The sequence below is a fragment of the Symphalangus syndactylus genome, chromosome 16 (assembly GCF_028878055.3).
Source record: "Symphalangus syndactylus isolate Jambi chromosome 16, NHGRI_mSymSyn1-v2.1_pri, whole genome shotgun sequence".
NCBI classification, from domain to species: domain Eukaryota; kingdom Metazoa; phylum Chordata; class Mammalia; order Primates; family Hylobatidae; genus Symphalangus; species Symphalangus syndactylus.
Window position 1 is genome coordinate 107,926,892 of NC_072438.2, and position 144,179 is coordinate 108,071,070.

A 144,179-nucleotide genomic window follows, 5' to 3' on the forward strand; every position below is an offset into this window, starting at 1 on the left:
ATTGAGCAGTTTTGAAACACTCTGTCTGTAGAAAATGCAAATGGACATTCGTAGCGCTAAGTGGGTAATAGTGGAAAAAAGAATATGTTCAAATATAAACTACACAGAAGCATTGTATGAAACTTCTTTCTGTTCTGTGCATTCAACTAACAGAGTTGAACCTTACTTTTGATTGAGCCGTTCTGAAACACTCTTTCTATAGAAAGTGCAATTGGACATTCTGAGCGCAAAGAGGCCTATATTGGGAAAAAGAATGTCTACAAATAAAAACTACACAGAAGAATTGTGTGAAACTTCTTTCTGTTCTGTTTGTTCAACTAAAAGAGTTGAACCTTAGTTTTGATTGAGCCGTTCTGAAACACTGTTTCTGCAGAAAATGCAAGTGGAGATTCGGAGCGCTAAGAGGGTAATAGTGGAAAAAGGAATGTCTCCAAATATAAACTACACAGAATCATTCTGTGAAACTTCTTTCTGATCTGTGCATTCAGCTAACAGAGTTAAACCATACTTTTGATTGAGCAGATCTGAACACTCTTTCTGTAGAAAATGCAACTGGACATTTGGAGCGCTAAGAGAGTAGTAGTGGAAAAAGGAATATATTCAAATATAAACTACACAGAAGCATTCTGTGAAACTTCTTTCTGATCTGAGCATTCAGCTAACAGAGTTAAACCATACTTTTGATTGAGCAGTTTTGAAACACTCTGTCTGTAGAAAATGCAACTGGACATTCGTAGCGCTAAGTGGGTAATAGTGGAAAAAAGAATATGTTCAAATATAAACTACACAGAAGCATTGTATGAAACTCCTTTCTGTTCTGTGCATTCAACTAACAGAGTTGAAGCTTACTTTTGATTGAGCCTTTCTGAAACACTCTTTCGGTAGAAACTGCAATTGGACATTCTGAGCGCTAAGAGGCCTATATTGGGAAAAATAATATCTTCAAATAAAAACTACACAGAAGCATTGTGTGAAACTTACTTCTGATATGTTCATTAAGCTAACAGAGTTAAACCATACTTTTGATTGCGCAGTTCTGAACACTCTTTCTGTAGAAAATGCAAGTGGACATTCGGAGCGCTAATAGGGTAATAGTGGAAAAAGGAATATATTCAAATATAAACTACACAGTAGCATTCTGTGAAAATTCTTTCTGTTCTGTGCATTCAACTAACAGAGTTGAACCTTACTTTTGATTGAGCCGTTCTGAAACACTCTTTCTGTAGAAACTGCAATTGGACATGCTAAGCGCTAAGAGGCCTACATTGGGAAAAAGAATATCTTCAAATAAAAACTACACAGATGCATTCTGTGAAACTTATTTCTGATATGTAAATTCAGTTAACAGAGATAAAACATATTTTTGATTGAGCAGTTATGAAACACTCTTTTTGTAGAAAATGCAAGTGGAGATTCGGAGCGCTAAGTGGGTAATAGTGGAAAAAGGAATGTCTTCAAATATAAACTACACAGAATCATTCGGTGAAACTTCTTTCTGATCTGTCCATTCAGCTAACAGAGTTAAACCATACTTTAGATTGAGCAGATCTGAACACTCTTTCTGTAGAAAATGCAACTGGACATTTGGAGCGCTAAGAGCGTAGTAGTGGAAAAAGGAATATATTCAAATATAAACTACACAGAAGCATTCTGTGAAACTTCTTTCTGATCTGAGCATTCAGCTAACAGAGTTAAACCATACTTTTGATTGAGCAGTTTTGAAACACTCTGTCTGTAGAAAATGCAACTGGACATTCGTAGCGCTAAGTGGGTAGTAGTGGAAAAAAGAATATGTTCAAATATAAACTACACAGAAGCATTGTATGAAACTTCTTTCTGTTCTGTGCATTCAACTAACAGAGTTGAACCTTACTTTTGATTGAGCCGTTCTGAAACACTCTTTCTGTAGAAACTGCAATTGGACATTCTGAGCGCTAAGAGGCCTATATTGGGAAAAGGAATGTCTACAAATAAAAACTACACAGAAGAATTGTGTGAAACTTCTTTCTGTTCTGTTTGTTCAACTAAAAGAGTTGAACCTTAGTTTTGATTGAGCCGTTCTGAAACACTCTTTCTGTAGAAAATGCAAGTGGAGATTCGGAGCGCTAAGAGGGTTATAGTGGAAAAAGGAATGTCTCCAATATAAACTACACAGAATCATTCTGTGAAACTTCTTTCTGATCTGTGCATTCAGCTAACAGGGTTAAACCATACTTTTGATTGAGCAGATCTGAACACTCTTTCTGTAGAAAATGCAACTGGAAATTTGGAGCGCTAAGAGAGTAGTAGTGGAAAAAGGAATATATTCAAATATAAACTACACAGAAGCATTCTGTGAAACTTCTTTCTTATCTGAGCATTAAGCTAACAGAGTTAAACCATACTTTTGATTGAGCAGTTTTGAAACACTCTGTCTGTAGAAAATGCAACTGGACATTCGTAGCGCTAAGTGGGTAATAGTGGAAAAAAGAATATGTTCAAATATAAACTACACAGAAGCATTGTATGAAACTTCTTTCCATTCTGTGCATTCAACTAACAGAGTTGAACCTTACTTTTGATTGAGCCTTTCTGAAACACTCTTTCTGTAGAAACTGCAATTGGACATTCTGAGCGCTAAGAGGCCTCTATTGGGAAAAATAATATCTTCAAATAAAAACTACACAGAAGCATTGTGTGAAACTTATTTCTGATATGTTCATTAAGCTAACAGAGTTAAACCATACTTTTGATTGCGCAGTTCTGAACACTCTTTCTGTAGAAAATGCAGGTGGACATTCGGAGCGCTAAGAGGCTAATAGTGGAAAAAGGAATATATTCAAATATAAACTACACAGTAGCATTCTGTGAAAATTCTTTCTGTTCTGTGCATTCAACTAACAGAGTTGAACCTTACTTTTGATTGAGCCTTTCTGAAACACTCTTTCTGTAGAAACTGCAATTGGACATGCTAAGCGCTAAGAGGCCTACATTGGGAAAAAGAATATCTTCAAATAAAAACTACACAGAAGCATTGTGTGAAACTTATTTCTGATATGTTCATTAAGCTAACAGAGTTAAACCATACTTTTGATTGCGCAGTTCTGAACACTCTTTCTGTAGAAAATGCAAGTGGACATTCGGAGCGCTAAGAGGGTAATAGTGGAAAAAGGAATATATTCAAATATAAACTACACAGTAGCATTCTGGGAAAATTCTTTCTGTTCTGTGCATTCAACTAACAGAGTTGAACCTTACTTTTGATTGAGCCGTTCTGAAACACCCTTTCTGTAGAAACTGCAATTGGACATGCTAAGCGCTAAGAGGCCTACATTGGGAAAAAGAATATCTTCAAATAAAAACTACACAGATGCATTCTGTGAAACTTTTTTCTGATATGTAAATTCAGTTAACAGAGATAAAACATATTTTTGATTGAGCAGTTATGAAACACTCTTTTTGTAGAAAATGCAAGTGGAGATTCGGAGCGCTAAGAGGGTAATAGTGGAAAAAGGAATGTCTTCAAATATAAATTACACAGAATCATTCGGTGAAACTTCTTTCTGATCTGTGCATTCAGCTAACTGAGTTAAACCATACTTTTGATTGAGCAGATCTGAACACTCTTTCTGTAGAAAATGCAACTGGACATTTGGAGCGCTAAGAGCGTAGTAGTGGAAAAAGGAATATATTCAAATATAAACTGCACAGAAGTATTCTGTGAAACTTCTTTCTGATCTGAGCATTCAGCTAACAGAGTTAAACCATACTTTTGATTGAGCAGTTTTGAAACACTCTGTCTGTAGAAAATGCAACTGGACAATTGGAGCGCTAAGAGAGTAGTAGTGGAAAAAGGAATATATTCCAATATAAACTACACAGAAGCATTCTGTGAAACTTCTTTCTGATCTGAGCATTCAGCTAACAGAGTTAAACCATACTTTTGATTGAGCAGTTTTGAAACACTCTGTCTGTAGAAAATGCAACTGGACATTCGTAGCGCTAAGTGGGTAATAGTGGAAAAAAGAATATGTTCAAATATAAACTACACAGAAGCATTGTATGAAACTTCTTTCTGTTCTGTGCATTCAACTAACAGAGTTGAACCTTACTTTTGATTGAGCCGTTCTGAAACACTCTTTCTGTAGAAACTGCAATTGGACATTCTGAGCGCTAAGAGGCCTATATTGGGAAAAGGAATGTCTACAAATAAAATCTACACAGAAGAATTGTGTGAAACTTCTTTCTGTTCTGTTTGTTCAACTAAAAGAGTTGAACCTTAGTTTTGATTGAGCCGTTCTGAAACACACTTTCTGTAGAAAATGCAAGTGGAGATTCGGAGCGCTAAGAGGGTAATAGTGGAAAAAGGAATGTCTCCAATATAAACTACACAGAATCATTCTGTGAAACTTCTTTCTGATCTGTGCATTCAGCTAACAGAGTTAAAACATACTTTTGATTGAGCAGATCTGAACACTCTTTCTGTAGAAAATGCAACTGGAAATTTGGAGCACTAAGAGAGTAGTAGTGGAAAAAGGAATATATTCAAATATAAACTACACAGAAGCATTCTGTGAAACTTCTTTCTTATCTGAGCATTAAGATAACAGAGTTAAACCATACTTTTGATTGAGCAGTTTTGAAACACTCTGTCTGTAGAAAATGCAACTGGACATTCGTAGCGCTAAGTGGGTAATAGTGGAAAAAAGAATATGTTCAAATATAAACTACACAGAAGCATTGTATGAAACTTCTTTCTGTTCTGTGCATTCAACTAACAGAGTTGAACCTTACTTTTGATTGAGCCTTTCTGAAACACTCTTTCTGTAGAAACTGCAATTGTACATTCTGAGCGCTAAGAGGCCTCTATTGGGAAAAATAATATCTTCAAATAAAAACTACACAGAAGCATTGTGTGAAACTTATTTCTGATATGTTCATTACGCTAACAGAGTTAAACCATACTTTTGATTGCGCAGTTCTGAACACTCTTTCTGTAGAAAATGCAAGTGGACATTCGGAGCGCTAAGAGGGTAATAGTGGAAAAAGGAATATATTCAAATATATACTACACAGTAGCATTCTGTGAAAATTCTTTCTGTTCTGTGCATTCAACTAACAGAGTTGAACCTTACTTTTGATTGAGCCTTTCTGAAACACTCTTTCTGTAGAAACTGCAATTGGACATGCTAAGCGCTAAGAGGCCTACATTGGGAAAAAGAATATCTTCAAATAAAAACTACACAGATGCATTCTGTGAAACTTATTTCTGATCTGTAAATTCAGTTAACAGAGATAAAACATATTTTTGATTGAGCAGTTATGAAACACTCTTTTTGTAGAAAATGCAAGTGGAGATTCGGAGCGCTAAGAGGGTAAGAGTGGAAAAAGAAATGTCTTCAAATATAAACTACACAGAATCATTCGGTGAAACTTCTTTCTGATCTGTGCAATCAGCTAACAGAGTTAAAACATACATTTGATTGAGCAGATCTGAACACTCTTTCTGTAGAAAATGCAACTGGACATTTGGAGCGCTAAGAGCGTAGTAGTCGAAAAAGGAATATATTCAAATATAAACTACACAGAAGCATTCTGTGAAACTTCTTTCTGATCTGAGCATTCAGCTAACAGAGTTAAACCATACTTTTGATTGAGCAGTTTTGAAACACTCTGTCTGTAGAAAATGCAACTGGACATTCGTAGCGCTAAGTGGGTAATAGTGGAAAAAAGAATATGTTCAAATATAAACTACACAGAAGAATTGTATGAAACTTCTTTCTGTTCTGTGCATTCAACTAACAGAGTTGAATCTTACTTTTGATTGAGCCGTTCTGAAACACTCTTTCTGTAGAAACTGCAATTGGACATTCTGAGCGCTAGGAGGCCTATATTGGGAAAAAGAATGTCTACAAATAAAAACTACACATAAGAATTGTGTGAAACTTCTTTCTGTTCTGTTTGTTCAACTAAAAGAGTTGAACCTTAGTTTTGATTGAGCCGTTCTGAAACACCCTTTCTGTAGAAAATGCAAGTGGAGATTCCGAGCGCTAAGAGGGTAATAGTGGAAAAAGGAATGTCTCCAAATATAAACTACACAGAATCATTCTGTGAAACTTATTTCTGATCTGTGCATTCAGCTAACAGAGTTAAACCATACTTTTGATTGAGCAGATCTGAACACTCTTTCTGTAGAAAATGCAACTGGACATTTGGAGCGCTAAGAGAGTAGTAGTGGAAAAAGGAATATATTCAAATATAAACTACACAGATGCATTCTGTGAAACTTCTTTCTGATCTGAGCATTCAGCTAACAGAGTTAAACCATACTTTTGATTGAGCAGTTTTGAAACACTCTGTCTGTAGAAAATGCAACTGGACATTCGTAGCGCTAAGTGGCTAATAGTGGAAAAAAGAATATGTTCAAATATAAACTACACAGAAGCATTGTATGAAACTTCTTTCTGTTCTGTGCATTCAACTAACAGAGTTGAACCTTACTTTTGATTGAGCCTTTCTGAAACACTCTTTCTGTAGAAACTGCAATTGGACATTCTGAGCGCTAAGAGGCCTATATTGGGAAAAATAATATCTTCAAATAAAAACTACACAGAAGCTTTGTGTGAAACTTATTTCTGATATGTTCATTAAGCTAACAGAGTTAAACCATCCTTTTGATTGCGCAGTTCTCAACACTCTTTCTGTAGAAAATGCAAGTGGACATTCGGAGCGCTAAGAGGGTAATAGTGGAAAAAGGAATATATTCAAATATAAACTACACAGTAGCATTCTGTGAAACTTCTTTCTGTTCTGTGCATTCAACTAACAGAGTTGAACCTTACTTTTGATTGAGCCGTTCTGAAACACTCTTTCTGTAGAAACTGCAATTGGACATGCTAAGCGCTAAGAGGCCTACATTGGGAAAAAGTATATCTTCAAATAAAAACTACACAGATGCATTCTGTGAAACTTATTTCTGATCTGTAATTTCAGTTAACAGAGATAAAACATATTTTTGATTGAGCAGTTATGAAACACTCTTTTTGTAGAAAATGCAAGTGGAGATTCGGAGCGCTAAGAGGTTAATAGTGGAAAAAGGAATGTCTTCAAATATAAACTACACAGAATCATTCGGTGAAACTTCTTTCTGATCTGTGCATTCAGCTAACAGAGTTAAACCATACTTTTGATTGAGCAGATCTGAACATTCTTTCTGTAGAAAATGCAACTGGACATTTGGAGCGCTAAGAGCGTACTAGTGGAAAAAGGAATATATTCAAATATAAACTACACAGAATCATTCTGTGAAACTTCTTTCTGATCTGAGCATTCAGCTAACAGACTTAAACCATACTTTTGATTGAGCAGTTTTGAAACACTCTGTCTGTAGAAAATGCAACTGGACATTCGTAGCGCTAAGTGGGTATTAGTGGAAAAAAGAAGATGTTCAAATATAAACTACACAGAAGCATTGTATGAAACTACTTTCTGTTCTGTGCATTCAAATAACAGAGTTGAACCTTACTTTTGATTGAGCCTTTCTGAAACACTCTTTCTGTAGAAACTGCAATTGGACATTCTGAGCGCTAAGAGGCATATATAGGGAAAAAGAATGTCTACAAATAAAAACTACACAGAAGAAATGTGTGAAACTTCTTTCTGTTCTGTTTGTTCAACTAAAAGAGTTGAACCTTAGTTTTGATTGATCCGTTCTGAAACACTCTTTCTGCAGAAAATGCAAGTGGAGATTCGGAGCACTAAGAGGGTAATAGTGGAAAAAGGAATGTCTCCAAATATAAACTACACAGAATCATTCTGTGAAACTTCTTTCTGATCTGTGCATTCAGCTAACAGAGTTAAACCATACTTTTGATTGAGCAGATCTGAACACTCTTTCTGTAGAAAATGCAACTGGACATTTGGAGCGCTAAGAGAGTAGTAGTGGAAAAAGGAATATATTCAAATATAAACTACACAGAAGCATTCTGTGAAACTTCTTTCTGATCTGAGCATTCAGCTAACAGAGTTAAACCATATTTTTGATTGAGCAGTTTTGAAACACTCTGTCTGTAGAAAATGCAACTGGACATTCGTAGCGCTAAGTGGGTAATAGTGGAAAAAAAATATGTTCAAATATAAACTACACAGAAGCATTGTATGAAACTTCTTTCTGTTCTGTGCATTCAACTAACAGAGTTGAACCTTACTTTTGATTGAGCCTTTCTGAAACACTCTTTCTGTAGAAACTGCAATTGGACATTCTGAGCGCTAAGAGGCCTCTATTGGGAAAAATAATATCTTCAAATAAAAACTACACAGAGGCATTGTGTGAAACTTATTTCTGATATGTTCATTAAGCTAACAGAGTTAAACCATACTTTTGATTGCGCAGTTCTGAACACTCTTTCTGTAGAAAATGCAAGTGGACATTCGGAGCGCTAAGAGGGTAATAGTGGAAAAAGGAATATATTCAAATATAAACTACACAGTAGCATTCTGTGAAAATTCTTTCTGTTTTGTGCATTCAACTAACAGAGTTGAACCTTACTTTTGATTGAGCCGTTCTGAAACACTCTTTCTGTAGAAACTGCAATTGGACATGCTAAGCGCTAAGAGGCCTACATTGGGAAAAAGAATATCTTCAAATAAAAACTACACAGATGCATTCTGTGAAACTTATTTCTGATCTGTAAATTCAGTTAACAGAGATAAAACATATTTTTGATTGAGCAGTTATGAAACACTCTTTTTGTGGAAAATGCAAGTGGAGATTCGGAGCGCTAAGAGGGTAATAGTGGAAAAAGGAATGTCTTCAAATATAAACTACACAGAATCATTCGGTGAAACTTCTTTCTGATCTGTGCATTCAGCTAACAGACTTAAACCATACTTTTGATTGAGCAGATCTGAACACTCTTTCTGTAGAAAATGCAACTGGACATTTGGAGCGCTAAGAGCGTAGTAGTGGAAAAAGGAATATATTCAAATATAAACTACACAGAAGCATTCTGTGAAACTTCTTTCTGATCTGAGCATTCAGGTAACAGAGTTAAACCATACTTTTGATTGAGCAGTTTTGAAACACTCTGTCCGTAGAAAATGCAACTTGACATTCGTAGCGCTAAGTGGGTAATAGTGGAAAAAAGAATATGTTCAAATATAAACTACACAGAAGCATTGTATGAAACTTCTTTCTGTTCTGTGCATTCAACTAACAGAGTTGAACCTTACTTTTGATTGAGCCGTTCTGAAACACTCTTTCTGTAGAAACTGCAATTGGACATTCTGAGCGCTAGGAGGCCTCTATTGGGAAAAAGAATGTCTACAAATAAAAACTACACATAAGAATTGTGTGAAACTTCTTTCTGTTCTGTTTGTTCAACTAAAAGAGTTGAACCTTAGTTTTGATTGAGCCGTTCTGAAACACCCTTTCTGTAGAAAATGCAAGTGGAGATTCCGAGCGCTAAGAGGGTAATAGTGGAAAAAGGAATGTCTCCAAATATAAACTACACAGAATCATTCTGTGAAACTTCTTTCTGATCTGTGCATTCAGCTAACAGAGTTAAACCATACTTTTGATTGAGCAGATCTGAACACTCTTTCTGTAGAAAATGCAACTGGACATTTGGAGCGCTAAGAGAGTAGTAGTGGAAAAAGGAATATATTCAAATATAAACTACACAGATGCATTCTGTGAAACTTCTTTCTGATCTGAGCATTCAGCTAACAGAGTTAAACCATACTTTTGATTGAGCAGTTTTGAAACACTCTGTCTGTAGAAAATGCAACTGGACATTCGTAGCGCTAAGTGGCTAATAGTGGAAAAAAGAATATGTTCAAATATAAACTACACAGAAGCATTGTATGAAACTTCTTTCTGTTCTGTGCATTCAACTAACAGAGTTGAACCTTACTTTTGATTGAGCCTTTCTGAAACACTCTTTCTGTAGAAACTGCAATTGGACATTCTGAGCGCTAAGAGGCCTATATTGGGAAAAATAATATCTTCAAATAAAAACTACACAGAAGCTTTGTGTGAAACTTATTTCTGATATGTTCATTAAGCTAACAGAGTTAAACCATACTTTTGATTGCGCAGTTCTGAACACTCTTTCTGTAGAAAATGCAAGTCGACATTCGGAGCGCTAAGAGGGTAATAGTTGAAAAAGGAATATATTCAAATATAAAATACACAGTAGCATTCTGTGAAACTTCTTTCTGTTCTGTGCATTCAACTAACAGAGTTGAACCTTACTTTTGATTGAGCCGTTCTGAAACACTCTTTCTGTAGAAACTGCAATTGGACATGCTAAGCGCTAAGAGGCCTACATTGGGAAAAAGAATATCTTCAAATAAAAACTACACAGATGCATTCTGTGAAACTTATTTCTGATCTGTAAATTCAGTTAACAGAGATAAAACATATTTTTGATTGAGCAGTTATGAAACACTCTTTTTGTAGAAAATGCAAGTGGAGATTCGGAGCGCTAAGAGGGTAATAGTGGAAAAAGGAATGTCTTCAAATATAAACTACACAGAATCATTCGGTGATACTTCTTTCTGATCTGTGCATTCAGCTAACAGAGTTAAACCATACTTTTGATTGAGCAGATCTGAACATTCTTTCTGTAGAAAATGCAACTGGACATTTGGAGCGCTAAGAGCGTAGTAGTGGAAAAAGGAATATATTCAAATATAAACTACACAGAAGCATTCTGTGAAACTTCTTTCTGATCTGAGCATTCAGCTAACAGAGTTAAACCATACTTTTGATTGAGCAGTTTTGAAACACTCTGTCTGTAGAAAATGCAACTGGACATTCGTAGCGCTAAGTGGGTAATAGTGGAAAAAAGAATATGTTCAAATATAAACTACACAGAAGCATTGTATGAAACTTCTTTCTGTTCTGTGCATTAAACTAACAGAGTTGAACCTTACTTTTGATTGAGCCGTTCTGAAACACTCTTTCTGTAGAAACTGCAATTGGACATTCTGAGCGCTAGGAGGCCTATATTGGGAAAAAGAATGTCTACAAATAAAAACTACACAGAAGAATTGTGTGAAACTTCTTTCTGTTCTGTTTGTTCAACTAAAAGAGTTGAACCTTAGTTTTGATTGAGCCGTTCTGAAACACTCTTTCTGTAGAAAATGCAAGGGGAGATTCGGAGCGCTAAGAGGGTAATAGTGGAAAAAGGAATGTCTCCAAATATAAACTACAAAGAATCATTCTGTGAAACTTCTTTCTGATCTGTGCATTCAGCTAACAGAGTTAAACCATACTTTTGATTGAGCAGATCTGAACATTCTTTCTGTAGAAAATGCACCTGGACATTTGGAGCGCTAAGAGTGTAGTAGTGGAAAAAGGAATATATTCAAATATAAACTACACAGAAGCATTCTGTGAAACTTCTTTCTGATCTGAGCATTCAGCTAACAGAGTTAAACCATACTTTTGATTGAGCAGTTTTGAAACACTCTGTCTGTAGAAAATGCAACTGGACATTCGTAGCGCTAAGTGGGTAATAGTGGAAAAAAGAATATGTTCAAATATAAACTACACAGAAGCATTGTATGAAACTTCTTTCTGTTCTGTGCATTCAACTAACAGAGTTGAACCTTACTTTTGATTGAGCCTTTCTGAAACACTCTTTCTGTAGAAACTGCAATTGGACATTCTGAGCGCTAAGAGTCCTATATTGGGAAAAATAATATCTTCAAATAAAAACTACACAGAAGCATTGTGTGAAACTTATTTCTGATATGTTCATTAAGCTAACAGAGTTAAACCATACTTTTGATTGCGCAGTTCTGAACACTCTTTCTGTAGAAAATGCAAGTGGACATTCGGAGCGCTAAGAGGGTAATAGTGGAAAAAGGAATATATTCAAATATAAACTACACAGTAGCATTCTGTGAAAATTCTTTCTGTTCTGTGCATTCAACTAACAGAGTTGAACCTTACTTTTGATTGAGCCGTTCTGAAACACTCTTTCTGTAGAAACTGCAATTGGACATTCTGAGCGCTAAGAGGCCTATATTGGGAAAAAGAATGTCTACAAATAAAAACTACACAGAAGAATTGTGTGAAACTTCTTTCTGTTCTGTTTGTTCAACTAAAAGAGTTGAACCTTAGCTTTGATTGAGCCGTTCTGAAACACTCTTTCTGTAGAAAATGCAAGTGGAGATTCGGAGCGCTAAGAGGGTAATAGTGGAAAAAGGAATGTCTCCAAATATAAACTACACAGAATCATTCTGTGAAACTTCTTTCTGATCTGTGCATTCAGCTAACAGAGTTAAACCATACTTTTGATTGAGCAGATCTGAACACTCTTTCTGTAGAAAATGCAACTGGACATTTCGAGCGCTAAGAGAGTAGTAGTGGAAAAAGGAATATATTCAAATATAAACTACACAGAAGCATTCTGTGAAAGTTCTTTCTGATCTGAGCATTCAGCTAACAGAGGTAAACCATACTTTTGATTGAGCAGTTTTGAAACACTCTGTCTGTAGAAAATGCAACTGGACATTCGTAGCGCTAAGTGGGTAATAGTGGAAAATAATATGTTCAAATATAAACTACACAGAAGCATTGTATGAAACTTCTTTCTGTTCTGTGCATTCAACTAACAGAGTTGAACCTTACTTTTGATTGAGCCTTTCTGAAACACTCTTTCTGTAGAAACTGCAATTGGACATTCTGAGCGCGAAGAGGCCTCTATTGGGAAAAATAATATCTTCAAATAAAAACTACACAGAAGCATTGTGTGAAACTTATTTCTGATATGTTCATTAAGCTAACAGAGTTAAACCATACTTTTGATTGCGCAGTTCTGAACACTCTTTCTGTAGAAAATGCAAGTGCACATTCGGAGCGCTAAGAGGGTAATAGTGGAAAAAGGAATATATTCAAATATAAACTACACAGTAGCATTCTGTGAAAATTCTTTCTGTTCTGTGCATTCAACTAAGAGAGTTGAACCTTACTTTTGATTGAGCCGTTCTGAAACACTCGTTCTGTAGAAACTGCAATTGGACATGCTAAGCGCTAAGAGGCCTACATTGGGAAAAAGAATATCTTCAAATAAAAACTACACAGATGCATTCTGTGAAACTTATTTCTGATCTGTAAATTCAGTTAACAGAGATAAAACATATTTTTTTTGAGCAGTTATGAAACACTCTTTTTGTAGAAAATGCAAGTGGAGATTCGGAGCGCTAAGTGGGTAATAGTGGAAAAAGGAATGTCTTCAAATATAAACTACACAGAATCATTCGGTGAAACTTGTTTCTGATCTGTGCATTCAGCTAACAGAGTTAAACCATACTTTTGATTGAGCAGATCTGAACACTCTTTCTGTAGAAAATGCAACTGGACATTTGGAGCGCTAAGAGCGTAGTAGTGGAAAAAGGAATATATTCAAATATAAACTACACAGAAGCATTCTGTGAAACTTCTTTCTGATCTGAGCATTCAGCTAACAGAGTTAAACCATACTTTTGATTGAGCAGTTTTGAAACACTCTGTCTGTAGAAAATGCAACTGGACATTCGTAGCGCTAAGTGGGTAATAGTGGAAAAAAGAATATGTTCAAATATGAACTACACAGAAGCATTGTATGAAACTTCTTTCTGTTCTGTGCATTCAACTAACAGAGTTGAACCTTACTTTTGATTGAGCCGTTCTGAAACACTCTTTCTGTAGAAACTGCAATTGGACATTCTGAGCGCTAAGAGGCCTATATTGGGAAAAAGAATGTCTACAAATAAAAACTACACAGAAGAATTGTGTGAAACTTCTTTCTGTTCTGTTTGTTCAACTAAAAGAGTTGAACCTTAGTTTTGATTGAGCCGTTCTGAAACACTCTTTCTGTAGAAAATGCAAGGGGAGATTCGGAGCGCTAAGAGGGTAATAGTAGAAAAAGGAATGTCTCCAAATATAAACTACACAGAATCATTCGGTGAAACTTCTTTCTGATCTGTGCATTCAGCTAACAGAGTTAAACCATACTTTTGATTGAGCAGATCTGAGCACTCTTTCTGTAGAAAATGCAACTGGACATTTGGAGCGCTAAGAGCGTAGTAGTGGAAAAAGGAATATATTCAAATATAAACTACACAGAAGCATTCTGTGAAACTTCTTTCTGATCTGAGCATTCAGCTAACAGAGTTAAACCATACTTTTGATTGAGCAGTTTTGAAACACTCTGTCTGTAGAAAATGCAACTGGACATTCGTAGCGCTAAGTGGGTAATAGTGGAAAAAAGAATATGTTCAAAAATGAACTACACAGAAGCATTGTATGAAACTACTTTCTGTTCTGTGCATTCAACTAACAGAGTTGAACCTTACTTTTGATTGAGCCTTTCTGAAACACTCCTTCTGTAGAAACTGCAATTGGACATTCTGAGCGCTAAGAGGCCTCTATTGGGAAAAATAATATCTTCAAATAAAAACTACACAGAAGCATTGTGTGAAACTTATTTCTGATATGTTCATTAAGCTAACAGAGTTAAACCATACTTTTGATTGCGTAGTTCTGAACACTCTTTCTGTAGAAAATGCAAGTGGACATTCGGAGCGCTAAGAGGGTAATAGTGGAAAAAGGAATATATTCAAATATAAACTACACAGTAGCATTCTGTGAAAATTCTTTCTGTTCTGTGCATTCAACTAACAGAGTTGAACCTTACTTTTGATTGAGCCGTTCTGAAACACTCTTTCTGTAGAAACTGCAATTGGACATGCTAAGCGCTAAGAGGCCTACATTGGGAAAAAGAATATCTTCAAATAAAAACTACAGAGATGCATTCTGTGAAACTTATTTCTGATCTGTAAATTCAGTTAACAGAGATAAAACATATTTTTGATTGAGCAGTTATGAAACACTCTTTTCGTAGAAAATGCAAGTGGAGATTCGGAGCGCTAAGAGGGTAATAGTGGAAAAAGGAATGTCTTCAAATATAAACTACACAGAATCATTCGGTGAAACTTCTTTCTGATCTGTGCATTCAGCTAACAGAGTTAAACCATTCTTTTGATTGAGCAGATCTGAACACTCTTTCTGTTGAAAATGCAACTGGACATTTGGAGCGCTAAGAGCGTAGTAGTGGAAAAAGGAATATATTCAAATATAAACTACACAGAAGCATTCTGTGAAACTTCTTTCTGATCTGAGCATTCAGCTAACAGAGTTAAACCATACTTTTGATTGAGCAGTTTTGAAACACTCTGTCTGTAGAAAATGCAACTGGACATTCGTAGCGCTAAGTGGGTTTAGTGGAAAAAAGAATATGTTCAAATATAAACTACACAGAAGCATTGTATGAAACTTCTTTCTGTTCTGTGCATTCAACTAACAGAGTTGAACCTTACTTTTGATTGAGCCTTTCTGAAACACTCTCTCTGTAGAAACTGCAATTGGACATTCTGAGCGCTAAGAGGCCTCTATTGGGAAAAATAATATCTTCAAATAAAAACTACACAGAAGCATTGTGTGAAACTTATTTCTGATATGTTCATTAAGCTAACAGAGTTAAACCATACTTTTGATTGCGTAGTTCTGAACACTCTTTCTGTAGAAAATGCAAGTGGACATTCGGAGCGCTAAGAGGGTAATAGTGGAAAAAGGAATATATTCAAATATAAACTACACAGTAGCATTCTGTGAAAATTCTTTCTGTTCTGTGCATTCAACTAACAGAGTAGAACCTTACTTTTGATTGAGCCGTTCTGAAACACTCTTTCTGTAGAAACTGCAATTGGACATGCTAAGCGCTAACAGGCCTACATTGGGAGAAAGAATATCTTCAAATAAAAACTATACAGATGCATTCTGTGAAACTTATTTCTGATCTGTAAATTCAGTTAACAGAGATAAAACATATTTTTGATTCAGCAGTTATGAAACACTCTTTTCGTAGAAAATGGAAGTGGAGATTCGGAGAGCTAAGAGGTTAATAGTGGAAAAAGCAATGTCTTCAAATATAAACTACACAGAATCATTCGGTGAAACATCTTTCTGGTCTGTGCATTCAGCTAACAGAGTTAAACCATTCTTTTGATTGAGCAGATCTGAACACTCTTTCTGTTGAAAATGCAACTGGACATTTTGAGCGCTAAGAGCGTAGTAGTGGAAAAACGAATATATGCAAATATAAACTACACAGAAGCATTCTGTGAAACTTCTTTCTGATCTGAGCATACAGCTAACAGAGTTAAACCATACTTTTGATTGAGCAGTTTTGAAACACTCTGTCTGTAGAAAACGCAACTGGACATTCGTAGCGCTAAGTGGGTAATAGTGGAAAAAAGAATATGTTCAAATATAAACTACACAGAAGCATTGTATGAAACTTCTTTCTGTTCTGTGCATTCAACTAACAGAGTTGAACCTTACTTTTGATTGAGCCATTCTGAAACACTCTTTCTGTAGAAACTGCAATTGGACATTCTGAGCACTAAGAGGCCTATATTGGGAAAATGAATGTCTACAAATAAAAACTACACAGAAGAACTGTGTGAAACTTCTTTCTGTTCTGTTTGTTCAACTAAAAGAGTTGAACATTAATTTTGATTGAGCCGTTCTGAAACACTCTTTCTGTAGAAAATGCAAGTGGAGATTCGGAGCGCTAAGAGGGTAATAGTGGAAAAAGGAATGTCTCCAAATATAAACTACACAGAATCATTCTGTGAAACTTCTTTCTGATCTGTGCATTCAGCTAACACAGTTAAACCATACTTTTGATTGAGGAGATCTGAACACTCTTTCTGTAGAAAATGCAACTGGACATTTGGAGCGCTAAGAGAGTAGTAGTGGAAAAAGAAATATATTCAAATATAAACTACACAGAAGCATTCTGTGAAACTTCTTTCTGATCTGAGCATTCAGCTAACAGAGTTAAACCATACTTTTGATTGAGCAGTTTTGAAACACTCTGTCTGTAGAAAATGCAACTGGACATTCGTAGCGCTAAGTGGGTAATAGTGGAAAAAAGAATATGTTCAAATATAAATTACACAGAAGCATTGTATGAAACTTCTTTCTGTTCTGTGCATTCAACTAACAGAGTTGAACCTTACTTTTGATTGAGCCTTTCTGAAACACTCTTTCTGTAGAAACTGCAATTGGACATTCTGAGCGCTAAGAGGCCTCTATTGGGAAAAATAATATCTTCAAATAAAAACTACACAGAAGCATTTTGTGAAACTTATTTCTGATATGTTCATTAAGCTAACAGAGTTAAACCATACTTTTGATTGCGCAGTTCTGAACACTCTTTCTGTAGAAAATGCAAGTGGACATTCGGAGCTCTAAGAGGGTAATAGTGGAAAAAGGAATATATTCAAATATAAACTACACAGTAGCATTCTGTGAAAATTCTTTCTGTTCTGTGCATTCAACTAACAGAGTTGAACCTTACTTTTGATTGAGCCGTTCTGAAACACTCTTTCTGTAGAAACTGCAATTGGACATGCTAAGCGCTAAGAGGCCTACATTGGGAAAAAGAATATCTTCAAATAAAAACTACACAGATGCATTCTGTGAAACATATTTCTGATCTGTAAATTCAGTTAACAGAGATAAAACATATTTTTGATTGAGCAGTTATGAAACACTCTTTTTGTAGAAAATGCAAGTGGAGATTCGGAGCGCTAAGAGGGTAATAGTGGAAAAAGGAATGTCTTCAAATATAAACTACAAAGAATTATTCGGTGAAACTTCTTTCTGATATGTGCATTCAGCTAACAGAGTTAAACCATACTTTTGATTGAGCAGATCTGAACACTCTTTCTGTTGAAAATGCAACTGGACATTTGGAGCGCTAAGAGAGAAGTATTGGAAAAAGGAATATATTCAAATATAAACTACACAGAAGCATTCTGTGAAACTTCTTTCTGATCTGAGCATACAGCTAACAGAGTTAAACCATACTTTTGATTGAGCAGTTTTGAAACACTCTGTCTGTAGAAAATGCAACTGGACATTCGTAGCGCTAAGTGGGTAATAGTGGAAAAAAGAATATGTTCAAATATAAACTACACAGAAGCATTGTATGAAACTTCTTTCTGTTCTGTGCATTCAACTAACAGAGTTGTACCTTACTTTTGATTGAGCCGTTCTGAAACACTCTTTCTGTAGAAACTGCAATTGGACATTCTGAGCGCTAAGAGGCCTCTATTGGGAAAAATAATATCTTCAAATAAAAACTACACAGAAGCATTGTGTGAAACTTATTTCTGATATGTTCATTAAGCTAACAGAGTTAAAACATACTTTTGATTGCGCAGTTCTGAACACTCTTTCTGTAGAAAGTGCAAGTGGACATTCGGAGCGCTAAGAGTGTAATAGTGGAAAAAGGAATATATTCAAATATGAACTACACAGTAGCATTCTGTGAAAATTCTTTCTGTTCTGTGCATTCAACTAACAGAGTTGAACCTTACTTTTGATTGAGCCGTTCTGAAACACTCTTTCTGTAGAAAATGCAAGTGGAGATTCGGAGTGCTAAGAGGGTAATAGTGGAAAAAGGAATGTCTCCAAATATAAACTACACAGAATCATTCTGTGAAACTTCTTTCTGATCTGTGCATTCAGCTAACAGAGTTAAACCATACTTTTGATTGAGCAGATCTGAACACTCTTTCTGCAGAAAATGCAACTGGACATTTGGAGCGCTAAGAGAGTAGTAGTGGAAAAAGGAATATATTCAAATATAAACTACACAGAAGCATTCTGTGAAACTTCTTTCTGATCTGAGCATTCAGCTAACAGAGTTAAACCATACTTATTATTGAGTAGTTTTGAAACACTCTGTCTGTAGAAAATGCAACTGGACATTCGTAGCGCTAAGTGGGTAATAGTGGAAAAAAGAATATGTTCAAATATAAATTACACAGAAGCATTGTATGAAACTTCTTTCTGTTCTGTGCATTCAACTAACAGAGTTGAACCTTACTTTTGATTGAGCCTTTCTGAAACACTCTTTCTGTAGAAACTGCAATTGGACATTCTGAGCGCTAAGAGGCCTCTATTGGGAAAAATAATATCTTCAAATAAAAACTACACAGAAGCATTTTGTGAAACTTATTTCTGATATGTTCATTAAGCTAACAGAGTTAAACCATACTTTTGATTGCGCAGTTCTGAACACTCTTTCTGTAGAAAATGCAAGTGGACATTCGGAGTGCTAAGAGGGTAATAGTGGAAAAAGGAATATATTCAAATATAAACTACACAGTAGCATTCTGTGAAAATTCTTTCTGTTCTGTGCATTCAACTAACAGAGTTGAACCTTACTTTTGATTGAGCCGTTCTGAAACACTCTTTCTGTAGAAACTGCAATTGGACATGCTAAGCGCTAAGAGGCCTACATTGGGAAAAAGAATATCTTCAAATAAAAACTACACAGATGCATTCTGTGAAACATATTTCTGATCTGTAAATTCAGTTAACAGAGATAAAACATATTTTTGATTGAGCAGTTATGAAACACTCTTTTTGTAGAAAATGCAAGTGGAGATTCGGAGCGCTAAGAGGGTAATAGTGGAAAAAGGAATGTCTTCAAATATAAACTACAAAGAATTATTCGGTGAAACTTCTTTCTGATATGTGCATTCAGCTAACAGAGTTAAACCATACTTTTGATTGAGCAGATCTGAACACTCTTTCTGTTGAAAATGCAACTGGACATTTGGAGCGCTAAGAGAGAAGTATTGGAAAAAGGAATATATTCAAATATAAACTACACAGAAGCATTCTGTGAAACTTCTTTCTGATCTGAGCATACAGCTAACAGAGTTAAACCATACTTTTGATTGAGCAGTTTTGAAACACTCTGTCTGTAGAAAATGCAACTGGACATTCGTAGCGCTAAGTGGGTAATAGTGGAAAAAAGAATATGTTCAAATATAAACTACACAGAAGCATTGTATGAAACTTCTTTCTGTTCTGTGCATTCAACTAACAGAGTTGTACCTTACTTTTGATTGAGCCGTTCTGAAACACTCTTTCTGTAGAAACTGCAATTGGACATTCTGAGCGCTAAGAGGCCTCTATTGGGAAAAATAATATCTTCAAATAAAAACTACACAGAAGCATTGTGTGAAACTTATTTCTGATATGTTCATTAAGCTAACAGAGTTAAAACATACTTTTGATTGCGCAGTTCTGAACACTCTTTCTGTAGAAAGTGCAAGTGGACATTCGGAGCGCTAAGAGGGTAATAGTGGAAAAAGGAATATATTCAAATATGAACTACACAGTAGCATTCTGTGAAAATTCTTTCTGTTCTGTGCATTCAACTAACAGAGTTGAACCTTACTTTTGATTGAGCCGTTCTGAAACACTCTTTCTGTACAAAGTGCAATTGGACATGCTAAGCGCTAAGAGGCCTACATTGGGAAAAAGAATATCTTCAAATAAAAACTACACAGATGCATTCTGTGAAACTTATTTCTGATCTGTAAATTCAGTTAACAGAGATAAAACATATTTTTGATTGAGCAGATATGAAACACTCTTTTTGTAGAAAATGCAAGTGGAGATTCGGAGCGCTAAGAGGGTAATAGTGGAAAAAGGAATGTCTTCATATATAAACTACACAGAATCATTCGGTGAAACTTCTTTCTGATCTGTGCATTCAGCTAACAGAGTTAAACCATACTTTTGATTGAGCACATCTGAACACTCTTTCTGTTGAAAATGCAACTGGACATTTGGAGCGCTAAGAGCGTAGTAGTGGAAAAAGGAATATATTCAAATATAAACTACACAGAAGCATTCTGTGAAACTTCTTTCTGATCTGAGCATACAGCTAACAGAGTAAAACCATACTTTTGATTGAGCAGTTTTGAAACACTCTGTCTGTATAAAATGCAACTGGACATTCGTAGCGCTAAGTGGGTAATAGTGGAAAAAAGAATATGTTCAAATATAAACTACACAGAAGCATTGTATGAAACTTCTTTCTGTTCTGTGCATTCAACTAACAGAGTTGAACCTTACTTTTGATTGAGCCGTTCTGAAACACTCTTTCTGTAGAAACTGCAATTGGACATTCTGAGCGCTAAGAGGCCTATATTGGGAAAAAGAATGTCTACAAATAAAAACTACACAGAAGAATTGTGTCAAACTACTTTCTGTTCTGTTTGTTCAACTAAAAGAGTTGAACCTTAGTTTTGATTGAGCCGTTCTGAAACACTCTTTCTGTAGAAAATGCAAGTGGAGATTCGGAGTGCTAAGAGGGTAATAGTGGAAAAAGGAATGTCTCCAAATATAAACTACACAGAATCATTCTGTGAAACTTCTTTCTGATCTGTGCATTCAGCTAACAGTGTTAAACCATACTTTTGATTGAGCAGATCTGAACACTCTTTCTGCAGAAAATGCAACTGGACATTTGGAGCGCTAAGAGAGTAGTAGTGGAAAAAGGAATATATTCAAATATAAACTACACAGAAGCATTCTGTGAAACTTCTTTCTGATCTGAGCATTCAGCTAACAGAGTTAAACCATACTTATTATTGAGTAGTTTTGAAACACTCTGTCTGTAGAAAATGCAACTGGACATTCGTAGCGCTAAGTGGGTAATAGTGGAAAAAAGAATATTTTCAAATATAAACTACACAGAAGCATTGTATGAAACTTCTTTCTGTTCTGTGCATTCAACTAACAGAGTTGAACCTTACTTTTGATTGAGCCTTTCTGAAACACTCTTTCTGTAGAAACTGCAATTGGAAATTCTGAGCGCTAAGAGGCCTATATTGGGAAAAATAATATCTTCAAATAAAAACTACACAGAAGCATTGTGTGAAACTTATTTCTGATATGTACATTAAGCAAACAGAGTTAAACCATACTTTTGATTGCGCAGTTCTGAACACTCTTTCTGTAGAAAATGCAAGTGGACATTCGGAGCGCTAAGAGGGTAATAGTGGAAAAAGGAATATATTCAAATATAAACTACACAGTAGCATTCTGTGAAAATTCTTTCTGTTCTGTGCATTCAACTAACAGAGTTGAACCTAACTTTTGATTGAGCCGTTCTGAAACACTCTTTCTGTAGAAAATGCAATTGGACATGCTAAGCGCTAAGAGGCCTACATTGGGAAAAAGAATATCTTCAAATAAAAACTACACAGATGCATTCTGTGAAACTTATTTCTGATCTATAAATTCAGTTATCAGAGATAAAACATATTTTTGATTGAACAGTTATGAAACACTCTTTTTGTAGAAAATGCAAGTGGAGATTCGGAGCGCTAAGAGGGTAATAGTGGAAAAAGGAATGTCTTCAAATATAAACTACACAGAATCATTCGGTGAAACTTCTTTCTGATCTGTGCATTCAGCTAACAGAGTTAAACCATACTTTTGATTGAGCAGATCTGAACACTCTTTCTGTTGAAAATGTAACTGGACATTTGGAGCGCTAAGAGAATAGTAGTGGAAAAAGGAATATATTCAAATATAAACTACGCAGAAGCATTCTGTGAAACTTCTTTCTGATCTGAGCATTCAGCTAACAGATTTAAACCATACTTTTGATTGAGCAGATTTGAAACACTCTGTCTGTAGAAAATGCAACTGGACATTCTTAGCGCTAAGTGGGTAATAGTGGAAAAAAGAATATGTTCAAATATAAACTACACAGAAGCATTGTATGAAACTTCTTTCTGTTCTGTGCATTCAACTAACAGAGTTGAACCTTACTTTTGATTGAGCCTTTCTGAAACACTCTTTCTGTAGAAACTGCAATTGGACATTCTGAGCGCTAAGAGGCCTATATTGGGAAAAATAATATCTTCAAATAAAAACTACAGAGAAGCATTGTGTGAAACTTATTTCTGATATGTTCATTAAGCTAACAGAGTTAAACCATACTTTTGATTGCGCAGTTCTGAACACTCTTTCTGTAGAAAATGCAAGTGGACATTCGGAGCGCTAAGAGGGTAATAGTGGAAAAAGGAATGTCTTCAAATATAAACTACACAGAATCATTCTGTGAAACTTCTTTCTGATCTGTGCATTCAGCTAACAGAGTTAAACCATACTTTTGATTGAGCAGATCTGAACACTCTTTCTGTAGAAAATGCAACTGGACATTTGGAGCGCTAAGAGCGTAGTAGTGGAAAAAGGAATATATTCAAATATAAACTACACAGAAGCATTCTGTGAAACTTATTTCTGATCTGAGCATTCAGCTAACAGAGTAAAACCATACTTTTGATTGAGCAGTTTTGAAACACTCTGTCCGTATAAAATGCAACTGGACATTCGTAGGGCTAAGTGGGTAATAGTGGAAAAAAGAATATGTTCAAATATAAACTACACAGAAGCATTGTATGAAACTTCTTTCTGTTCTGTGCATTCAACTAACAGAGTTGAACCTTACTTTTGATTGAGCCGTTCTGAAACACTCTTTCTGTAGAAACTGCAATTGGACATTCTGAGCGCTAAGAGGCCTATATTGGGAAAAAGAATGTCTACAAATAAAAACTACACAGAAGAATTGTGTCAAACTACTTTCTGTTCTGTTTGTTCAACTAAAAGAGTTGAACCTTAGTTTTGATTGAGCCGTTCTGAAACACTCTTTCTGTAGAAAATGCAAGTGGAGATTCGGAGCGCTAAGAGGGTAATAGTGGAAAAAGGAATGTCTCCAAATATAAACTACACAGAATCATTCTGTGAAACTTCTTTCTGATCTGTGCATTCAGCTAACAGAGTTAAACCATACTTTTGATTGAGCAGATCTGAACACTCTTTCTGCAGAAAATGCAACTGGACATTTGGAGCGCTAAGAGAGTAGTAGTGGAAAAAGGAATATATTCAAATATAAACTACACAGAAGCATTCTGTGAAACTTCTTTCTAATCTGAGCATTCAGCTAACAGAGTTAAACCATACTTATTATTGAGTAGTTTTGAAACACTCTGTCTGTAGAAAATGCAACAGGACATTCGTAGCGCTAAGTGGGTAATAGTGGAAAAAAGAATATTTTCAAATATAAACTACACAGAAGCATTGTATGAAACTTCTTTCTGTTCTGTGCATTCAACTAACAGAGTTGAACCTTACTTTTGATTGAGCCTTTCTGAAACACTCTTTCTGTAGAAACTGCAATTGGAAATTCTGAGCGCTAAGAGGCCTATATTGGGAAAAATAATATCTTCAAATAAAAAATACACAGAAGCATTGTGTGAAACTTATTTCTGATATGTACATTAAGCAAACAGAGTTAAACCATACTTTTGATTGCGCAGTTCTGAACACTCTTTCTGTAGAAAATGCAAGTGGACATTCGGAGAGCTAAGAGGGTAATAGAGGAAAAAGGAATATATTCAAATATAAACTACACAGTAGCATTCTGTGAAAATTCTTTCTGTTCTGTGCATTCAACTAACAGAGTTGAACCTTACTTTTGATTGAGCCGTTCTGAAACACTCTTTCTGTAGAAAATGCAATTTTACATGCTAAGCGCTAAGAGGCCTACATTGGGAAAAAGAATATCTTCAAACAAAAACTACACAGATGCATTCTGTGAAACATATTTCTGATCTGTAAATTCAGTTAACAGAGATAAAACATATTTTTGATTGAGCAGTTATGAAACACTCTTTTTGTAGAAAATGCAAGTGGAGATTCGGAGCGCTAAGAGGGTAATAGTGGAAAAAGGAATGTCTTCAAATATAAACTACAAAGAATTATTCGGTGAAACTTCTTTCTGATATGTGCATTCAGCTAACAGAGTTAAACCATACTTTTGATTGAGCAGATCTGAACACTCTTTCTGTTGAAAATGCAACTGGACATTTGGAGCGCTAAGAGAGAAGTATTGGAAAAAGGAATATATTCAAATATAAACTACACAGAAGCATTCTGTGAAACTTCTTTCTGATCTGAGCATACAGCTAACAGAGTTAAACCATACTTTTGATTGAGCAGTTTTGAAACACTCTGTCTGTAGAAAATGCAACTGGACATTCGTAGCGCTAAGTGGGTAATAGTGGAAAAAAGAATATGTTCAAATATAAACTACACAGAAGCATTGTATGAAACTTCTTTCTGTTCTGTGCATTCAACTAACAGAGTTGTACCTTACTTTTGATTGAGCCGTTCTGAAACACTCTTTCTGTAGAAACTGCAATTGGACATTCTGAGCGCTAAGAGGCCTCTATTGGGAAAAATAATATCTTCAAATAAAAACTACACAGAAGCATTGTGTGAAACTTATTTCTGATATGTTCATTAAGCTAACAGAGTTAAAACATACTTTTGATTGCGCAGTTCTGAACACTCTTTCTGTAGAAAGTGCAAGTGGACATTCGGAGCGCTAAGAGGGTAATAGTGGAAAAAGGAATATATTCAAATATGAACTACACAGTAGCATTCTGTGAAAATTCTTTCTGTTCTGTGCATTCAACTAACAGAGTTGAACCTTACTTTTGATTGAGCCGTTCTGAAACACTCTTTCTGTACAAAGTGCAATTGGACATGCTAAGCGCTAAGAGGCCTACATTGGGAAAAAGAATATCTTCAAATAAAAACTACACAGATGCATTCTGTGAAACTTATTTCTGATCTGTAAATTCAGTTAACAGAGATAAAACATATTTTTGATTGAGCAGATATGAAACACTCTTTTTGTAGAAAATGCAAGTGGAGATTCGGAGCGCTAAGAGGGTAATAGTGGAAAAAGGAATGTCTTCATATATAAACTACACAGAATCATTCGGTGAAACTTCTTTCTGATCTGTGCATTCAGCTAACAGAGTTAAACCATACTTTTGATTGAGCACATCTGAACACTCTTTCTGTTGAAAATGCAACTGGACATTTGGAGCGCTAAGAGCGTAGTAGTGGAAAAAGGAATATATTCAAATATAAACTACACAGAAGCATTCTGTGAAACTTCTTTCTGATCTGAGCATACAGCTAACAGAGTAAAACCATACTTTTGATTGAGCAGTTTTGAAACACTCTGTCTGTATAAAATGCAACTGGACATTCGTAGCGCTAAGTGGGTAATAGTGGAAAAAAGAATATGTTCAAATATAAACTACACAGAAGCATTGTATGAAACTTCTTTCTGTTCTGTGCATTCAACTAACAGAGTTGAACCTTACTTTTGATTGAGCCGTTCTGAAACACTCTTTCTTTAGAAACTGCAATTGGACATTCTGAGCGCTAAGAGGCCTATATTGGGAAAAAGAATGTCTACAAATAAAAACTACACAGAAGAATTGTGTCAAACTACTTTCTGTTCTGTTTGTTCAACTAAAAGAGTTGAACCTTAGTTTTGATTGAGCCGTTCTGAAACACTCTTTCTGTAGAAAATGCAAGTGGAGATTCGGAGTGCTAAGAGGGTAATAGTGGAAAAAGGAATGTCTCCAAATATAAACTACACAGAATCATTCTGTGAAACTTCTTTCTGATCTGTGCATTCAGCTAACAGAGTTAAACCATACTTTTGATTGAGCAGATCTGAACACTCTTTCTGCAGAAAATGCAACTGGACATTTGGAGCGCTAAGAGAGTAGTAGTGGAAAAAGTAATATATTCAAATATAAACTACACAGAAGCATTCTGTGAAACTTCTTTCTGATCTGAGCATTCAGCTAACAGAGTTAAACCATACTTATTATTGAGTAGTTTTGAAACACTCTGTCTGTAGAAAATGCAACTGGACATTCGTAGCGCTAAGTGGGTAATAGTGGAAAAAAGAATATTTTCAAATATAAACTACACAGAAGCATTGTATGAAACTTCTTTCTGTTCTGTGCATTCAACTAACAGAGTTGAACCTTACTTTTGATTGAGCCTTTCTGAAACACTCTTTCTGTAGAAACTGCAATTGGAAATTCTGAGCGCTAAGAGGCCTATATTGGGAAAAATAATATCTTCAAATAAAAACTACACAGAAGCATTGTGTGAAACTTATTTCTGATATGTACATTAAGCAAACAGAGTTAAACCATACTTTTGATTGCGCAGTTCTGAACACTCTTTCTGTAGAAAATGCAAGTGGACATTCGGAGCGCTAAGAGGGTAATAGTGGAAAAAGGAATATATTCAAATATAAACTACACAGTAGCATTCTGTGAAAATTCTTTCTGTTCTGTGCATTCAACTAACAGAGTTGAACCTAACTTTTGATTGAGCCGTTCTGAAACACTCTTTCTGTAGAAAATGCAATTGGAAATGCTAAGCGCTAAGAGGCCTACATTGGGAAAAAGAATATCTTCAAATAAAAACTACACAGATGCATTCTGTGAAACTTATTTCTGATCTGTAAATTCAGTTATCAGAGATAAAACATATTTTTGATTGAACAGTTATGAAACACTCTTTTTGTAGAAAATGCAAGTGGAGATTCGGAGCGCTAAGAGGGTAATAGTGGAAAAAGGAATGTCTTCAAATATAAACTACACAGAATCATTCGGTGAAACTTCTTTCTGATCTGTGCATTCAGCTAACAGAGTTAAACCATACTTTTGATTGAGCAGATCTGAACACTCTTTCTGTTGAAAATGTAACTGGACATTTGGAGCGCTAAGAGAATAGTAGTGGAAAAAGGAATATATTCAAATATAAACTACGCAGAAGCATTCTGTGAAACTTCTTTCTGATCTGAGCATTCAGCTAACAGATTTAAACCATACTTTTGATTGAGCAGATTTGAAACACTCTGTCTGTAGAAAATGCAACTGGACATTCTTAGCGCTAAGTGGGTAATAGTGGAAAAAAGAATATGTTCAAATATAAACTACACAGAAGCATTGTATGAAACTTCTTTCTGTTCTGTGCATTCAACTAACAGAGTTGAACCTTACTTTTGATTGAGCCTTTCTGAAACACTCTTTCTGTAGAAACTGCAATTGGACATTCTGAGCGCTAAGAGGCCTATATTGGGAAAAATAATATCTTCAAATAAAAACTACAGAGAAGCATTGTGTGAAACTTATTTCTGATATGTTCATTAAGCTAACAGAGTTAAACCATACTTTTGATTGCGCAGTTCTGAACACTCTTTCTGTAGAAAATGCAAGTGGACATTCGGAGCGCTAAGAGGGTAATAGTGGAAAAAGGAATGTCTTCAAATATAAACTACACAGAATCATTCTGTGAAACTTCTTTCTGATCTGTGCATTCAGCTAACAGAGTTAAACCATACTTTTGATTGAGCAGATCTGAACACTCTTTCTGTAGAAAATGCAACTGGACATTTGGAGCGCTAAGAGCGTAGTAGTGGAAAAAGGAATATATTCAAATATAAACTACACAGAAGCATTCTGTGAAACTTATTTCTGATCTGAGCATTCAGCTAACAGAGTAAAACCATACTTTTGATTGAGCAGTTTTGAAACACTCTGTCCGTATAAAATGCAACTGGACATTCGTAGGGCTAAGTGGGTAATAGTGGAAAAAAGAATATGTTCAAATATAAACTACACAGAAGCATTGTATGAAACTTCTTTCTGTTCTGTGCATTCAACTAACAGAGTTGAACCTTACTTTTGATTGAGCCGTTCTGAAACACTCTTTCTGTAGAAACTGCAATTGGACATTCTGAGCGCTAAGAGGCCTATATTGGGAAAAAGAATGTCTACAAATAAAAACTACACAGAAGAATTGTGTCAAACTACTTTCTGTTCTGTTTGTTCAACTAAAAGAGTTGAACCTTAGTTTTGATTGAGCCGTTCTGAAACACTCTTTCTGTAGAAAATGCAAGTGGAGATTCGGAGCGCTAAGAGGGTAATAGTGGAAAAAGGAATGTCTCCAAATATAAACTACACAGAATCATTCTGTGAAACTTCTTTCTGATCTGTGCATTCAGCTAACAGAGTTAAACCATACTTTTGATTGAGCAGATCTGAACACTCTTTCTGCAGAAAATGCAACTGGACATTTGGAGCGCTAAGAGAGTAGTAGTGGAAAAAGGAATATATTCAAATATAAACTACACAGAAGCATTCTGTGAAACTTCTTTCTAATCTGAGCATTCAGCTAACAGAGTTAAACCATACTTATTATTGAGTAGTTTTGAAACACTCTGTCTGTAGAAAATGCAACTGGACATTCGTAGCGCTAAGTGGGTAATAGTGGAAAAAAGAATATTTTCAAATATAAACTACACAGAAGCATTGTATGAAACTTCTTTCTGTTCTGTGCATTCAACTAACAGAGTTGAACCTTACTTTTGATTGAGCCTTTCTGAAACACTCTTTCTGTAGAAACTGCAATTGGAAATTCTGAGCGCTAAGAGGCCTATATTGGGAAAAATAATATCTTCAAATAAAAAATACACAGAAGCATTGTGTGAAACTTATTTCTGATATGTACATTAAGCAAACAGAGTTAAACCATACTTTTGATTGCGCAGTTCTGAACACTCTTTCTGTAGAAAATGCAAGTGGACATTCGGAGAGCTAAGAGGGTAATAGAGGAAAAAGGAATATATTCAAATATAAACTACACAGTAGCATTCTGTGAAAATTCTTTCTGTTCTGTGCATTCAACTAACAGAGTTGAACCTTACTTTTGATTGAGCCGTTCTGAAACACTCTTTCTGTAGAAAATGCAATTGGACATGCTAAGCGCTAAGAGGCCTACATTGGGAAAAAGAATATCTTCAAATAAAAACTACACAGATGCATTCTGTGAAACATATTTCTGATCTCTAAATTCAGTTAACAGAGATAAAACATATTTTTGATTGAGCAGTTATGAAACACTCTTTTTGTAGAAAATGCAAGTGGAGATTCGGAGCGCTAAGAGGGTAATAGTGGAAAAAGGAATGTCTTCAAATATAAACTACAAAGAATTATTCGGTGAAACTTCTTTCTGATATGTGCATTCAGCTAACAGAGTTAAACCATACTTTTGATTGAGCAGATCTGAACACTCTTTCTGTTGAAAATGCAACTGGACATTTGGAGCGCTAAGAGAGAAGTATTGGAAAAAGGAATATATTCAAATATAAACTACACAGAAGCATTCTGTGAAACTTCTTTCTGTTCTGAGCATACAGCTAACAGAGTTAAACCATACTTTTGATTGAGCAGTTTTGAAACACTCTGTCTGTAGAAAATGCAACTGGACATTCGTAGCGCTAAGTGGGTAATAGTGGAAAAAAGAATATGTTCAAATATAAACTACACAGAAGCATTGTATGAAACTTCTTTCTGTTCTGTGCATTCAACTAACAGAGTTGTACCTTACTTTTGATTGAGCCGTTCTGAAACACTCTTTCTGTAGAAACTGCAATTGGACATTCTGAGCGCTAAGAGGCCTCTATTGGGAAAAATAATATCTTCAAATAAAAACTACACAGAAGCATTGTGTGAAACTTATTTCTGATATGTTCATTAAGCTAACAGAGTTAAAACATACTTTTGATTGCGCAGTTCTGAACACTCTTTCTGTAGAAAGTGCAAGTGGACATTCGGAGCACTAAGAGGGTAATAGTGGAAAAAGGAATATATTCAAATATGAACTACACAGTAGCATTCTGTGAAAATTCTTTCTGTTCTGTGCATTCAACTAACAGAGTTGAACCTTACTTTTGATTGAGCCGTTCTGAAACACTCTTTCTGTACAAAGTGCAATTGGACATGCTAAGCGCTAAGAGGCCTACATTGGGAAAAAGAATATCTTCAAATAAAAACTACACAGATGCATTCTGTGAAACTTATTTCTGATCTGTAAATTCAGTTAACAGAGATAAAACATATTTTTGATTGAGCAGATATGAAACACTCTTTTTGTAGAAAATGCAAGTGGAGATTCGGAGCGCTAAGAGGGTAATAGTGGAAAAAGGAATGTCTTCATATATAAACTACACAGAATCATTCGGTGAAACTTCTTTCTGATCTGTGCATTCAGCTAACAGAGTTAAACCATACTTTTGATTGAGCACATCTGAACACTCTTTCTGTTGAAAATGCAACTGGACATTTGGAGCGCTAAGAGCGTAGTAGTGGAAAAAGGAATATATTCAAATATAAACTACACAGAAGCATTCTGTGAAACTTCTTTCTGATCTGAGCATACAGCTAACAGAGTAAAACCATACTTTTGATTGAGCAGTTTTGAAACACTCTGTCTGTATAAAATGCAACTGGACATTCGTAGCGCTAAGTGGGTAATAGTGGAAAAAAGAATATGTTCAAATATAAACTACACAGAAGCATTGTATGAAACTTCTTTCTGTTCTGTGCATTCAACTAACAGAGTTGAACCTTACTTTTGATTGAGCCGTTCTGAAACACTCTTTCTGTAGAAACTGCAATTGGACATTCTGAGCGCTAAGAGGCCTATATTGGGAAAAAGAATGTCTACAAATAAAAACTACACAGAAGAATTGTGTCAAACTACTTTCTGTTCTGTTTGTTCAACTAAAAGAGTTGAACCTTAGTTTTGATTGAGCCGTTCTGAAACACTCTTTCTGTAGAAAATGCAAGTGGAGATTCGGAGTGCTAAGAGGGTAATAGTGGAAAAAGGAATGTCTCCAAATATAAACTACACAGAATCATTCTGTGAAACTTCTTTCTGATCTGTGCATTCAGCTAACAGAGTTAAACCATACTTTTGATTGAGCAGATCTGAACACTCTTTCTGCAGAAAATGCAACTGGACATTTGGAGCGCTAAGAGAGTAGTAGTGGAAAAAGGAATATATTCAAATATAAACTACACAGAAGCATTCTGTGAAACTTCTTTCTGATCTGAGCATTCAGCTAACAGAGTTAAACCATACTTATTATTGAGTAGTTTTGAAACACTCTGTCTGTAGAAAATGCAACTGGACATTCGTAGCGCTAAGTGGGTAATAGTGGAAGAAAGAATATTTTCAATTATAAACTACACAGAAGCATTGTATGAAACTTCTTTCTGTTCTGTGCATTCAACTAACAGAGTTGAACCTTACTTTTGATTGAGCCTTTCTGAAACACTCTTTCTGTAGAAACTGCAATTGGAAATTCTGAGCGCTAAGAGGCCTATATTGGGAAAAATAATATCTTCAAATAAAAACTACACAGAAGCATTGTGTGAAACTTATTTCTGATATGTACATTAAGCAAACAGAGTTAAACCATACTTTTGATTGCGCAGTTCTGAACACTCTTTCTGTAGAAAATGCAAGTGGACATTCGGAGCGCTAAGAGGGTAATAGTGGAAAAAGGAATGTCTCCAAATATAAACTACACAGAATCATTCGGTGAAACTTCTTTCTGATCTGTGCATTCAGCTAACAGAGTTAAACCATACTTTTGATTGCGCAGTTCTGAACACTCTTTCTGTAGGAAATGCAAGTGGACATTCGGAGCGCTAAGAGGGTAATAGTGGAAAAAGGAATGTCTTCAAATATAAACTACACAGAATCATTCGGTGAAACTTCTTTCTGATCTGTGCATTCAGCTAACAGAGTTAAACCATACTTTTGATTGAGCAGATCTGAACACTCTTTCTGTTGAAAATGCAACTGGACATTTGGAGCGCTAAGAGCGTAGTAGTGGAAAAAGGAATATATTCAAATATAAACTACACAGAAGCATTCTGTGAAACTTCTTTCTGATCTGAGCATTCAGCTAACAGAGATAAACCATACATTTGATTGAGCAGTTTTGAAACACTCTGTCTGTAGAAAATGCAACTGGACATTCATAGCGCTAAGTGGTTAATAGTGGAAAAAAGAATATGTTCAAATATAAACTACACAGAAGCATTGTATGAAACTTCTTTCTGTTCTGTGCATTCAACTAACAGAGTTGAACCTTACTTTTGATTGAGCCGTTCTGAAACACTCTTTCTGTAGAAACTGCAATTGGACATTCTGAGCGCTAAGAGGCCTATATTGGGAAAAATAATATCTTCAAATAAAAACTACACATAAGCATTGTGTGAAACTTATTTCTGATATGTTCATTAAGCTAACAGAGTTAAACCATACTTTTGATTGCGCAGTTCTGAACACTCTTTCTGTAGAAAATGCAAGTGGACATTCGGAGCGCTAAAAGGGTAATAGTGGAGAAAGGAATATATTCAAATATAAACTACACAGTAGCATTCTGTGAAAATTCTTTCTGTTCTGTGCATTCAACTAACAGAGTTGAACCTTACTTTTGATTGAGCCGTTCTGAAACACTCTTTCTGTAGAAACTGCAATTGGACATGCTAAGCGCTAAGAGGCCTACATTGGGAAAAAGAATATCTTCAAATAAAAACTACACAGATGCATTCTGTGAAACCTATTTCTGATCTGTAAATTCAGTTAACAGAGATAAAACATATTTTTGATTGAGCAGTTATGAAACACTCTTTTTGTAGAAAATGCAAGTGGAGATTCGGAGCGCTAAGATGGTAATAGTGGAAAAAGGAATGTCTTCAAATATAAACTACACAGAATCATTCGGTGAAACTTCTTTCTGATCTGTGCATTCAGCTAACAGAGTTAAACCATACTTTTGATTGAGCAGATCTGAACAATCTTTCTGTAGGAAATGCAACTGGACATTTGGAGCGCTAAGAGCGTAGTAGTGGAAAAAGGAATATATTCAAATATAAACTACACAGAAGCATTCTGTGAAACTTCTTTCTGATCTGAGCATTCAGCTAACAGAGTTAAACCATACTTTTGATTGAGCAGTTTTGAAACACTCTGTCTGTAGAAAATGCAACTGGACATTCGTAGCGCTAAGTGGGTAATAGTGGAAAAAAGAATATGTTCAAATATAAACTACACAGAAGCATTGTATGAAACTTCTTTCTGTTCTGTGCATTCAACTTACAGAGTTGAACCTTACTTTTGATTGAGCCGTTCTGAAACACTCTTTCTGTAGAAACTGCAATTGGACATTCTGAGCGCTAAGAGGCCTATATTGGGAAAAAGAATGTCTACAAATAAAAACTACACAGAAGAATTGTGTGAAACTTCTTTCTGTTCTGTTTGTTCAACTAAAAGAGTTGAACCTTAGTTTTGATTGAGCCGTTCTGAAACACTCTTTCTGTAGAAAATGCAAGTGGAGATTCGGAGCGCTAAGAGGGTAATAGTGGAAAAAGGAATGTCTCCAAATATAAACTACACAGAATCATTCTGTGAAACTTCTTTCTGATCTGTGCATTCAGCTAACAGAGTTAAACCATACTTTTGATAGAGCAGATCTGAACACTCTTTCTGTAGAAAATGCAACTGGACATTTCGAGCGCTAGGAGAGTAGTAGTGGAAAAAGGAATATATTCAAATATAAACTACACAGAAGCATTCTGTGAAACTTCTTTCTGATCTGAGCATTCAGCTAACAGAGTTAAACCATACTTTTGATTGAGCAGTTTTGAAACACTCTGTCTGTAGAAAATGCAACTGGACATTCGTAGCGCCAAGTGGGTAATAGTGGAAAAGAGAATATCTTCAAATATAAACTACACAGAAGCATTGTATGAAATTTCTTTCTGTTCTGTGCATTCAACTAACAGAGTTGAACCTTACTTTTGATTGAGCCTTTCTGAAACACTCTTTCTGTAGAAACTGCAATTGGACATTCTGAGCGCTAAGAGGCCTATATTGGGAAAAATAATATCTTCAAATAAAAACTACACAGAAGCATTGTGTGAAACTTATTTCTGATATGTTCATTAAGCTAACAGAGTTAAACCACACTTTTGATTGCGCAGTTCTGAACACACTTTCTTTAGAAAATGCAAGTGGACATTCGGAGCGCTAAGAGGGAAATAGTGGAGAAAGGAATATATTCAAATATAAACTACACAGTAGCATTCTGTGAAAATTCTTTCTGTTCTGTGCATTCAACTAACTGAGTTGAACCTTACTTTTGATTGAGCCGTTCTGAAACACTCTTTCTGTAGAAACTGCAATTGGACATGCTAAGCGCTAAGAGGCCTAGATTGGGAAAAAGAATATCTTCAAATAAAAACTACACAGATGCATTCTGTGAAACCTATTTCTGATCTGTAAATTCAGCTATCAGAGATAAAACATATATTTGATTGAGCAGTTATGAAACACTCTTTTTGTAGAAAATGCAAGTGGAGATTCGGAGCGCTAAGGGGGTAATAGTGGAAAAAGGAATGTCTTCAAATATAAACTACACAGAATCATTCGGTGAAACTTCTTTCTGATCTGTGCATTCAGTTAACAGAGTTAAACCATACTTTTGATTGCGCAGTTCTGAACACTCTTTCTGTAGAAAATGCAAGTGGACATTCGGAGCGCTAAGAGGGTAATAGTGGAAAAAGGAATGTCTTCAAATATAAACTACACAGAATCATTCGGTGAAACTTCTTTCTGATCTGTGCATTCAGCTAACAGAGTTAAACCATACTTTTGATTGAGCAGATCTGAACACTCTTTCTCTTGAACATGCAACTGGACATTTGGAGCGCTAAGAGCGTAGTAGTGGAAAAAGAAATATATTCAAATATAAACTACACAGAAGCATTCTGTGAAACTTCTTTCTGATCTGAGCATTCAGCTAACAGAGTTAAACCATAATTTTGATTGAGCAGTTTTGAAACACTCTGTCTGTAGAAAATGCAACTGGACATTCGTAGCGCTAAGTGGGTAATAGTGGAAAAAAGAATATGTTCAAATAAAAACTACACAGAAGCATTGTATGAAACTTCTTTCTGTTCTGTGCATTCAACTAACAGAGTTGAACCTTACTTTTGATTGAGCCGTTCTGAAACACTCTTTCTGTAGAAACTGCAAATGGACATTCTGAGCGCTAAGAGGCCTATATTGGGAAAAAGAATGTCTACAAATAAAAACTACACAGAAGAATTGTGTGAAACTACTTTCTGTTCTGTTTGTTCAACTAAAAGAGTTGAACCTTAGTTTTGATTGAGCCGTTCTGAAACACTCTTTCTGTAGAAAATGCAAGTGGAGATTCGGAGCGCTAAGAGGGTAATAGTGGAAAAAGGAATGTCTCCAAATATAAACTACACAGAATCATTCTGTGAAACTTCTTTCTGATCTGTGCATTCAGCTAACAGAGTTAAACCATACTTTTGATTGAGCAGTTTTGAAACACTCTGTCTGTAGAAAATGCAACTGGACATTTGGAGCGCTAAGAGAGTAGTAGTGGAAAAAGGAATATTTTCAAATATAAACTACACAGAAGCATTGTATGAAACTTCTTTCTGTTCTGTGCATTCAACTAACAGAGTTGAACCGTACTTTTGATTGAGCCTTTCTAAAACACTCTTTCTGTAGAAACTGCAATTGGACATTCTGAGCGCTAAGAGGCCTATATTGGGAAAAATAATATCTTCAAATAAAAACTACACAGAAGCATTGTGTGAAAGTTATTTCTGATATGTTCATTAAGCTAACAGAGTTAAACCATACTTTTGATTGCGCAGTTCTGAACACTCTTTCTGTAGAAAATGCAAGTGGACATTCGGAGCGCTAAGAGGGTAATAGTGGAAAAAGGAATATATTAAAATATAAACTACACAGTAGCATTCTGTGAAAATTCTTTCTGTTCTGTGCATTCAACTAACAGAGTTGAACCTTACTTTTAATTGAGCCGTTCTGAAACACTCTTTCTGTAGAAACTGCAATTGGACATGCTAAGCGCTAAGAGGCCTACATTGGGAAAAAGAATATCTTCAAATAAAAACTACACAGATGCATTCTGTGAAACTTCTTTCTGTTCTGTTTGTTCAACTAAAAGAGTTGAACCTTAGTTTTGATTGAGCTGTTCTGAAACACTCTTTCTGTAGAAAATGCAAGTGGAGATTCGGAGCGCTAAGTGGGTAATAGTGGAAAAAGGAATGTCTCCAAATATAAACTACACTGAATCATTCTGTGAAACTTCTTTCTGATCTGTGCATTCAGCTAACAGAGTTAAACCATACTTTTGATTGAGCAGATCTGAACACTCTTTCTGTAGAAAATGCAACTGGACATTTGAAGCGCTAAAAGCGTAGTAGTGGAAAAAGGAATATATTCAAATATAAACTACACAGAAGCATTCTGTGAAACTTCTTTCTGATCTGAGCATTCAGCTAACAGAGTTAAACCTTACTTTTGATTGAGCAGTTTTGAAACACTCTGTCTGTAGAAAATGCCACTGGACATTCGTAGCGCTAAGTGGGTAATAGTGGAAAAAAGAATATGTTCAAATATAAACTACACAGAAGCATTGTATGAAACTTCTTTCTGTTCTGTGCATTCAACTAACAGTGTTGAACCTTACTTTTGATTGAGCCGTTCTGAAACACTCTTTCTGTAGAAACTGCAATTGGACATTCTGAGCGCTAAGAGGCCTATATTGGGAAAAAGAATATCTACAAATAAAAACTACACAGAAGAATTGTGTGAAACTTCTTTCTGTTCTGTTTGTTCAACTAAAAGAGTTGAAACTTAGTTTTGATTGAGCCGTTCTGAAACACTCTTTCTGTAGAAAATGCAAGTGGAGATTCGGAGCGCTAAGAGGGTAATAGTGGAAAAAGGAATGTCTCCAAATATAAACTACACAGAATCATTCGGTGAAACTTCTTTCTGATCTGTGCATTCAGCTAACAGAGTTAAACCATACTTTTGATTGAGAAGATCTGAACACTCTTTCTGTAGAAAATGCAACTGGACATTTGGAGCGCTAAGAGCGTATTAGTGGAAAAAGGAATATATTCAAATATAAACTACACAGAAGCATTCTGTGAAACTTCTTTCTGATCTGAGCATTCAGCTAACAGAGTTAAACCATACTTTTGATTGAGCAGTTTTGAAACACTCTGTCTGTAGAAAATGCAACTGGACATTCGTAGCGCTAAGTGGGAAATAGTGGAAAAAAGAATATGTTCAAATATAAAATACACAGAAGCATTGTATGAAACTTCTTTCTGTTCTGTGCATTCAACTAACAGAGTTGAAACTTACTTTTGATTGAGCCGTTCTGAAACACTCTTTCTGTAGAAACTGCAATTGGACATTCTGAGCGCTAAGAGGCCTATATTGGGAAAAAGAATGTCTACAAATAAAAACTACACAGAAGAATTGTGTGAAACTACTTTCTGTTCTGTTTGTTCAACTAAAAGAGTTGAACCTTAGTTTTGATTGATCCGTTCTGAAACACTCTTTCTGTAGAAAATGCAAGTGGAGATTCGGAGCGCTAAGAGGGTAATAGTGGAAAAAGGAATGTCTCCAAATATAAACTACACAGAATCATTCTGTGAAACTTCTTTCTGATCTGTGCATTCAGCTAACAGAGTTAAACCATACTTTTGATTGCGCAGTTCTGAACACTCTTTCTGTAGAAAATGCAAGTGGACATTCGGAGCGCTAAGAGGGTAATAGTGGAAAAAGGAATGTCTTCAAATATAAACTACACAGAATCATTCGGTGAAACTTCTTTCTGATCTGTGCATTCAGCTAACAGAGTTAAACCATACTTTTGATTGAGCAGATCTGAACACTCTTTCTCTTGAACATGCAACTGGACATTTGGAGCGCTAAGAGCGTAGTAGTGGAAAAAGGAATATATTCAAATATAAACTACACAGAAGCATTCTGTGAAACTTCTTTCTGATCTGAGCATTCAGCTAACAGAGTTAAACCATAATTTTGATTGAGCAGTTTTGAAACACTCTGTCTGTAGAAAATGCAACTGGACATTCGTAGCGCTAAGTGGGTAATAGTGGAAAAAAGAATATGTTCAAATAAAAACTACACAGAAGCATTGTATGAAACTTCTTTCTGTTCTGTGCATTCAACTAACAGAGTTGAACCTTACTTTTGATTGAGCCGTTCTGAAACACTCTTTCAGTAGAAACTGCAATTGGACATTCTGAGCGCTAAGAGGCCTATATTGGGAAAAAGAATGTCTACAAATAAAAACTAAACAGAAGAATTGTGTGAAACTACTTTCTGTTCTGTTTGTTCAACTAAAAGAGTTGAACCTTAGTTTTGATTGAGCCGTTCTGAAACACTCTTTCTGTAGAAAATGCAAGTGGAGATTCGGAGCGCTAAGAGGGTAATAGTGGAAAAAGGAATGTCTCCAAATATAAACTACACAGAATCATTCTGTGAAACTTCTTTCTGATCTGTGCTTTCAGCTAACAGAGTTAAACCATACTTTTGATTGAGCAGATCTGAACACTCTTTCTGTAGAAAATGCAAGTGGACATTTGGAGCGCTAAGAGAGTAGTAGTGGAAAAAGGAATATATTCAAATATAAACTACACAGAAGCATTCTGTGAAACTTCTTTCTGATCTGAGCATTCAGCTAACAGAGTTAAACCATACTTATGATTGAGCAGTTTTGAAACACTCTGTCTGTAGAAAATGCAACTGGACATTCGTAGCGCTAAGTGGGTAAGAGTGGAAAAAAGAATATTTTCAAATATAATCTACACAGAAGCATTGTATGAAACTTCTTTCTGTTCTGTGCATTCAACTAACAGAGTTGAACCGTACTTTTGATTGAGCCTTTCTAAAACACTCTTTCTGTAGAAACTGCAATTGGACATTCTGAGCGCTAAGAGGCCTATATTGGGAAAAATAATATCTTCAAATAAAAACTACACAGAAGCATTGTGTGAAAGTTATTTCTGATATGTTCATTAAGCTAACAGAGTTAAACCATACTTTTGATTGCGCAGTTCTGAACACTCTTTCTGTAGAAAATGCAAGTGGACATTCGGAGCGCTAAGAGGGTAATAGTGGAAAAAGGAATATATTAAAATATAAACTACACAGTAGCATTCTGTGAAAATTCTTTCTGTTCTGTGCATTCAACTAACAGAGTTGAACCTTACTTTTAATTGAGCCGTTCTGAAACACTCTTTCTGTAGAAACTGCAATTGGACATGCTAAGCGCTAAGAGGCCTACATTGGGAAAAAGAATATCTTCAAATAAAAACTACACAGATGCATTCTGTGAAACTTCTTTCTGTTCTGTTTGTTCAACTAAAAGAGTTGAACCTTAGTTTTGATTGAGCCGTTCTGAAACACTCTTTCTGTAGAAAATGCAAGTGGAGATTCGGAGCGCTAAGTGGGTAATAGTGGAAAAAGGAATGTCTCCAAATATAAACTACACTGAATCATTCTGTGAAACTTCTTTCTGATCTGTGCATTCAGCTAACAGAGTTAAACCATACTTTTGATTGAGCAGATCTGAACACTCTTTCTGTAGAAAATGCAACTGGACATTTGAAGCGCTAAAAGCGTAGTAGTGGAAAAAGCAATATATTCAAATATAAACTACACAGAAGCATTCTGTGAAACTTCTTTCTGATCTGAGCATTCAGCTAACAGAGTTAAACCTTACTTTTGATTGAGCAGTTTTGAAACACTCTGTCTGTAGAAAATGCCACTGGACATTCGTAGCGCTAAGTGGGTAATAGTGGAAAAAAGAATATGTTCAAATATAAACTACACAGAAGCATTGTATGAAACTTCTTTCTGTTCTGTGCATTCAACTAACAGTGTTGAACCTTACTTTTGATTGAGCCGTTCTGAAACACTCTTTCTGTAGAAACTGCAATTGGACATTCTGAGCGCTAAGAGGCCTATATTGGGAAAAAGAATATCTACAAATAAAAACTACACAGAAGAATTGTGTGAAACTTCTTTCTGTTCTGTTTGTTCAACTAAAAGAGTTGAAACTTAGTTTTGATTGAGCCGTTCTGAAACACTCTTTCTGTAGAAAATGCAAGTGGAGATTCGGAGCGCTAAGAGGGTAATAGTGGAAAAAGGAATGTCTCCAAATATAAACTACACAGAATCATTCGGTGAAACTTCTTTCTGATCTGTGCATTCAGCTAACAGAGTTAAACCATACTTTTGATTGAGAAGATCTGAACACTCTTTCTGTAGAAAATGCAACTGGACATTTGGAGCGCTAAGAGCGTATTAGTGGAAAAAGGAATATATTCAAATATAAACTACACAGAAGCATTCTGTGAAACTTCTTTCTGATCTGAGCATTCAGCTAACAGAGTTAAACCATACTTTTGATTGAGCAGTTTTGAAACACTCTGTCTGTAGAAAATGCAACTGGACATTCGTAGCGCTAAGTGGGAAATAGTGGAAAAAAGAATATGTTCAAATATAAAATACACAGAAGCATTGTATGAAACTTCTTTCTGTTCTGTGCATTCAACTAACAGAGTTGAAACTTACTTTTGATTGAGCCGTTCTGAAACACTCTTTCTGTAGAAACTGCAATTGGACATTCTGAGCGCTAAGAGGCCTATATTGGGAAAAAGAATGTCTACAAATAAAAACTACACAGAAGAATTGTGTGAAACTACTTTCTGTTCTGTTTGTTCAACTAAAAGAGTTGAACCTTAGTTTTGATTGATCCGTTCTGAAACACTCTTTCTGTAGAAAATGCAAGTGGAGATTCGGAGCGCTAAGAGGGTAATAGTGGAAAAAGGAATGTCTCCAAATATAAACTACACAGAATCATTCTGTGAAACTTCTTTCTGATCTGTGCATTCAGCTAACAGAATTAAACCATACTTTTGATTGAGCAGATCTGAACACTCTTTCTGTAGAAAATGCAACTGGACATTTGGAGCGCTAAGAGAGTAGTAGTGGAAAAAGGAATATATTCAAATATAAACTACACAGAAGCATTCTGTGAAACTTCTTTCTGATCTGAGCATTCAGCTAACAGAGTTAAACCATACTTTTGATTGAGCAGATCTGAACACTCTTTCTGTAGAAAATGCAACTGGACATTTGGAGCGCTAAGAGCGTAGTAGTGGAAAAAGGAATATATTCAAATATAAACTACACAGAAGCATTCTGTGAAACTTCTTTCTGTTCTGTGCATTCAAATAACAGAGTTGAACCTTACTTTTGATTGAGCCTTTCTGAAACACTCTTTCTGTAGAAACAGCAATTGGACATTCTGAGCGCTAAGAGGCCTATATTGGGAAAAATAATATCTTCAAATAAAAACTACACAGAAGCATTGTGTGAAACTTATTTCTGATATGTTCATTAAGCTAACAGAGTTAAACCATACTTTTGATTGCGCAGTTCTGAACACTCTTTCTGTAGAAAATGCAAGTGGACATTCAGAGCGCTAAGAGGGTAATAGTGGAAAAAGGAATGTCTTCAAATATAAACTACACAGAATCATTCGGTGAAACTTCTTTCTGATCTGTGCATTCAGCTAACAGAGTTAAACCATACTTTTGATTGAGCAGATCTGAACACTCTTTCTGTAGAAAATGCAACTGGACATTTGGAGCGCTAAGAGCGTAGTACTGGAAAAAGGAATATATTCAAATATAAACTACACAGAAGCATTCTGTGAAACTTCTTTCTGATCTGAGCATTCAGCTAACAGAGTTAAACCATACTTTTGATTGAGCAGTTTTGAAACACTCTGCCTGTAGAAAATGCAACTGGACATTCGTAGCGCTAAGTGGGTAATAGTGGAAAAAAGAATATGTTCAAATATAAACTACACAGAAGCATTGTATGAAACTGCTTTCTGTTCTGTGCATTCAACTAACAGAGTTGAACCGTACTTTTGATTGAGCCTTTCTAAAACACTCTTTCTGTAGAAACTGCAATTGGACATTCTGAGCGCTAAGAGGCCTATATTGGGAAAAATAATATCTTCAAATAAAAACTACACAGAAGCATTGTGTGAAAGTTATTTCTGATATGTTCATTAAGCTAACAGAGTTAAACCATACTTTTGATTGCGCAGTTCTGAACACTCTTTCTGTAGAAAATGCAAGTGGACATTCGGAGCGCTAAGAGGGTAATAGTGGAAAAAGGAATATATTAAAATATAAACTACACAGTAGCATTCTGTGAAAATTCTTTCTGTTCTGTGCATTCAACTAACAGAGTTGAACCTTACTTTTAATTGAGCCGTTCTGAAACACTCTTTCTGTAGAAACTGCAATTGGACATGCTAAGCGCTAAGAGGCCTACATTGGGAAAAAGAATATCTTCAAATAAAAACTACACAGATGCATTCTGTGAAACTTCTTTCTGTTCTGTTTGTTCAACTAAAAGAGTTGAACCTTAGTTTTGATTGAGCCGTTCTGAAACACTCTTTCTGTAGAAAATGCAAGTGGAGATTCGGAGCGCTAAGTGGGTAATAGTGGAAAAAGGAATGTCTCCAAATATAAACTACACAGAATCATTCTGTGAAACTTCTTTCTGATCTGTGCATTCAGCTAACAGAGTTAAACCATACTTTTGATTGAGCAGATCTGAACACTCTTTCTGTAGAAAATGCAACTGGACATTTGAAGCGCTAAGAGCGTAGTAGTGGAAAAAGGAATATATTCAAATATAAACTACACAGAAGCATTCTGTGAAACTTCTTTCTGATCTGAGCATTCAGCTAACAGAGTTAAACCTTACTTTTGATTGAGCAGTTTTGAAACACTCTGTCTGTAGAAAATGCCACTGGACATTCGTAGCGCTAAGTGGGTAAGAGTGGAAAAAAGAATATGTTCAAATATAAACTACACAGAAGCATTGTATGAAACTTCTTTCTGTTCTGTGCATTCAACTAACAGAGTTGAACCTTACTTTTGATTGAGCCGTTCTGAAACACTCTTTCTGTAGAAACTGCAATTGGACATTCTGAGCGCTAAGAGGCCTATATTGGGAAAAAGAATATCTACAAATAAAAACTACACAGAAGAATTGTGTGAAACTTCCTTCTGTTCTGTTTGTTCAACTAAAAGAGTTGAAACTTAGTTTTGATTGAGCCGTTCTGAAACACTCTTTCTGTAGAAAATGCAAGTGGAGATTCGGAGCGCTAAGAAGGTAATAGTGGAAAAAGGAATGTCTCCAAATATAAACTACACAGAATCATTCGGTGAAACTTCTTTCTGATCTGTGCATTCAGCTAACAGATTTAAACCATACTTTTGATTGAGAAGATCTGAACACTCTTTCTGTAGAAAATGCAACTGGACATTTGGAGCGCTAAGAGCGTAGTAGTGGAAAAAGGAATATATTCAAATATAAACTACACAGAAGCATTCTGTGAAACTTCTTTCTGATCTGAGCATTCAGCTAACAGAGTTAAACCATACTTTTGATTGAGCAGTTTTGAAACACTCTGTCTGTAGAAAATGCAACTGGACATTCGTAGCGCTAAGTGGGTAATAGTGGAAAAAAGAATATGTTCAAATATAAAATACACAGAAGCATTGTATGAAACTTCTTTCTGTTCTGTGCATTCAACTAACAGAGTTGAAACTTACTTTTGATTGAGCCGTTCTGAAACACTCTTTCTGTAGAAACTGCAATTGGACATTCTGAGCGCTAAGAGGCCTATATTGGGAAAAAGAATGTCTACAAATAAAAACTACACAGAAGAATTGTGTGAAACTACTTTCTGTTCTGTTTGTTCAACTAAAAGAGTTGAACCTTAGTTTTGATTGATCCGTTCTGAAACACTCTTTCTGTAGAAAATGCAAGTGGAGATACGGAGCGCTAAGAGGGTAATAGTGGAAAAGGAATGTCTCCAAATATAAACTACACAGAATCATTCTGTGAAACTTCTTTCTGATCTGTGCATTCAGCTAACAGAATTAAACCATACTTTTGATTGAGCAGATCTGAACACTCTTTCTGTAGAAAATGCAACTGGACATTTGGAGCGCTAAGAGAGTAGTAGTGGAAAAAGGAATATATTCAAATATAAACTACACAGAAGCATTCTGTGAAACTTCTTTCTGATCTGAGCATTCAGCTAACAGAGTTAAACCATACTTTTGATTGAGCAGATCTGAACACTCTTTCTGTAGAAAATGCAACTGGACATTTGGAGCGCTAAGAGCGTAGTAGTGGAAAAAGGAATATATTCAAATATAAACTACACAGAAGCATTCTGTGAAACTTCTTTCTCTTCTGTGCATTCAACTAACAGAGTTGAACCTTACTTTTGATTGAGCCTTTCTGAAACACTCTTTCTGCAGAAACAGCAATTGGACATTCTGAGCGCTAAGAGGCCTATATTGGGAAAAATAATATCTTCAAATAAAAACTACACAGAATCATTGTGTGAAACTTATTTCTGATATGTTCATTAAGCTAACAGAGTTAAACCATACTTTTGATTGCGCAGTTCTGAACACTCTTTCTGTAGAAAATGCAAGTGGACATTCAGAGCGCTAAGAGGGTAATAGTGGAAAAAGGAATGTCTTCAAATATAAACTACACAGAATCATTCGGTGAAACTTCTTTCTGATCTGTGCATTCAGCTAACAGAGTTAAACCATACTTTTGATTGAGCAGATCTGAACACTCTTTCTGTAGAAAATGCAACTGGACATTTGGAGCGCTAAGAGCGTAGTACTGGAAAAAGGAATATATTCAAATATAAACTACACAGAAGCATTCTGTGAAACTTCTTTCTGATCTGAGCATTCAGCTAACAGAGTTAAACCATACTTTTGATTGAGCAGTTTTGAAACACTCTGCCTGTAGAAAATGCAACTGGACATTCGTAGCGCTAAGTGGGTAATAGTGGAAAAAAGAATATGTTCAAATATAAACTACACAGAAGCATTGTATGAAACTGCTTTCTCTTCTGTGAATTCAACTAACAGAGTTGAACCGTACTTTTGATTGAGCCTTTCTAAAACACTCTTTCTGTAGAAACTGCAATTGGACATTCTGAGCGCTAAGAGGCCTATATTGGGAAAAATAATATCTTCAAATAAAAACTACACAGAAGCATTGTGTGAAAGTTATTTCTGATATGTTCATTAAGCTAACAGAGTTAAACCATACTTTTGATTGCGCAGTTCTGAACACTCTTTCTGTAGAAAATGCAAGTGGACATTCGGAGCGCTAAGAGGGTAATAGTGGAAAAAGGAATATATTAAAATATAAACTACACAGTAGCATTCTGTGAAAATTCTTTCTGTTCTGTGCATTCAACTAACAGAGTTGAACCTTACTTTTAATTGAGCCGTTCTGAAACACTCTTTCTGTAGAAACTGCAATTGGACATGCTAAGCGCTAAGAGGCCTACATTGGGAAAAAGAATATCTTCAAATAAAAACTACACAGATGCATTCTGTGAAACTTCTTTCTGTTCTGTTTGTTCAACTAAAAGAGTTGAACCTTAGTTTTGATTGAGCCGTTCTGAAACACTCTTTCTGTAGAAAATGCAAGTGGAGATTCGGAGCGCTAAGTGGGTAATAGTGGAAAAAGGAATGTCTCCAAATATAAACTACACAGAATCATTCTGTGAAACTTCTTTCTGATCTGTGCATTCAGCTAACAGAGTTAAACCATACTTTTGATTGAGCAGATCTGAACACTCTTTCTGTAGAAAATGCAACTGGACATTTGAAGCGCTAAGAGCGTAGTAGTGGAAAAAGGAATATATTCAAATATAAACTACACAGAAGCATTCTGTGAAACTTCTTTCTGATCTGAGCATTCAGCTAACAGAGTTAAACCTTACTTTTGATTGAGCAGTTTTGAAACACTCTGTCTGTAGGAAATGCCACTGGACATTCGTAGCGCTAAGTGGGTAATAGTGGAAAAAAGAATATGTTCAAATATAAACTACACAGAAGCATTCTGTGAAACTTCTTTCTGATCTGTGCATTCAACTAACAGAGTTGAACCTTACTTTTGATTGAGCCTTTCTGAAACACTCTTTCTGTAGAAACTGCAATTGGACATTCTGAGCGCTAAGAGGCCTATATTGGGAAAAATAATATCTTCAAATAAAAACTACACAGAAGCATTGTGTGAAACTTATTTCTGATATGTTCATTAAGCTAACAGAGTTAAACCATACTTTTGATTGCGCAGTTCTGAACACTCTTTCTGTAGAAAATGCAAGTGGACATTCGGAGCGCTAAGAGGGTAATAGTGGAAAAAGGAATGTCTTCAAATATAAACTACACAGAATCATTCGGTGAAACTTCTTTCTGATCTGTGCATTCAGCTAACAGTGTTAAACCATACTTTTGATTGAGCAGATCTGAACACTCTTTCTGTAGAAAATGCAACTGGACATTTGGAGCGCTAAGAGCGTAGTAGTGGAAAAAGGAATATATTCAAATATAAACTACACAGAAGCATTCTGTGAAACTTCTTTCTCATCTGAGCATTCAGCTAACAGAGTTAAACCATACTTTTGATTGAGCAGTTTTGAAACACTCTGTCTGTAGAAAATGCAACTGGACATTCGTAGCACTAAGTGGGTAATAGTGGAAAAAAAATATGTTCAAATATAAACTACACAGAAGCATTGTATGAAACTTCTTTCTGTTCTGTGCATTCAACTAACAGAGTTGAACCTTAGTTTCGATTGAGCCGTTCTGAAACACTCTTTCTGTAGAAACTGCAATTGGACATTCTGAGCGCTAAGAGGCCTATATTGGGAAAAAGAATGTCTACAAATAAAAACTACACAGAAGAATTGTGTGAAACTTCTTTCTGTTCTGTTTGTTCAACTAAAAGAGTTGAACCTTAGTTTTGTTTGAGCCGTTCTGAAACACTCTTTCTGTAGAAAATGCAAGTGGAGTTTCGGAGCGCTAAGAGGGTAATAGTGGAAAAAGGAATGTCTCCAAATATAAACTACACAGAATCATTCTGTGAAACTTCTTTCTGATCTGTGCATTCAGCTAACAGAGTTAAACCATACTTTTGATTGAGCAGATCTGAACACTCTTTCTGTAGAAAATGCAACTGGACATTTGGAGCGCTAAGAGAGTAGTAGTGGAAAAAGGAATATATTCAAATATAAACTACACAGAAGCATTCTGTGAAACTTCTTTCTGATCTGAGCATTCAGCTAACAGAGTTAAACCATACTTTTGATTGAGCAGTTTTGAAACACTCTGTCTGTAGAAAATGCAACTGGACATTCGTAGCGCTAAGTCTGTAATAGTGGAAAAAAGAATATGTTCAAATATAAACTACACAGAATCATTGTATGAAACTTCTTTCTGTTCTGTGCATTCAACTAACAGAGTTGAACCTTACTTTTGATTGAGCCGTTCTGAAACACTCTTTCTGTAGAAACTGCAATTGGACATTCTGAGCGCTAAGAGGCCTATATTGGGAAAAAGAATATCTACAAATAAAAACTACACAGAAGAATTGTGTGAAACTTCCTTCTGTTCTGTTTGTTCAACTAAAAGAGTTGAAACTTAGTTTTGATTGAGCCGTTCTGAAACACTCTTTCTGTAGAAAATGCAAGTGGAGATTCGGAGCGCTAAGAAGGTAATAGTGGAAAAAGGAATGTCTCCAAATATAAACTACACAGAATCATTCGGTGAAACTTCTTTCTGATCTGTGCATTCAGCTAACAGATTTAAACCATACTTTTGATTGAGAAGATCTGAACACTCTTTCTGTAGAAAATGCAACTGGACATTTGGAGCGCTAAGAGCGTAGTAGTGGAAAAAGGAATATATTCAAATATAAACTACACAGAAGCATTCTGTGAAACTTCTTTCTGATCTGAGCATTCAGCTAACAGAGTTAAACCATACTTTTGATTGAGCAGTTTTGAAACACTCTGTCTGTAGAAAATGCAACTGGACATTCGTAGCGCTAAGTGGGTAATAGTGGAAAAAAGAATATGTTCAAATATAAAATACACAGAAGCATTGTATGAAACTTCTTTCTGTTCTGTGCATTCAACTAACAGAGTTGAAACTTACTTTTGATTGAGCCGTTCTGAAACACTCTTTCTGTAGAAACTGCAATTGGACATTCTGAGCGCTAAGAGGCCTATATTGGGAAAAAGAATGTCTACAAATAAAAACTACACAGAAGAATTGTGTGAAACTACTTTCTGTTCTGTTTGTTCAACTAAAAGAGTTGAACCTTAGTTTTGATTGATCCGTTCTGAAACACTCTTTCTGTAGAAAATGCAAGTGGAGATACGGAGCGCTAAGAGGGTAATAGTGGAAAAGGAATGTCTCCAAATATAAACTACACAGAATCATTCTGTGAAACTTCTTTCTGATCTGTGCATTCAGCTAACAGAATTAAACCATACTTTTGATTGAGCAGATCTGAACACTCTTTCTGTAGAAAATGCAACTGGACATTTGGAGCGCTAAGAGAGTAGTAGTGGAAAAAGGAATATATTCAAATATAAACTACACAGAAGCATTCTGTGAAACTTCTTTCTGATCTGAGCATTCAGCTAACAGAGTTAAACCATACTTTTGATTGAGCAGATCTGAACACTCTTTCTGTAGAAAATGCAACTGGACATTTGGAGCGCTAAGAGCGTAGTAGTGGAAAAAGGAATATATTCAAATATAAACTACACAGAAGCATTCTGTGAAACTTCTTTCTCTTCTGTGCATTCAACTAACAGAGTTGAACCTTACTTTTGATTGAGCCTTTCTGAAACACTCTTTCTGCAGAAACAGCAATTGGACATTCTGAGCGCTAAGAGGCCTATATTGGGAAAAATAATATCTTCAAATAAAAACTACACAGAATCATTGTGTGAAACTTATTTCTGATATGTTCATTAAGCTAACAGAGTTAAACCATACTTTTGATTGCGCAGTTCTGAACACTCTTTCTGTAGAAAATGCAAGTGGACATTCAGAGCGCTAAGAGGGTAATAGTGGAAAAAGGAATGTCTTCAAATATAAACTACACAGAATCATTCGGTGAAACTTCTTTCTGATCTGTGCATTCAGCTAACAGAGTTAAACCATACTTTTGATTGAGCAGATCTGAACACTCTTTCTGTAGAAAATGCAACTGGACATTTGGAGCGCTAAGAGCGTAGTACTGGAAAAAGGAATATATTCAAATATAAACTACACAGAAGCATTCTGTGAAACTTCTTTCTGATCTGAGCATTCAGCTAACAGAGTTAAACCATACTTTTGATTGAGCAGTTTTGAAACACTCTGCCTGTAGAAAATGCAACTGGACATTCGTAGCGCTAAGTGGGTAATAGTGGAAAAAAGAATATGTTCAAATATAAACTACACAGAAGCATTGTATGAAACTGCTTTCTCTTCTGTGCATTCAACTAACAGAGTTGAACCGTACTTTTGATTGAGCCTTTCTAAAACACTCTTTCTGTAGAAACTGCAATTGGACATTCTGAGCGCTAAGAGGCCTATATTGGGAAAAATAATATCTTCAAATAAAAACTACACAGAAGCATTGTGTGAAAGTTATTTCTGATATGTTCATTAAGCTAACAGAGTTAAACCATACTTTTGATTGCGCAGTTCTGAACACTCTTTCTGTAGAAAATGCAAGTGGACATTCGGAGCGCTAAGAGGGTAATAGTGGAAAAAGGAATATATTAAAATATAAACTACACAGTAGCATTCTGTGAAAATTCTTTCTGTTCTGTGCATTCAACTAACAGAGTTGAACCTTACTTTTAATTGAGCCGTTCTGAAACACTCTTTCTGTAGAAACTGCAATTGGACATGCTAAGCGCTAAGAGGCCTACATTGGGAAAAAGAATATCTTCAAATAAAAACTACACAGATGCATTCTGTGAAACTTCTTTCTGTTCTGTTTGTTCAACTAAAAGAGTTGAACCTTAGTTTTGATTGAGCCGTTCTGAAACACTCTTTCTGTAGAAAATGCAAGTGGAGATTCGGAGCGCTAAGTGGGTAATAGTGGAAAAAGGAATGTCTCCAAATATAAACTACACAGAATCATTCTGTGAAACTTCTTTCTGATCTGTGCATTCAGCTAACAGAGTTAAACCATACTTTTGATTGAGCAGATCTGAACACTCTTTCTGTAGAAAATGCAACTGGACATTTGAAGCGCTAAGAGCGTAGTAGTGGAAAAAGGAATATATTCAAATATAAACTACACAGAAGCATTCTGTGAAACTTCTTTCTGATCTGAGCATTCAGCTAACAGAGTTAAACCTTACTTTTGATTGAGCAGTTTTGAAACACTCTGTCTGTAGAAAATGCCACTGGACATTCGTAGCGCTAAGTGGGTAATAGTGGAAAAAAGAATATGTTCAAATATAAACTACACAGAAGCATTCTGTGAAACTTTTTTCTGATCTGTGCATTCAACTAACAGAGTTGAACCTTACTTTTGATTGAGCCTTTCTGAAACACTCTTTCTGTAGAAACTGCAATTGGACATTCTGAGCGCTAAGAGGCCTATATTGGGAAAAATAATATCTTCAAATAAAAACTAAACAGAAGCATTGTGTGAAACTTATTTCTGATATGTTCATTAAGCTAACAGAGTTAAACCATACTTTTGATTGCGCAGTTCTGAACACTCTTTCTGTAGAAAATGCAAGTGGACATTCGGAGCGCTAAGAGGGTAATAGTGGAAAAAGGAATGTCTTCAAATATAAACTACACAGAATCATTCGGTGAAACTTCTTTCTGATCTGTGCATTCAGCTAACAGTGTTAAACCATACTTTTGATTGAGCAGATCTGAACACTCTTTCTGTAGAAAATGCAACTGGACATTTGGAGCGCTAAGAGCGTAGTAGTGGAAAAAGGAATATATTCAAATATAAACTACACAGAAGCATTCTGTGAAACTTCTTTCTCATCTGAGCATTCAGCTAACAGAGTTAAACCATACTTTTGATTGAGCAGTTTTGAAACACTCTGTCTGTAGAAAATGCAACTGGACATTCGTAGCACTAAGTGGGTAATAGTGGAAAAAAAATATGTTCAAATATAAACTACACAGAAGCATTGTATGAAACTTCTTTCTGTTCTGTGCATTCAACTAACAGAGTTGAACCTTAGTTTCGATTGAGCCGTTCTGAAACACTCTTTCTGTAGAAACTGCAATTGGACATTCTGAGCGCTAAGAGGCCTATATTGGGAAAAAGAATGTCTACAAATAAAAACTACACAGAAGAATTGTGTGAAACTTCTTTCTGTTCTGTTTGTTCAACTAAAAGAGTTGAACCTTAGTTTTGTTTGAGCCGTTCTGAAACACTCTTTCTGTAGAAAATGCAAGTGGAGTTTCGGAGCGCTAAGAGGGTAATAGTGGAAAAAGGAATGTCTCCAAATATAAACTACACAGAATCATTCTGTGAAACTTCTTTCTGATCTGTGCATTCAGCTAACAGAGTTAAACCATACTTTTGATTGAGCAGATCTGAACACTCTTTCTGTAGAAAATGCAACTGGACATTTGGAGCGCTAAGAGAGTAGTAGTGGAAAAAGGAATATATTCAAATATAAACTACACAGAAGCATTCTGTGAAACTTCTTTCTGATCTGAGCATTCAGCTAACAGAGTTAAACCATACTTTTGATTGAGCAGTTTTGAAACACTCTGTCTGTAGAAAATGCAACTGGACATTCGTAGCGCTAAGTCTGTAATAGTGGAAAAAAGAATATGTTCAAATATAAACTACACAGAATCATTGTATGAAACTTCTTTCTGTTCTGTGCATTCAACTAACAGAGTTGAACCTTACTTTTGATTGAGCCTTTCTGAAACACTCTTTCTGTAGAAACTGCAATTGGACATTCTGAGCGCTAAGAGGCCTCTATTGGGAAAAATAATATCTTCAAATAAAAACTACACAGAAGCATTGTGTGAAACTTATTTCTGATATGTTCATTAAGCTAACAGAGTTAAACCATACTTTTGATTGCGCAGTTCTGAACACTCTTTCTGTAGAAAATGCAAGTGGACATTCGGAGCGCTAAGAGGGTAATAGTGGAGAAAGGAATATATTCAAGTATAAACTACACAGTAGCATTCTGTGAAAATTCTTTCTGATCTGTGCATTCAGCTAACAGAGTTAAACCATACTTTTGATTGAGCAGATCTGAACACTCTTTCTGTAGAAAATGCAACTGGACATTTGGAGCGCTAAGAGCGTAGTAGTGGAAAAAGTAATATATTCAAATATAAACTACACAGAAGCATTCTGTGAAACTTCTTTCTGATCTGAGCATTCAGCTAACAGAGTTAAACCATACTTTTGATTGAGCAGTTTTGAAACACTCTGTCTGTAGAAAATGCAACTGGACATTCGTAGCGCTAAGTGGGTAATAGTGGAAAAAAGATTATGTTCAAATATGAACTACACAGAAGCATTGTATGAAACTCCTTTCTGTTCTGTGCATTCAACTAACAGAGTTGAACCTTACTTTTGATTGAGCCGTTCTGAAACACTCTTTCTGTAGAAACTGCAATTGGACATTCTGAGCGCTAAGAGGCCTACATTGGGAAAAAGAATATCTTCAATTAAAAACTACACAGATGCATTCTGTGAAACTTATTTCTGATCTGTAAATTCAGTTAACAGAGATAAAACATATTTTTGATTGAGCAGTTATGAAACACTCTTTTTGTAGAAAATGCAAGTGGAGATTCGGAGCGCTAAGTGGGTAATAGTGGAAAAAGGAATGTCTTCAAATATAAACTACACAGAATCATTCGGTGAAACTTCTTTCTGATCTGTGCATTCAGCTAACAGAGTTAAACCATACTTTTGATTGAGCAGATCTGAACACACTTTCTGTAGAAAATGCAACTGGACATTTGGAGCGCTAAGAGCGTAGTAGTGGAAAAAGGAATATATTCAAATATAAACTACACAGAAGCATTCTGTGAAACTTCTTTCTGATCTGAGCATTCAGCTAACAGAGTTAAACCATACTTTTGATTGAGCAGTTTTGAAACACTCTGTCTGTAGAAAATGCAACTGGACATTCGTAGCGCTAAGTGGGTAATAGTGGAAAAAAGAATATGTTCAAATATGAACTACACAGAAGCATTGTATGAAACTTCTTTCTGTTCTGTGCATTCAACTAACAGAGTTGAACCTTACTTTTGATTGAGCCGTTATGAAACACTCTTTCTGTAGAAACTGCAATTGGACATTCTGAGCGCTAAGAGGCCTATATTGGGAAAAAGAATGTCTACAAATAAAAACTACACAAAAGAATTGTGTGAAACTTCTTTCTGTTCTGTTTGTTCAACTAAAAGAGTTGAAGCTTAGTTTTGATTGAACCGTTCTGAAACACTCTTTCTGTAGAAAATGCAAGTGGAGATTCGGAGCGCTAAGAGGGTAATAGTGGAAAAAGGAATGTCTCCAAATATAAACTACACAGAATCATTCTGTGAAACTTCTTTCTGATCTGTGCATTCAGCTAACAGAGTTAAACCATACTTTTGATTGAGCAGATCTGAACACTCTTTCTGTAGAAAATGCAACTGGACATTTGGAGCGCTAAGAGCGTAGTAGTGGAAAAAGGAATATATTCAAATATAAACTACACAGAAGCATTCTGTGAAACTTCTTTCTGATCTGAGCATTCAGCTAACAGAGTTAAACCATACTTTTGATTGAGCAGTTTTGAAACACTCTGTCTGTAGAAAATGCAACTGGACATTCGTAGCGCTAAGTGGGTAATAGTGGAAAAAAGAATATGTTCAAATATAAACTACACAGAATCATTGTATGAAACTTCTTTCTGTTCTGTGCATTCAACTAACAGAGTTGAACCTTACTTTTGATTGAGCCTTTCTGAAACACTCTTTCTGTAGAAACTGCAATTGGACATTCTGAGCGCTAAGAGGCCTCTATTGGGAAAAATAATATCTTCAAATAAAAACTACACAGAAGCATTGTGTGAAACTTATTTCTGATATGTTCATTAAGCTAACAGAGTTAAACCATACTTTTGATTGCGCAGTTCTGAACACTCTTTCTGTAGAAAATGCAAGTGGACATTCGGAGCGCTAAGAGGGTAATAGTGGAGAAAGGAATATATTCAAGTATAAACTACACAGTAGCATTCTGTGAAAATTCTTTCTGATCTGTGCATTCAGCTAACAGAGTTAAACCATACTTTTGATTGAGCAGATCTGAACACTCTTTCTGTAGAAAATGCAACTGGACATTTGGAGCGCTAAGAGCGTAGTAGTGGAAAAAGTAATATATTCAAATATAAACTACACAGAAGCATTCTGTGAAACTTCTTTCTGATCTGAGCATTCAGCTAACAGAGTTAAACCATACTTTTGATTGAGCAGTTTTGAAACACTCTGTCTGTAGAAAATGCAACTGGACATTCGTAGCGCTAAGTGGGTAATAGTGGAAAAAAGATTATGTTCAAATATGAACTACACAGAAGCATTGTATGAAACTCCTTTCTGTTCTGTGCATTCAACTAACAGAGTTGAACCTTACTTTTGATTGAGCCGTTCTGAAACACTCTTTCTGTAGAAACTGCAATTGGACATTCTGAGCGCTAAGAGGCCTACATTGGGAAAAAGAATATCTTCAATTAAAAACTACACAGATGCATTCTGTGAAACTTATTTCTGATCTGTAAATTCAGTTAACAGAGATAAAACATATTTTTGATTGAGCAGTTATGAAACACTCTTTTTGTAGAAAATGCAAGTGGAGATTCGGAGCGCTAAGTGGGTAATAGTGGAAAAAGGAATGTCTTCAAATATAAACTACACAGAATCATTCGGTGAAACTTCTTTCTGATCTGTGCATTCAGCTAACAGAGTTAAACCATACTTTTGATTGAGCAGATCTGAACACACTTTCTGTAGAAAATGCAACTGGACATTTGGAGCGCTAAGAGCGTAGTAGTGGAAAAAGGAATATATTCAAATATAAACTACACAGAAGCATTCTGTGAAACTTCTTTCTGATCTGAGCATTCAGCTAACAGAGTTAAACCATACTTTTGATTGAGCAGTTTTGAAACACTCTGTCTGTAGAAAATGCAACTGGACATTCGTAGCGCTAAGTGGGTAATAGTGGAAAAAAGAATATGTTCAAATATGAACTACACAGAAGCATTGTATGAAACTTCTTTCTGTTCTGTGCATTCAACTAACAGAGTTGAACCTTACTTTTGATTGAGCCGTTATGAAACACTCTTTCTGTAGAAACTGCAATTGGACATTCTGAGCGCTAAGAGGCCTATATTGGGAAAAAGAATGTCTACAAATAAAAACTACACAAAAGAATTGTGTGAAACTTCTTTCTGTTCTGTTTGTTCAACTAAAAGAGTTGAACCTTAGTTTTGATTGAACCGTTCTGAAACACTCTTTCTGTAGAAAATGCAAGTGGAGATTCGGAGCGCTAAGAGGGTAATAGTGGAAAAAGGAATGTCTCCAAATATAAACTACACAGAATCATTCTGTGAAACTTCTTTCTGATCTGTGCATTCAGCTAACAGAGTTAAACCATACTTTTGATTGAGCAGATCTGAACACTCTTTGTGTAGAAAATGCAACTGGACATTTGGAGCGCTAAGAGAGTAGTAGTGGAAAAAGGAATATATTCAAATATAAACTACACAGAAGCATTCTGTGAAACTTCTTTCTGATCTGAGCATTCAGCTAACAGAGTTAAACCATACTTTTGATTGAGCAGTTTTGAAACACTCTGTCTGTAGAAAATGCAACTGGACATTCGTAGCGCTAAGTGGGTAATAGTGGAAAAAAGAATATGTTCAAATATAAACTACACAGAAGCATTGTATGAAACTTCTTTCTGTTCTGTGCATTCAACTAACAGAGTTGAACCTTACTTTTGATTGAGCCGTTCTGAAACACTCTTTCTGTAGAAATTGCAATTGGACATTCTGAGCGCTAAGAGGCCTATATTGGGGAAAAGAATGTCTACAAATAAAAACTACACAGAAGGATTGTGTGAAACTTCTTTCTGTTCTGTTTGTTCAACTAAAAGAGTTGAACCTTAGTTTTGATTGAGCCGTTCTGAAACACTCTTTCTTTAGAAAATGCAAGTGGAGATTCGGAGCGCTAAGAGGGTAATAGTGGAAAAAGGAATGTCTCCAAATATAAACTACACAGAATCATTCTGTGAAACTTCTTTCTGATCTGTGCATTCAGCTAACAGAGTTAAACCATACTTTTGATTGAGCAGATCTGAACACTCTTTCTGTAGAAAATGCAACTGGACATTTGGAGCGCTAAGAGAGTAGTAGTGGAAAAAGGAATATATTCAAATATAAACTACACAGAAGCATTTTGTGAAACTTCTTTCTGATCTGAGCATTCAGCTAACAGAGTTAAACCATACTTTTTATTGAGCAGTTTTGAAACACTCTGTCTGTAGAAAATGCAACTGGACATTCGTAGCGCTAAGTGGGTAATAGTGGAAAAAAGAATATTTTCAAATATAAACTACACAGAAGCATTGTATGAAACTTCTTTCTGTTCTGTGCATTCAACTAACAGAGTTGAACCTTACTTTTGATTGAGCCGTTCTGAAACACTCTTTCTGTAGAAACTGCAATTGGACATACTGAGCGCTAAGAGGCCTATATTGGGAAAAAGAATGTCTACAAATAAAAACTACACAGAAGAATTGTGTGAAACTTCTTTCTGTTCTGTTTGTTCAACTAAAAGATTTGAACCTTAGTTTTGATTGAGCCGTTCGAAACACTCTTTCTGTAGAAAATGCAAGTGGAGATTCGGAGCGCTAAGTGGGTAATAGTGGAAAAAGGAATGTCTTCAAATATAAACTACACAGAATCATTCGGTGAAACTTCTTTCTGATCTGTGCATTCAGCTAACAGAGTTAAAACATACTTTTGATTGAGCAGATCTGAACACTCTTTCTGTTGAAAATGCAACTGGACATTTGGAGCGCTAAGAGCGTAGTAGTGGAAAAAGTAATATATTCAAATATAAACTACACAGAAGCATTCTGTGAAACTTCTTTCTGATCTGAGCATACAGCTAACAGAGTTAAACCATACTTTTGATTGAGCAGTTTTGAAACACTCTGTCTGTAGAAAATGCAACTGGACATTCGTAGCGCTAAGTGGGTAATAGTGGAAAAGAGAATATGTTCAAATATAAACTACACAGAAGCATTGTATGAAACTTCTTTCTGTTCTGTGCATTCAACTAACAGAGTTGAACCTTACTTTTGATTGAGCCGTTCTGAAACACTCTTTCTGTAGAAACTGCAATTGGACATTCTGAGCGCTAAGAGGCCTATATTGGGAAAAAGAATGTCTACAAATAAAAACTACACAGAAGAATTGTGTGAAACTTCTTTCTGTTCTGTTTATTCAACTAAAAGGGTTGAACCTTAGTTTTGATTGAGCCGTTCTGAAACACTCTTTCTGTAGAAAATGCAAGTGGAGATTCGGAGCGCTAAGAGGGTAATAGTGGAAAAAGGAATGTCTACAAATATAAACTACACAGAATCATTCTGTGTAACTACTTTCTGATCTGTGCATTCAGCTAACAGAGTTAAACCATACTTTTGATTGATCAGATCTGAACACTCTTTCTGTAGAAAATGCAACAGGACATTTGGAGCGCTACGAGAGTAGTAGTGGAAAAAGGAATATATTCAAATATAAACTACACAGAAGCATTCTGTGAAACTTCTTTCTGATCTGAGCATTCAGCTAACAGAGTTAAACCATACTTTTGATTGAGCAGTTTTGAAACACTCTGTCTGTAGAAAATGCAACTGGACATTCGTAGCGCTAAGTGGGTAATAGTGGAAAAAAGAATATGTTCAAATATAAACTACACAGAAGCATTGTATGAAACTTCTTTCTGTTCTGTGCATTCAACTAACAGAGTTGAACCTTACTTTTGATTGAGCCGTTCTGAAACACTCTTTCTGTAGAAATTGCAATTGGACATTCTGAGCGCTAAGAGGCCTATATTGGGAAAAAGAATGTCTACAAATAAAAACTACACAGAAGGATTGCGTGAAACTTCTTTCTGTTCTGTTTGTTCAACTAAAAGAGTTGAACCTTAGTTTTGATTGAGCCGTTCTGAAACACTCTTTCTTTAGAAAATGCAAGTGGAGATTCGGAGCGCTAAGAGGGTAATAGTGGAAAAAGGAATGTCTCCAAATATAAACTACACAGAATCATTCTGTGAAACTTCTTTCTGATCTGTGCATTCAGCTAACAGAGTTAAACCATACTTTTGATTGAGCAGATCTGAACACTCTTTCTGTAGAAAATGCAACTGGACATTTGGAGCGCTAAGAGAGTAGTAGTGGAAAAAGGAATATATTCAAATATAAACTACACAGAAGCATTTTGTGAAACTTCTTTCTGATCTGAGCATTCAGCTAACAGAGTTAAACCATACTTTTTATTGAGCAGTTTTGAAACACTCTGTCTGTAGAAAATGCAACTGGACATTCGTAGCGCTAAGTGGGTAATAGTGGAAAAAAGAATATTTTCAAATATAAACTACACAGAAGCATTGTATGAAACTTCTTTCTGTTCTGTGCATTCAACTAACAGAGTTGAACCTTACTTTTGATTGAGCCGTTCTGAAACACTCTTTCTGTAGAAACTGCAATTGGACATACTGAGCGCTAAGAGGCCTATATTGGGAAAAAGAATGTCTACAAATAAAAACTACACAGAAGAATTGTGTGAAACTTCTTTCTGTTCTGTTTGTTCAACTAAAAGATTTGAACCTTAGTTTTGATTGAGCCGTTCGAAACACTCTTTCTGTAGAAAATGCAAGTGGAGATTCGGAGCGCTAAGTGGGTAATAGTGGAAAAAGGAATGTCTTCAAATATAAACTACACAGAATCATTCGGTGAAACTTCTTTCTGATCTGTGCATTCAGCTAACAGAGTTAAAACATACTTTTGATTGAGCAGATCTGAATACTCTTTCTGTTGAAAATGCAACTGGACATTTGGAGCGCTAAGAGCGTAGTAGTGGAAAAAGTAATATATTCAAATATAAACTACACAGAAGCATTCTGTGAAACTTCTTTCTGATCTGAGCATACAGCTAACAGAGTTAAACCATACTTTTGATTGAGCAGTTTTGAAACACTCTGTCTGTAGAAAATTCAACTGGACATTCGTAGCGCTAAGTGGGTAATAGTGGAAAAGAGAATATGTTCAAATATAAACTACACAGAAGCATTGTATGAAACTTCTTTCTGTTCTGTGCATTCAACTAACAGAGTTGAACCTTACTTTTGATTGAGCCGTTCTGAAACGCTCTTTCTGTAGAAACTGCAATTGGACATTCTGAGCGCTAAGAGGCCTACATTGGGAAAAAGAATATCTTCAATTAAAAACTACACAGATGCATTCTGTGAAACTTATTTCTGATCTGTAAATTCAGTTAACAGAGATAAAACATATTTTTGATTGAGCAGTTATGAAACACTCTTTTTGTAGAAAATGCAAGTGGAGATTCGGAGCGCTAAGTGGGTAATAGTGGAAAAAGGAATGTCTTCAAATATAAACTACACAGAATCATTCGGTGAAACTTCTTTCTGATCTGTGCATTCAGCTAACAGAGTTAAACCATACTTTTGATTGAGCAGATCTGAACACTCTTTCTGTAGAAAATGCAACTGGACATTTGGAGCGCTAAGAGCGTAGTAGTGGAAAAAGGAATATATTCAAATATAAACTACACAGAAGCATTCTGTGAAACTTCTTTCTGATCTGAGCATTCAGCTAACAGAGTTAAACCATACTTTTGATTGAGCAGTTTTGAAACACTCTGTCTGTAGAAAATGCAACTGGACATTCGTAGCGCTAAGTGGGTAATAGTGGAAAAAAGAATATGTTCAAATATGAACTACACAGAAGCATTGTATGAAACTTCTTTCTGTTCTGTGCATTCAACTAACAGAGTTGAACCTTACTTTTGATTGAGCCGTTCTGAAACACTCTTTCTGTAGAAACTGCAATTGGACATTCTGAGCGCTAAGAGGCCTATATTGGGAAAAAGAATGTCTACAAATAAAAACTACACAAAAGAATTGTGTGAAACTTCTTTCTGTTCTGTTTGTTCAACTAAAAGAGTTGAACCTTAGTTTTGATTGAACCGTTCTGAAACACTCTTTCTGTAGAAAATGCAAGTGGAGATTCGGAGCGCTAAGAGGGTAATAGTGGAAAAAGGAATGTCTCCAAATATAAACTACACAGAATCATTCTGTGAAACTTCTTTCTGATCTGTGCATTCAGCTAACAGAGTTAAACCATACTTTTGATTGAGCAGATCTGAACACTCTTTCTGTAGAAAATGCAACTGGACATTTGGAGCGCTAAGAGAGTAGTAGTGGAAAAAGGAATATATTCAAATATAAACTACACAGAAGCATTCTGTGAAACTTCTTTCTGATCTGAGCATTCAGCTAACAGAGTTAAACCATACTTTTGATTGAGCAGTTTTGAAACACTCTGTCTGTAGAAAATGCAACTGGACATTCGTAGCGCTAAGTGGGTAATAGTGGAAAAAAGAATATGTTCAAATATAAACTACACAGAAGCATTGTATGAAACTTCTTTCTGTTCTGTGCATTCAACTAACAGAGTTGAACCTTACTTTTGATTGAGCCGTTCTGAAACCCTCTTTCTGTAGAAATTGCAATTGGACATTCTGAGCGCTAAGAGGCCTATATTGGGAAAAAGAATGTCTACAAATAAAAACTACACAGAAGGATTGTGTGAAACTTCTTTCTGTTCTGTTTGTTCAACTAAAAGAGTTGAACCTTAGTTTTGATTGAGCCGTTCTGAAACACTCTTTCTTTAGAAAATGCAAGTGGAGATTCGGAGCGCTAAGAGGGTAATAGTGGAAAAAGGAATGTCTTCAAATATAAACTACACAGAATCATTCTGTGAAACTTCTTTCTGATCTGTGCATTCAGCTAACAGAGTTAAACCATACTTTTGATTGAGCAGATCTGAACACTCTTTCTGTAGAAAATGCAACTGGACATTTGGAGCGCTAAGAGAGTAGTAGTGGAAAAAGGAATATATTCAAATATAAACTACACAGAAGCATTTTGTGAAACTTCTTTCTGATCTGAGCATTCAGCTAACAGAGTTAAACCATACTTTTGATTGAGCAGTTTTGAAACACTCTGTCTGTAGAAAATGCAACTGGACATTCGTAGCGCTAAGTGGGTAATAGTGGAAAAAAGAATATTTTCAAATATAAACTACACAGAAGCATTGTATGAAACTTCTTTCTGTTCTGTGCATTCAACTAACAGAGTTGAACCTTACTTTTGATTGAGCCGTTCTGAAACACTCTTTCTGTAGAAACTGCAATTGGACATACTGAGCGCTAAGAGGCCTATATTGGGAAAAAGAATGTCTACAAATAAAAACTACACAGAAGAATTGTGTGAAACTTCTTTCTGTTCTGTTTGTTCAACTAAAAGAGTTGAACCTTAGTTTTGATTGAGCCGTTCGAAACACTCTTTCTGTAGAAAATGCAAGTGGAGATTCGGAGCGCTAAGTGGGTAATAGTGGAAAAAGGAATGTCTTCAAATATAAACTACACAGAATCATTCGGTGAAACTTCTTTCTGATCTGTGCATTCAGCTAACAGAGTTAAAACATACTTTTGATTGAGCAGATCTGAACACTCTTTCTGTTGAAAATGCAACTGGACATTTGGAGCGCTAAGAGCGTAGTAGTGGAAAAAGTAATATATTCAAATATAAACTACACAGAAGCATTCTGTGAAACTTCTTTCTGATCTGAGCATACAGCTAACAGAGTTAAACCATACTTTTGATTGAGCAGTTTTGAAACACTCTGTCTGTAGAAAATGCAACTGGACATTCGTAGCGCTAAGTGGGTAATAGTGGAAAAGAGAATATGTTCAAATATAAACTACACAGAAGCATTGTATGAAACTTCTTTCTGTTCTGTGCATTCAACTAACAGAGTTGAACCTTACTTTTGATTGAGCCGTTCTGAAACACTCTTTCTGTAGAAACAGCAATTGGACATTCTGAGCGCTAAGAGGCCTATATTGGGAAAAAGAATGTCTACAAATAAAAACTACACAGAAGAATTGTGTGAAACTTCTTTCTGTTCTGTTTGTTCAACTAAAAGATTTGAACCTTAGTTTTGATTGAGCCGTTCTGAAACCCTCTTTCTGTAGAAAATGCAAGTGGAGATTCGGAGCGCTAAGAGGGTAATAGTGGAAAAAGGAATGTCTACAAATATAAACTACACAGAATCATTCTGTGTAACTTCTTTCTGATCTGTGTATTCAGCTAACAGAGTTAAACCATACTTTTGATTGATCAGATCTGAACACTCTTTCTGTAGAAAATGCAACAGGACATTTGGAGCGCTACGAGAGTAGTAGTGGAAAAAGGAATATATTCAAATATAAACTACACAGAAGCATTCTGTGAAACTTCTTTCTGATCTGAGCATTCAGCTAACAGAGTTAAACCATACTTTTGATTGAGCAGTTTTGAAACACTCTGTCTGTAGAAAATGCAACTGGACATTCGTAGCGCTAAGTGGGTAATAGTGGAAAAAAGAATATGTTCAAATATAAACTACACAGAAGCATTGCATGAAACTTCTTTCTGTTCTGTGCATTCAACTAACAGAGTTGAACCTTACTTTTGATTTAGCCTTTCTGAAACACTCTTTCTGTAGAAACTGCAATTGGACATTCTGAGCGCTAAGAGGCCTCTATTGGGAAAAATAATATCTTCAAATAAAAACTACACAGAAGCATTGTGTGAAACGTATTTCTGATATGTTCATTAAGCTAACAGAGTTAAACCATACTTTTGATTGCGCAGTTCTGAACACTCTTTCTGTAGAAAATGCAAGTGGACATTCGGAGCGCTAAGAGGGTAATAGTGGAAAAAGGGATATATTCAAATATAAACTACACAGTAGCATTCTGTGAAAATTCTTTCTGTTCTGTGCATTCAACTAGCAGAGTTGAACCTTACTTTTGATTGAGCCGTTCTGAAACACTGTTTCTGTAGAAACTGCAATTGGACATGCTAAGCGCTAAGAGGCCTACATTGGGAAAAAGAATATCTTCAAATAAAAACTACACAGATGCATTCTGTGAAACTTATTTCTGATCTGTAAATTCAGTTAACAGAGATAAAACATATTTTTGATTGAGCAGTTATGAAACACTCTTTTTGTAGAAAATGCAAGTGGAGATTCTGAGCGCTAAGAGGGTAATAGTGGAAAAAGGAATGTCTTCAAATATAAACTACACAGAATCATTCGGTGAAACTTCTTTCTGATCTGTGCATTCAGCTATCAGAGTTAAAACATACTTTTGATTGAGCAGATCTGAACACTCTTTCTGTTGAAAATGCAACTGGACATTTGGAGCGCTAAGAGCGTAGTAGTGGAAAAAGTAATATATTCAAATATAAACTACACAGAAGCATTCTGTGAAACTTCTTTCTGATCTGAGCATACAGCTAACAGAGTTAAACCATACTTTTGATTGAGCAGTTTTGAAACACTCTGTCTGTAGAAAATGCAACTGGACATTCGTAGCGCTAAGTGGGTAATAGTGGAAAAGAGAATATGTTCAAATATAAACTACACAGAAGCATTGTATGAAACTTCTTTCTGTTCCGTGCATTCAACTAACAGAGTTGAACCTTACTTTTGATTGAGCCGTTCTGAAACACTCTTTCTGTAGAAACTGCAATTGGACATTCTGAGCGCTAAGAGGCCTATATTGGGAAAAAGAATGTCTACAAATAAAGACTACACAGAAGAATTGTGTGAAACTTCTTTCTGTTCTGTTTGTTCAACTAAAAGAGTTGAACCTTAGTTTTGATTGAGCCGTTCTGAAACACTCTTTCTGTAGAAATTGCAAGTGGAGATTCGGAGCGCTAAGAGGGTAATAGTGGAAAAAGGAATGTCTACAAATATAAACTACACAGAATCATTCTGTGAAACTTCTTTCTGATCTGTGCATTCAGCTAACAGAGTTAAACCATACTTTTGATTGATCAGATCTGAACACTCTTTCTGTAGAAAATGCAACAGGACATTTGGAGCGCTACGAGAGTAGTAGTGGAAAAAGGAATATATTCAAATATAAACTACACAGAAGCATTCTGAGAAACTTCTTTCTGATCTGAGCATTCAGCTAACAGAGTTAAACCATACTTTTGATTGAGCAGTTTTGAAACACTCTGTCTGTAGAAAATGCAACTGGACATTCGTAGCGCTAAGTGGGTAATAGTGGAAAAAAGAATATGTTCAAATATAAACTACACAGAAGCATTGTATGAAACTTCTTTCTGTTCTGTGCATTCAACTAACAGAGTTGAACCTTACTTTTGATTGAGCCGTTCTGAAACACTCTTTCTGTAGAAACTGCAATTGGACATACTGAGCGCTAAGAGGCCTATATTGGGAAAAAGAATGTCTACAAATAAAAACTACACAGAAGAATTGTGTGAAACTTCTTTCTGTTCTGTTTGTTCAACTAAAAGAGTTGAACCTTAGTTTTGATTGAGCCGTTCGAAACACTCTTTCTGTAGAAAATGCAAGTGGAGATTCGGAGCGCTAAGAGGGTAATAGTGGAAAAAGGAATGTCTTCAAATATAAACTACACAGAATCATTCGGTGAAACTTCTTTCTGATCTGTGCATTCAGCTAACAGAGTTAAAACATACTTTTGATTGAGCAGATCTGAACACTCTTTCTGTTGAAAATGCAACTGGACATTTGGAGCGCTAAGAGCGTAGTAGTGGAAAAAGTAATATATTCAAATATAAACTACACAGAAGCATTCTGTGAAACTTCTTTCTGATCTGAGCATACAGCTAACAGAGTTAAACCATACTTTTGATTGAGCAGTTTTGAAACACTCTGTCTGTAGAAAATGCAACTGGACATTCGTAGCGCTAAGTGGGTAATAGTGGAAAAGAGAATATGTTCAAATATAAACTACACAGAAGCATTGTATGAAACTTCTTTGTGTTCTGTGCATTCAACTAACAGAGTTGAACCTTACTTTTGATTGAGCCGTTCTGAAACACTCTTTCTGTAGAAACTGCAATTGGACATTCTGAGCGCTAAGAGGCCTATATTGGGAAAAAGAATGTCTACAAATAAAAACTACACAGAAGAATTGTGTGAAACTTCTTTCTGTTCTGTTTGTTCAACTAAAAGAGTTGAACCTTAGTTTTGATTGAGCCGTTCTGAAACCCTCTTTCTGTAGAAAATGCAAGTGGAGATTCGGAGCGCTAAGAGGGTAATAGTGGAAAAAGGAATGTCTACAAATATAAACTACACAGAATCATTCTGTGTAACTTCTTTCTGATCTGTGCATTCAGCTAACAGAGTTAAACCATACTTTTGATTGATCAGATCTGAACACTCTTTCTGTAGAAAATGCAACAGGACATTTGGAGCGCTACGAGAGTAGTAGTGGAAAAAGGAATATATTCAAATATAAACTACACAGAAGCATTCTGTGAAACTTCTTTCTGATCTGAGCATTCAGCTAACAGAGTTAAACCATACTTTTGATTGAGCAGTTTTGAAACACTCTGTCTGTAGAAAATGCAACTGGACATTCGTAGCGCTAAGTGGGTAATAGTGGAAAAAAGAATATGTTCAAATATAAACTACACAGAAGCATTGCATGAAACTTCTTTCTGTTCTGTGCATTCAACTAACAGAGTTGAACCTTACTTTTGATTTAGCCTTTCTGAAACACTCTTTCTGTAGAAACTGCAATTGGACATTCTGAGCGCTAAGAGGCCTCTATTGGGAAAAATAATATCTTCAAATAAAAACTACACAGAAGCATTGTGTGAAACTTATTTCTGATATGTTCATTAAGCTAACAGAGTTAAACCATACTTTTGATTGCGCAGTTCTGAACACTCTTTCTGTAGAAAATGCAAGTGGACATTCAGAGCGCTAAGAGGGTAATAGTGGAAAAAGGGATATATTCAAATATAAACTACACAGTAGCATTCTGTGAAAATTCTTTCTGTTCTGTGCATTCAACTAGCAGAGTTGAACCTTACTTTTGATTGAGCCGTTCTGAAACACTGTTTCTGTAGAAACTGCAATTGGACATGCTAAGCGCTAAGAGGCCTACATTGGGAAAAAGAATATCTTCAAATAAAAACTACACAGATGCATTCTGTGAAACTTATTTCTGATCTGTAAATTCAGTTAACAGAGATAAAACATATTTTTGATTGAGCAGTTATGAAACACTCTTTTTGTAGAAAATGCAAGTGGAGATTCTGAGCGCTAAGAGGGTAATAGTGGAAAAAGGAATGTCTTCAAATATAAACTACACAGAATCATTCGGTGAAACTTCTTTCTGATCTGTGCATTCAGCTAACAGAGTTAAAACATACTTTTGATTGAGAAGATCTGAACACTCTTTCTGTGGAAAATGCAACTGGACATTTGGAGCGCTAAGAGCGTAGTAGTGGAAAAAGTAATATATTCAAATATAAACTACACAGAAGCATTCTGTGAAACTTCTTTCTGATCTGAGCATACAGCTAACAGAGTTAAACCATACTTTTGATTGAGCAGTTTTGAAACACTCTGTCTGTAGAAAATGCAACTGGACATTCGTAGCGCTAAGTGGGTAATAGTGGAAAAGAGAATATGTTCAAATATAAACTACACAGAAGCATTGTATGAAACTTCTTTCTGTTCCGTGCATTCAACTAACAGAGTTGAACCTTACTTTTGATTGAGCCGTTCTGAAACACTCTTTCTGTAGAAACTGCAATTGGACATTCTGAGCGCTAAGAGGCCTATATTGGGAAAAAGAATGTCTACAAATAAAGACTACACAGAAGAATTGTGTGAAACTTCTTTCTGTTCTGTTTGTTCAACTAAAAGAGTTGAACCTTAGTTTTGATTGAGCCGTTCTGAAACACTCTTTCTGTAGAAAATGCAAGTGGAGATTCGGAGCGCTAAGAGGGTAATAGTGGAAAAAGGAATGTCTACAAATATAAACTACACAGAATCATTCTGTGAAACTTCTTTCTGATCTGTGCATTCAGCTAACAGAGTTAAACCATACTTTTGATTGATCAGATCTGAACACTCTTTCTGTAGAAAATGCAACAGGACATTTGGAGCGCTACGAGAGTAGTAGTGGAAAAAGGAATATATTCAAATATAAACTACACAGAAGCATTCTGAGAAACTTCTTTCTGATCTGAGCATTCAGCTAACAGAGTTAAACCATACTTTTGATTGAGCAGTTTTGAAACACTCTGTCTGTAGAAAATGCAACTGGACATTCGTAGCGCTAAGTGGGTAATAGTGGAAAAAAGAATATGTTCAAATATAAACTACACAGAAGCATTGTATGAAACTTCTTTCTGTTCTGTGCATTCAACTAACAGAGTTGAACCTTACTTTTGATTGAGCCGTTCTGAAACACTCTTTCTGTAGAAACTGCAATTGGACATACTGAGCGCTAAGAGGCCTATATTGGGAAAAAGAATGTCTACAAATAAAAACTACACAGAAGAATTGTGTGAAACTTCTTTCTGTTCTGTTTGTTCAACTAAAAGAGTTGAACCTTAGTTTTGATTGAGCCGTTCGAAACACTCTTTCTGTAGAAAATGCAAGTGGAGATTCTGAGCGCTAAGAGGGTAATAGTGGAAAAAGGAATGTCTTCAAATATAAACTACACAGAATCATTCGGTGAAACTTCTTTCTGATCTGTGCATTCAGCTAACAGAGTTAAAACATACTTTTGATTGAGAAGATCTGAACACTCTTTCTGTGGAAAATGCAACTGGACATTTGGAGCGCTAAGAGCGTAGTAGTGGAAAAAGTAATATATTCAAATATAAACTACACAGAAGCATTCTGTGAAACTTCTTTCTGATCTGAGCATACAGCTAACAGAGTTAAACCATACTTTTGATTGAGCAGTTTTGAAACACTCTGTCTGTAGAAAATGCAACTGGACATTCGTAGCGCTAAGTGGGTAATAGTGGAAAAGAGAATATGTTCAAATATAAACGACACAGAAGCATTGTATGAAACTTCTTTCTGTTCTGTGCATTCAACTAACAGAGTTGAACCTTACTTTTGATTGAGCCGTTCTGAAACACTCTTTCTGTAGAAACTGCAATTGGACATTCTGAGCGCTAAGAGGCCTATATTGGGAAAAAGAATGTCTACAAATAAAGACTACACAGAAGAATTGTGTGAAACTTCTTTCTGTTCTGTTTGTTCAACTAAAAGAGTTGAACCTTAGTTTTGATTGAGCCGTTCTGAAACACTCTTTCTGTAGAAAATGCAAGCGGAGATTCGGAGCGCTAAGAGGGTAATAGTGGAAAAAGGAATGTCTACAAATATAAACTACACAGAATCATTCTGTGAAACTTCTTTCTGATCTGTGCATTCAGCTAACAGAGTTAAACCATACTTTTGATTGATCAGATCTGAACACTCTTTCTGTAGAAAATGCAACAGGACATTTGGAGCGCTACGAGAGTAGTAGTGGAAAAAGGAATATATTCAAATATAAACTACACAGAAGCATTCTGAGAAACTTCTTTCTGATCTGAGCATTCAGCTAACAGAGTTAAACCATACTTTTGATTGAGCAGTTTTGAAACACTCTGTCTGTAGAAAATGCAACTGGACATTCGTAGCGCTAAGTGGGTAATAGTGGAAAAAAGAATATGTTCAAATATAAACTACACAGAAGCATTGCATGAAACTTCTTTCTGTTCTGTGCATTCAACTAACAGAGTTGAACCTTACTTTTGATTGAGCCGTTCTGAAACACTCTTTCTGTAGAAACTGCAATTGGACATACTGAGCGCTAAGAGGCCTATATTGGGAAAAAGAATGTCTACAAATAAAAACTACACAGAAGAATTGTGTGAAACTTCTTTCTGTTCTGTTTGTTCAACTAAAAGAGTTGAACCTTAGTTTTGATTGAGCCGTTCGAAACACTCTTTCTGTAGAAAATGCAAGTGGACATTCGGAGCGCTAAGAGGGTAATAGTGGAAAAAGGAATATATTCAAATATAAACTACACAGTAGCATTCTGTGAAAATTCTTTCTGTTCTGTGCATTCAACAAACAGACTTGAACCTTACTTTTGATTGAGCCGTTCTGAAACACTCTTTCTGTAGAAACTGCAATTGGACATGCTAAGCGCTAAGAGGCCTACATTGGGAAAAAGAATATCTTCAAATAAAAACTACACAGATGCATTCTGTGAAACTTATTTCTGATCTGTAAATTCAGTTAACAGAGATAAAACATATTTTTGATTGAGCAGTTATGAAACACTCTTTTTGTAGAAAATGCAAGTGGAGATTCGGAGCGCTAAGAGGGTAATAGTGGAAAAAGGAATGTCTTCAAATATAAACTACACAGAATCATTCGGTGAAACTTCTTTCTGATCTGTGCATTCAGCTAACAGAGTTAAACCATACTTTTGATTGAACAGATCTGAACACTCTTTCTGTAGAAAATGCAACTGGACAATTGGAGCGCTAAGAGCGTAGTAGTGGAAAAAGGAATATATTCATATATAAACTACACAGAAGCATTCTGTGAAACTTCTTTCTGATCTGAGCATTCAGCTAACAGAGTTAAACCTTACTTTTGATTGAGCAGTTTTGAAACACTCTGTCTTTAGAAAATGCAACTGGACATTCGTAGCGCTAAGTGGGTAATAGTGGAAAAAATAATATGTTCAAATATAAACTACACAGAAGCATTGTATGAAACTTCTTTATGTTCTGTGCATTCAACTAACAGAGTTGAACCTTACTTTTGATTGAGCCGTTCTGAAACACTCTTTCTGTAGAAACTGCAATTGGACATTCTGAGCGCTAAGAGGCCTATATTGGGAAAAAGAATGTCTACAAATAAAAACTACACAGAAGAATTGTGTGAAACTTCTTTCTGTTCTGTTTGTTCAACTAAAAGAGTTGAACCTTAGTTTTGATTGAGTCGTTCTGAAACACTCTTTCTGTAGAAAATGCAAGTGGAGATTCGGAGCGCTAAGAGGGTAATAGTGGAAAAAGGAATGTCTCCAAATATAAACTACACAGAATCATTCTGTGAAACTTCTTTCTGATCTGTGCATTCAGCTAACAGAGTTAAACCATACTTTTGATTGAGCAGATCTGAACACTCTTTCTGTAGAAAATGCAACTGGACCTTTGGAGCGCTAAGGGAGTAGTAGTGGAAAAAGGAATATATTCAAATATAAACTACACAGAAGCATTCTGTGAAACTTCTTTCTGATCTGAGCATTCAGCTAACAGAGTTAAACCATACTTTTGATTGAGCAGTTTTGAAACACTCTGTCTGTAGAAAATGCAACTGGACATTCGTAGCGCTAAGTGGGTAATAGTGGAAAAAAGAATATGTTCAAATATAAACTACACAGAAGCATTGTATGAAACTTCTTTCTGTTCTGTGCATTCAACTAACAGAGTTGAACCTTACTTTTGATTGAGCCTTTCTGAAACACTCTTTCTGTAGAAACTTCAATTGGACATTCTGAGCGCTAAGAGGCCTCTATTGGGAAAAATAATATCTTCAAATAAAAACTACACAGAAGCATTGTGTGAAACTTATTTCTGATATGTTCATTAAGCTAACAGAGTTAAACCATACTTTTGATTGCGCAGTTCTGAACACTCTTTCTGTAGAAAATGCAAGTGGACATTCGGAGCGCTAAGAGGGTAATAGTGGAAAAAGGAATATATTCAAATATAAACTACACAGTAGCATTCTGTGAAAATTGTTTCTGTTCTGTGCATTCAACTAACAGAGTTGAACCTTACTTTTGATTGAGCCGTTCTGAAACACTCTTTCTGTAGAAACTGCAATTGGACATGCTAAGCGCTAAGAGGCCTACATTGGGAAAAAGAATATCTTCAAATAAAAACTACACAGATGCATTCTGTGAAACTTATTTCTGATCTATAAATTCAGTTAACAGAGATAAAACATATTTTTGATTGAGCAGTTATGAAACACTCTTTTTGTAGAAAATGCAAGTGGAGATTCGGAGCGCTAAGAGGGTAATAGTGGAAAAAGGAATGTCTTCAAATATAAACTACACAGAATCATTCGGTGAAACTTCTTTCTGATCTGTGCATTCAGCTAACAGTGTTAAAACATACTTTTGATTGAGCAGATCTGAACACTCTTTCTGTTGAAAATGCAACTGGACATTTGGAGCGCTAAGAGCGTAGTAGTGGAAAAAGTAATATATTCAAATATAAACTACACAGAAGCATTCTGTGAAACTTCTTTCTGATCTGAGCATACAGCTAACAGAGTTAAACCATACTTTTGATTGAGCAGTTTTGAAACACTCTGTCTGTAGAAAATGCAACTGGACACTCGTAGCGCTAAGTGGGTAATAGTGGAAAAGAGAATATGTTCAAATATAAACTACACAGAAGCATTGTATGAAACTTCTTTCTGTTCTGTGCATTCAACTAACAGAGTTGAACCTTACTTTTGATTGAGCCGTTCTGAAACACTCTTTCTGTAGAAACTGCAATTGGACATTCTGAGCGCTAAGATGCCTATATTGGGAAAAAGAATGTCTACAAATAAAAACTACACAGAAGAATTGTGTGAAACTTCTTTCTGTTCTGTTTGTTCAACTAAAAGAGTTGAACCTTAGTTTTGATTGAGCCGTTCTGAAACACTCTTTCTGTAGAAAATGCAAGTGGAGATTCGGAGCGCTAAGAGGGTAATAGTGGAAAAAGGAATGTCTCCAAATATAAACTACACAGAATCATTCTGTGAAACTTCTTTCTGATCTGTGCATTCAGCTAACAGAGTTAAACCATACTTTTGATTGAGCAGATCTGAACCATCTTTCTGTAGAAAATGCAACTGGACATTTGGAGCGCTAAGACAGTAGTAGTGGAAAAAGGAATATATTCAAATATAAACTACACAGAAGCATTCTGTGAAACTTCATTCTGAACTGAGCATTCAGCTAACAGAGTTAAACCATACTTTTGATTGAGCAGTTTTGAAACACTCTGTCTGTGGAAAATGCAACTGGACATTCGTAGCGCTAAGTGGGTAATAGTGGAAAAAAGAATATGTTCAAATATAAACTACACAGAAGCATTGTATGAAACTTCTTTCTGTTCTGTGCATTCAACTAAAAGAGTTGAACCTTACTTTTGATTGAGCCTTTCTGAAACACTCTTTCTGTAGAAACTGCAATTGGACATTCTGAGCGCTAAGAGGCCTCTATTGGGAAAAATAATATCTTCAAATAAAAATTACACAGAAGCATTGTGTGAAACTTATTTCTGATATGTTCATTAAGCTAACAGAGTTAAACCATACTTTTGATTGCGCAGTTCTGAACACTCTTTCTGTAGAAAATGCAAGTGGACATTCGGAGCGCTAAGAGGGTAATAGTGGAAAAAGGAATATATTCAAATATAAACTACACAGTAGCATTCTGTGAAAATTCTTTCTGTTCTGTGCATTCAACTAACAGAGTTGAACCTTACTTTTGATTGAGCCGTTCTGAAACACTGTTTCTGTAGAAACTGCAATTGGACATGCTAAGCGCTAAGAGGCCTACATTGGGAAAAAGAATGTCTTCCAATAAAAACTTCACAGATGCATTCTGTGAAACTTCTTTCTGATCTGAGCATTCAGCTAACAGAGTTAAACCTTACTTTTGATTGAGCAGTTTTGAAACACTCTGTCTTTAGAAAATGCAACTGGACATTCGTAGCGCTAAGTGGGTAATAGTGGAAAAAATAATATGTTCAAATATAAACTACACAGAAGCATTGTATGAAACTTCTTTATGTTCTGTGCATTCAACTAACAGAGTTGAACCTTACTTTTGATTGAGCCGTTCTGAAACACTCTTTCTGTAGAAACTGCAATTGGACATTCTGAGCGCTAAGAGGCCTATATTGGGAAAAAGAATGTCTACAAATAAAAACTACACAGAAGAATTGTGTGAAACTTCTTTCTGTTCTGTTTGTTCAACTAAAAGAGTTGAACCTTAGTTTTGATTGAGTCGTTCTGAAACACTCTTTCTGTAGAAAATGCAAGTGGAGATTCGGAGCGCTAAGAGGGTAATAGTGGAAAAAGGAATGTCTCCAAATATAAACTACACAGAATCATTCTGTGAAACTTCTTTCTGATCTGTGCATTCAGCTAACAGAGTTAAACCATACTTTTGATTGAGCAGATCTGAACACTCTTTCTGTAGAAAATGCAACTGGACCTTTGGAGCGCTAAGGGAGTAGTAGTGGAAAAAGGAATATATTCAAATATAAACTACACAGAAGCATTCTGTGAAACTTCTTTCTGATCTGAGCATTCAGCTAACAGAGTTAAACCATACTTTTGATTGAGCAGTTTTGAAACACTCTGTCTGTAGAAAATGCAACTGGACATTCGTAGCGCTAAGTGGGTAATAGTGGAAAAAAGAATATGTTCAAATATAAACTACACAGAAGCATTGTATGAAACTTCTTTCTGTTCTGTGCATTCAACTAACAGAGTTGAACCTTACTTTTGATTGAGCCTTTCTGAAACACTCTTTCTGTAGAAACTTCAATTGGACATTCTGAGCGCTAAGAGGCCTCTATTGGGAAAAATAATATCTTCAAATAAAAACTACACAGAAGCATTGTGTGAAACTTATTTCTGATATGTTCATTAAGCTAACAGAGTTAAACCATACTTTTGATTGCGCAGTTCTGAACACTCTTTCTGTAGAAAATGCAAGTGGACATTCGGAGCGCTAAGAGGGTAATAGTGGAAAAAGGAATATATTCAAATATAAACTACACAGTAGCATTCTGTGAAAATTCTTTCTGTTCTGTGCATTCAACAAACAGACTTGAACCTTACTTTTGATTGAGCCGTTCTGAAACACTCTTTCTGTAGAAACTGCAATTGGACATGCTAAGCGCTAAGAGGCCTACATTGGGAAAAAGAATATCTTCAAATAAAAACTACACAGATGCATTCTGTGAAACTTATTTCTGATCTGTAAATTCAGTTAACAGAGATAAAACATATTTTTGATTGAGCAGTTATGAAACACTCTTTTTGTAGAAAATGCAAGTGGAGATTCGGAGCGCTAAGAGGGTAATAGTGGAAAAAGGAATGTCTTCAAATATAAACTACACAGAATCATTCGGTGAAACTTCTTTCTGATCTGTGCATTCAGCTAACAGAGTTAAACCATACTTTTGATTGAACAGATCTGAACACTCTTTCTGTAGAAAATGCAACTGGACAATTGGAGCGCTAAGAGCGTAGTAGTGGAAAAAGGAATATATTCATATATAAACTACACAGAAGCATTCTGTGAAACTTCTTTCTGATCTGAGCATTCAGCTAACAGAGTTAAACCTTACTTTTGATTGAGCAGTTTTGAAACACTCTGTCTTTAGAAAATGCAACTGGACATTCGTAGCGCTAAGTGGGTAATAGTGGAAAAAATAATATGTTCAAATATAAACTACACAGAAGCATTGTATGAAACTTCTTTATGTTCTGTGCATTCAACTAACAGAGTTGAACCTTACTTTTGATTGAGCCGTTCTGAAACACTCTTTCTGTAGAAACTGCAATTGGACATTCTGAGCGCTAAGAGGCCTATATTGGGAAAAAGAATGTCTACAAATAAAAACTACACAGAAGAATTGTGTGAAACTTCTTTCTGTTCTGTTTGTTCAACTAAAAGAGTTGAACCTTAGTTTTGATTGAGTCGTTCTGAAACACTCTTTCTGTAGAAAATGCAAGTGGAGATTCGGAGCGCTAAGAGGGTAATAGTGGAAAAAGGAATGTCTCCAAATATAAACTACACAGAATCATTCTGTGAAACTTCTTTCTGATCTGTGCATTCAGCTAACAGAGTTAAACCATACTTTTGATTGAGCAGATCTGAACACTCTTTCTGTAGAAAATGCAACTGGACCTTTGGAGCGCTAAGGGAGTAGTAGTGGAAAAAGGAATATATTCAAATATAAACTACACAGAAGCATTCTGTGAAACTTCTTTCTGATCTGAGCATTCAGCTAACAGAGTTAAACCATACTTTTGATTGAGCAGTTTTGAAACACTCTGTCTGTAGAAAATGCAACTGGACATTCGTAGCGCTAAGTGGGTAATAGTGGAAAAAAGAATATGTTCAAATATAAACTACACAGAAGCATTGTATGAAACTTCTTTCTGTTCTGTGCATTCAACTAACAGAGTTGAACCTTACTTTTGATTGAGCCTTTCTGAAACACTCTTTCTGTAGAAACTTCAATTGGACATTCTGAGCGCTAAGAGGCCTCTATTGGGAAAAATAATATCTTCAAATAAAAACTACACAGAAGCATTGTGTGAAACTTATTTCTGATATGTTCATTAAGCTAACAGAGTTAAACCATACTTTTGATTGCGCAGTTCTGAACACTCTTTCTGTAGAAAATGCAAGTGGACATTCGGAGCGCTAAGAGGGTAATAGTGGAAAAAGGAATATATTCAAATATAAACTACACAGTAGCATTCTGTGAAAATTGTTTCTGTTCTGTGCATTCAACTAACAGAGTTGAACCTTACTTTTGATTGAGCCGTTCTGAAACACTCTTTCTGTAGAAACTGCAATTGGACATGCTAAGCGCTAAGAGGCCTACATTGGGAAAAAGAATATCTTCAAATAAAAACTACACAGATGCATTCTGTGAAACTTATTTCTGATCTATAAATTCAGTTAACAGAGATAAAACATATTTTTGATTGAGCAGTTATGAAACACTCTTTTTGTAGAAAATGCAAGTGGAGATTCGGAGCGCTAAGAGGGTAATAGTGGAAAAAGGAATGTCTTCAAATATAAACTACACAGAATCATTCGGTGAAACTTCTTTCTGATCTGTGCATTCAGCTAACAGTGTTAAAACATACTTTTGATTGAGCAGATCTGAACACTCTTTCTGTTGAAAATGCAACTGGACATTTGGAGCGCTAAGAGCGTAGTAGTGGAAAAAGTAATATATTCAAATATAAACTACACAGAAGCATTCTGTGAAACTTCTTTCTGATCTGAGCATACAGCTAACAGAGTTAAACCATACTTTTGATTGAGCAGTTTTGAAACACTCTGTCTGTAGAAAATGCAACTGGACACTCGTAGCGCTAAGTGGGTAATAGTGGAAAAGAGAATATGTTCAAATATAAACTACACAGAAGCATTGTATGAAACTTCTTTCTGTTCTGTGCATTCAACTAACAGAGTTGAACCTTACTTTTGATTGAGCCGTTCTGAAACACTCTTTCTGTAGAAACTGCAATTGGACATTCTGAGCGCTAAGATGCCTATATTGGGAAAAAGAATGTCTACAAATAAAAACTACACAGAAGAATTGTGTGAAACTTCTTTCTGTTCTGTTTGTTCAACTAAAAGAGTTGAACCTTAGTTTTGATTGAGCCGTTCTGAAACACTCTTTCTGTAGAAAATGCAAGTGGAGATTCGGAGCGCTAAGAGGGTAATAGTGGAAAAAGGAATGTCTCCAAATATAAACTACACAGAATCATTCTGTGAAACTTCTTTCTGATCTGTGCATTCAGCTAACAGAGTTAAACCATACTTTTGATTGAGCAGATCTGAACCATCTTTCTGTAGAAAATGCAACTGGACATTTGGAGCGCTAAGACAGTAGTAGTGGAAAAAGGAATATATTCAAATATAAACTACACAGAAGCATTCTGTGAAACTTCATTCTGAACTGAGCATTCAGCTAACAGAGTTAAACCATACTTTTGATTGAGCAGTTTTGAAACACTCTGTCTGTGGAAAATGCAACTGGACATTCGTAGCGCTAAGTGGGTAATAGTGGAAAAAAGAATATGTTCAAATATAAACTACACAGAAGCATTGTATGAAACTTCTTTCTGTTCTGTGCATTCAACTAAAAGAGTTGAACCTTACTTTTGATTGAGCCTTTCTGAAACACTCTTTCTGTAGAAACTGCAATTGGACATTCTGAGCGCTAAGAGGCCTCTATTGGGAAAAATAATATCTTCAAATAAAAATTACACAGAAGCATTGTGTGAAACTTATTTCTGATATGTTCATTAAGCTAACAGAGTTAAACCATACTTTTGATTGCGCAGTTCTGAACACTCTTTCTGTAGAAAATGCAAGTGGACATTCGGAGCGCTAAGAGGGTAATAGTGGAAAAAGGAATATATTCAAATATAAACTACACAGTAGCATTCTGTGAAAATTCTTTCTGTTCTGTGCATTCAACTAACAGAGTTGAACCTTACTTTTGATTGAGCCGTTCTGAAACACTGTTTCTGTAGAAACTGCAATTGGACATGCTAAGCGCTAAGAGGCCTACATTGGGAAAAAGAATGTCTTCCAATAAAAACTTCACAGATGCATTCTGTGAAACTTCTTTCTGATCTGAGCATTCAGCTAACAGAGTTAAACCTTACTTTTGATTGAGCAGTTTTGAAACACTCTGTCTTTAGAAAATGCAACTGGACATTCGTAGCGCTAAGTGGGTAATAGTGGAAAAAATAATATGTTCAAATATAAACTACACAGAAGCATTGTATGAAACTTCTTTATGTTCTGTGCATTCAACTAACAGAGTTGAACCTTACTTTTGATTGAGCCGTTCTGAAACACTCTTTCTGTAGAAACTGCAATTGGACATTCTGAGCGCTAAGAGGCCTATATTGGGAAAAAGAATGTCTACAAATAAAAACTACACAGAAGAATTGTGTGAAACTTCTTTCTGTTCTGTTTGTTCAACTAAAAGAGTTGAACCTTAGTTTTGATTGAGTCGTTCTGAAACACTCTTTCTGTAGAAAATGCAAGTGGAGATTCGGAGCGCTAAGAGGGTAATAGTGGAAAAAGGAATGTCTCCAAATATAAACTACACAGAATCATTCTGTGAAACTTCTTTCTGATCTGTGCATTCAGCTAACAGAGTTAAACCATACTTTTGATTGAGCAGATCTGAACACTCTTTCTGTAGAAAATGCAACTGGACCTTTGGAGCGCTAAGGGAGTAGTAGTGGAAAAAGGAATATATTCAAATATAAACTACACAGAAGCATTCTGTGAAACTTCTTTCTGATCTGAGCATTCAGCTAACAGAGTTAAACCATACTTTTGATTGAGCAGTTTTGAAACACTCTGTCTGTAGAAAATGCAACTGGACATTCGTAGCGCTAAGTGGGTAATAGTGGAAAAAAGAATATGTTCAAATATAAACTACACAGAAGCATTGTATGAAACTTCTTTCTGTTCTGTGCATTCAACTAACAGAGTTGAACCTTACTTTTGATTGAGCCTTTCTGAAACACTCTTTCTGTAGAAACTTCAATTGGACATTCTGAGCGCTAAGAGGCCTCTATTGGGAAAAATAATATCTTCAAATAAAAACTACACAGAAGCATTGTGTGAAACTTATTTCTGATATGTTCATTAAGCTAACAGAGTTAAACCATACTTTTGATTGCGCAGTTCTGAACACTCTTTCTGTAGAAAATGCAAGTGGACATTCGGAGCGCTAAGAGGGTAATAGTGGAAAAAGGAATATATTCAAATATAAACTACACAGTAGCATTCTGTGAAAATTGTTTCTGTTCTGTGCATTCAACTAACAGAGTTGAACCTTACTTTTGATTGAGCCGTTCTGAAACACTCTTTCTGTAGAAACTGCAATTGGACATGCTAAGCGCTAAGAGGCCTACATTGGGAAAAAGAATATCTTCAAATAAAAACTACACAGATGCATTCTGTGAAACTTATTTCTGATCTATAAATTCAGTTAACAGAGATAAAACATATTTTTGATTGAGCAGTTATGAAACACTCTTTTTGTAGAAAATGCAAGTGGAGATTCGGAGCGCTAAGAGGGTAATAGTGGAAAAAGGAATGTCTTCAAATATAAACTACACAGAATCATTCGGTGAAACTTCTTTCTGATCTGTGCATTCAGCTAACAGTGTTAAAACATACTTTTGATTGAGCAGATCTGAACACTCTTTCTGTTGAAAATGCAACTGGACATTTGGAGCGCTAAGAGCGTAGTAGTGGAAAAAGTAATATATTCAAATATAAACTACACAGAAGCATTCTGTGAAACTTCTTTCTGATCTGAGCATACAGCTAACAGAGTTAAACCATACTTTTGATTGAGCAGTTTTGAAACACTCTGTCTGTAGAAAATGCAACTGGACACTCGTAGCGCTAAGTGGGTAATAGTGGAAAAGAGAATATGTTCAAATATAAACTACACAGAAGCATTGTATGAAACTTCTTTCTGTTCTGTGCATTCAACTAACAGAGTTGAACCTTACTTTTGATTGAGCCGTTCTGAAACACTCTTTCTGTAGAAACTGCAATTGGACATTCTGAGCGCTAAGATGCCTATATTGGGAAAAAGAATGTCTACAAATAAAAACTACACAGAAGAATTGTGTGAAACTTCTTTCTGTTCTGTTTGTTCAACTAAAAGAGTTGAACCTTAGTTTTGATTGAGCCGTTCTGAAACACTCTTTCTGTAGAAAATGCAAGTGGAGATTCGGAGCGCTAAGAGGGTAATAGTGGAAAAAGGAATGTCTCCAAATATAAACTACACAGAATCATTCTGTGAAACTTCTTTCTGATCTGTGCATTCAGCTAACAGAGTTAAACCATACTTTTGATTGAGCAGATCTGAACCATCTTTCTGTAGAAAATGCAACTGGACATTTGGAGCGCTAAGACAGTAGTAGTGGAAAAAGGAATATATTCAAATATAAACTACACAGAAGCATTCTGTGAAACTTCATTCTGAACTGAGCATTCAGCTAACAGAGTTAAACCATACTTTTGATTGAGCAGTTTTGAAACACTCTGTCTGTGGAAAATGCAACTGGACATTCGTAGCGCTAAGTGGGTAATAGTGGAAAAAAGAATATGTTCAAATATAAACTACACAGAAGCATTGTATGAAACTTCTTTCTGTTCTGTGCATTCAACTAAAAGAGTTGAACCTTACTTTTGATTGAGCCTTTCTGAAACACTCTTTCTGTAGAAACTGCAATTGGACATTCTGAGCGCTAAGAGGCCTCTATTGGGAAAAATAATATCTTCAAATAAAAATTACACAGAAGCATTGTGTGAAACTTATTTCTGATATGTTCATTAAGCTAACAGAGTTAAACCATACTTTTGATTGCGCAGTTCTGAACACTCTTTCTGTAGAAAATGCAAGTGGACATTCGGAGCGCTAAGAGGGTAATAGTGGAAAAAGGAATATATTCAAATATAAACTACACAGTAGCATTCTGTGAAAATTCTTTCTGTTCTGTGCATTCAACTAACAGAGTTGAACCTTACTTTTGATTGAGCCGTTCTGAAACACTGTTTCTGTAGAAACTGCAATTGGACATGCTAAGCGCTAAGAGGCCTACATTGGGAAAAAGAATGTCTTCCAATAAAAACTTCACAGATGCATTCTGTGAAACTTATTTCTGATCTGTAAATTCAGTTAACAGAGATAAAACATATTTTTGATTGAGCAGTTATGAAACACTCTTTTTGTAGAAAATGCAAGTGGAGCTTCGGAGCGCTAAGGGGGTAATAGTGGAAAAAGGAATGTCTTCAAATATAAACTACACAGAATCATTCGGTGAAACTTCTTTCTGATCTGTGCATTCAGCTAAAAGAGTTAAACCATACATTTGATTGAGCAGATCTGAACACTCTTTCTGTTGAAAATGCAACTGGACATTTGGAGCGCTAAGAGCGTAGTAGTGGAAAAAGGAATATATTCAAATATAAACTACACAGAAGCATTCTGTGAAACTTCTTTCTGATCTGAGCATACAGCTAACAGAGTTAAACCATACTTTTGATTGAGCAGTTTTGAAACACTCTGTCTGTAGAAAATGCAACGGGAGATTCGTAGCGCTAAGTGGGTAATAGTGGAAAAGAGAATATGTTCAAATATAAACTACACAGAAACATTGTATGAAACTTCTTTCTGTTCTGTGCATTCTACTAACAGAGTTGAACCTTACTTTTGATTGAGCCGTTCTGAAACACTCTTTCTGTAGAAACTGCAATTGGACATTCTGAGCGCTAAGAGGCCTATATTGGGAAAAAGAATATCTACAAATAAAAACTACACAGAAGAATTGTGTGAAACTTCTTTCTGTTCTGTTTGTTCAACAAAAGGAGTTGAAGCTTAGTTTTGATTGAGTCGTTCTTAAACACTCTTTCTGTAGAAAATGCAAGTGGAGATTCGGAGCGCTAAGAGGGTAATAGTGGAAAAAGGAATGTCTACAAATATAAACTACACAGAATCATTCTGTGAAACTTCTTTCTGATCTGTGCATTCAGCTAACAGAGTTAAACCATATTTTTGATTGAGCAGATCTGAACACTCTTTCTGTAGAAAATGCAACTGGACATTTGGAGCGCTAAGAGAGTAGTAGTGGAAAAAGGAATATATTCAAATATAAACTACACAGAAGCATTCTGTGAAACTTCTTTCTGATCTGAGCATTCAGCTAACAGAGTTAAACCATACTTTTGATTGAGCAGTTTTGAAACACTCTGTCTGTAGAAAATGCAACTGGACATTCGTAGCGCTAAGTGGGTAATAGTGGAAAAAAGAATATGTTCAAATATAAACTACACAGAAGCATTGTATGAAACTTCTTTCTGTTCTGTGCATTCAACTAACAGAGTTGAACCTTACTTTTGATTGAGCCTTTCTGAAACACTCTTTCTGTAGAAACTGCAATTGTACATTCTGAGCGCTAAGATGCCTCTATTGGGAAAAATAATATCTTCAAATAAAAACTACACAAAATCATTGTGTGAAACTTATTTCTGATATGTTCATTAAGCTAACAGAGTTAAACCATACTTTTGATTGCGCAGTTCTGAACACTCTTTCTGTAGAAAATGCAAGTGGACATTCGGAGCGCTAAGAGGGTAATAGTGGAAAAAGGAATATATTCAAATATAAACTACACAGTAGCATTCTGTGAAAACTCTTTCTCTTCTGTGCATTCAGCTAACAGAGTTGAACCTTACTTTTGATTGAGCCGTTCTGAAACTCTCTTTCTGTAGAAACTGCAATTGCACATGCTAAGCGCTAAGAGGCCTACATTGGGAAAAAGAATATCTTCAAATAAAAACTAAACAGATGCATTCTGTGAAACTTATTTCTGATCTGTAAATTCAGTTAACAGAGATAAAACATATTTTTGATTGAGCAGTTATGAAACACTCTTTTTGTAGAAAATGCAAGTGGAGATTCGGAGCGCTAAGAGGGTAATAGTGGAAAAAGGAATGTCTTCAAATATAAACTACACAGAATCATTCGGTGAAACTTCTTTCTGATCTGTGCATTCAGCTAACAGAGTTAAACCATACTTTTGATTGAGCAGATCTGAACACTCTTTCTGTAGATAATGCAACTGGACATTTGGAGCGCTAAGAGCGTAGTAGTGGAAAAAGGAATATATTCAAATATAAACTACACAGAAGCATTCTGTGAAACTTCTTTCTGATCTGAGCATTCAGCTAACAGAGTTAAACCATACTTTGATTGAGCAGTTTTGAAACACTCTGTCTGTAGAAAATGCAACTGGACATTCGTAGCGCTAAGTGGGTAATAGTGGAAAAAATAATATGTTCAAATATAAACTACACAGAAGCATTGTATGAAACTTCTTTCTGTTCTGTGCATTCAACTAACAGAGTTGAACCTTACTTTTGATTGAGCCGTTCTGAAACACTCTTTCTGTAGAAACTGCAATTGGACATTCTGAGCGCTAAGAGGCCTATATTGGGAAAAAGAATGTCTACAAATAAAAACTACACAAAAGAATTGTGTGAAACTTCTTTCTGTTCTGTTTGTTCAACTAAAAGAGTTGAACCTTACTTTTGATTGAGCCGTTCTGAAACACTCTTTCTGTAGAAAATGCAAGTGGAGATTCGGAGCGCTAAGAGGGTAATAGTGGAAAAAGGAATGTCTCCAAATATAAACTACACAGAATCATTCTGTGAAACTTCTTTCTGATCTGTGCATTCAGCTAACAGAGTTAAACCATACTTTTGATTCAGCAGATCTGAACACTCTTTCTGTAGAAAATGCAACTGGACATTTGGAGCGCTAAGAGAGTAGTAGTGGAAAAAGGAATATATTCAAATATAAACTACACAGAAGCATTCTGTGAAACTTCATTCTGATCTGAGCATTCAGCTAACAGAGTTAAAGCATACTTTTGATTGAGTAGTTTTGAAACACTCTGTCTGTAGAAAATGCAACTGGACATTCGTAGCGCTAAGTGGGTAATAGTGGAAAAAAGAATATGTTCAAATATAAATTACAAAGAAGCATTGTATGAAACTTCTTTCTGTTCTGTGCATTCAACTAACAGAGTTGAACCTTACTTTTGATTGAGCCTTTCTGAAACACTCTTTCTGTAGAAACTGTAATTGGACATTCTGAGCGCTAAGAGGCCTCTACTGGGAAAAATAATATCTTCAAATAAAAACTACACAGAAGCATTGTGTGAAACTTATTTCTGATATGTTCATTAAGCTAACAGAGTTAAACCATACTTTTGATTGCGCAGTTCTGAACACTCTTTCTGTAGAAAATGCAAGTGGACATTCGGAGCGCTAAGAGGGTAATAGTGGAAAAAGGAATATATTCAAATATAAACTACACAGTAGCATTCTGTGAAAATTCTTTCTGTTCTGTGCATTCAACTAACAGAGTTGAACCTTACTTTTGATTGAGCCGTTCTGAAACACTCTTTCTGTAGAAACTGCAATTGGACATGCTAAGCGCTAAGAGGCCTACATTGGGAAAAAGAATATCTTCAAATAAAAACTACACAGATGCATTCTGTGAAACTTATTTCTGATCTGTAAATTCAGTTAACAGAGATAAAACATATTTTTGATTGAGCAGTTATGAAACACTCTTTTTGTAGAAAATGCAAGTGGAGATTCGGAGCGCTAAGAGGGTAATAGTGGAAAAAGGAATGTCTTCAAATATAAATTACACAGAATCATTCGGTGAAACTTCTTTCTGATCTGTGCATTCAGCTAACAGAGTTAAACCATACTTTTGATTGAGCAGATCTGAACACTCTTTCTGTTGAAAATGCAACTGGACATTTGGAGCGCTAAGAGCGTAGTAGTGGAAAAAGGAATATATTCAAATATAAACTACACAGAAGCATTCTGTGAAACTTCTTTCTGATCTGAGCATACAGCTAACAGAGTTAAACCATACTTTTGATTGAGCAGTTTTGAAACACTCTGTCTGTAGAAAATGCAACTGGACATTCGTAGCGCTAAGTGGGTAATAGTGGAAAAAAGAATATGTTCAAATATAAACTACACAGAAGCATTGTATGAAACTTCTTTCTGTTCAGTGCATTCAACTAACAGAGTTGAACCTTACTTTTGATTGAGCCGTTCTGAAACACTCTTTCTGTAGAAACTGCAATTGGACATTCTGAGCGCTAAGAGGCCTATATTGGGAAAAAGAATGTCTACAAATAAAAACTACACAGAAGAATTTTGTGAAACTTCTTTCTGTTCTGTTTGTTCAACTAAAAGAGTTGAACCTTAGTTTTGATTAAGCCGTTCTGAAACACTCTTTCTGTAGAAAATGCAAGTGGAGATTCGGAGCGCTAAGAGGGTAATAGTGGAAAAAGGAATGTCTCCAAATATAAACTACACAGAATCATTCTGTGAAACTTCTTTCTGATCTGTGCATTCAGCTAACAGAGTTAAACCATACTTTTGATTGAGCAGATCTGAACACTCTTTCTGTAGAAAATGCAACTGGACATTTGGAGCGCTAAGAGAGTAGTAGTGGAAAAAGGAATATATTCAAATATAAACTACACAGAAGCATTCTGTGAAACTTATTTCTGATCTGAGCATTCAGCTAACAGAGTTAAACCATACTTATGATTGAGCAGTTTTGAAACATTCTGTCTGTAGAAAATGCAACTGGACATTCGTAGCGTTAAGTGGGTAATAGTGGAAAAAAGAATATGTTCAAATATAAACTACACAGAAGCATTGTATGAAACTTCTTTCTGTTCTGTGCATTCAACTAACAGAGTTGAACTTTACTTTTGATTGAGCCGTTCTGAAACACTCTTTCTGTAGAAATTGCAATTGGACATTCTGAGCGCTAAGAGGCCTATATTGGGAAAAAGAATGTCTACAAATAAAAACTAAACAGAAGAATTGTGTGAAACTTCTTTCTGTTCTGTTTGTTCAACTAAAAGAGTTGAACCTTAGTTTTGATTGAGCCGTTCTGAAACACTCTTTCTGTAGAAGCTGCAATTGGACATTCTGAGCGCTAAGAGGCCTCTATTGGGAAAAATAATATCTTCAAACAAAAACTACACAGAAGCATTGTGTGAAACTTATTTCTGATATGTTCATTAAGCTAACAGAGTTAAACCATACTTTTGATTGCGCAGTTCTGAACACTCTTTCTGTAGAAAATGCAAGTGGACATTCGGAGCGCTAAGAGGGTAATAGTGGAAAAAGGAATATATTCAAATATAAACTACACAGTAGCATTCTGTGAAAATTCTTTCTGTTCTGTGCATTCAACTAACAGAGTTGAACCTTACTTTTGATTGAGCCATTCTGAAACACTCTTTCTGTAGAAACTGCAATTGGACCTGCTAAGCGCTAAGAGGCCTACATTGGGAAAAAAATATCTTCAAATAAAAACTACACAGATGCACTCTGTGAAACTTATTTCTGATCTGTAAATTCAGTTAACAGAGATAAAACATATTTTTGATTGAGCAGTTATGAAACACTCTTTTTGTAGAAAATGCAAGTGGAGATTCGGAGCGCTAAGAGGGTAATAGTGGAAAAAGGAATGTCTTCAAATATAAACTACACAGAATCATTCGGTGAAACTTCTTTCTGATCTGTGCATTCAGCTAACAGAGTTAAACCATACTTTTGATTGAGCAGATCTGAACACTCTTTCTGTTGAAAATGCAACTGGACATTTGGAGCGCTAAGAGCGTAGTAGTGGAAAAAGGAATATATTCAAATATAAACTACACAGAAGCATTCTGTGAAACTTCTTTCTGATCTGAGCATTCAGCTAACAGAGTTAAACCATACTTTTGATTGAGCAGTTTTGAAACACTCTGTCTGTAGAAAATGCAACTGGACATTCGTAGCGCTAAGTGGGTAATAGTGGAAAAAAGAATATGTTCAAATATAAACTACACAGAAGCATTGTATGAAACTTCTTTCTGTTCTGTGCATTCAACTAACAGAGTTGAACCTTACTTTTGATTGAGCCGTTCTGAAACACTCTTTCTGTAGAAACTGCAATTGGACATTCTGAGCGCTAAGAGGCCTATATTGGGAAAAAGAATGTCTACAAATAAAAACTACACAGAAGAATTGTGTGAAACTTCATTCTCTTCTGTTTGTTCAACTAAAAGAGTTGAACCTTAGTTTTGATTGAGCCGTTCTGAAACACTCTTTCTGTAGAAAATGCAAGTGGAGATTCGGAGCGCTAAGAGGGTAATAGTGGAAAAAGGAATGTCACCAAATATAAACTACACAGAATCATTCTGTGAAACTTCTTTCTGACCTGTGCATTCAGCTAACAGAGTTAAACCATACTTTTGATTGCGCAGATCTGAACACTCTTTCTGTAGAAAATGCAACTGGACATTTGGAGCGCTAAGAGAGTAGTAGTGGAAAAAGGAATATATTCAAATATAAACTACACAGAAGCATTCTGTGAAACTTCTTTCTGATCTGAGCATTCAGCTAACAGAGTTAAACCATACTTTTGATTGAGCAGTTTTGAAACACTCTGTCTGTAGAAAATGCAACTGGACATTCGTAGCGCTAAGTGGGTAATAGTGGAAAAAAGAATATGTTCAAATATAAACTACACAGAAGCATTGTATGAAACTTCTTTCTGTTCTGTGCATTCAACTAACAGAGTTGAACCTTACTTTTGATTGAGCCGTTCTGAAACACTCTTTCTGTAGAAACTGCAATTGGACATTCTGAGCGCTAAGAGGCCTATATTGGGAAAAAGAATGTCTACAAATAAAAACTACACAGAAGAATTGTGTGAAACTTCTTTCTCTTCTGTTTGTTCAACTAAAAGAGTTGAACCTTAGTTTTGATTGAGCCGTTCTGAAACACTCTTTCTGTAGAAAATGCAAGTGGAGATTCGGAGCGCTAAGAGGGTAATAGTGGAAAAAGGAATGTCACCAAATATAAACTACACAGAATCATTCTGTGAAACTTCTCTCTGATCTGTGCATTCAGCTAACAGAGTTAAACCATACTTTTGATTGCGCAGATCTGAACACTCTTTCTGTAGAAAATGCAACTGGACATTTGGAGCGCTAAGAGAGTAGTAGTGGAAAAAGGAATATATTCAAATATAAACTACACAGAAGCATTCTGTGAAACTTCTTTCTGATCTGAGCATTCAGCTAACAGAGTTAAACCATACTTATGATTGAGCAGTTTTGAAACACTCTGTCTGGAGAAAATGCAATTGGACATTCGTAGCGCTAAGTGGGTAATAGTGGAAAAAAGAATATGTTCAAATATAAATTACAAAGAAGCATTGTATGAAACTTCTTTCTGTTCTCTGCATTCAACTAACAGAGTTGAACCTTACTTTTGATTGAGCCTTTCTGAAACACTCTTTCTGTAGAAACTGCAATTGGACATTCTGAGCGCTAAGAGGCCTCTATTGGGAAAAATAATATCTTCAAATAAAAACTACACAGAAGCATTGTGTGAAACTTATTTCTGATATGTTCATTAAGCTAAGAGAGTTAAACCATACTTTTGATTGCGCAGTTCTGAACACTCTTTCTGTAGAAAATGCAAGTGGACATTCGGAGCGCTACGAGGGTAATAGTGGAAAAAGGAATATATTCAAATATAAACTACACAGTAGCATTCTGTGAAAATACTTTCTGTTCTGTGCATTCAACTAACAGAGTTGAACCTTACTTTTGATTGAGCCGTTCTGCAACACTCTTTCTGTAGAAACTGCAATTGGACATGCTAAGCGCTAAGAGGCCTACATTGGGAAAAAGAATATCTTCAAATAAAAACTACACAGATGCATTCTGTGAAACTTATTTCTGATCTGTAAATTCAGTTAACAGAGATAAAACATATTTTTGATTGAGCAGTTATGAAACACTCTTTTTGTAGAAAATGCAAGTGGAGATTCGGAGCGCTAAGAGGGTAATAGTGGAAAAAGGAATGTCTTCAAATATAAACTACACAGAATAATTCGGTGAAACTTCTTTCTGATCTGTGCATTCAGCTAACAGAGTTAAACCATACTTTTGATTGAGCAGATCTGAACACTCTTTCTGTGGAAAATGCAACTGGACATTTGGGGCGCTAAGAGCGTAGTAGTGGAAAAAGGAATATATTCAAATATAAACTACACAGAAGCATTCTGTGAAACTTCTTTCTGATCTGAGCATACAGCTAACAGAGTTAAACCATACTTTTGATTGAGCAGTTTTGAAACACTCTGTCTGTAGAAAATGCAACTGGACATTCGTAGCGCTAAGTGGGTAATAGTGGAAAAAAGAATATGTTCAAATATAAACTACACAGAAGCATTGTATGAAACTTCTTTCTGTTCAGTGCATTCAACTAACAGAGTTGAACCTTACTTTTGATTGAGCCGTTCTGAAACACTCTTTCTGTAGAAACTGCAATTGGACATTCTGAGCGCTAAGAGGCCTATATTGGGAAAAAGAATGTCTACAAATAAAAACTACACAGAAGAATTTTGTGAAACTTCTTTCTGTTCTGTTTGTTCAACTAAAAGAGTTGAACCTTAGTTTTGATTAAGCCGTTCTGAAACACTCTTTCTGTAGAAAATGCAAGTGGAGATTCGGAGCGCTAAGAGGGTAATAGTGGAAAAAGGAATGTCTCCAAATATAAACTACACAGAATCATTCTGTGAAACTTCTTTCTGATCTGTGCATTCAGCTAACAGAGTTAAACCATACTTTTGATTGAGCAGATCTGAACACTCTTTCTGTAGAAAATGCAACTGGACATTTGGAGCGCTAAGAGAGTAGTAGTGGAAAAAGGAATATATTCAAATATAAACTACACAGAAGCATTCTGTGAAACTTATTTCTGATCTGAGCATTCAGCTAACAGAGTTAAACCATACTTATGATTGAGCAGTTTTGAAACATTCTGTCTGTAGAAAATGCAACTGGACATTCGTAGCGTTAAGTGGGTAATAGTGGAAAAAAGAATATGTTCAAATATAAACTACACAGAAGCATTGTATGAAACTTCTTTCTGTTCTGTGCATTCAACTAACAGAGTTGAACTTTACTTTTGATTGAGCCGTTCTGAAACACTCTTTCTGTAGAAATTGCAATTGGACATTCTGAGCGCTAAGAGGCCTATATTGGGAAAAAGAATGTCTACAAATAAAAACTAAACAGAAGAATTGTGTGAAACTTCTTTCTGTTCTGTTTGTTCAACTAAAAGAGTTGAACCTTAGTTTTGATTGAGCCGTTCTGAAACACTCTTTCTGTAGAAGCTGGAATTGGACATTCTGAGCGCTAAGAGGCCTCTATTGGGAAAAATAATATCTTCAAACAAAAACTACACAGAAGCATTGTGTGAAACTTATTTCTGATATGTTCATTAAGCTAACAGAGTTAAACCATACTTTTGATTGCGCAGTTCTGAACACTCTTTCTGTAGAAAATGCAAGTGGACATTCGGAGCGCTAAGAGGGTAATAATGGAAAAAGGAATATATTCAAATATAAACTACACAGTAGCATTCTGTGAAAATTCTTTCTGTTCTGTGCATTCAACTAACAGAGTTGAACCTTACTTTTGATTGAGCCATTCTGAAACACTCTTTCTGTAGAAACTGCAATTGGACCTGCTAAGCGCTAAGAGGCCTACATTGGGAAAAAAATATCTTCAAATAAAAACTACACAGATGCACTCTGTGAAACTTATTTCTGATCTGTAAATTCAGTTAACAGAGATAAAACATATTTTTGATTGAGCAGTTATGAAACACTCTTTTTGTAGAAAATGCAAGTGGAGATTCGGAGCGCTAAGAGGGTAATAGTGGAAAAAGGAATGTCTTCAAATATAAACTACACAGAATCATTCGGTGAAACTTCTTTCTGATCTGTGCATTCAGCTAACAGAGTTAAACCATACTTTTGATTGAGCAGATCTGAACACTCTTTCTGTTGAAAATGCAACTGGACATTTGGAGCGCTAAGAGCGTAGTAGTGGAAAAAGGAATATATTCAAATATAAACTACACAGAAGCATTCTGTGAAACTTCTTTCTGATCTGAGCATTCAGCTAACAGAGTTAAACCATACTTTTGATTGAGCAGTTTTGAAACACTCTGTCTGTAGAAAATGCAACTGGACATTCGTAGCGCTAAGTGGGTAATAGTGGAAAAAAGAATATGTTCAAATATAAACTACACAGAAGCATTGTATGAAACTTCTTTCTGTTCTGTGCATTCAACTAACAGAGTTGAACCTTACTTTTGATTGAGCCGTTCTGAAACACTCTTTCTGTAGAAACTGCAATTGGACATTCTGAGCGCTAAGAGGCCTATATTGGGAAAAAGAATGTCTACAAATAAAAACTACACAGAAGAATTGTGTGAAACTTCATTCTCTTCTGTTTGTTCAACTAAAAGAGTTGAACCTTAGTTTTGATTGAGCCGTTCTGAAACACTCTTTCTGTAGAAAATGCAAGTGGAGATTCGGAGCGCTAAGAGGGTAATAGTGGAAAAAGGAATGTCACCAAATATAAACTACACAGAATCATTCTGTGAAACTTCTTTCTGACCTGTGCATTCAGCTAACAGAGTTAAACCATACTTTTGATTGCGCAGATCTGAACACTCTTTCTGTAGAAAATGCAACTGGACATTTGGAGCGCTAAGAGAGTAGTAGTGGAAAAAGGAATATATTCAAATATAAACTACACAGAAGCATTCTGTGAAACTTCTTTCTGATCTGAGCATTCAGCTAACAGAGTTAAACCATACTTTTGATTGAGCAGTTTTGAAACACTCTGTCTGTAGAAAATGCAACTGGACATTCGTAGCGCTAAGTGGGTAATAGTGGAAAAAAGAATATGTTCAAATATAAACTACACAGAAGCATTGTATGAAACTTCTTTCTGTTCTGTGCATTCAACTAACAGAGTTGAACCTTACTTTTGATTGAGCCGTTCTGAAACACTCTTTCTGTAGAAACTGCAATTGGACATTCTGAGCGCTAAGAGGCCTATATTGGGAAAAAGAATGTCTACAAATAAAAACTACACAGAAGAATTGTGTGAAACTTCTTTCTCTTCTGTTTGTTCAACTAAAAGAGTTGAACCTTAGTTTTGATTGAGCCGTTCTGAAACACTCTTTCTGTAGAAAATGCAAGTGGAGATTCGGAGCGCTAAGAGGGTAATAGTGGAAAAAGGAATGTCACCAAATATAAACTACACAGAATCATTCTGTGAAACTTCTCTCTGATCTGTGCATTCAGCTAACAGAGTTAAACCATACTTTTGATTGCGCAGATCTGAACACTCTTTCTGTAGAAAATGCAACTGGACATTTGGAGCGCTAAGAGAGTAGTAGTGGAAAAAGGAATATATTCAAATATAAACTACACAGAAGCATTCTGTGAAACTTCTTTCTGATCTGAGCATTCAGCTAACAGAGTTAAACCATACTTATGATTGAGCAGTTTTGAAACACTCTGTCTGGAGAAAATGCAATTGGACATTCGTAGCGCTAAGTGGGTAATAGTGGAAAAAAGAATATGTTCAAATATAAATTACAAAGAAGCATTGTATGAAACTTCTTTCTGTTCTCTGCATTCAACTAACAGAGTTGAACCTTACTTTTGATTGAGCCTTTCTGAAACACTCTTTCTGTAGAAACTGCAATTGGACATTCTGAGCGCTAAGAGGCCTCTATTGGGAAAAATAATATCTTCAAATAAAAACTACACAGAAGCATTGTGTGAAACTTATTTCTGATATGTTCATTAAGCTAAGAGAGTTAAACCATACTTTTGATTGCGCAGTTCTGAACACTCTTTCTGTAGAAAATGCAAGTGGACATTCGGAGCGCTACGATGGTAATAGTGGAAAAAGGAATATATTCAAATATAAACTACACAGTAGCATTCTGTGAAAATACTTTCTGTTCTGTGCATTCAACTAACAGAGTTGAACCTTACTTTTGATTGAGCCGTTCTGCAACACTCTTTCTGTAGAAACTGCAATTGGACATGCTAAGCGCTAAGAGGCCTACATTGGGAAAAAGAATATCTTCAAATAAAAACTACACAGATGCATTCTGTGAAACTTATTTCTGATCTGTAAATTCAGTTAACAGAGATAAAACATATTTTTGATTGAGCAGTTATGAAACACTCTTTTTGTAGAAAATGCAAGTGGAGATTCGGAGCGCTAAGAGGGTAATAGTGGAAAAAGGAATGTCTTCAAATATAAACTACACAGAATAATTCGGTGAAACTTCTTTCTGATCTGTGCATTCAGCTAACAGAGTTAAACCATACTTTTGATTGAGCAGATCTGAACACTCTTTCTGTGGAAAATGCAACTGGACATTTGGGGCGCTAAGAGCGTAGTAGTGGAAAAAGGAATATATTCAAATATAAACTACACAGAAGCATTCTGTGAAACTTCTTTCTGATCTGAGCATACAGCTAACAGAGTTAAACCATACTTTTGATTGAGCAGTTTTGAAACACTCTGTCTGTAGAAAATGCAACTGGACATTCGTAGCGCTAAGTGGGTAATAGTGGAAAAAAGAATATGTTCAAATATAAACTACACAGAAGCATTGTATGAAACTTCTTTCTGTTCAGTGCATTCAACTAACAGAGTTGAACCTTACTTTTGATTGAGCCGTTCTGAAACACTCTTTCTGTAGAAACTGCAATTGGACATTCTGAGCGCTAAGAGGCCTATATTGGGAAAAAGAATGTCTACAAATAAAAACTACACAGAAGAATTTTGTGAAACTTCTTTCTGTTCTGTTTGTTCAACTAAAAGAGTTGAACCTTAGTTTTGATTAAGCCGTTCTGAAACACTCTTTCTGTAGAAAATGCAAGTGGAGATTCGGAGCGCTAAGAGGGTAATAGTGGAAAAAGGAATGTCTCCAAATATAAACTACACAGAATCATTCTGTGAAACTTCTTTCTGATCTGTGCATTCAGCTAACAGAGTTAAACCATACTTTTGATTGAGCAGATCTGAACACTCTTTCTGTAGAAAATGCAACTGGACATTTGGAGCGCTAAGAGAGTAGTAGTGGAAAAAGGAATATATTCAAATATAAACTACACAGAAGCATTCTGTGAAACTTATTTCTGATCTGAGCATTCAGCTAACAGAGTTAAACCATACTTATGATTGAGCAGTTTTGAAACATTCTGTCTGTAGAAAATGCAACTGGACATTCGTAGCGTTAAGTGGGTAATAGTGGAAAAAAGAATATGTTCAAATATAAACTACACAGAAGCATTGTATGAAACTTCTTTCTGTTCTGTGCATTCAACTAACAGAGTTGAACTTTACTTTTGATTGAGCCGTTCTGAAACACTCTTTCTGTAGAAATTGCAATTGGACATTCTGAGCGCTAAGAGGCCTATATTGGGAAAAAGAATGTCTACAAATAAAAACTAAACAGAAGAATTGTGTGAAACTTCTTTCTGTTCTGTTTGTTCAACTAAAAGAGTTGAACCTTAGTTTTGATTGAGCCGTTCTGAAACACTCTTTCTGTAGAAGCTGGAATTGGACATTCTGAGCGCTAAGAGGCCTCTATTGGGAAAAATAATATCTTCAAACAAAAACTACACAGAAGCATTGTGTGAAACTTATTTCTGATATGTTCATTAAGCTAACAGAGTTAAACCATACTTTTGATTGCGCAGTTCTGAACACTCTTTCTGTAGAAAATGCAAGTGGACATTCGGAGCGCTAAGAGGGTAATAGTGGAAAAAGGAATATATTCAAATATAAACTACACAGTAGCATTCTGTGAAAATTCTTTCTGTTCTGTGCATTCAACTAACAGAGTTGAACCTTACTTTTGATTGAGCCATTCTGAAACACTCTTTCTGTAGAAACTGCAATTGGACCTGCTAAGCGCTAAGAGGCCTACATTGGGAAAAAAATATCTTCAAATAAAAACTACACAGATGCACTCTGTGAAACTTATTTCTGATCTGTAAATTCAGTTAACAGAGATAAAACATATTTTTGATTGAGCAGTTATGAAACACTCTTTTTGTAGAAAATGCAAGTGGAGATTCGGAGCGCTAAGAGGGTAATAGTGGAAAAAGGAATGTCTTCAAATATAAACTACACAGAATCATTCGGTGAAACTTCTTTCTGATCTGTGCATTCAGCTAACAGAGTTAAACCATACTTTTGATTGAGCAGATCTGAACACTCTTTCTGTTGAAAATGCAACTGGACATTTGGAGCGCTAAGAGCGTAGTAGTGGAAAAAGGAATATATTCAAATATAAACTACACAGAAGCATTCTGTGAAACTTCTTTCTGATCTGAGCATTCAGCTAACAGAGTTAAACCATACTTTTGATTGAGCAGTTTTGAAACACTCTGTCTGTAGAAAATGCAACTGGACATTCGTAGCGCTAAGTGGGTAATAGTGGAAAAAAGAATATGTTCAAATATAAACTACACAGAAGCATTGTATGAAACTTCTTTCTGTTCTGTGCATTCAACTAACAGAGTTGAACCTTACTTTTGATTGAGCCGTTCTGAAACACTCTTTCTGTAGAAACTGCAATTGGACATTCTGAGCGCTAAGAGGCCTATATTGGGAAAAAGAATGTCTACAAATAAAAACTACACAGAAGAATTGTGTGAAACTTCATTCTCTTCTGTTTGTTCAACTAAAAGAGTTGAACCTTAGTTTTGATTGAGCCGTTCTGAAACACTCTTTCTGTAGAAAATGCAAGTGGAGATTCGGAGCGCTAAGAGGGTAATAGTGGAAAAAGGAATGTCACCAAATATAAACTACACAGAATCATTCTGTGAAACTTCTTTCTGACCTGTGCATTCAGCTAACAGAGTTAAACCATACTTTTGATTGCGCAGATCTGAACACTCTTTCTGTAGAAAATGCAACTGGACATTTGGAGCGCTAAGAGAGTAGTAGTGGAAAAAGGAATATATTCAAATATAAACTACACAGAAGCATTCTGTGAAACTTCTTTCTGATCTGAGCATTCAGCTAACAGAGTTAAACCATACTTTTGATTGAGCAGTTTTGAAACACTCTGTCTGTAGAAAATGCAACTGGACATTCGTAGCGCTAAGTGGGTAATAGTGGAAAAAAGAATATGTTCAAATATAAACTACACAGAAGCATTGTATGAAACTTCTTTCTGTTCTGTGCATTCAACTAACAGAGTTGAACCTTACTTTTGATTGAGCCGTTCTGAAACACTCTTTCTGTAGAAACTGCAATTGGACATTCTGAGCGCTAAGAGGCCTATATTGGGAAAAAGAATGTCTACAAATAAAAACTACACAGAAGAATTGTGTGAAACTTCTTTCTCTTCTGTTTGTTCAACTAAAAGAGTTGAACCTTAGTTTTGATTGAGCCGTTCTGAAACACTCTTTCTGTAGAAAATGCAAGTGGAGATTCGGAGCGCTAAGAGGGTAATAGTGGAAAAAGGAATGTCACCAAATATAAACTACACAGAATCATTCTGTGAAACTTCTCTCTGATCTGTGCATTCAGCTAACAGAGTTAAACCATACTTTTGATTGCGCAGATCTGAACACTCTTTCTGTAGAAAATGCAACTGGACATTTGGAGCGCTAAGAGAGTAGTAGTGGAAAAAGGAATATATTCAAATATAAACTACACAGAAGCATTCTGTGAAACTTCTTTCTGATCTGAGCATTCAGCTAACAGAGTTAAACCATACTTATGATTGAGCAGTTTTGAAACACTCTGTCTGGAGAAAATGCAATTGGACATTCGTAGCGCTAAGTGGGTAATAGTGGAAAAAAGAATATGTTCAAATATAAATTACAAAGAAGCATTGTATGAAACTTCTTTCTGTTCTCTGCATTCAACTAACAGAGTTGAACCTTACTTTTGATTGAGCCTTTCTGAAACACTCTTTCTGTAGAAACTGCAATTGGACATTCTGAGCGCTAAGAGGCCTCTATTGGGAAAAATAATATCTTCAAATAAAAACTACACAGAAGCATTGTGTGAAACTTATTTCTGATATGTTCATTAAGGTAAGAGAGTTAAACCATACTTTTGATTGCGCAGTTCTGAACACTCTTTCTGTAGAAAATGCAAGTGGACATTCGGAGCGCTACGAGGGTAATAGTGGAAAAAGGAATATATTCAAATATAAACTACACAGTAGCATTCTGTGAAAATACTTTCTGTTCTGTGCATTCAACTAACAGAGTTGAACCTTACTTTTGATTGAGCCGTTCTGAAACACTCTTTCTGTAGAAACTGCAATTGGACATGCTAAGCGCTAAGAGGCCTACATTGGGAAAAAGAATATCTTCAAATAAAAAGTACACAGATGCATTCTGTGAAACTTATTTCTGATCTGTAAATTCAGTTAACAGAGATAAAACATATTTTTGATTGAGCAGTTATGAAACACTCTTTTTGTAGAAAATGCAAGTGGAGATTCGGAGCGCTAAGAGGGTAATAGTGGAAAAAGGAATGTCTTCAAATATAAACTACACAGAATAATTCGGTGAAACTTCTTTCTGATCTGTGCATTCAGCTAACAGAGTTAAACCATACTTTTGATTGAGCAGATCTGAACACTCTTTCTGTGGAAAATGCAACTGGACATTTGGGGCGCTAAGAGCGTAGTAGTGGAAAAAGGAATATATTCAAATATAAACTACACAGAAGCATTCTGTGAAACTTCTTTCTGATCTGAGCATACAGCTAACAGAGTTAAACCATACTTTTGATTGAGCAGTTTTGAAACACTCTGTCTGTAGAAAATGCAACTGGACATTCGTAGCGCTAAGTGGGTAATAGTGGAAAAAAGAATATGTTCAAATATAAACTACACAGAAGCATTGTATGAAACTTCTTTCTGTTCTGGGCATTCAACTAACAGAATTGAACCTTACTTTTGATTGAGTCGTTCTGAAACACTCTTTCTGTAGAAACTGCAATTGGACATTCTGAGCGCTAAGAGGCCTATATTGGGAAAAAGAATGTCTACAAATAAAAACTACACAGAAGAATTGTGTGAAACTTCTTTCTGTTCTGTTTGTTCAACTAAAAGCGTTGAACCTTAGTTTTGATTGAGCCGTTCTGAAACACTATTTCTGTAGAAAATGCAAGTGGAGATTCGGAGCGCTAAGAGGGTAATAGTGGAAAAAGGAATGTCTCCAAATATGAACTACACAGAATCATTCTGTGAAACTTCTTTCTGATCTGTGCATTCAGCTAACAGATTTAAACCATACTTTTGATTGAGGAGATCTGAACACTCTTTCTGTAGAAAATGCAACTGGACATTTGGAGAGCTAAGAGAGTAGTAGTGGAAAAAGGAATATATTCAAATATAAACTACACAGAAGCATTCTGTGAAACTTCTTACTGATCTGAGCATTCAGCTAACAGAGTTAAACCATACTTATGATTGAGCAGTTTTGAAACACTCTGTCTGTAGAAAATGCAATTGGACATTCGTAGCGCTAAGTGGGTAATAGTGGAAAAAAGAATATGTTCAAATATAAACTACACAGAAGCATTCTATGAAACTTCTTTCTGTTCTGTGCATTCAACTAACAGAGTTGAACCTTACTTTTGATTGAGCCTTTCTGAAACACTCTTTCTGTAGAAACTTCAATTGGACATTCTGAGCGCTAAGAGGCCTCTATTGGGAAAAAAAATATCTTCAAATAAAAACTACACAGAAGCATTGTGTGAAACTTATTTCTGATATGTTCATTAAGCTAACAGAGTTAAACCATACTTTTGATTACGCAGTTCTGAACACTCTTGCTGTAGAAAATGCAAGTGGACATTCGGAGCGCTACGAGGGTAATAGTGGAAAAAGGAATATATTCAAATATAAACTACACAGTAGCATTCTGTGAAAATTCTTTCTGTTCTGTGCATTCAACTAACAGAGTTGAACCTTACTTTTGATTGAGCCGTTCTGAAACACTCTTTGTGTAGAAACTGCAATTGGACATGCTAAGCGCTAAGAGGCCTACATTAGGAAAAAGAATATCTTCAAATAAAAACTACACAGATGCATTCTGTGAAACTTATTTCTGATCTGTAAATTCAGTTAACAGAGATAAAACATATTTTTGATTGAGCAGTTATGAAACACTCTTTTTGTAGAAAATGCAAGTGGAGATTCGGAGCGCTAAGAGGGTAATAGTGGAAAAAGGAATGTCTTCAAATATAAACTACACAGAATCATTCGGTGAAACTTCTTTCTGATCTGTGCATTCAGCTAACAGAGTTAAACCATACTTTTGATTGAGCACATCTGAACACTCTTTCTGTTGAAAATGCAACTGGACATTTGGAGCGCTAAGAGCGTAGTAGTGGAAAAAGGAATATATGCAAATATAAACTACACAGAAGCATTCTGTGAAACTTCTTTCTGATCTGAGCATACAGCTAACAGAGTTAAACCATACTTTTGATTGAGCAGTTTTGAAACTCTCTGTCTGTAGAAAATGCAACTGGACATTCGTAGCGCTAAGTGGGTAATAGTGGAAAAAAGAATATGTTCAAATATAAACTACACAGAAGCATTGTATGAAACTTCTTTCTGTTCTGTGCATTCAACTAACAGAGTTGAACCTTACTTTTGATTGAGCCGTTCTGAAACACTCTTTCTGTAGAAACTGCAATTGGACATTCTGAGCGCTAAGAGGCCTATCTTGGGAAAAAGAATGTCTACAAATAAAAACTAAACAGAAGAATTGTTTGAAACTACTTTCTGTTCTGTTTGTTCAACTAAAAGAGTTGAACCTTAGTTTTGATTGAGCCGTTCTGAAACACTCTTTCTGTAGAAAATGCAAGTGGAGATTCGGAGCGCTAAGAGGGTTATAGTGGAAAAAGGAATGTCTCCAATATAAACTACACAGAATCATTCTGTGAAACTTCTTTCTGATCTGTGCATTCAGCTAACAGAGTTAAACCATACTTTTGATTGAGCAGATCTGAACACTCTTTCTGTAGAAAATGCAACTGGAAATTTGGAGCGCTAAGAGAGTAGTAGTGGAAAAAGGAATATATTCAAATATAAACTACACAGAAGCATTCTGTGAAACTTCTTTCTTATCTGAGCATTAAGCTAACAGAGTTAAACCATACTTTTGATTGAGCAGTTTTGAAACACTCTGTCTGTAGAAAATGCAACTGGACATTCGTAGCGCTAAGTGGGTAATAGTGGAAAAAAGAATATGTTCAAATATAAACTACACAGAAGCATTGTATGAAACTCCTTTCCGTTCTGTGCATTCAACTAACAGAGTTGAACCTTACTTTTGATTGAGCCTTTCTGAAACACTCTTTCTGTAGAAACTGCAATTGGACATTCTGAGCGCTAAGAGGCCTCTATTGGGAAAAATAATATCTTCAAATAAAAACTACACAGAAGCATTGTGTGAAACTTATTTCTGATATGTTCATTAAGCTAACAGAGTTAAACCATACTTTTGATTGCGCAGTTCTGAACACTCTTTCTGTAGAAAATGCAGGTGGACATTTGGAGCGCTAAGAGGCTAATAGTGGAAAAAGGAATATATTCAAATATAAACTACACAGTAGCATTCTGTGAAAATTCTTTCTGTTCTGTGCATTCAACTAACAGAGTTGAACCTTACTTTTGATTGAGCCTTTCTGAAACACTCTTTCTGTAGAAACTGCAATTGGACATTCTGAGCGCTAAGAGGCCTCTATTGGGAAAAATAATATCTTCAAATAAAAACTACACAGAAGCATTGTGTGAAACTTATTTCTGATATGTTCATTAAGCTAACAGAGTTAAACCATACTTTTGATTGCGCAGTTCTGAACACTCTTTCTGTAGAAAATGCAAGTGGACATTCGGAGCGCTAAGAGGGTAATAGTGGAAAAAGGAATATATTCAAATATAAACTACACAGTAGCATTCTGTGAAAATTCTTTCTGTTCTGTGCATTCAACTACCAGAGTTGAACCTTACTTTTGATTGAGCCGTTCTGAAACACTCTTTGTGTAGAAACTGCAATTGTACATGCTAAGCGCTAAGAGGCCTACATTAGGAAAAAGAATATCTTCAAATAAAAACTACACAGATGCATTCTGTGAAACTTATTTCTGATCTGTAAATTCAGTTAACAGAGATAAAACATATTTTTGATTGAGCAGTTATGAAACACTCTTTTTGTAGAAAATGCAAGTGGAGATTCGGAGCGCTAAGAGGGTAATAGTGGAAAACGGAATGTCTTCAAATATAAACTACACAGAATCATTCGGTGAAACTTCTTTCTGATCTGTGCATTCAGCTAACAGAGTTAAACCATACTTTTGATTGAGCACATCTGAACACTCTTTCTGTTGAAAATGCAACTGGACATTTGGAGCGCTAAGAGCGTAGTAGTGGAAAAAGGAATATATGCAAATATAAACTACACAGAAGCATTCTGTGAAACATCTTTCTGATCTGAGCATACAGCTAACAGAGTTAAACCATACTTTTGATTGAGCAGTTTTGAAACTCTCTGTCTGTAGAAAATGCAACTGGACAGTCGTAGCGCTAAGTGGGTAATAGTGGAAAAAAGAATATGTTCAAATATAAACTACACAGAAGCATTGTATGAAACTTCTTTCTGTTCTGTGCATTCAACTAACAGAGTTGAACCTTACTTTTGATTGAGCCGTTCTGAAACACTCTTTCTGTAGAAACTGCAATTGGACATTCTGAGCGCTAAGAGGCCTATATTGGGAAAAAGAATGTCTACAAATAAAAACTACAGAGAAGAATTGTGTGAAACTACTTTCTGTTCTGTTTGTTCAACTAAAAGAGTTGAACCTTAGTTTTGATTGAGCCGTTCTGAAACACTCTTTCTGTAGAAAATGCAAGTGGAGATTCGGAGCGCTAAGAGGGTAATAGTGGAAAAAGGAATGTCTCCAAATATAAACTACACAGAATCATTCTGTGAAACTTCTTTCTGATCTGTGCATTCAGCTAACAGAGTTAAACCATACTTTTGATTGAGCAGATCTGAACACTCTTTCTGTAGAAAATGCAACTGGACATTTGGAGCGCTAAGAGAGTAGTAGTGGAAAAAGGAATATATTCAAATATAAACTACACAGAAGCATTCTGTGAAACTTTTTCTGATCTGAGCATTCAGCTAACAGAGTTAAACCATACTTATGATTGAGCAGATTTGAAACACTCTGTCTGTAGAAAATGCAACTGGACATTCGTAGCGCTAAGTGGGTAATAGTGGAAAAAAGAATATTTTCAAATATAAACTACACAGAAGCATTGTAGGAAACTTCTTTCTGTTCTGTGCATTCAACTAACAGAGTTGAACCTTACTTTTGATTGAGCCTTTCTGAAACACTCTTTCTGTAGAAACTGCAATTGGACATTCTGAGCGCTAAGAGGCCTATATTGGGAAAAAAAATATCTTCAAATAAAAACTACACAGAAGCATTGTGTGAAACTTATTTCTGATATGTTCATTAAGCTAACAGAGTTAAACCATACTTTTGATTGCGCAGTTCTGAACACTCTTTCTGTAGAAAATGCAAGTGGACATTCGGAGCGCTAAGAGGGTAATAGTGGAAAAAGGAATATCTTCAAATATAAACTACACAGTAGCATTCTGTGAAAATTCTTTCTGTTCTGTGCATTCAACTAACAGAGTTGAACCTTACTTTTGATTGAGCCTTTCTGAAACACTCTTTCTGTAGAAACTGCAATTGGCCATTCTGAGCGCTAAGAGGCCTCTATTGGGAAAAATAATATCTTCAAATAAAAACTACACAGAAGCATTGTGTGAGACTTATTTCTGATATGTTCATTAAGCTAACAGAGTTACACCATACTTTTGATTGCGCAGTTCTGAACACTCTTTCTGTAGAAAATGCAAGTGGACATTCGGAGCGCTAAGAGGGTAATAGTGGAAAAAGGAATATATTCAAATATAAACTACACAGTAGCATTCTGTGAAAATTCTTTCTGTTCTGTGCATTCAACTAACAGAGTTGAACCTTACTTTTGATTGAGCCGTTCTGAAACACTCTTTGTGTAGAAACTGCAATTGGACATGCTAAGCGCTAAGAGGCCTACATTAGGAAAAAGAATATCTTCAAATAAAAACTACACAGATGCATTCTGTGAAACTTATTTCTGATCTGTAAATTCAGTTAACAGAGATAAAACATATTTTTGATTGAGCAGTTATGAAACACTCTTTTTGTAGAAAATGCTAGTGGAGATTCGGAGCGCTAAGTGGGTAATAGTGGAAAAAGGAATGTCTTCAAATATAAACTACACAGAATCATTCTGTGAAACTTCTTTCTGATCTGTGCATTCAGCTAACAGAGTTAAACCATACTTTTGATTGAGCACATCTGAACACTCTTTCTGTTGAAAATGCAACTGGACATTTGGAGCGCTAAGAGCGTAGTAGTGGAAAAAGGAATATATGCAAATATAAACTACACAGAAGCATTCTGTGAAACATCTTTCTGATCTGAGCATACAGCTAACAGAGTTAAACCATACTTTTGATTGAGCAGTTTTGAAACTCTCTGTCTGTAGAAAATGCAACTGGACAGTCGTAGCGCTAAGTGGGTAATAGTGGAAAAAAGAATATGTTCAAATATAAACTACACAGAAGCATTGTATGAAACTTCTTTCTGTTCTGTGCATTCAACTAACAGAGTTGAACCTTACTTTTGATTGAGCCGTTCTGAAACACTCTTTCTGTAGAAACTGCAATTGGACATTCTGAGCGCTAAGAGGCCTATATTGGGAAAAAGAATGTCTACAAATAAAAACTACAGAGAAGAATTGTGTGAAACTACTTTCTGTTCTGTTTGTTCAACTAAAAGAGTTGAACCTTAGTTTTGATTGAGCCGTTCTGAAACACTCTTTCTGTAGAAAATGCAAGTGGAGATTCGGAGCGCTAAGAGGGTAATAGTGGAAAAAGGAATGTCTCCAAATATAAACTACACAGAATCATTCTGTGAAACTTCTTTCTGATCTGTGCATTCAGCTAACAGAGTTAAACCATACTTTTGATTGAGCAGATCTGAACACTCTTTCTGTAGAAAATGCAACTGGACATTTGGAGCGCTAAGAGAGTAGTAGTGGAAAAAGGAATATATTCAAATATAAACTACACAGAAGCATTCTGTGAAACTTTTTCTGATCTGAGCATTCAGCTAACAGAGTTAAACCATACTTATGATTGAGCAGATTTGAAACACTCTGTCTGTAGAAAATGCAACTGGACATTCGTAGCGCTAAGTGGGTAATAGTGGAAAAAAGAATATTTTCAAATATAAACTACACAGAAGCATTGTAGGAAACTTCTTTCTGTTCTGTGCATTCAACTAACAGAGTTGAACCTTACTTTTGATTGAGCCTTTCTGAAACACTCTTTCTGTAGAAACTGCAATTGGACATTCTGAGCGCTAAGAGGCCTATATTGGGAAAAAAAATATCTTCAAATAAAAACTACACAGAAGCATTGTGTGAAACTTATTTCTGATATGTTCATTAAGCTAACAGAGTTAAACCATACTTTTGATTGCGCAGTTCTGAACACTCTTTCTGTAGAAAATGCAAGTGGACATTCGGAGCGCTAAGAGGGTAATAGTGGAAAAAGGAATATCTTCAAATATAAACTACACAGTAGCATTCTGTGAAAATTCTTTCTGTTCTGTGCATTCAACTAACAGAGTTGAACCTTACTTTTGATTGAGCCTTTCTGAAACACTCTTTCTGTAGAAACTGCAATTGGCCATTCTGAGCGCTAAGAGGCCTCTATTGGGAAAAATAATATCTTCAAATAAAAACTACACAGAAGCATTGTGTGAGACTTATTTCTGATATGTTCATTAAGCTAACAGAGTTACACCATACTTTTGATTGCGCAGTTCTGAACACTCTTTCTGTAGAAAATGCAAGTGGACATTCGGAGCGCTAAGAGGGTAATAGTGGAAAAAGGAATATATTCAAATATAAACTACACAGTAGCATTCTGTGAAAATTCTTTCTGTTCTGTGCATTCAACTAACAGAGTTGAACCTTACTTTTGATTGAGCCGTTCTGAAACACTCTTTGTGTAGAAACTGCAATTGGACATGCTAAGCGCTAAGAGGCCTACATTAGGAAAAAGAATATCTTCAAATAAAAACTACACAGATGCATTCTGTGAAACTTATTTCTGATCTGTAAATTCAGTTAACAGAGATAAAACATATTTTTGATTGAGCAGTTATGAAACACTCTTTTTGTAGAAAATGCTAGTGGAGATTCGGAGCGCTAAGTGGGTAATAGTGGAAAAAGGAATGTCTTCAAATATAAACTACACAGAATCATTCTGTGAAACTTCTTTCTGATCTGTGCATTCAGCTAACAGAGTTAAACCATACTTTTGATTGAGCACATCTGAACACTCTTTCTGTTGAAAATGCAACTGGACATTTGGAGCGCTAAGAGCGTAGTAGTGGAAAAAGGAATATATGCAAATATAAACTACACAGAAGCATTCTGTGAAACATCTTTCTGATCTGAGCATACAGCTAACAGAGTTAAACCATACTTTTGATTGAGCAGTTTTGAAACTCTCTGTCTGTAGAAAATGCAACTGGACAGTCGTAGCGCTAAGTGGGTAATAGTGGAAAAAAGAATATGTTCAAATATAAACTACACAGAAGCATTGTATGAAACTTCTTTCTGTTCTGTGCATTCAACTAACAGAGTTGAACCTTACTTTTGATTGAGCCGTTCTGAAACACTCTTTCTGTAGAAACTGCAATTGGACATTCTGAGCGCTAAGAGGCCTATATTGGGAAAAAGAATGTCTACAAATAAAAACTACAGAGAAGAATTGTGTGAAACTACTTTCTGTTCTGTTTGTTCAACTAAAAGAGTTGAACCTTAGTTTTGATTGAGCCGTTCTGAAACACTCTTTCTGTAGAAAATGCAAGTGGAGATTCGGAGCGCTAAGAGGGTAATAGTGGAAAAAGGAATGTCTCCAAATATAAACTACACAGAATCATTCTGTGAAACTTCTTTCTGATCTGTGCATTCAGCTAACAGAGTTAAACCATACTTTTGATTGAGCAGATCTGAACACTCTTTCTGTAGAAAATGCAACTGGACATTTGGAGCGCTAAGAGAGTAGTAGTGGAAAAAGGAATATATTCAAATATAAACTACACAGAAGCATTCTGTGAAACTTTTTCTGATCTGAGCATTCAGCTAACAGAGTTAAACCATACTTATGATTGAGCAGATTTGAAACACTCTGTCTGTAGAAAATGCAACTGGACATTCGTAGCGCTAAGTGGGTAATAGTGGAAAAAAGAATATTTTCAAATATAAACTACACAGAAGCATTGTAGGAAACTTCTTTCTGTTCTGTGCATTCAACTAACAGAGTTGAACCTTACTTTTGATTGAGCCTTTCTGAAACACTCTTTCTGTAGAAACTGCAATTGGACATTCTGAGCGCTAAGAGGCCTATATTGGGAAAAAAAATATCTTCAAATAAAAACTACACAGAAGCATTGTGTGAAACTTATTTCTGATATGTTCATTAAGCTAACAGAGTTAAACCATACTTTTGATTGCGCAGTTCTGAACACTCTTTCTGTAGAAAATGCAAGTGGACATTCGGAGCGCTAAGAGGGTAATAGTGGAAAAAGGAATATCTTCAAATATAAACTACACAGTAGCATTCTGTGAAAATTCTTTCTGTTCTGTGCATTCAACTAACAGAGTTGAACCTTACTTTTGATTGAGCCTTTCTGAAACACTCTTTCTGTAGAAACTGCAATTGGCCATTCTGAGCGCTAAGAGGCCTCTATTGGGAAAAATAATATCTTCAAATAAAAACTACACAGAAGCATTGTGTGAGACTTATTTCTGATATGTTCATTAAGCTAACAGAGTTACACCATACTTTTGATTGCGCAGTTCTGAACACTCTTTCTGTAGAAAATGCAAGTGGACATTCGGAGCGCTAAGAGGGTAATAGTGGAAAAAGGAATATATTCAAATATAAACTACACAGCAGCATTCTGTGAAAATTCTTTCTGTTCTGTGCATTCAACTAACAGAGTTGAACCTTACTTTTGATTGAGCCGTTCTGAAACACTCTTTGTGTAGAAACTGCAATTGGACATGCTAAGCGCTAAGAGGCCTACATTAGGAAAAAGAATATCTTCAAATAAAAACTACACAGATGCATTCTGTGAAACTTATTTCTGATCTGTAAATTCAGTTAACAGAGATAAAACATATTTTTGATTGAGCAGTTATGAAACACTCTTTTTGTAGAAAATGCTAGTGGAGATTCGGAGCGCTAAGTGGGTAATAGTGGAAAAAGGAATGTCTTCAAATATAAACTACACAGAATCATTCTGTGAAACTTCTTTCTGATCTGTGCATTCAGCTAACAGAGTTAAACCATACTTTTGATTGAGCACATCTGAACACTCTTTCTGTTGAAAATGCAACTGGACATTTGGAGCGCTAAGAGCGTAGTAGTGGAAAAAGGAATATATGCAAATATAAACTACACAGAAGCATTCTGTGAAACATCTTTCTGATCTGAGCATACAGCTAACAGAGTTAAACCATACTTTTGATTGAGCAGTTTTGAAACTCTCTGTCTGTAGAAAATGCAACTGGACAGTCGTAGCGCTAAGTGGGTAATAGTGGAAAAAAGAATATGTTCAAATATAAACTACACAGAAGCATTGTATGAAACTTCTTTCTGTTCTGTGCATTCAACTAACAGAGTTGAACCTTACTTTTGATTGAGCCGTTCTGAAACACTCTTTCTGTAGAAACTGCAATTGGACATTCTGAGCGCTAAGAGGCCTATATTGGGAAAAAGAATGTCTACAAATAAAAACTACAGAGAAGAATTGTGTGAAACTACTTTCTGTTCTGTTTGTTCAACTAAAAGAGTTGAACCTTAGTTTTGATTGAGCCGTTCTGAAACACTCTTTCTGTAGAAAATGCAAGTGGAGATTCGGAGCGCTAAGAGGGTAATAGTGGAAAAAGGAATGTCTCCAAATATAAACTACACAGAATCATTCTGTGAAACTTCTTTCTGATCTGTGCATTCAGCTAACAGAGTTAAACCATACTTTTGATTGAGCAGATCTGAACACTCTTTCTGTAGAAAATGCAACTGGACATTTGGAGCGCTAAGAGAGTAGTAGTGGAAAAAGGAATATATTCAAATATAAACTACACAGAAGCATTCTGTGAAACTTTTTCTGATCTGAGCATTCAGCTAACAGAGTTAAACCATACTTATGATTGAGCAGATTTGAAACACTCTGTCTGTAGAAAATGCAACTGGACATTCGTAGCGCTAAGTGGGTAATAGTGGAAAAAAGAATATTTTCAAATATAAACTACACAGAAGCATTGTAGGAAACTTCTTTCTGTTCTGTGCATTCAACTAACAGAGTTGAACCTTACTTTTGATTGAGCCTTTCTGAAACACTCTTTCTGTAGAAACTGCAATTGGACATTCTGAGCGCTAAGAGGCCTATATTGGGAAAAAGAATGTCTACAAATAAAAACTACAGAGAAGAATTGTGTGAAACTACTTTCTGTTCTGTTTGTTCAACTAAAAGAGTTGAACCTTAGTTTTGATTGAGCCGTTCTGAAACACTCTTTCTGTAGAAAATGCAAGTGGAGATTCGGAGCGCTAAGAGGGTAATAGTGGAAAAAGGAATGTCTCCAAATATAAACTACACAGTAGCATTCTGTGAAAATTCTTTCTGTTCTGTGCATTCAACTAACAGAGTTGAACCTTACTTTTGATTGAGCCTTTCTGAAACACTCTTTCTGTAGAAACTGCAATTGGCCATTCTGAGCGCTAAGAGGCCTCTATTGGGAAAAATAATATCTTCAAATAAAAACTACACAGAAGCATTGTGTGAGACTTATTTCTGATATGTTCATTAAGCTAACAGAGTTACACCATACTTTTGATTGCGCAGTTCTGAACACTCTTTCTGTAGAAAATGCAAGTGGACATTCGGAGCGCTAAGAGGGTAATAGTGGAAAAAGGAATATATTCAAATATAAACTACACAGTAGCATTCTGTGAAAATTCTTTCTGTTCTGTGCATTCAACTAACAGAGTTGAACCTTACTTTTGATTGAGCCGTTCTGAAACACTCTTTGTGTAGAAACTGCAATTGGACATGCTAAGCGCTAAGAGGCCTACATTAGGAAAAAGAATATCTTCAAATAAAAACTACACAGATGCATTCTGTGAAACTTATTTCTGATCTGTAAATTCAGTTAACAGAGATAAAACATATTTTTGATTGAGCAGTTATGAAACACTCTTTTTGTAGAAAATGCTAGTGGAGATTCGGAGCGCTAAGTGGGTAATAGTGGAAAAAGGAATGTCTTCAAATATAAACTACACAGAATCATTCTGTGAAACTTCTTTCTGATCTGTGCATTCAGCTAACAGAGTTAAACCATACTTTTGATTGAGCACATCTGAACACTCTTTCTGTTGAAAATGCAACTGGACATTTGGAGCGCTAAGAGCGTAGTAGTGGAAAAAGGAATATATGCAAATATAAACTACACAGAAGCATTCTGTGAAACATCTTTCTGATCTGAGCATACAGCTAACAGAGTTAAACCATACTTTTGATTGAGCAGTTTTGAAACTCTCTGTCTGTAGAAAATGCAACTGGACAGTCGTAGCGCTAAGTGGGTAATAGTGGAAAAAAGAATATGTTCAAATATAAACTACACAGAAGCATTGTATGAAACTTCTTTCTGTTCTGTGCATTCAACTAACAGAGTTGAACCTTACTTTTGATTGAGCCGTTCTGAAACACTCTTTCTGTAGAAACTGCAATTGGACATTCTGAGCGCTAAGAGGCCTATATTGGGAAAAAGAATGTCTACAAATAAAAACTACAGAGAAGAATTGTGTGAAACTACTTTCTGTTCTGTTTGTTCAACTAAAAGAGTTGAACCTTAGTTTTGATTGAGCCGTTCTGAAACACTCTTTCTGTAGAAAATGCAAGTGGAGATTCGGAGCGCTAAGAGGGTAATAGTGGAAAAAGGAATGTCTCCAAATATAAACTACACAGAATCATTCTGTGAAACTTCTTTCTGATCTGTGCATTCAGCTAACAGAGTTAAACCATACTTTTGATTGAGCAGATCTGAACACTCTTTCTGTAGAAAATGCAACTGGACATTTGGAGCGCTAAGAGAGTAGTAGTGGAAAAAGGAATATATTCAAATATAAACTACACAGAAGCATTCTGTGAAACTTTTTCTGATCTGAGCATTCAGCTAACAGAGTTAAACCATACTTATGATTGAGCAGATTTGAAACACTCTGTCTGTAGAAAATGCAACTGGACATTCGTAGCGCTAAGTGGGTAATAGTGGAAAAAAGAATATTTTCAAATATAAACTACACAGAAGCATTGTAGGAAACTTCTTTCTGTTCTGTGCATTCAACTAACAGAGTTGAACCTTACTTTTGATTGAGCCTTTCTGAAACACTCTTTCTGTAGAAACTGCAATTGGACATTCTGAGCGCTAAGAGGCCTATATTGGGAAAAAAAATATCTTCAAATAAAAACTACACAGAAGCATTGTGTGAAACTTATTTCTGATATGTTCATTAAGCTAACAGAGTTAAACCATACTTTTGATTGCGCAGTTCTGAACACTCTTTCTGTAGAAAATGCAAGTGGACATTCGGAGCGCTAAGAGGGTAATAGTGGAAAAAGGAATATCTTCAAATATAAACTACACAGTAGCATTCTGTGAAAATTCTTTCTGTTCTGTGCATTCAACTAACAGAGTTGAACCTTACTTTTGATTGAGCCTTTCTGAAACACTCTTTCTGTAGAAACTGCAATTGGCCATTCTGAGCGCTAAGAGGCCTCTATTGGGAAAAATAATATCTTCAAATAAAAACTACACAGAAGCATTGTGTGAGACTTATTTCTGATATGTTCATTAAGCTAACAGAGTTACACCATACTTTTGATTGCGCAGTTCTGAACACTCTTTCTGTAGAAAATGCAAGTGGACATTCGGAGCGCTAAGAGGGTAATAGTGGAAAAAGGAATATATTCAAATATAAACTACACAGTAGCATTCTGTGAAAATTCTTTCTGTTCTGTGCATTCAACTAACAGAGTTGAACCTTACTTTTGATTGAGCCGTTCTGAAACACTCTTTGTGTAGAAACTGCAATTGGACATGCTAAGCGCTAAGAGGCCTACATTAGGAAAAAGAATATCTTCAAATAAAAACTACACAGATGCATTCTGTGAAACTTATTTCTGATCTGTAAATTCAGTTAACAGAGATAAAACATATTTTTGATTGAGCAGTTATGAAACACTCTTTTTGTAGAAAATGCTAGTGGAGATTCGGAGCGCTAAGTGGGTAATAGTGGAAAAAGGAATGTCTTCAAATATAAACTACACAGAATCATTCTGTGAAACTTCTTTCTGATCTGTGCATTCAGCTAACAGAGTTAAACCATACTTTTGATTGAGCACATCTGAACACTCTTTCTGTTGAAAATGCAACTGGACATTTGGAGCGCTAAGAGCGTAGTAGTGGAAAAAGGAATATATGCAAATATAAACTACACAGAAGCATTCTGTGAAACATCTTTCTGATCTGAGCATACAGCTAACAGAGTTAAACCATACTTTTGATTGAGCAGTTTTGAAACTCTCTGTCTGTAGAAAATGCAACTGGACAGTCGTAGCGCTAAGTGGGTAATAGTGGAAAAAAGAATATGTTCAAATATAAACTACACAGAAGCATTGTATGAAACTTCTTTCTGTTCTGTGCATTCAACTAACAGAGTTGAACCTTACTTTTGATTGAGCCGTTCTGAAACACTCTTTCTGTAGAAACTGCAATTGGACATTCTGAGCGCTAAGAGGCCTATATTGGGAAAAAGAATGTCTACAAATAAAAACTACAGAGAAGAATTGTGTGAAACTACTTTCTGTTCTGTTTGTTCAACTAAAAGAGTTGAACCTTAGTTTTGATTGAGCCGTTCTGAAACACTCTTTCTGTAGAAAATGCAAGTGGAGATTCGGAGCGCTAAGAGGGTAATAGTGGAAAAAGGAATGTCTCCAAATATAAACTACACAGAATCATTCTGTGAAACTTCTTTCTGATCTGTGCATTCAGCTAACAGAGTTAAACCATACTTTTGATTGAGCAGATCTGAACACTCTTTCTGTAGAAAATGCAACTGGACATTTGGAGCGCTAAGAGAGTAGTAGTGGAAAAAGGAATATATTCAAATATAAACTACACAGAAGCATTCTGTGAAACTTTTTCTGATCTGAGCATTCAGCTAACAGAGTTAAACCATACTTATGATTGAGCAGATTTGAAACACTCTGTCTGTAGAAAATGCAACTGGACATTCGTAGCGCTAAGTGGGTAATAGTGGAAAAAAGAATATTTTCAAATATAAACTACACAGAAGCATTGTAGGAAACTTCTTTCTGTTCTGTGCATTCAACTAACAGAGTTGAACCTTACTTTTGATTGAGCCTTTCTGAAACACTCTTTCTGTAGAAACTGCAATTGGACATTCTGAGCGCTAAGAGGCCTATATTGGGAAAAAAAATATCTTCAAATAAAAACTACACAGAAGCATTGTGTGAAACTTATTTCTGATATGTTCATTAAGCTAACAGAGTTAAACCATACTTTTGATTGCGCAGTTCTGAACACTCTTTCTGTAGAAAATGCAAGTGGACATTCGGAGCGCTAAGAGGGTAATAGTGGAAAAAGGAATATCTTCAAATATAAACTACACAGTAGCATTCTGTGAAAATTCTTTCTGTTCTGTGCATTCAACTAACAGAGTTGAACCTTACTTTTGATTGAGCCTTTCTGAAACACTCTTTCTGTAGAAACTGCAATTGGCCATTCTGAGCGCTAAGAGGCCTCTATTGGGAAAAATAATATCTTCAAATAAAAACTACACAGAAGCATTGTGTGAGACTTATTTCTGATATGTTCATTAAGCTAACAGAGTTACACCATACTTTTGATTGCGCAGTTCTGAACACTCTTTCTGTAGAAAATGCAAGTGGACATTCGGAGCGCTAAGAGGGTAATAGTGGAAAAAGGAATATATTCAAATATAAACTACACAGTAGCATTCTGTGAAAATTCTTTCTGTTCTGTGCATTCAACTAACAGAGTTGAACCTTACTTTTGATTGAGCCGTTCTGAAACACTCTTTGTGTAGAAACTGCAATTGGCCATTCTGAGCGCTAAGAGGCCTCTATTGGGAAAAATAATATCTTCAAATAAAAACTACACAGAAGCATTGTGTGAGACTTATTTCTGATATGTTCATTAAGCTAACAGAGTTACACCATACTTTTGATTGCGCAGTTCTGAACACTCTTTCTGTAGAAAATGCAAGTGGACATTCGGAGCGCTAAGAGGGTAATAGTGGAAAAAGGAATATATTCAAATATAAACTACACAGTAGCATTCTGTGAAAATTCTTTCTGTTCTGTGCATTCAACTAACAGAGTTGAACCTTACTTTTGATTGAGCCGTTCTGAAACACTCTTTGTGTAGAAACTGCAATTGGACATGCTAAGCGCTAAGAGGCCTACATTAGGAAAAAGAATATCTTCAAATAAAAACTACACAGATGCATTCTGTGAAACTTATTTCTGATCTGTAAATTCAGTTAACAGAGATAAAACATATTTTTGATTGAGCAGTTATGAAACACTCTTTTTGTAGAAAATGCTAGTGGAGATTCGGAGCGCTAAGTGGGTAATAGTGGAAAAAGGAATGTCTTCAAATATAAACTACACAGAATCATTCTGTGAAACTTCTTTCTGATCTGTGCATTCAGCTAACAGAGTTAAACCATACTTTTGATTGAGCACATCTGAACACTCTTTCTGTTGAAAATGCAACTGGACATTTGGAGCGCTAAGAGCGTAGTAGTGGAAAAAGGAATATATGCAAATATAAACTACACAGAAGCATTCTGTGAAACATCTTTCTGATCTGAGCATACAGCTAACAGAGTTAAACCATACTTTTGATTGAGCAGTTTTGAAACTCTCTGTCTGTAGAAAATGCAACTGGACAGTCGTAGCGCTAAGTGGGTAATAGTGGAAAAAAGAATATGTTCAAATATAAACTACACAGAAGCATTGTATGAAACTTCTTTCTGTTCTGTGCATTCAACTAACAGAGTTGAACCTTACTTTTGATTGAGCCGTTCTGAAACACTCTTTCTGTAGAAACTGCAATTGGACATTCTGAGCGCTAAGAGGCCTATATTGGGAAAAAGAATGTCTACAAATAAAAACTACAGAGAAGAATTGTGTGAAACTACTTTCTGTTCTGTTTGTTCAACTAAAAGAGTTGAACCTTAGTTTTGATTGAGCCGTTCTGAAACACTCTTTCTGTAGAAAATGCAAGTGGAGATTCGGAGCGCTAAGAGGGTAATAGTGGAAAAAGGAATGTCTCCAAATATAAACTACACAGAATCATTCTGTGAAACTTCTTTCTGATCTGTGCATTCAGCTAACAGAGTTAAACCATACTTTTGATTGAGCAGATCTGAACACTCTTTCTGTAGAAAATGCAACTGGACATTTGGAGCGCTAAGAGAGTAGTAGTGGAAAAAGGAATATATTCAAATATAAACTACACAGAAGCATTCTGTGAAACTTTTTCTGATCTGAGCATTCAGCTAACAGAGTTAAACCATACTTATGATTGAGCAGATTTGAAACACTCTGTCTGTAGAAAATGCAACTGGACATTCGTAGCGCTAAGTGGGTAATAGTGGAAAAAAGAATATTTTCAAATATAAACTACACAGAAGCATTGTAGGAAACTTCTTTCTGTTCTGTGCATTCAACTAACAGAGTTGAACCTTACTTTTGATTGAGCCTTTCTGAAACACTCTTTCTGTAGAAACTGCAATTGGACATTCTGAGCGCTAAGAGGCCTATATTGGGAAAAAAAATATCTTCAAATAAAAACTACACAGAAGCATTGTGTGAAACTTATTTCTGATATGTTCATTAAGCTAACAGAGTTAAACCATACTTTTGATTGCGCAGTTCTGAACACTCTTTCTGTAGAAAATGCAAGTGGACATTCGGAGCGCTAAGAGGGTAATAGTGGAAAAAGGAATATCTTCAAATATAAACTACACAGTAGCATTCTGTGAAAATTCTTTCTGTTCTGTGCATTCAACTAACAGAGTTGAACCTTACTTTTGATTGAGCCTTTCTGAAACACTCTTTCTGTAGAAACTGCAATTGGCCATTCTGAGCGCTAAGAGGCCTCTATTGGGAAAAATAATATCTTCAAATAAAAACTACACAGAAGCATTGTGTGAGACTTATTTCTGATATGTTCATTAAGCTAACAGAGTTACACCATACTTTTGATTGCGCAGTTCTGAACACTCTTTCTGTAGAAAATGCAAGTGGACATTCGGAGCGCTAAGAGGGTAATAGTGGAAAAAGGAATATATTCAAATATAAACTACACAGTAGCATTCTGTGAAAATTCTTTCTGTTCTGTGCATTCAACTAACAGAGTTGAACCTTACTTTTGATTGAGCCGTTCTGAAACACTCTTTGTGTAGAAACTGCAATTGGACATGCTAAGCGCTAAGAGGCCTACATTAGGAAAAAGAATATCTTCAAATAAAAACTACACAGATGCATTCTGTGAAACTTATTTCTGATCTGTAAATTCAGTTAACAGAGATAAAACATATTTTTGATTGAGCAGTTATGAAACACTCTTTTTGTAGAAAATGCTAGTGGAGATTCGGAGCGCTAAGTGGGTAATAGTGGAAAAAGGAATGTCTTCAAATATAAACTACACAGAATCATTCTGTGAAACTTCTTTCTGATCTGTGCATTCAGCTAACAGAGTTAAACCATACTTTTGATTGAGCACATCTGAACACTCTTTCTGTTGAAAATGCAACTGGACATTTGGAGCGCTAAGAGCGTAGTAGTGGAAAAAGGAATATATGCAAATATAAACTACACAGAAGCATTCTGTGAAACATCTTTCTGATCTGAGCATACAGCTAACAGAGTTAAACCATACTTTTGATTGAGCAGTTTTGAAACTCTCTGTCTGTAGAAAATGCAACTGGACAGTCGTAGCGCTAAGTGGGTAATAGTGGAAAAAAGAATATGTTCAAATATAAACTACACAGAAGCATTGTATGAAACTTCTTTCTGTTCTGTGCATTCAACTAACAGAGTTGAACCTTACTTTTGATTGAGCCGTTCTGAAACACTCTTTCTGTAGAAACTGCAATTGGACATTCTGAGCGCTAAGAGGCCTATATTGGGAAAAAGAATGTCTACAAATAAAAACTACAGAGAAGAATTGTGTGAAACTACTTTCTGTTCTGTTTGTTCAACTAAAAGAGTTGAACCTTAGTTTTGATTGAGCCGTTCTGAAACACTCTTTCTGTAGAAAATGCAAGTGGAGATTCGGAGCGCTAAGAGGGTAATAGTGGAAAAAGGAATGTCTCCAAATATAAACTACACAGAATCATTCTGTGAAACTTCTTTCTGATCTGTGCATTCAGCTAACAGAGTTAAACCATACTTTTGATTGAGCAGATCTGAACACTCTTTCTGTAGAAAATGCAACTGGACATTTGGAGCGCTAAGAGAGTAGTAGTGGAAAAAGGAATATATTCAAATATAAACTACACAGAAGCATTCTGTGAAACTTTTTCTGATCTGAGCATTCAGCTAACAGAGTTAAACCATACTTATGATTGAGCAGATTTGAAACACTCTGTCTGTAGAAAATGCAACTGGACATTCGTAGCGCTAAGTGGGTAATAGTGGAAAAAAGAATATTTTCAAATATAAACTACACAGAAGCATTGTAGGAAACTTCTTTCTGTTCTGTGCATTCAACTAACAGAGTTGAACCTTACTTTTGATTGAGCCTTTCTGAAACACTCTTTCTGTAGAAACTGCAATTGGACATTCTGAGCGCTAAGAGGCCTATATTGGGAAAAAAAATATCTTCAAATAAAAACTACACAGAAGCATTGTGTGAAACTTATTTCTGATATGTTCATTAAGCTAACAGAGTTAAACCATACTTTTGATTGCGCAGTTCTGAACACTCTTTCTGTAGAAAATGCAAGTGGACATTCGGAGCGCTAAGAGGGTAATAGTGGAAAAAGGAATATCTTCAAATATAAACTACACAGTAGCATTCTGTGAAAATTCTTTCTGTTCTGTGCATTCAACTAACAGAGTTGAACCTTACTTTTGATTGAGCCTTTCTGAAACACTCTTTCTGTAGAAACTGCAATTGGCCATTCTGAGCGCTAAGAGGCCTCTATTGGGAAAAATAATATCTTCAAATAAAAACTACACAGAAGCATTGTGTGAGACTTATTTCTGATATGTTCATTAAGCTAACAGAGTTACACCATACTTTTGATTGCGCAGTTCTGAACACTCTTTCTGTAGAAAATGCAAGTGGACATTCGGAGCGCTAAGAGGGTAATAGTGGAAAAAGGAATATATTCAAATATAAACTACACAGTAGCATTCTGTGAAAATTCTTTCTGTTCTGTGCATTCAACTAACAGAGTTGAACCTTACTTTTGATTGAGCCGTTCTGAAACACTCTTTGTGTAGAAACTGCAATTGGCCATTCTGAGCGCTAAGAGGCCTCTATTGGGAAAAATAATATCTTCAAATAAAAACTACACAGAAGCATTGTGTGAGACTTATTTCTGATATGTTCATTAAGCTAACAGAGTTACACCATACTTTTGATTGCGCAGTTCTGAACACTCTTTCTGTAGAAAATGCAAGTGGACATTCGGAGCGCTAAGAGGGTAATAGTGGAAAAAGGAATATATTCAAATATAAACTACACAGTAGCATTCTGTGAAAATTCTTTCTGTTCTGTGCATTCAACTAACAGAGTTGAACCTTACTTTTGATTGAGCCGTTCTGAAACACTCTTTGTGTAGAAACTGCAATTGGACATGCTAAGCGCTAAGAGGCCTACATTAGGAAAAAGAATATCTTCAAATAAAAACTACACAGATGCATTCTGTGAAACTTATTTCTGATCTGTAAATTCAGTTAACAGAGATAAAACATATTTTTGATTGAGCAGTTATGAAACACTCTTTTTGTAGAAAATGCTAGTGGAGATTCGGAGCGCTAAGTGGGTAATAGTGGAAAAAGGAATGTCTTCAAATATAAACTACACAGAATCATTCTGTGAAACTTCTTTCTGATCTGTGCATTCAGCTAACAGAGTTAAACCATACTTTTGATTGAGCACATCTGAACACTCTTTCTGTTGAAAATGCAACTGGACATTTGGAGCGCTAAGAGCGTAGTAGTGGAAAAAGGAATATATGCAAATATAAACTACACAGAAGCATTCTGTGAAACATCTTTCTGATCTGAGCATACAGCTAACAGAGTTAAACCATACTTTTGATTGAGCAGTTTTGAAACTCTCTGTCTGTAGAAAATGCAACTGGACAGTCGTAGCGCTAAGTGGGTAATAGTGGAAAAAAGAATATGTTCAAATATAAACTACACAGAAGCATTGTATGAAACTTCTTTCTGTTCTGTGCATTCAACTAACAGAGTTGAACCTTACTTTTGATTGAGCCGTTCTGAAACACTCTTTCTGTAGAAACTGCAATTGGACATTCTGAGCGCTAAGAGGCCTATATTGGGAAAAAGAATGTCTACAAATAAAAACTACAGAGAAGAATTGTGTGAAACTACTTTCTGTTCTGTTTGTTCAACTAAAAGAGTTGAACCTTAGTTTTGATTGAGCCGTTCTGAAACACTCTTTCTGTAGAAAATGCAAGTGGAGATTCGGAGCGCTAAGAGGGTAATAGTGGAAAAAGGAATGTCTCCAAATATAAACTACACAGAATCATTCTGTGAAACTTCTTTCTGATCTGTGCATTCAGCTAACAGAGTTAAACCATACTTTTGATTGAGCAGATCTGAACACTCTTTCTGTAGAAAATGCAACTGGACATTTGGAGCGCTAAGAGAGTAGTAGTGGAAAAAGGAATATATTCAAATATAAACTACACAGAAGCATTCTGTGAAACTTTTTCTGATCTGAGCATTCAGCTAACAGAGTTAAACCATACTTATGATTGAGCAGATTTGAAACACTCTGTCTGTAGAAAATGCAACTGGACATTCGTAGCGCTAAGTGGGTAATAGTGGAAAAAAGAATATTTTCAAATATAAACTACACAGAAGCATTGTAGGAAACTTCTTTCTGTTCTGTGCATTCAACTAACAGAGTTGAACCTTACTTTTGATTGAGCCTTTCTGAAACACTCTTTCTGTAGAAACTGCAATTGGACATTCTGAGCGCTAAGAGGCCTATATTGGGAAAAAAAATATCTTCAAATAAAAACTACACAGAAGCATTGTGTGAAACTTATTTCTGATATGTTCATTAAGCTAACAGAGTTAAACCATACTTTTGATTGCGCAGTTCTGAACACTCTTTCTGTAGAAAATGCAAGTGGACATTCGGAGCGCTAAGAGGGTAATAGTGGAAAAAGGAATATCTTCAAATATAAACTACACAGTAGCATTCTGTGAAAATTCTTTCTGTTCTGTGCATTCAACTAACAGAGTTGAACCTTACTTTTGATTGAGCCTTTCTGAAACACTCTTTCTGTAGAAACTGCAATTGGCCATTCTGAGCGCTAAGAGGCCTCTATTGGGAAAAATAATATCTTCAAATAAAAACTACACAGAAGCATTGTGTGAGACTTATTTCTGATATGTTCATTAAGCTAACAGAGTTACACCATACTTTTGATTGCGCAGTTCTGAACACTCTTTCTGTAGAAAATGCAAGTGGACATTCGGAGCGCTAAGAGGGTAATAGTGGAAAAAGGAATATATTCAAATATAAACTACACAGTAGCATTCTGTGAAAATTCTTTCTGTTCTGTGCATTCAACTAACAGAGTTGAACCTTACTTTTGATTGAGCCGTTCTGAAACACTCTTTGTGTAGAAACTGCAATTGGACATGCTAAGCGCTAAGAGGCCTACATTAGGAAAAAGAATATCTTCAAATAAAAACTACACAGATGCATTCTGTGAAACTTATTTCTGATCTGTAAATTCAGTTAACAGAGATAAAACATATTTTTGATTGAGCAGTTATGAAACACTCTTTTTGTAGAAAATGCTAGTGGAGATTCGGAGCGCTAAGTGGGTAATAGTGGAAAAAGGAATGTCTTCAAATATAAACTACACAGAATCATTCTGTGAAACTTCTTTCTGATCTGTGCATTCAGCTAACAGAGTTAAACCATACTTTTGATTGAGCACATCTGAACACTCTTTCTGTTGAAAATGCAACTGGACATTTGGAGCGCTAAGAGCGTAGTAGTGGAAAAAGGAATATATGCAAATATAAACTACACAGAAGCATTCTGTGAAACATCTTTCTGATCTGAGCATACAGCTAACAGAGTTAAACCATACTTTTGATTGAGCAGTTTTGAAACTCTCTGTCTGTAGAAAATGCAACTGGACAGTCGTAGCGCTAAGTGGGTAATAGTGGAAAAAAGAATATGTTCAAATATAAACTACACAGAAGCATTGTATGAAACTTCTTTCTGTTCTGTGCATTCAACTAACAGAGTTGAACCTTACTTTTGATTGAGCCGTTCTGAAACACTCTTTCTGTAGAAACTGCAATTGGACATTCTGAGCGCTAAGAGGCCTATATTGGGAAAAAGAATGTCTACAAATAAAAACTACAGAGAAGAATTGTGTGAAACTACTTTCTGTTCTGTTTGTTCAACTAAAAGAGTTGAACCTTAGTTTTGATTGAGCCGTTCTGAAACACTCTTTCTGTAGAAAATGCAAGTGGAGATTCGGAGCGCTAAGAGGGTAATAGTGGAAAAAGGAATGTCTCCAAATATAAACTACACAGAATCATTCTGTGAAACTTCTTTCTGATCTGTGCATTCAGCTAACAGAGTTAAACCATACTTTTGATTGAGCAGATCTGAACACTCTTTCTGTAGAAAATGCAACTGGACATTTGGAGCGCTAAGAGAGTAGTAGTGGAAAAAGGAATATATTCAAATATAAACTACACAGAAGCATTCTGTGAAACTTTTTCTGATCTGAGCATTCAGCTAACAGAGTTAAACCATACTTATGATTGAGCAGATTTGAAACACTCTGTCTGTAGAAAATGCAACTGGACATTCGTAGCGCTAAGTGGGTAATAGTGGAAAAAAGAATATTTTCAAATATAAACTACACAGAAGCATTGTAGGAAACTTCTTTCTGTTCTGTGCATTCAACTAACAGAGTTGAACCTTACTTTTGATTGAGCCTTTCTGAAACACTCTTTCTGTAGAAACTGCAATTGGACATTCTGAGCGCTAAGAGGCCTATATTGGGAAAAAAAATATCTTCAAATAAAAACTACACAGAAGCATTGTGTGAAACTTATTTCTGATATGTTCATTAAGCTAACAGAGTTAAACCATACTTTTGATTGCGCAGTTCTGAACACTCTTTCTGTAGAAAATGCAAGTGGACATTCGGAGCGCTAAGAGGGTAATAGTGGAAAAAGGAATATCTTCAAATATAAACTACACAGTAGCATTCTGTGAAAATTCTTTCTGTTCTGTGCATTCAACTAACAGAGTTGAACCTTACTTTTGATTGAGCCTTTCTGAAACACTCTTTCTGTAGAAACTGCAATTGGCCATTCTGAGCGCTAAGAGGCCTCTATTGGGAAAAATAATATCTTCAAATAAAAACTACACAGAAGCATTGTGTGAGACTTATTTCTGATATGTTCATTAAGCTAACAGAGTTACACCATACTTTTGATTGCGCAGTTCTGAACACTCTTTCTGTAGAAAATGCAAGTGGACATTCGGAGCGCTAAGAGGGTAATAGTGGAAAAAGGAATATATTCAAATATAAACTACACAGTAGCATTCTGTGAAAATTCTTTCTGTTCTGTGCATTCAACTAACAGAGTTGAACCTTACTTTTGATTGAGCCGTTCTGAAACACTCTTTGTGTAGAAACTGCAATTGGACATGCTAAGCGCTAAGAGGCCTACATTAGGAAAAAGAATATCTTCAAATAAAAACTACACAGATGCATTCTGTGAAACTTATTTCTGATCTGTAAATTCAGTTAACAGAGATAAAACATATTTTTGATTGAGCAGTTATGAAACACTCTTTTTGTAGAAAATGCTAGTGGAGATTCGGAGCGCTAAGTGGGTAATAGTGGAAAAAGGAATGTCTTCAAATATAAACTACACAGAATCATTCTGTGAAACTTCTTTCTGATCTGTGCATTCAGCTAACAGAGTTAAACCATACTTTTGATTGAGCACATCTGAACACTCTTTCTGTTGAAAATGCAACTGGACATTTGGAGCGCTAAGAGCATAGTAGTGGAAAAAGGAATATATGCAAATATAAACTACACAGAAGCATTCTGTGAAACATCTTTCTGATCTGAGCATACAGCTAACAGAGTTAAACCATACTTTTGATTGAGCAGTTTTGAAACTCTCTGTCTGTAGAAAATGCAACTGGACAGTCGTAGCGCTAAGTGGGTAATAGTGGAAAAAAGAATATGTTCAAATATAAACTACACAGAAGCATTGTATGAAACTTCTTTCTGTTCTGTGCATTCAACTAACAGAGTTGAACCTTACTTTTGATTGAGCCGTTCTGAAACACTCTTTCTGTAGAAACTGCAATTGGACATTCTGAGCGCTAAGAGGCCTATATTGGGAAAAAGAATGTCTACAAATAAAAACTACAGAGAAGAATTGTGTGAAACTACTTTCTGTTCTGTTTGTTCAACTAAAAGAGTTGAACCTTAGTTTTGATTGAGCCGTTCTGAAACACTCTTTCTGTAGAAAATGCAAGTGGAGATTCGGAGCGCTAAGAGGGTAATAGTGGAAAAAGGAATGTCTCCAAATATAAACTACACAGAATCATTCTGTGAAACTTCTTTCTGATCTGTGCATTCAGCTAACAGAGTTAAACCATACTTTTGATTGAGCAGATCTGAACACTCTTTCTGTAGAAAATGCAACTGGACATTTGGAGCGCTAAGAGAGTAGTAGTGGAAAAAGGAATATATTCAAATATAAACTACACAGAAGCATTCTGTGAAACTTTTTCTGATCTGAGCATTCAGCTAACAGAGTTAAACCATACTTATGATTGAGCAGATTTGAAACACTCTGTCTGTAGAAAATGCAACTGGACATTCGTAGCGCTAAGTGGGTAATAGTGGAAAAAAGAATATTTTCAAATATAAACTACACAGAAGCATTGTAGGAAACTTCTTTCTGTTCTGTGCATTCAACTAACAGAGTTGAACCTTACTTTTGATTGAGCCTTTCTGAAACACTCTTTCTGTAGAAACTGCAATTGGACATTCTGAGCGCTAAGAGGCCTATATTGGGAAAAAAAATATCTTCAAATAAAAACTACACAGAAGCATTGTGTGAAACTTATTTCTGATATGTTCATTAAGCTAACAGAGTTAAACCATACTTTTGATTGCGCAGTTCTGAACACTCTTTCTGTAGAAAATGCAAGTGGACATTCGGAGCGCTAAGAGGGTAATAGTGGAAAAAGGAATATCTTCAAATATAAACTACACAGTAGCATTCTGTGAAAATTCTTTCTGTTCTGTGCATTCAACTAACAGAGTTGAACCTTACTTTTGATTGAGCCTTTCTGAAACACTCTTTCTGTAGAAACTGCAATTGGCCATTCTGAGCGCTAAGAGGCCTCTATTGGGAAAAATAATATCTTCAAATAAAAACTACACAGAAGCATTGTGTGAGACTTATTTCTGATATGTTCATTAAGCTAACAGAGTTACACCATACTTTTGATTGCGCAGTTCTGAACACTCTTTCTGTAGAAAATGCAAGTGGACATTCGGAGCGCTAAGAGGGTAATAGTGGAAAAAGGAATATATTCAAATATAAACTACACAGTAGCATTCTGTGAAAATTCTTTCTGTTCTGTGCATTCAACTAACAGAGTTGAACCTTACTTTTGATTGAGCCGTTCTGAAACACTCTTTGTGTAGAAACTGCAATTGGACATGCTAAGCGCTAAGAGGCCTACATTAGGAAAAAGAATATCTTCAAATAAAAACTACACAGATGCATTCTGTGAAACTTATTTCTGATCTGTAAATTCAGTTAACAGAGATAAAACATATTTTTGATTGAGCAGTTATGAAACACTCTTTTTGTAGAAAATGCTAGTGGAGATTCGGAGCGCTAAGTGGGTAATAGTGGAAAAAGGAATGTCTTCAAATATAAACTACACAGAATCATTCTGTGAAACTTCTTTCTGATCTGTGCATTCAGCTAACAGAGTTAAACCATACTTTTGATTGAGCACATCTGAACACTCTTTCTGTTGAAAATGCAACTGGACATTTGGAGCGCTAAGAGCGTAGTAGTGGAAAAAGGAATATATGCAAATATAAACTACACAGAAGCATTCTGTGAAACATCTTTCTGATCTGAGCATACAGCTAACAGAGTTAAACCATACTTTTGATTGAGCAGTTTTGAAACTCTCTGTCTGTAGAAAATGCAACTGGACAGTCGTAGCGCTAAGTGGGTAATAGTGGAAAAAAGAATATGTTCAAATATAAACTACACAGAAGCATTGTATGAAACTTCTTTCTGTTCTGTGCATTCAACTAACAGAGTTGAACTTTACTTTTGATTGAGCCGTTCTGAAACACTCTTTCTGTAGAAACTGCAATTGGACATTCTGAGCGCTAAGAGGCCTATATTGGGAAAAAGAATGTCTACAAATAAAAACTACAGAGAAGAATTGTGTGAAACTACTTTCTGTTCTGTTTGTTCAACTAAAAGAGTTGAACCTTAGTTTTGATTGAGCCGTTCTGAAACACTCTTTCTGTAGAAAATGCAAGTGGAGATTCGGAGCGCTAAGAGGGTAATAGTGGAAAAAGGAATGTCTCCAAATATAAACTACACAGAATCATTCTGTGAAACTTCTTTCTGATCTGTGCATTCAGCTAACAGAGTTAAACCATACTTTTGATTGAGCAGATCTGAACACTCTTTCTGTAGAAAATGCAACTGGACATTTGGAGCGCTAAGAGAGTAGTAGTGGAAAAAGGAATATATTCAAATATAAACTACACAGAAGCATTCTGTGAAACTTTTTCTGATCTGAGCATTCAGCTAACAGAGTTAAACCATACTTATGATTGAGCAGATTTGAAACACTCTGTCTGTAGAAAATGCAACTGGACATTCGTAGCGCTAAGTGGGTAATAGTGGAAAAAAGAATATTTTCAAATATAAACTACACAGAAGCATTGTAGGAAACTTCTTTCTGTTCTGTGCATTCAACTAACAGAGTTGAACCTTACTTTTGATTGAGCCTTTCTGAAACACTCTTTCTGTAGAAACTGCAATTGGACATTCTGAGCGCTAAGAGGCCTATATTGGGAAAAAAAATATCTTCAAATAAAAACTACACAGAAGCATTGTGTGAAACTTATTTCTGATATGTTCATTAAGCTAACAGAGTTAAACCATACTTTTGATTGCGCAGTTCTGAACACTCTTTCTGTAGAAAATGCAAGTGGACATTCGGAGCGCTAAGAGGGTAATAGTGGAAAAAGGAATATCTTCAAATATAAACTACACAGTAGCATTCTGTGAAAATTCTTTCTGTTCTGTGCATTCAACTAACAGAGTTGAACCTTACTTTTGATTGAGCCGTTCTGAAACACTCTTTCTGTAGAAACTGCAATTGGACATGCTAAGCGCTAAGAGGCCTACATTGGGAAAAAGAATATCTTCAAATAAAAACTACAGAGATGCATTCTGTGAAACTTATTTCTGATCTGTAAATTCAGTTAACAGAGACAAAACATATTTTTGATTGAGCAGTTATGAAACACACTTTTTGTAGAAAATGCAAATGGAGATTCGGAGCGCTAAGGGGGTAATAGTGGAAAAAGGAATGTCTTCAAATATAAACTACACAGAATCATTCGGTGAATCTTCTTTCTGATCTGTGCATTCAGCTAACAGAGTTAAACCATACTTTTGATTGAGCAGATCTGAACACTCTTTCTGTTGAAAATGCAACTGGACATTTGGAGCGCTAAGAGCGTAGTAGTGGAAAAAGGAATATATTCAAATATAAACTACACAGAAGCATTCTGTGAAACTTCTTTCTGATCTGAGCATTCAGCTAACAGAGTTAAACCATACTTTTGATTGAGCAGTTTTGAAACACTCTGTCTGTAGAAAATGCAACTGGACATTCGTAGCGCTAAGTGGGTAATAGTGGAAAAAAGAATATGTTCAAATATAAACTACACAGAAGCATTGTATGAAACTTCTTTCTGTTCTGTGCATTCAACTAACAGAGTTGAACCTTACTTTTGATTGAGCCTTTCTGAAACACTATTTCTGTAGAAACTGCAAGTGGACATTCTGAGCGCTAAGAGGCCTCTATTGGGAAAAATAATATCTTCAAATAAAAACTACACAGAAGCATTGTGTGAAACTTATTTCTGATATGTTCATTAAGCTAACAGAGTTAAACCATACTTTTGATTGCGCAGTTCTGAACACTCTTTCTGTAGAAAATGCAAGTGGACATTCGGAGCGCTAAGAGGGTAATAGTGGAAAAAGGAATATATTCAAATATAAACTACACAGTAGCATTCTGTGAAAATTCTTTCTGTTCTGTGCATTCAACTAACAGAGTTGAACCTTACTTTTGATTGAGCCATTCTGAAACACTGTTTCTGTAGAAACAGCAATTGGACATGCTAAGCGCTAAGAGGCCTACATAGGGAAAAAGAATATCTTCAAATAAAAACTACACAGATGCATTCTGTGAAACTTATTTCTGATCTGTAAATTCAGTTAACAGAGATAAAACATATTTTTGATTGAGCAGTTATGAAACTCTCTTTTTGTAGAAAATGCAAGTGGAGATTCGGAGCGCTAAGTGGGTAATAGTGGAAAAAGGAATGTCTTCAAATATAAACTACACAGAATCATTCGGTGAAACTTATTTCTGATCTGTGCATTCAGCTAACAGAGTTAAACCATACTTTTGATTGAGCAGATCTGAACACTCTTTCTGTTGAAAATGCAACTGGACATTTGGAGCGCTAAGAGCGTAGTAGTGGAAAAAGGAATATATTCAAATATAAACTACACAGAAGCATTCTGTGAAACTTCTTTCTGATCTGAGCATACAGCTAACAGAGTTAAACCATACTTTTGATTGTGCAGTTTTGAAACACTCTGTCTGTAGAAAATGCAACTGGACATTCGTAGGGCTAAGTGGGTAATAGTGGAAAAAAGAATATGTTCAAATATAAACTACACAGAAGCATTGTATGAAACTTCTTTCTGTTCTGTGCATTCAACTAACAGAGTTGAACCTTACTTTTGATTGAGCCGTTCTGAAACACTCTTTCTGTAGAAACTGCAATTGGACATTCTGAGCGTTAAGAGGCCTATATTGGGAAAAAGAATGTCTACAAATAAAAACTACACAGAAGAATTGTGTGAAACTTCTTTCTGTTCTGTTTGTTCAACTAAAAGAGTTGAACCTTAGTTTTGATTGAGCCGTTCTGAAACACTCTTTCTGTAGAAAATGCAAGTGGAGATTCGGAGCGCTAAGAGGGTAATAGTGGAAAAAGGAATGTCTCCAAATATAAACTATACAGAATCATTCTGTGAAACTTCTTTGTGATCTGTGCATTCAGCTAACAGAGTTAAACCATATTTTTGATTGAGCAGATCTGAACACTCTTTCTGTAGAAAATGCAACTGGACATTTGGAGCGCTAAGAGAGTAGTAGTGGAAAAAGGAATATATTCAAATATAAACTACACAGAAGCATTCTGTGAAACTTCTTTCTGATCTGAGCATTCAGCTAACAGAGTTAAACCATACTTTTGATTGAGCAGTTTTGAAACACTCTGTCTGTAGAAAATGCAACTGGACATTCGTAGCGCTAAGTGGGTAATAGTGGAAAAAAGAATATGTTCAAATATAAACTACACAGAAGCATTGTATGAAACTTCTTTCTGTTCTGTGCATTCAACTAACAGAGTTGAACCTTACTTTTGATTGAGCCTTTCTGAAACACTCTTTCTGTAGAAACTGCAATTGGACATTCTGAGCGCTAAGAGGCCTCTATTGGGAAAAATAATATCTTCAAATAAAAACTACACAGAAGCATTGTGTGAAACTTATTTCTGATATGTTCATTAAGCTAACAGAGTTGAACCATACTTTTGATTGCGCAGTTCTGAACACTCTTTCTGTAGAAAATGCAAGTGGACATTCGTAGCGCTAAGAGGGTAATAGTGGAAAAAGGAATATATTCAAATATAAACTACACAGTAGCATTCTGTGAAAATTCTTTCTGTTCTGTGCATTCAACTAACAGAGTTGAACCTTACTTTTGATTGAGCCGTTCTGAAACACTCTTTCTGTAGAAACTGCAATTGGACATGCTAAGCGCTAAGAGGCCTACATTGGGAAAAAGAATATCTTCAAATAAAAACTACACAGATGCATTCTGTGAAACTTATTTCTGATCTGTAATTTCAGTTAACAGAGATAAAACATATTTTTGATTGAGCAGTTATGAAACACTCTTTTTGTAGAAAATGCAAGTGGAGATTCGGAGCGCTAAGAAGGTAATAGTGGAAAAAGTAATGTCTTCAAATATAAACTACACAGAATCATTCGGTGAAACTTCTTTCTAATCTGTGCATTCAGCTAACAGAGTTAAACCATACTTTTGATTGAGCAGATCTGAACACTCTTTCTGTTGAAAATGCAACTGGACATTTGGAGCGCTAAGAGCGTAGTAGTGGAAAAAGGAATATATTCAAATATAAACTACACAGAAGCATTCTGTGAAACTTCTTTCTGATCTGAGCATTCAGCTAACAGAGTTAAACCATACTTTTGATTGAGCAGTTTTGAAACACTCTGTCTGTAGAAAATGCAACTGGACATTCGTAGCGCTAAGTGGGTAATAGTGGAAAAAAGTATATGTTCAAATATAAACTACACAGAAGCATTGTATGAAACTTCTTTCTGTTCTGTGCATTCAACTAACAGAGTTGAACCTTACTTTTGATTGAGCCTTTCTGAAACACTCTTTCTGTAGAAACTGCAAGTGGACATTCTGAGCGCTAAGAGGCCTATATTGGGAAAAATAATATCTTCAAATAAAAACTACACAGAAGCATTGTGTGAAACTTATTTCTGATATGTTCATTAAGCTAACAGAGTTAAACCATACTTTTGATTGCGCAGTTCTGAACACTCTTTCTGTAGAAAATGCAAGTGGACATTCGGAGCGCTAAGAGGGTAATAGTGGAAAAAGGAATATATTCAAATATAAACTACACAGTAGCATTCTGTGAAAATTCTTTCTGTTCTGTGCATTCAACTAACAGAGTTGAACCTTACTTTTGATTGACCCATTCTGAAACACTCTTTCTGTAGAAACTGCAATTGGACATGCTAAGCGCTAAGAGGCCTACATAGGGAAAAATAATATCTTCAAATAAAAACTACACAGATGCATTCTGTGAAACTTATTTCTGATCTGTAAATTCAGTTAACAGAGATAAAACATATTTTTGATTGAGCAGTTATGAAATACTCTTTTTGTAGAAAATGCAAGTGGAGATTCGGAGCGCTAAGTGGGTAATAGTGGAAAAAGGAATGTCTTCAAATATAAACTACACAGAATCATTCGGTGAAACTTATTTCTGATCTGTGCATTCAGCTAACAGAGTTAAACCATACTTTTGATTGAGCAGATCTGAACACTCTTTCTGTTGAAAATGCAACTGGACATTTGGAGCGCTAAGAGCGTAGTAGTGGAAAAAGGAATATATTCAAATATAAACTACACAGAAGCATTCTGTGAAACTTCTTTCTGATCTGAGCATACAGCTAACAGAGTTAAACCATACTTTTGATTGTGCAGTTTTGAAACACTCTGTCTGTAGAAAATGCAACTGGACATTCGTAGGGCTAAGTGGGTAATAGTGGAAAAAAGAATATGTTCAAATATAAACTACACAGAAGCATTGTATGAAACTTCTTTCTGTTCTGTGCATTCAACTAACAGAGTTGAACCTTACTTTTGATTGAGCCGTTCTGAAACACTCTTTCTGTAGAAACTGCAATTGGACATTCTGAGCGTTAAGAGGCCTATATTGGGAAAAAGAATGTCTACAAATAAAAACTACACAGAAGAATTGTGTGAAACTTATTTCTGTTCTGTTTGTTCAACTAAAAGAGTTGAACCTTAGTTTTGATTGAGCCGTTCTGAAACACTCTTTCTGTAGAAAATGCAAGTGGAGATTCGGAGCGCTAAGAGGGTAATAGTGGAAAAAGGAATGTCTCCAAATATAAACTACACAGAATCATTCTGTGAAACTTCTTTGTGATCTGTGCATTCAGCTAACAGAGTTAAACCATATTTTTGATTGAGCAGATCTGAACACTCTTTCTGTAGAAAATGCAACTGGACATTTGGATCGCTAAGAGAGTAGTAGTGGAAAAAGGAATATATTCAAATATAAACTACACAGAAGCATTCTGTGAAACTTCTTTCTGATCTGAGCATTCAGCTAACAGAGTTAAACCATACTTTTGATTGAGCAGTTTTGAAACACTCTGTCTGTAGAAAATGCAACTGGACATTCGTAGCGCTAAGTGGGAAATAGTGGAAAAAAGAATATGTTCAAATATAAACTACACAGAAGCATTGTATGAAACTTCTTTCTGTTCTGTGCATTCAACTAACAGAGTTGAACCTTACTTTTGATTGAGCCTTTCTGAAACACTCTTTCTGTAGAAACTGCAATTGGACATTCTGAGCGCTAAGAGGCCTCTATTGGGAAAAATAATATCTTCAAATAAAAACTAAACAGAAGTATTGTGTGAAACTTATTTCTGATATGTTCATTAAGCTAACAGAGTTAAACCATACTTTTGATTGCGCAGTTCTGAACACTCTTTTTGTAGAAAATGCAAGTGGACATTCGGAGCGCTAAGAGGGTAATAGTGGAAAAAGGAATATATTCAAATATAAACTACACAGTAGCATTCTGTGAAAATTCTTTCTGTTCTGTGCATTCAACTAACAGAGTTGAACCTTACTTTTGATTGAGCCGTTCTGAAACACTCTTTCTGTAGAAACTGCAATTGGACATGCTAAGCGCTAAGAGGCCTACATTGGGAAAAAGAATATCTTCAAATAAAAACTACACAGATGCATTCTGTGAAACTTATTTCTGATCTGTAATTTCAGTTAACAGAGATAAAACATATTTTTGATTGAGCAGTTATGAAACACTCTTTTTGTAGAAAATGCAAGTGGAGATTCGGAGCGCTAAGAAGGTAATAGTGGAAAAAGTAATGTCTTCAAATATAAACTACACAGAATCATTCGGTGAAACTTCTTTCTAATCTGTGCATTCAGCTAACAGAGTTAAACCATACTTTTGATTGAGCAGATCTGAACACTCTTTCTGTTGAAAATGCAACTGGACATTTGGAGCGCTAAGAGCGTAGTAGTGGAAAAAGGAATATATTCAAATATAAACTACACAGAAGCATTCTGTGAAACTTCTTTCTGATCTGAGCATTCAGCTAACAGAGTTAAACCATACTTTTGATTGAGCAGTTTTGAAACACTCTGTCTGTAGAAAATGCAACTGGACATTCGTAGCGCTAAGTGGGTAATAGTGGAAAAAAGTATATGTTCAAATATAAACTACACAGAAGCATTGTATGAAACTTCTTTCTGTTCTGTGCATTCAACTAACAGAGTTGAAACTTACTTTTGATTGAGCCTTTCTGAAACACTCTTTCTGTAGAAACTGCAAGTGGACATTCTGAGCGCTAAGAGGCCTATATTGGGAAAAATAATATCTTCAAATAAAAACTACACAGAAGCATTGTGTGAAACTTATTTCTGATATGTTCATTAAGCTAACAGAGTTAAACCATACTTTTGATTGCGCAGTTCTGAACACTCTTTCTGTAGAAAATGCAAGTGGACATTCGGAGCGCTAAGAGGGTAATAGTGGAAAAAGGAATATATTCAAATATAAACTACACAGTAGCATTCTGTGAAAATTCTTTCTGTTCTGTGCATTCAACTAACAGAGTTGAACCTTACTTTTGATTGAGCCATTCTGAAACACTGTTTCTGTAGAAACTGCAATTGGACATGCTAAGCGCTAAGAGGCCTACATTGGGAAAAAGAATATCTTCAAATAAAAACTACACAGATGCATTCTGTGAAACTTATTTCTGATCTGTAAATTCAGTTAACAGAGATAAAACATATTTTTGATTGAGCAGTTATGAAACACTCTTTTTGTAGAAAATGCAAGTGGAGATTCGGAGCGCTAAGTGGGTAATAGTGGAAAAAGGAATGTCTTCAAATATAAACTACACAGAATCATTCGGCGAAACTTGTTTCTGATCTGTGCATTCAGCTAACAGAGGTAAACCATACTTTTGATTGAGCAGATCTGAACACTCTTTCTGTTGAAAATGCAACTGGACATTTGGAGCGCTAAGAGCGTAGTTGTGGAAAAAGGAATATATTCAAATATAAACTACACAGAAGCATTCTGTGAAACTTCTTTCTGATCTCAGCATTCAGCTAACAGAGTTAAACCATACTTTTGATTGAGCAGTTTTGAAACACTCTGTCTGTAGAAAATGCAACTGGACATTCGTAGCGCTAAGTGGGTAATAGTGGAAAAAAGTATATGTTCAAATATAAACTACACAGAAGCATTGTATGAAACTTCTTTCTGTTCTGTGCATTCAACTAACAGAGTTGAACCTTACTTTTGATTGAGCCGTTCTGAAACACTCTTTCTGTAGAAACTGCAATTGGACATTCTGAGCGCTAAGAGGCCTATATTGGGAAAAAGAATGTCTACAAATAAAAACTACACAGAAGAATTTTGTGAAACTTCTTTCTGTCCTGTTTGTTCAACTAAAAGAGTTGAACCTTAGTTTTGATTGAGCTGTTCTGAAACACTCTTTCTGTAGGAAATGCAAGTGGAGATTCGGAGCGCTAAGAGGGTAATAGTGGAAAAAGGAATGTCTCCAAATATAAACTACACAGAATCATTCTGTGAAACTTCTTTCTGATCTGAGCATTCAGCTAACAGAGTTAAACCATACTTTTGATTGAGCAGATCTGAACACTCTTTCTGTAGAAAATGCAACTGGACATTTGGAGCGCTAAGAGAGTAGTAGTGGAAAAAGGAATATATTCAAATATAAACTACACAGAAGCATTCTGTGAAACTTCTTTCTGATCTGAGCATTCAGCTAACAGAGTTAAACCATACTTTTGATTGAGCAGTTTTGAAACACTCTGTCTGTAGAAAATGCAACTGGACATTCGTAGGGCTAAGTGGGTAATAGTGGAAAAAAGAATATGTTCAAATATAAACTACACAGAAGCATTGTATGAAACTTCTTTCTGTTCTGTGCATTCAACTAACAGAGTTGAACCTTACTTTTGATTGAGCCTTTCTGAAACACTCTTTCTGTAGAAACTGCAATTGGACATTCTGAGCGCTAAGAGGCCTATATTGGGAAAAATAATATCTTCAAATAAAAACTACACAGAAGCATTGTGTGAAACTTATTTCTGATATGTTCATTAAGCTAACAGAGTTAAACCATACTTTTGATTGCGCAGTTCTGAACACTCTTTCTGTAGAAAATGCAAGTGGACATTCGGAGCGCTAAGAGGGTAATAGTGGAAAAAGGAATATATTCAAATATAAACTACACAGTAGCCTTCTGTGAAAATTCTTTCTGTTCTGTGCATTCAACTAACAGAGTTGAACCTTACTTTTGATTGAGCCGTTCTGAAACACTCTTTCTGTAGAAACTGCAATTGGACATGCTAAGCGCTAAGAGGCCTACATTGGGAAAAAGAATATCTTCAAATAAAAACTACACAGATGCATTCTTTGAAACTTATTTCTGATCTGTAAATTCAGTTAACAGAGATAAAACATATTTTTGATTGAGCAGTTATGAAACACTCTTTTTGTAGAAAATGCAAGTGGAGATTCGGAGCGCTAAGAGGGTAATAATGGAAAAAGGAATGTCTTCAAATATAAACTACACAGAATCATTCGGTGAAACTTCTTTCTGATCTGTGCATTCAGCTAACAGAGTTAAACCATACTTTTGATTGAGCGGATCTGAACACTCTTTCTGTTGAAAATGCAACTGGACATTTGGAGCGCTAAGAGCGTAGTAGTGGAAAAAGGAATATATTCAAATATAAACTACACAGAAGCATTCTGTGAAACTTCTTTCTGATCTGAGCATTCAGCTAACAGAGTTATACCATACTTTTGATTGAGCAGTTTTGAAACACTCTGTCTGTAGAAAATGCAACTGGACATTCGTAGCGCTAAGTGGGTAATAGTGGAAAAAAGAATATGTTCAAATATAAACTACACAGAAGGATTGTATGAAACTTCTTTCTGTTCTGTGCATTCAACTAACAGAGTTGAACCTTACTTTTGATTGAGCCGTTCTGAAACACTCTTTCTGTAGAAACTGCAATTAGACATTCTGAGCGCTAAGAGGCCTATATTGGGAAAAAGAATGTCTACAAATAAAAACTACACAGAAGAATTGTGTGAAACTACTTTCTGTTCTGATTGTTCAACTAAAAGAGTTGAACCTTAGTTTTGATTGAGCCGTTCTGAAACAGTCTTTCTGTAGAAAATGCAAGTGGAGATTCGGAGCGCTAAGAAGGTAATAGTGGAAAAAGGAATGTCTCCAAATATAAACTACACAGAATCATTCTGTGAAACTTCTTTCTGATCTGTGCATTCAGCTAACAGAGTTAAACCATACTTTTGATTGAGCAGATCTGAACACTCTTTCTGTAGAAAATGCAACTGGACATTTGGAGCGCTAAGAGAGTAGTAGTGGAAAAAGGAATATATTCAAATATAAACTACAAAGAAGCATTCTGTGAAACTTCTTTCTGATCTGAGCATTCAGCTAACAGAGTTAAACCATACTTTTGATTGAGCAGTTTTGAAACACTCTGTCTGTAGAAAATGCAACTGGACATTCGTAGCGCTAAGTGGGTAACAGGGGAAAAAAGAATATGTTCAAATATAAACTACACAGAAGCATTGTATGAAACTTCTTTCTGTTCTGTGCATTCAACTAACAGAGTTGAACCTTACTTTTGATTGAGCCTTTCTGAAACACTCTTTCTGTAGGAACTGCAATTGGACATTCTGAGCGCTAAGAGGCCTCTATTGGGAAAAATAATATCTTCAAATAAAAACTACACAGAAGCATTGTGTGAAACTTATTTCTGATATGTTCATTAAGCTAACAGAGTTAAACCATACTTTTGATTGCGCAGTTCTGAACACCCTTTCTGTAGAAAATGCAAGTGGACATTCGTAGCGCTAAGAGGGTAATAGTGGAGAAAGGAATATATTCAAATATAAACTACACAGTAGCATTCTGTGAAAATTCTTTCTGTTCTGTGCATTCAACTAACAGAGTTGAACCTTACTTTTGATTGAGCCGTTCTGAAACACTCTTTCTGTAGAAACTGCAATTGGACATGCTAAGCGCTAAGAGGCCTACATTGGGAAAAAGAATATCTTCAAATAAAAACTACACAGATGCATTCTGTGAAACTTATTTCTGATCTGTAAATTCAGTTAACAGAGATAAAACATATTTTTGATTGAGCAGTTATGAAACACTCTTTTTGTAGAAAATGCAAATGGAGATTCGGAGCGCTAAGAGGGTAATAGTGGAAAAAGGAATGTCTTCAAATATAAACTACACAGAATCATTCGGTGAAACTTCTTTCTGATCTGTGCATTCAGGTAACAGAGTTAAACCATACTTTTGATTGAGCAGATCTGAACACTCTTTCTGTAGAAAATGCAACTGGACATTTGGAGCGCTAAGAGCGTAGTAGTGGAAAAAGGAATATATTCAAATATAAACTACACAGAAGCATTCTGTGAAACTTCTTTCTGATCTGAGCATTCAGCTAACAGAGTTAAACCATACTTTTGATTGAGCAGTTTTGAAACACTCTGTCTGTAGAAAATGCAACTGGACATTCGTAGCGCTAAGTGGGTAATAGTGGAAAAAAGAATATGTTCAAATATAAACTACACAGAAGCATTGTATGAAACTTCTTTCTGTTCTGTGCATTCAACTATCAGAGTTGAACCTTACTTTTGATTGAGCCGTTCTGAAACACTCTTTCTGTAGAAACTGCAATTGGACATTCTGAGCGCTAAGAGGCCTATATTGGGAAAAAGAATGTCTACAAATAAAAACTACACAGAAGAATTGTGTGAAACTTCTTTCTGTTCTGTTTGTTCAACAAAAAGAGTTGAACCTTAGTTTTGATTGAGCCGTTGTGAAACACTCTTTCTGTAGAAAATGCAAGTGGAGTTTCGGAGCGCTAAGAGGGTAATAGTGGAAAAAGGAATGTCTCCAAATATAAACTACACAGAATCATTCTGTGAAACTTCTTTCTGATCTGTGCATTCAGCTAACAGAGTTAAACCATACTTTTGATTGAGCAGATCTGAACACTCTTTCTGTAGAAAATGCAACTGGACATTTGGAGCGCTAAGAGAGTAGTAGTGGAAAAAGGAATATATTCAAATATAAACTACACAGAAGCATTCTGTGAAACTTCTTTCTGATCTGAGCATTCAGCTAACAGAGTTAAACCATACTTTTGATTGAGCAGTTTTGAAACACTCTGTCTGTAGAAAATGCAACTGGACATTCGTAGCGCTAAGTGGGTAATAGTGGAAAAAAGAATATGTTCAAACATAAACTACACAGAAGCATTGTATGAAACTTCTTTCTGTTCTGTGCATTCAATTAACAGAGTTGAACCTTACTTTTGATTGAGCCTTTCTGAAACACTCTTTCTGTAGAAACTGCAATTGGACATTCTGAGCGCTAAGAGGCCTCTATTGGGAAAAATAAAATCTTCAAATAAAAACTACACAGAAGCATTGTGTGAAACTTATTTCTGATATGTTCATTAAGCTAACAGAGTTAAACCATACTTTTGATTGCGCAGTTCTGAAAACTCTTTCTGTAGAAAATGCAAGTGGACATGCGGAGCGCTAAGAGGGTAATAGTGGAAAAAGGAATATATTCAAATATAAACTACAGAGTAGCATTCTGTGAAAATTCTTTCTGTTCTGTGCATTCAACTAACAGAGTTGAACCTTACTTTTGATTGAGCCGTTCTGAAACACTCTTTCTGTAGAAACTGCAATTGGACATGCTAAGCGCTAAGAGGCCTACATTGGGAAAAAGAATATCTTCAAATAAAAACTACACAGATGCATTCTGTGAAACTTATTTCTGATCTGTAAATTCAGTTAACAGAGATAAAACATATTTTTGATTGAGCAGTTATGAAACACACTTTTTGTAGAAAATGCAAGTGGAGATTCGGAGCGCTAAGAGGGTAATAGTAGGAAAAGGAATGTCTTCAAATATAAACTACACAGAATCATTCGGTGAAACTTCTTTCTGATCTGTGCATTCAGCTAACAGAGGTAAACCATACTTTTGATTGGGCAGATCTGAACACTCTTTCTGTTGAAAATGCAACTGGACATTTGGAGCGCTAAGAGCGTAGTAGTGGAAAAAGCAATATATTCAAATATAAACTACACAGAAGCATTCTGTGAAACTTCTTTCTGATCTGAGCATTCAGCTAACAGAGTTAAACCATACTTATGATTGAGCAGTTTTGAAACACTCTGTCTGTAGAAAATGCTACTGGACATTCATAGCGCTAAGTGGGTAATAGTGGAAAAATAATATGTTCAAATATAAACTACACAGAAGCATTGTATGAAACTTCTTGCTGTTCTGTGCATTCAACTAACAGAGTTGAACCGTATATTTGATTGAGCCTTTCTGAAACACTCTTTCTGTAGAAACTGCAATTGGACATTCTGAGCGCTAAGAGGCCTATATTGGGAAAAATAATATCTTCAAATAAAAACTACACAGAAGCATTGTGTGAAACTTATTTCTGATATGTTCATTAAGCTAACAGAGTTAAACCATAGTTTTGATTGAGCAGATCTGAACACTCTTTCTGTTGAAAATGCAACTGGACATTTGGAGCGCTAAGAGCGTAGTAGTGGAAAAAGGAATATATTCAAATATAAACTACACAGAAGCATTCTGTGAAACTTCTTTCTGATCTGAGCATACAGCTAACACAGTTAATCCATACTTTTGATTGAGCAGTTTTGAAACACTCTGTCTGTAGAAAATGCAACTGGACATTCGTAGCGCTAAGTGCGTAATAGTGGAAAAGAGAATATGTTCAAATATAAACTACACAGAAGCATTGTATGAATCTTCTTTCTGTTCTGTGCATTCAACTAACAGAGTTGAACCTTACTTTTGATTGAGCCGTTCTGAAACACTCTTTCTGTAGAAACTGCAATTGGACATTCTGAGCGCTAAGAGGCCTATATTGGGAAAAAGAATGTCTACAAATAAAAACTACACAGAAGAATTGTGTGAAACTTCTTTCTGTTCTGTTTGTTCAACTAAAAGATTTGAACCTTAATTTTGATTGAGCCGTTCTGAAACACTCTTTCTGTAGAAAATGCAAGTGGAGATTCGGAGCGCTAAGAGAGTAATAGTGGAAAAAGGAATGTCTCCAAATATAAACTACACAGAATCATTCTGTGAAACTTCTTTCTGATCTGTGCATTCAGCTAACAGAGTTAAACCATACTTTTGATTGAGCAGATCTGAACACTCTTTCTGTTGAAAATGCAACTGGACATTTGGAGCGCTAAGAGCGTAGTAGTGGAAAAAGGAATATATTCAAATATAAACTACACAGAAGCATTCTGTGAAACTTCTTTCTGATCTGAGCATTCAGCTAACAGAGTTAAACCATACTTTTGATTGAGCAGTTTTGAAACACTCTGTCTGTAGAAAATGCAACTGGACATTCGTAGCGCTAAGTGGGTAATAGTGGAAAAAAGAATATGTTCAAATATAAACTACACAGAAGCATTGTATGAAACTTCTTTCTGTTCTGTGCATTCAACTAACAGAGTTGAACCTTACTTTTGATTGAGCCGTTCTGAAACACTCTTTCTGTAGAAACTGCAATTAGACATTCTGAGCGCTAAGAGGTCTATATTGGGAAAAAGAATGTCTACAAATAAAAACTACACAGAAGAATTGTGTGAAACTACTTTCTGTTCTGATTGTTCAACTAAAAGAGTTGAACCTTAGTTTTGATTGAGCCGTTCTGAAACAGTCTTTCTGTAGAAAATGCAAGTGGAGATTCGGAGCGCTAAGATGGTAATAGTGGAAAAAGGAATGTCTCCAAATATAAACTACACAGAATCATTCTGTGAAACTTCTTTCTGATCTGTGCATTCAGCTAACAGAGTTAAACCATACTTTTGATTGAGCAGATCTGAACAATCTTTCTGTAGAAAATGCAACTGGACATTTGGAGCGCTAAGAGAGTAGTAGTGGAAAAAGGAATATATTCAAATATAAACTACACAGAAGCATTCTGTGAAACTTCTTTCTGATCTGAGCATTCAGCTAACAGAGTTAAACCATACTTTTGATTGAGCAGTTTTGAAACACTCTGTCTGTAGAAAATGCAACTGGACATTCGTAGCGCTAAGTGGGTAATAGGGGAAAAAAGAATATGTTCAAATATAAACTACACAGAAGCATTGTATGAAACTTCTTTCTGTTCTGTGCATTCAACTAACAGAGTTGAACCTTACTTTTGACTGAGCCTTTCTGAAACACTCTTTCTGTAGAAACTGCAATTGGACATTCTGAGCGCTAAGAGGCCTATATTGGGAAAAATGATATCTTCAAATAAAAACTACACAGAAGCATTGTGTGAAACTTATTTCTGATATGTTCATTAAGCTAACAGAGTTAAACCATACTTTTGATTGCGCAGTTCTGAACAGTCTTTCTGTAGAAAATTCAAGTGGACATTCGGAGCGCTAAGAGGGTAATAGTGGAAAAAGGAATATATTCAAATATAAACTACACAGTAGCATTCTGTGAAAATTCTTTCTGTTCTGTGCATTCAACTAACAGAGTTGAACCTTACTTTTGATTGAGCCGTTCTGAAACACTCTTTCTGTAGAAACTGCAATTGGACATTCTGAGCGCTAAGAGGCCTATATTGGGAAAAAGAATGTCTACAAATAAAAACTACAAAGAAGAATTGTGTGAAACTTCTTTCTGTTCTGTTTGTTCAACTAAAAGAGTTGAACATTAGTTTTGATTGAGCCGTTCTGAAACACTCTTTCTGTAGAAAATGCAAGTGGAGATTCGGAGCGCTAAGAGGGTAATAGTTGAAAAAGGAATGTCTCCAAATATAAACTATACAGAATCATTCTGTGAAACTTCTTTGTGATCTGTGCATTCAGCTAACAGAGTTAAACCATACTTTTGATTGAGCAGATCTGAACACTCTTTCTGTAGAAAATGCAACTGGACATTTGGAGCGCTAAGAGAGTAGTAGTGGAAAAAGGAATATATTCAAATATAAACTACACAGAAGCATTCTGTGAAACTTCTTTCTGATCTGAGCATTCAGCTAACAGAGTTAAACCATACTTTTGATTGAGCAGTTTTGAAACACTCTGTCTGTAGAAAATGCAACTGGACATTCGTAGCGCTAAGTGGGTAATCGTGGAAAAAAGAATATGTTCAAATATAAACTACACAGAAGCATTGTATGAAACTTCTTTCTGTTCTGTGCATTCAACTATCAGAGTTGAACCTTACTTTTGATTGAGCCGTTCTGAAACACTCTTTCTGTAGAAACTGCAATTGGACATTCTGAGCGCTAAGAGGCCTATATTGGGAAAAAGAATGTCTACAAATAAAAACTACACAGAAGAATTGTGTGAAACTTCTTTCTGTTCTGTTTGTTCAACAAAAAGAGTTGAACCTTAGTTTTGATTGAGCCGTTGTGAAACACTCTTTCTGTAGAAAATGCAAGTGGAGTTTCGGAGCGCTAAGAGGGTAATAGTGGAAAAAGGAATGTCTCCAAATATAAACTACACAGAATCATTCTGTGAAACTTCTTTCTGATCTGTGCATTCAGCTAACAGAGTTAAACCATACTTTTGATTGAGCAGATCTGAACACTCTTTCTGTAGAAAATGCAACTGGACATTTTGAGCGCTAAGAGAGTAGTAGTGGAAAAAGGAATATATTCAAATATAAACTACACAGAAGCATTCTGTGAAACTTCTTTCTGATCTGAGCATTCAGCTAACAGAGTTAAACCATACTTTTGATTGAGCAGTTTTGAAACACTCTGTCTGTAGAAAATGCAACTGGACATTCGTAGCGCTAAGTGGGTAATAGTGGAAAAAAGAATATGTTCAAACATAAACTACACAGAAGCATTGTATGAAACTTCTTTCTGTTCTGTGCATTCAATTAACAGAGTTGAACCTTACTTTTGATTGAGCCTTTCTGAAACACTCTTTCTGTAGAAACTGCAATTGGACATTCTGAGCGCTAAGAGGCCTCTATTGGGAAAAATAAAATCTTCAAATAAAAACTACACAGAAGCATTGTGTGAAACTTATTTCTGATATGTTCATTAAGCTAACAGAGTTAAACCATACTTTTGATTGCGCAGTTCTGAAAACTCTTTCTGTAGAAAATGCAAGTGGACATGCGGAGCGCTAAGAGGGTAATAGTGGAAAAAGGAATATATTCAAATATAAACTACAGAGTAGCATTCTGTGAAAATTCTTTCTGTTCTGTGCATTCAACTAACAGAGTTGAACCTTACTTTTGATTGAGCCGTTCTGAAACACTCTTTCTGTAGAAACTGCAATTGGACATGCTAAGCGCTAAGAGGCCTACATTGGGAAAAAGAATATCTTCAAATAAAAACTACACAGATGCATTCTGTGAAACTTATTTCTGATCTGTAAATTCAGTTAACAGAGATAAAACATATTTTTGATTGAGCAGTTATGAAACACACTTTTTGTAGAAAATGCAAGTGGAGATTCGGAGCGCTAAGAGGGTAATAGTAGGAAAAGAAATGTCTTCAAATATAAACTACACAGAATCATTCGGTGAAACTTCTTTCTGATCTGTGCATTCAGCTAACAGAGGTAAACCATACTTTTGATTGGGCAGATCTGAACACTCTTTCTGTTGAAAATGCAACTGGACATTTGGAGCGCTAAGAGCGTAGTAGTGGAAAAAGCAATATATTCAAATATAAACTACACAGAAGCATTCTGTGAAACTTCTTTCTGATCTGAGCATTCAGCTAACAGAGTTAAACCATACTTATGATTGAGCAGTTTTGAAACACTCTGTCTGTAGAAAATGCTACTGGACATTCATAGCGCTAAGTGGGTAATAGTGGAAAAATAATATGTTCAAATATAAACTACACAGAAGCATTGTATGAAACTTCTTGCTGTTCTGTGCATTCAACTAACAGAGTTGAACCGTATATTTGATTGAGCCTTTCTGAAACACTCTTTCTGTAGAAACTGCAATTGGACATTCTGAGCGCTAAGAGGCCTATATTGGGAAAAATAATATCTTCAAATAAAAACTACACAGAAGCATTGTGTGAAACTTATTTCTGATATGTTCATTAAGCTAACAGAGTTAAACCATAGTTTTGATTGAGCAGATCTGAACACTCTTTCTGTTGAAAATGCAACTGGACATTTGGAGCGCTAAGAGCGTAGTAGTGGAAAAAGGAATATATTCAAATATAAACTACACAGAAGCATTCTGTGAAACTTCTTTCTGATCTGAGCATACAGCTAACACAGTTAATCCATACTTTTGATTGAGCAGTTTTGAAACACTCTGTCTGTAGAAAATGCAACTGGACATTCGTAGCGCTAAGTGGGTAATAGTGGAAAAGAGAATATGTTCAAATATAAACTACACAGAAGCATTGTATGAATCTTCTTTCTGTTCTGTGCATTCAACTAACAGAGTTGAACCTTACTTTTGATTGAGCCGTTCTGAAACACTCTTTCTGTAGAAACTGCAATTGGACATTCTGAGCGCTAAGAGGCCTATATTGGGAAAAAGAATGTCTACAAATAAAAACTACACAGAAGAATTGTGTGAAACTTCTTTCTGTTCTGTTTGTTCAACTAAAAGATTTGAACCTTAATTTTGATTGAGCCGTTCTGAAACACTCTTTCTGTAGAAAATGCAAGTGGAGATTCGGAGCGCTAAGAGAGTAATAGTGGAAAAAGGAATGTCTCCAAATATAAACTACACAGAATCATTCTGTGAAACTTCTTTCTGATCTGTGCATTCAGCTAACAGAGTTAAACCATACTTTTGATTGAGCAGATCTGAACACTCTTTCTGTTGAAAATGCAACTGGACATTTGGAGCGCTAAGAGCGTAGTAGTGGAAAAAGGAATATATTCAAATATAAACTACACAGAAGCATTCTGTGAAACTTCTTTCTGATCTGAGCATTCAGCTAACAGAGTTAAACCATACTTTTGATTGAGCAGTTTTGAAACACTCTGTCTGTAGAAAATGCAACTGGACATTCGTAGCGCTAAGTGGGTAATAGTGGAAAAAAGAATATGTTCAAATATAAACTACACAGAAGCATTGTATGAAACTTCTTTCTGTTCTGTGCATTCAACTAACAGAGTTGAACCTTACTTTTGATTGAGCCGTTCTGAAACACTCTTTCTGTAGAAACTGCAATTAGACATTCTGAGCGCTAAGAGGTCTATATTGGGAAAAAGAATGTCTACAAATAAAAACTACACAGAAGAATTGTGTGAAACTACTTTCTGTTCTGATTGTTCAACTAAAAGAG